The sequence below is a fragment of the Bos javanicus genome, chromosome 15, assembly GCF_032452875.1.
Source record: "Bos javanicus breed banteng chromosome 15, ARS-OSU_banteng_1.0, whole genome shotgun sequence".
Lineage (NCBI taxonomy): Eukaryota > Metazoa > Chordata > Mammalia > Artiodactyla > Bovidae > Bos > Bos javanicus.
The window spans coordinates 6,206,351-6,322,114 of record NC_083882.1 but is presented as its reverse complement, the minus strand read 5'-3'; the positions used below and the strand labels follow the sequence as shown (position 1 = coordinate 6,322,114).

Sequence of the window (115,764 nt, the reverse complement as noted above, 5' to 3'; positions counted from 1 at the left end):
TCATGATATGCTGGTGCATTGGTGTAAGTCTGAATGCATACTTCTAGGTGCGAGACCTATGTCAATAAGAGAAAGATTCTCCCTGCCATTATAGAAGGAATTTAAAGAGGGGATTAGATCATTTTTAAAACTACTGTGCTAAAATAGTACTCAGTATCCACTGTGTACCAGCACTGTGGAAAGTTCTTCAAGAGATGGGAATAGCAGACCACCTTATCTGCCTCCTGAGAAATCTGTATGCAGGTCAAGAAGCAACAGTTAGAACTGGACATGGAACAACAGACTGGTTCCAAATTGGGAAAGGAATCTGTCAAGGCTTTATATTGTCAGCCTGCTTATTCAACTTACATGCAGAATACATGAGAAATGCTGGGCTGAATGAAGCACAAGCTGGAATCAGGATTGCTAGAGAAATATCAATAACCTCAGATATGCAGATAACACCACTCTTATGGTAGAAAACGAAGAGGAACTAAAGAGCCTCTTTATGAAAGTGAAAGAGGAGAGTGAAAAAGCTGGTTTAAAACTCAACATTGAAAAAACAAGATCATGGCATCTAGTCTTATCACTTCATGGCAAATAGATGGGGAAACAATAGAAACACTGGCAGACTTTATTTTCTTGGGCTCCAAAAATCACTGCAGGTGGTGACTGCAGCCATGAAATTAAAAGATGCTTGCTCCTTGTAAGAAAAGTTATGACCAACCTAGACAGCATGTTAAAAAGCAGACACATTGGTTTGCAGACATAGGTCTGTCTTGTCAAAGCTATGTTTTCCAGTAGTCATGTATGGATGTGAGTGTTGGACTATAAAGAAGGCTGAGCATTGAAGAATTGATGTTTTTGAACTGTGGTGTTGGAGAAGCCTCTTGAGAGACACTTGGACTGCAAGCAAACCAGTCAATCCAGAAGGAAATCAACCCTGACTATTCATTGGAAGGACTGATGCTGAAGCTGAAACTCCAATACTTTGGCCACCTGATGCGAAGAGCTGACTCATTAGAAAAGATCCTGATGCTGGGAAAGATTGAAGGCAGGAGTAAAGGGGACAACAGAGGATGTGATGGTTGGATGACATCACCGACTCAATGGACGTGAGTTTGAGCAAACTCAGGGATATAGTAAAGGACAGGGAAGCCTTGCATGCTGCAGTCCATGGGGTCGCAAAGAGTTGGACACGACTGAGCAACTCAACAACAGCAAATCTATGTATGATCACTTTACCCTTTATTGTTTCTGCACTTGGGTAAAAGAAGTATTTTTTATTATTGGGCTCCACAAACCCACAACAGATAGTATTTTTTGGGTGGTCAGTTGGGAAAGACATGATTAACTCAGTGGAAACAGAAAAACCATGCTAATAATAGATAATTAAGAGACATACTGTTATATTATGGTATAATTGTGTCCAACAGGTTTTAACCAGTGAATCCTTGGCACTTTTAATCCTTAGCAGTTCTGATGACATAAGGTAAAATAGGATAATTATCCAAGATAATTGGATAGTTATCTTGTAAGCCAAGTGACCATATTTTGTGGTATTGTAAAAAGAGCCCAGAATTTCAAATCTGAAGACTTTACCTCTAAGCTCAGTTCTACCATTAAACAAGGTTCTTAGCCAGCCCTTTATAACTCTCTTTGATCCTTGGCTTTTCTTTGAGGGTCAGTTTCTGCCTTCCTTATCCCTCACAAAGTTATATTGGAGTCTAATGTGGGGCTACACATAAGAACTTGTGTGTTCTCTGTTAGCAGGCAGTGCTGATGACAGTGTCGCTGGTCTCATCCTTAAGTGGCAAACGTCTCCTTTGACATCAGACCCAGATAAACTGAGTCACAGCGTTGGGCTCCATCAGTGTTTTTTGTTGTACTCTGTTTTTTAAAGGCCAAGTAATACTTGAATTTTAGCTGAGCTATTTCAAATCTAAAGAGATGATGCTGTGAAAGTGCTGTACTCAACATGCCAGCAAATTTGGAAAACTCACCAGTGGCCCCAGGACTGGAAAAGGTCGGTTTTCATTCCAATCCCAACGAATGTTCAAACTACCACACAATCACACTCATCTCACATGCTAGCAAAGTAATCCTCAAAATTCTCCAAACCAGGCTTCAACACTACACGAACTGTGAACTTCCAGGTATTCAAGCTGGATTTAGAAAAGGCAGAGGAACCAGAGATCAAATTGCCAACATCCATTGGGTCATCAAAAAAAAAAAATTCCAGAAAAACATCTACTGCTTTATTGACTATGCCAGAACCTTTGACTGTGTGGATCACCACAAACGGAAAATTTTTAAAGAGATGGGAATACCAGACCACCTGATGTGCCTCCTGAGAAATCTGTGTGCAGGTCAAGAACTGGACATGGAACAACAGACTGGTTCCAAATTGGGAAAGGAATCTGTCAAGGCTGAACATTGTCACCCTGCTTATTTAACTTATATGCAGAGCACATCATGTGAAATGCTAGGCTGGAATCAAGATTGCCAGAAGAAATATCAATAACCTCAGATATGCAGGTGACACCACCCTTATGGCAGAAAGCAAAGAACTAAAGAGCCTCTTTATGAAAGTGAAAGAGGACAGTGAAAAAGTGGACTTAAAACTCAACATTCAGAAAACTTAAGATCATGGCATATGGTCCCATCACTTCATGGCAAATAGTTGGGGAAACAATGATAAACTTTATTTTGGGGAGGCTCCAAAGTCACTACAGGTGGTGACTGCAGCCATGAAATTAAAAGAGGCTTACTCCTTGGAAGGAAAGTTATGACCAACCTAGACAGCATATTAAAAAGCAGAGACATTAGCTTCCCAACAAAGGTCCGTCAAGTCTAAGCTATGGTTTTTCCAGTAGTGTATGGATGTGAGAGTTGGACTATAAAGAAAGCTGAGCACAGAAGAATCGATGCTTTTGAAGTGTGGTGTTGGAGAAGACTCTTGAAGTCCCTTGGACTGCAAGGAGATCCAATGAGTCCATCCTAAAGGAAATCAGTCCTGAATATTCATTGGAAGGATTAATGCTGATGCTGAGACTCCAGTACTTTGGCCACCTATTGCAAAGAGCTGACTCATTTGAAAAGACCCTGATGCTGGGAAAGATTGAGGGCAGGAGGAAAAGGGGACGACAGAGGATGAGATGGTTGGATGGCATCGCCGACTCAGTGGACATGAGTTTGAGGAAATCCGGGAGTTGTTGATGGACAGGGAGGCCTGGCATGCTGTGGTCCATGGGATCGCAAAGAGTCGGACGCGACTGAGCAACTGAACTGAACTGAATATGTGAATAGATACTTGTAAAAAATTGAAAGTATGTAAGTTCAGTTCAGTTCAGTTCAGTCACTCAGTCGTGTCCGACTCTTTGTGACCCCATGAATAGCAGCACGCCAGGCCTCCCTGTTCACTAACTCCCGGAGTTCACCCAGACTCACGTCCATCGAGTCAATGATGCCATCCAGCCATCTCATCCTCTGTCGTCCCCTTCTCCTCCTGCCCCCAATCCCTCCCACCATCAGAGTCTTTTCCAATGAGTCAACTCTTCGCATGAGGTGGCCAAAGTACTGGACTTTCAGCTTTAGCATCATTCCTTCCAAAGAAATCCCAGAGCTGATCTCCTTCACAATGGACTGGTTGGATCTCCTTGCAGTCCAAGGGACTCTCAAGAGTCTTCTCCAACACCACACTTCAAAAGCATCAATTCTTTGGCACTCAGCCTTCTTCACAGTCCAACTCTCACATCCATACATGACCACAGGAAAAACCATAGCCTTGACTAGACAAATCTTTGTTGGCAAAGTAATGTCTCTGCTTTTGAATATGCTATCTAGGTTGGTCATAACTTTCCTTCCAAGGAGTACGTGTCTTAATTTCATGGCTTCAGTTACCATCTGTAGTGATTTTGAAGCCCCCCAAAATAAAGTCTGACACTGTTTCCACTGTTTCCCTATTTATTTCCCATGAAGTGATGGGACCAGATGCCATGATCTTCGTTTTCTGAATGTTGAGCTTTAAGCCAACTTTTTGACTCTCCTCTTTCACTTTCATCAAGAGGCTTTTTAGTTCCTCTTCACTTTCTGCCATAAGGGTGGTGTCATCTGCATATCTGAGGTTATTGATATTTCTCCCGGCAGTCTTGATTCCAGCTTGTGCTTCTTCCAGCCCAGCGTTTCTCATGATGTACTCTGCATAAAAGTTAAATAAGTAGGGTGACAATATACAGCCTTGATGTACTCCTTTTCCTAGTTGGAACCAGTCTGTTGTTCTATGTCCAGTTCTAACTGTTGCTTCCTGACCTGCATACAAATTTCTCAAGAGGCAGATCAGGTGGTCTGGTATTCCCATGTCTTTCAGAATTTTCCACCGTTTATTGTGAAAGTCAAAGGCTTTGGCATAGTCAGTAAAGCAGAAATAGATGCTTTTCTGGAACTCTCTTTCTTTTTCCATGATCCAGCGAATGTTGGCAATTTGATCTCTGGTTCCTCTGCCTTTTCTAAAACCAGCTTGAACATCTGGAAGTTCACGGTTCACATATTGCTGAGGCCTGGCTTGCAGAATTTTGAGCATTACTTTATTAGCGTGTGAGATGAGCAATTGTGCGGTAGTTTGAGCATTGTTTGGCATTGCCTTTCTTTGGGATTGGAATGAAAACTGACCTTTTCCAGTCCCATGGCCACTGTTGAGTTTTCTAAATTTGCAGGCATATTGAGTGCAGCACTTTCATGGCATCATCTTTCAGGATTTGGACTAGCTCAACTGGAATTCCATCCCCTACATTAGCTTTGTTTGTAGTGATGCTTTCTAAGACCCACTTGACTTCACATTCCAGGATGTCTGGCTCTAGGTCAGTGATCACACCATCGTGATTATCTGGGTCATGTAGATCTTTTTGTACAGTTCTTCTGTGTATTCTTGCCACCTCTTAATATCTTCTGCTTCTGTTAGGTCCATACCATTTCTGTCCTTTATCGAGTCCATCTTTGCATAAAATGATCCCTTGGTATCTCTAATTTTCTTGAAGAGATCTCTAGTCTTTCCCATTCTGTTGATTTCCTCTATTTCTTTGCATTGATCGCTGAGGAAGGCTTTCTTATCTCTTCTTGCTATTGTTTGGAACTCTGCATTCAGATGCTTATATCTTTCCTTTTCTCCTTTGCTTTTCGCTTCTATTCTTTTCACAGCGATTTGTAAGGCCTCCTCAGACAGCCATTTTGCTTTTTTGCATTTCTTTTCCATGGGGATGGTCTTGATCCCTGTCTCTTGTACAGTGTCACGAACCTCATTCCATAGTTCATCAGGCACTCTTTCAGATCTAGGCCCTTAAATCTATTTCTCACTTCCACTGTATAATCATAAGGGATTTGATTTAGGTCATACCTGAATGGTCTAGTGGTTTTCCCTACTTTCTTCAATTTAAGTCTGAATTTGGCAATAAGGAGTTCATGATCTGAGCCACCATCAGCTCCCAGTATTGTTTTTGCTGACAGTATAGAGCTGCTCCATCTTTGGCTGCAAAGAATATAATCAATCTGATTTTGGTGTTGACCATCTGGTGATGTCCATCTGTAGAGTCTTCTCTTGTGTTGTTGGAAGAGGGTGTTTGTTATGACCAGTGCATTTTCTTGGCAAAAATATTAGTCTCTGCCCTGCTTCATTCCATATTCCAAGGCCAAATTTGCATGTTACTCCAGGTGTTTCTTGACTTCCTACTTTTGCATTCCAGTCCCCTATAATGAAAAGGACATCTTTTTTTGGAGTTAGTTCTAAAAGGTCTTGTAGGTCTTCATAGAACCGTTCAACTCCAGCTTCTTCAGCGTTACTGGTTGGGACATAGACTTGGATTACTGTGATATTGAATGGTTTGCCTTGGAAACAAACAGATCATTCTGTCGTTTTTGAGATTGCATCCAAGTACTGCATTTCGGACTCTTGTTGCCACTCAAGGAGCCGTGGCTGCATGGGCGCAGAAGGGCCTAGAGGAGCTATCCCATGTTGAAAGTATATAAAGTAAAATAAAATGCACAAGTTCTCTTTAATTTCTCCTTACTGCTACTTTCAATCTTCTTCACAGGGCTAATCACCTTTAAATTTGGTATGTATTTAATGTGTGTGGTTGTGCATATATACATGTGCATAGATAGTATGCATTTCTTCAAGTTTTTTTTCATTTGGCAATATGCCTTGAAGATCTTTACTTTTCCTTACTTTTCAAAGTCTGTAGATACATACTCCATGATTTTTCTATGCAAACAAATCATAATCTTGGTTTCAAAGTTACAAGGAAACTGAAGATTTTCTCTGTCCTTATCTTGTATTTGGGGCTTCCCTGGCGGTTCAGACTGTAAAGAGTCTTCCTGCAATGCTGGAGACCCAGGTTCAGTCCCTGGGTTGAGAAGAACCCCTGGAGAAGAGAATGTCTACCCACTCCAGTATTCTTGCCTGGACAATTCCATGGACATAGGAGCCTGGTGGGCTACAGTCCATGGGGTCACAAAGAGTCAGACACAGCTGAACTACTAAGACTTTCAGTATCTGATATATATAATCTCGATAGCACTTCAGGTGATTACATGTACAATCTGTTTCCACCAGAACTCATTGTCTCTTGAGGAAACTTATTCATTTTGAAGCTATTGTGATTGAGAAGGTAATTTGTAGAACAATGTAATTTGGAATAATTAGGATATATGCAGATGCCAAAGGCGAAGAAGCCTGGGGGCAGGCATGGAGACTGGTGACAGGTTCGGCATATATAAAGCACAGGGGTGCAAAGGAAGAAGACAGAGGCACTGAGGCCCTGAGAAACACATTTTAATTCAAAGTAGAAAATAATTGCTATAAAAGAGGTTCAGATAAAGTGCTCTGGGGATTTTTAAGAAGAATCTTAACTAGGGTAGTAATCAACTGGGTATTGAAGATTAAATAGGATTAAAGTCTATAAAGTTGGAGAACAGAGGTGTTGGGAAGTATTTTCCAGGCAGAGGGAAAAATCCGAAGAAAGATAAAAATGCATGAAGTATTTTTTTGGAAAAAGTGAGTAGTTATAGGGTCAGTGAGAATAAATAATGGGAAGCAAGTTTAAGAAGTTAGGATGGGAACCAGATTTAAAAAGATACAGATATTGAGCTTTGCTGTCTAGACATCATTCTAAAGGTGATGAAGAGCTATTGTTTTCTCAGCAGAGTAGTTATGTGATTATAGCTGTTATAAAGAATAATATAGTGGCAGAATTGAATTTAAAGGAGTTTGGGAAGGCTAGTTGATGGGACTTGACGTTCAATTCATAAACACCATAAATAATATAAAAGATAATATTTGTGCTAAAAAATGGAGAAGGAGGTTGCAACTTATGTAGATGACTAAAGCCAAAAGAGAATCTTGTCCTGTTGAAGCAGTCAGTCTCCATACCCTCTTCCCCATTGTCCTGGCAATTTGCTTTTTGTCTCTGGGTTTATCTATTTTGGATATTTCATATTAATGGAGTCAATATGTGGCTTTTTGTGCCTGGCTTCTTTCACTTAGCATAATGTTTTTGAGGTTCATCACATTATAGCGTGTATCAGTACTTCATTCCTTTTTATGGATGAGTAAAAGACTCTTACTCCTTGGAAGGAAAGTTATGACCAACCTAGACAGCATATTAAAAAGCAGAGACATTACTTTGCCAAAAAAGGTCTGTCTAGTCAAGGCTATGGTTTTTCCAGTGGTCATGTATGGATGTGAGAGTTGGACTATAAAGAAAGCTGAGCACCAAAGAATTGATGCTTTTGAACTGTGGTGTTGGAGAAGACTCTTGAGAGTCCCTTGGACTGCAAAGAGATCCAACCAGTCCATCCTGAAGGAAATCAACCCTGAATATTCATTGGAAGGACTGATGCTGAAGCTGAAACTCCAATACTGTGGCCACCTGATGTGAAAAACTGACTAATTGGAAAAGACCCTGATGCTGGGAAAGATTGAGGGCAGGAGGAGAAGGGGACGACAGAGGATGAGATGGTTGGATGACATCATCGACTCGATGAACATGGGTTTGGGTGGACTCTGGGAGTTGGTGATGGACAGGGAGGCCTGGTTTGCCGTGGTTCATGGGGTCGCAGAGAGTCAGACATGACTGAGCAACTGAACTGAATACTACAACGAACATATATACTATTTTGTTTATCCATACATCTAATGCTGGACTTGGGGTACTTTCTACTTTTTGGTTACTGTGAGTAGTGCTGCTATGAATGTTCTTCTACAGGTATTTGTTTGGATACCTATTTTCAGGTCTTTTGATTATGTACCTGGAATAGGTTTAACTTATTTAGGAACTGCCAGGCTATTTTTAACAGCAGCTGCACCATTCATTTTACATTCCCACAAGCAGGCAATACACAAGGGATACCATTTCTCTACATTCCCTGCAACACTTGTTTTTTTCTGTTTTCTTTCTCTTTTTTATAGCTGTCCTCATGGATGTGGAATTGGTTCGTATTATGGTTTTCATTTGCATTTTTCTAATGGCTAATGTATTTTTGGAGAAATGTCTATTCAAGCTCTTTGTCCACTTTGCAGTTGGGTTGCTTGTCTTTTTGTTGAGGAGTTCTTTATATAATGCATGCTGTATAGTAGACCCTTTTTTGGAGAAGGCAATGGCACCCCACTCCAGTACTCTTGCCTGGAAAATCCCATGGACGGTGGAGCCTGGTGGGCTGCAGTCCATGGGGTCGCTAAGAGTCAGAGGTGACTGAGCGACTTCTCTTTGACTTTTCACTTTCATGCACTGGAGAAGGAAATGGCAACCCACTCCAGTGTTCTTGCCTGGAGAATCCCAGGGACGGGAGAGCCTGGTGGGCTGCCATCTCTGGGGTCGCACAGAGTCGGACACGACTGAAGCTTATCTTTTTACTTTCTTGCTAATGTCCTTGGTGCAAAAGTTTGGTTTTTTATTTTTTTTTCACTTAGTTCAAAATGAAGACAATGTAATTTTTGTTTTTTGGGTTTTTTTTTTTAATATAAATTATTGGAGGCTAATTACTTTACAATATTGTAGTGGTTTTGCCATGCAATGACATGGATCCACCACGGGTATACATGTGTTCCCCATCATGGACCCCCCTCCCACCTCCCTCCCCATACCATTCCTCTGGGTCATCCCAGTGCACCAGCTCCGAGCATCCTGTCTCATGTATCGAACCTGGACTGGTGATCCGTTTCACATATGATAATACACATGTTTCAATGCTATTCTCCCAAATCATCCCACCCTTGCCCTCTTCCCACAGAGTCCAAAAAACTGTTCTATACATCTGTGTGTCTTTTGCTGTCTCGCATATAGGGTTATCGTTAGCATCTTTCTAGATTCCATATATATGCGTTAGTATACTGTATTGGTCTTTTTCTTTCTGGCTTACTTCACTCTGCATAATAGGCTCCAGTTTCATCTACCTCATTAGAACTGATTCAAATGTAATCTTTTTAATGGCTGAATAATATTGCATTGTGTATATGTACCACACTTATCCATTCATCTGCTGATGGACATCTAGGTTGCTTCCATGTCCTGGCGGTACAAACAGTGCCGCGATGAACATTGGGGTACACATGTCTCTTTCAATTCTAGTTTCCTCGGTGTGTATGCCCAGCAGTGGGATTGCTGGGTCATATGGCAGTTCTATTTCCAGTTTTTAAAGAAATCTCCACACTGTTCTCCATAGTGGCTGTACTAGTTTGCATTCCCACCAACAGTGTAAGAGGGTTCCGTTTTCTCCACACCCTCTCCGGTATTCATTGTTTGTAGAATTTTGGATAGCAGCCATTCTGACTGGTGTGAAATGGTACCTCTGTGGTTTTGATTTGCATTTCTCTGATAATGAGTGATGTTGAGCATCTTTTCACGTGTTTGTTAGCCACCTGTATGTCTTCTTTGGAGAAACGTCTGTTTAGTTCTTTGGCCCATTTTTTGATTGGGTCTTTTATTTTTCTGGAATTGAGCTGCAGGAGCTGCTTGTATATTTTTGAGATTAATTCTTTGTCAGTTGCTTTATTTGCTATTATTTTCTCCCATTCTGAAGGCTGTCTTTTCACCTTGCTTATAGTTTCCTTTGTTGTGCAAAATCTTTTAAGTTTAATTAGGTCCCATTTGTTTATTTTTGCTTTTATTTCCAATATTCTGGGAGGTGGGTCATAGAGGATCCTGCTCTGATTTATGTCGGAGAGTGTTTTGCCTTTGTTTTCCTCTAGTTTTATAGTTTCTGGTCTTATGTTTAGATCTTTAATCCATTTTGAGTTTATTTTTGTGTATGGTGTTAGAAAGTGTTCTAGTTTCATTCTTTTACAAGTGGTTGACCAGTTCTCCCAGCACAACTTGTTAAAGAGATTGTCTTTTCTCCATTGTATAATCTTGCCTCCTTTGTCAAAGATAACGTGTCCATAGGTGCGTGGATTTATTTCTGGGCTTTCTATTTTGTTCCACTGAACTATGTTTCTGTCTTTGTGCCAGTAGCATACTGTCTTGATGACTGTAGCTTTGTAGTAGAGCCTGAAGTCAGGCAGGTTGATTCCTCCAGTTCCATTCTTCTTTCTCAAGACTGCTTTGGCTATTCAAGGTTTTTTGTATTTCCATACAAAATGTGTAATTATTTGTTCTAATTCTGTGAAAAATACCGTTGGTAGCTTGATAGGGATTGCATTGAATCTATAGATTGCTTTGGGTAGTATACTCATTTTCACTATATTGATTCTTCCAATCCATGAACATGGTATATTTCTCCATCTATTTGTGTCCTCTTTGATTTCTTTCACCAGTGTTTTATAGTTTTCTATATATAGGTCTTTTGTTTCTTTAGGTATATATATTCCTAAGTGTTTTATTCTTTTCATTGCAGTGGTGAATGGGATTGTTTCCTTAATTTCTCTGTTTTCTCATTGTTAGTGTATAGGAATGCAAGGGATTTCTGTGTGTTAATTTTATATCCTACCACTTTACTATATTCATTGATTAGTTCTAGTAATTTTCTAGTGGAATCTTTAGGGTTTTCTATGTAGAGGATCATGTCATCTGCAGACAGTGAGAGTTTTACCTCTTCTTTTCAATCTGGATTCCTTTTATTTCTTTTTCTGCTTTGATTGCTGTGGTCAAAACTTCCAAAACTATGTTGAATAGTAGTGGTGAGTGGTTTTTAATTTTTAATGTTTTATATATTTTTTGTTTTGTATTTAACTCAGTGATATATTTTGAATTGATTTTTATTTATTTGACTGCCCTGGGTCTTCACTGCAATGTGAGGGCTCTTTGTTGTGGTACGTGGGTTTCTCTTGTGGAGCATAGGCTCTTGAGTGCATGGGCTCAGTAGCTGTGGTGTGTGGGTTTAGTTGCCCTGCAGCACATGGGTCTTAGTTCCCAGATGAGGGATCAAACTTTCATCCTCTGCATTGCAAGGTGCATTCTTAATCAATGGACCACCAGGGAACTCCCCTGGTTTTTAATTTCGATGAAGTTTAATTTATCTGGTTTTTCTTTGGTTGCTCATGATTTTGGTGTTGATTTAAGAATCCATTGCCAAATTCAGAGTCATAAGAGATATTCCTGTTTTAAGAGTTTTATGGTTTGGCTTTTATATTTAAATTGTTGATTCATTTTGAATTATTTTTTCTATGTGGTATGAGGTGAGGGTCCAACTCCATTCTTTTGCATTTTTGAACAGGGACAACTTGATATTTGTTGAAGAGACTATTCTTTCACCATTGAATGCCCTTGGAACCCTTATCTAAGATCAATTGATCATTGAAGGAAAAACTTAAAAAAAAATGAAAATATATCTTGTGTACATGAATTGGAAGAATTAATATTGTTAAAATGTTCATGCCACCCAAAGACATGGATGGATTCAATGCAATCTCTATCAAAATTCCTGTGACATTTTTCATAGAAATAGAAAAAAATTCTAAAATTTGTATGGAACCACAAAAACAAAATAAAACAAAACCCAAACCCTTAATTTGCTAAAGCCATCTTGAGAATGAAGATGAGAATTGGGGGCATCACATTTCCTGATTTCAAGTTATATTGCAAATCTGTAGTAATCAAAAGAACATGATATTGGCATAAAAACAGACCCATAGACCTGTAGAACATGGTAGAGAGCCTCGAAATAAACCGAAGCATGGATCTAGTGCTAAAGAACATGCCTTTCAATGCAGGAGATGCAAGAGGTGCAGGTTCAATCCCTAGGTTGGGAAGATCCCCTGGAGGAGTTCATTTCAACCCACTCCAGTATTCTTGCCTAGAAAATCCAATGGACGAGGAAGCTGGCAGATAGTCCACAGGGTCGCAGAGTCAGACATGACTGAAATGACTTAGCATACACAAACACAGTCAACTAACTTTTGACAAGGATGTGAAGAATACACAATGGGAAAAGGACAGTCTCTTCAATAAAAGGTATAGGGAAAATGATATCAACATTCAAAAGAATAAAACTAGATCCATATCATACACCTTAACAAAAATAACTCAATGTATCAAAGACTTAAACATAATACCTGAAACTGTAAAACTTCTGAGTGGGAAAAAAAAAGTAGCGAAAAAGCTTCTTGACATTATTCTTGGCTATAATGTTTTGGGTATGACATCTAAAATTCAGACACAAAAGAAAAAATAAACAAGTGAGACAACATCAAACTAAAATGCTGCTGCTGCTGTTGCTGCCAAGTTGCTTCAGTCATGTCTGACTCTGTGCAACCCCAGAGATGGCAGCCCACCGGGCTCCCCCATCCTTGGGATTCTCCAGGCAAGAACACTGGAGTGGGTTGCCATTTCCTTCTCCAGTGCATGAAAGTGAAAAGTGAAAGGGAAGTCGCTCAGTCATGTCCAACTCCCAGCGACCCTATGGACTGCAGCCTACCAGGCTCCTCCATCCATGGGATTTTCCAGGTGAGAGTACTGGAGTGGGGTGCCGTTGCCTTCTCCGAACTAAAATGCTACTTTACAGCAAAGGAAACAGTCGACAAAATGAAGAGGGAAAAATATTTGTAAACCATATATCTGATAGTGTCCAAAATAAATAAGGAATTTATACAACTAGCAAAAAGCAAACATATCAATTAAAAATGGGCAGAGGAACTGAACAGACTCTTCCCAGAGAAGACATACAAATAGCCAATAGGTAAATGAACAGGTGCTCAACATGACTAATCATCAGAAATACAAATCAAAGCCACAATGAGATAGCAACACACCCCTGTTAGGATGGTTGCTATCAAATAGACAATACAAGTGTTGGTGAGCATGTGAAGGGAACCCTTGTGCACTCTTGGTGGGACTGTAAATTGTATAGTCATTGTGGAAAACACTATGAAGTTTCTTCAAAAAACCACAAAGTTATCATGACCCTGCAGTCCCACTTCTGGGTATATCAACCATGGAAATGAAATCAGTACCTTGAAGAGTTATCGCCTCTCCCATTTATTGTGGTATTATACATAATAGGCAAGATGTGGAAACAACCTAAGTGTCCATTCAATGAAGAATGGATTTAAAAATTGTGAGAGATTTTATATACATAATATATTTCAGTCTTGAAAAAGAAAGAGATCCTGCCATTTGCAACATGAATGAACCTGGGTAACATTAGGCTAAGTGAAATAAGCCAGGCACAGAAAAAACAAAACATGATCTCGCTTGTATGTGGAATCTCAAGAAGTCAGATAAATTGTGGACCTAGGAAGAAGGAAGTTGGAGAATTGGGGAGATGCTGGTCAAGAGCACAAAACTGCAGTTATTTTGGATGAATACAGATACAGTGTACAGCATAATGACTATAGTTATAGTTAATAATATTGTACTAAGTAATGGAAATTTGCAAAGAGAATAGAATCAGGTTCTCTCATAAAAATTACATGGCAAATATATTTTTAATGTAAAATATAAAATTTTTAAAAATGGGCACTTGCTCTCAAGGGCGCAGAGCACACACACAGCCATCTTAATTGCCCATAGATTAGGGGTTTACTCCTGATGTTTAATTCAATTCCATTGGTGTATATGTCTGTCCTGGAAAAGGTCAGGTTTTCATTCCAATCCCAAAGAAAGGCAATGCCAAAAATGTTCAAACTACTGCACAATAGCTCTCATCTTATACGTCAGCCAAGTAATGCTCAACATTCTCCAAGCCAGGCATCAACAGGATTTAGAAAAGGCAGAGGAACCGGAGATCAAATTGCCAGCATTCGTTGGATCACTGAAACAGCAAGAGAATTTGAGGAAAACATCTACTTTTGCTTTATTGACTATGCCAAAGCCTTTGACTGTGTGGATCACAACAAACTGGAAAATCCTAAAAAGAGGTGGGAATACCAGACCAGCTGACCTGCCTCTTGAGAAACCTGTATGCAGGTCAAGAAGCAACAGTTAGAACTGGATATGGAACAACAGACTGGTTCCAAATTGGGAAAAGAATCCATCAAGGCTGTATGTTGTCAACCTGCTTATTTAACTTCTATGCAGAGTACATCATGTGAAATGCTAGGCTGGATGAAGCACAAGCTGGAATCAGAATTGCCAGGAGAAATAACAATAACCTGAGATAATCAGATGACACCACCCTTATGGCAGAAAGTGAAGAACTAAAGAGCCTCTTGATGAAAGTGAAAGAAGAGAGTGAAAAAGCTGGCTTAAAACTCAACATTCAAACAACTAAGATCATGGCATCCAGTCCCATCACTTCATGGCAAATAGTTGGGGAAACAATGGGAACAGTGACAGACTTTATATTTGGGGGGCTCCCAAATAACTGCAGATGGTGACTGCTGCCATAAAATTAAAAGACGCTTGCTCCTTGTAAGAAAAGTTATGACCAACCTAGACAGCATATTAAAAAGCAGAGACATTACTTTGGCAACAAAAGTCTGTCTAATTTTTTAAAAAGCTATGATTTTTCCAGTAGTCATGTATGAAGGTGAGAGTTGGACTATAAAGAAATCTGAGTGCCGAAGAATTGATGCTTTTGAACTGTGGTGTTGGAGAAGACTCTTGAGAGTCCCTTGGACTGCAAGGAGATCCAACCAGTCCATCCTAAAGGAAATCAGTCCTGAATATTCATTAGAAGGACTGATGCTGAAGCCAATACTTTGACTACCTGATGTGAAGAACTGACTCCTTGGAAAAGATCCTGATGCTGGGAAAGATTGAAGGCAGGAGGAGAAGGGGACAACAGAGGATGAGATGTTTGGATGGCATCACTGAGTCTATGGACATGAGTTCGAGTAAAACTCCAAGGAGTTGGTGATGGACAGGGAAGCCCGGCTTGCTGCAGTCTACCATGTGGCAAAGAGTCAGACACGACTGAGCACCTGAACTGATACTGATATGTCTATCCTGTGCCAGTACCACACTGTTTTAATTACTGTAGCCTCCTAGTAAGTTTTTAAATTGGGAAGTGTGATCCTCAAACTTAGTTCTTATTTTTCAATGTTGTTTTGGATATTTGTGGCCCCTTGTGATCCAAGAATTTCAATACAGATTACATTGAATCTGTGGATTGCCTTGGGTAGTGTTGCCATCTTCACAATATTAAATCTTCTCATCCGTGAACATGGGGATTTTTTCCGTTATTTAGGTCTTTAATATCAGCAAAGTTTTTGAAAAGTGTATAAGACTTTCCCTTTCTTGGTAAAATTTCCTCCTAGGTGTTTTATTCTCTTGGGTGCTGTTTTCTTAATGTCATTTTGAACTGTTTATTGTTAGTATGTAGAGACACAACTGATTTTTGTGTATTGGTCTCATACCCTTACAACTTTGTGAATTTAATAGCTCTATATTCCTTGTTTATTTGTTGGGAATTTTTATATATAGAATCATGACGTTTATAAATAGGGATTGTCTTCTTTTCCAGTTTTGAAGCTTTTTCTCTTACCTAATTGCTTTGGCTAGAATTTTCAACATGATGTTGAACATCGGTGATGAAAGTGGGCTTCCTTAGAGGGAAAGCTTTCAATCTTTTACTATTGGGTACATTAGCTCTTTTTATCTATTTTTTTTAATAGATGACATTTGCCAGGTCGATGAAGTCATTTCTATTTCTAGTTATCTGAGTGTTATAAAAGATGTTGGCTATTAACAAATACTTTTTCTTCATTGAGATGGTCACATGATCCCCTCCACGTTTGTTCTATTAATTTGGTATGTTACATCGATTGATTTTGTTATGTTGAAACATCCTTGTATTCATGAGATAAATCCCATTTGATTGTGGTGTATAATCTTTTTAATATGTTGTTGGATTCAGTTTGCTTATATTTTGTTGAAGATTTTTGCCTTTATATTCATAAGGGATATTGGTTTGTAGTTTTCTTGTGGTGACTTTGTCTGGCTTTGGTATCAGGATAATGACACCAAATGATACTCATTCACAGAATGAGTTAGGAAGTGTTGTAGCTCAGTTGATTTTTTCCTAACTTCCTTTGGTGCAGAGCATTTGTAGTTCCTAGATATTTCCTTCTTAATCCTGCAGTAAAAGTAGCAGAATATGACATGTTTTGAGAATCCTTTTGCTGTGTGCCATCCTGTCAACACGTTGAAGCATCAGTATCAGAAGACACGTAACAGAAGAAAAAGAGCAGGCCTGGGGGCATGGGAAAAGTTCTGCATAAAACAGGTAGCACTTTAACTGGCTCTTAGTTCAGTTCATTTCACTCGCTCAGTCGTGTCCGACTCTTTGCGACCCCATGAATCACAGCACGCCAGACCTCCCTGTCCATCACCAACTCCCGGAGTTCACTCAGACAAATATCCATCGAGTCAGTGATGCCATCCAGCCATCTCATCCTCTGTCGTCCCCTTCTCCTCCTGCCCCCAATCCCTCCCAGCATCAGAGTCTTTTCCAATGAGTCAACTCTTCGCGTGAGGTGGCCAAAGTACTGGAGTTTCAGCTTTAGCATTATTCCTTCCAAAGAACACCCAGGGCTGATCTCCTTTAGAATGGACTGGTTGGATCTTCTTGCAGTCCAAGGGACTCTCAAGAATCTTCTACAACACCACAGTTCAAAAGCCTCAGTTCTTCGGCGCTCAGCTTTCTTCACAGTCGAACTCTCACATTCATATATGACCACTGGAAAAACCATAGCCTTGACTAAATGGACCTTTGTTGGCAAAGTAATGTCTCTGCTTTTGAATATACTATCTAGGTTGGTCATAACTTTCCTTCCAAGGAGTAAGCATCTTTTAATTTCATGGCTGCAGTCACCATCTGTAGTGATTTTGGAGCCCCCCAAAATAAAGCCTGACACTGTTTCCACTGTTTCCCCATCTATTTCCCATGAAGTTATGGTACCAGATGCAATGATCTTCATTTTCTGAATGCTGAGCTTTAGAAATTAGTAAATAATGATTATGATATTTTATTAATAAAAATAGACAAGGCCTTTGAGTAGCTGGGGAGTGATATATGTAGGTATTTTGGGGCAGAAGTCTATCTCTTCTTCAGATGAAATGGAAAAGTGTTGGGATAGATGGATGTGTGAAGGGGCAGGTGGTGGGTGCAGTGGTGCTGCTGTAGGAGAAGTGGAGGAAGCTGAGCACTCTCTACTCAGTAAAAATCTAGGAGTTAATCTCAGATCTCCAACTCAGTTTCTTCTTAGTTATCCGCTATTTGTATCCAGAGATATCTATTGTGTTCTCCGTTTGCTACAAACTTATTAATGAACCTGTGCATCTATGATCACACAACAGCAGAGCAGATATAAAATATTCATATTTATCAAATGTTTCTTTTTATAATATTATGCATTTCTTCTTGGGAAGTTGTCAGTCACTGCACTCTAATACAGGACGATTTCAGGGATAATAACATATCTCTTTTGCCAGAAACATATTTAATGAAAATATGCTATTTGTTCTTTAAATTATACACTTTGCATAGAACAAAAATTTAATTTTTCTATATTTATTAAATGGATTTGGAGAGATACATTTGTAAATGTATTACTGACTGAAACTTTCATCAAGGACATATAAACCTACTGTACAGCACAGGGAACTCTCTTCAACGCTCTGTGGTGCCCTAAGTTGGAAGGAAAACAAAACAGAGAGGATATGTATGGCTGATTCACTTTGCTGTATAGTACATAATGCAACATTGTAAGGTAACTATATTCCAATAAAATTTTTAAAAAACAAAAAGTATATATAGAAAATTATACATAAGAAAGCCTATCAAAAAATGGGCAAGAGACTCAAATCAGCACATCCCAGGAGTACAGCCAAATGGCCAACAAAAAAATGAAAAGGTGTGTAATCTTGTATCAGTAGTTATCAGAGAAATGCAAGGTACACCCAGGTGATACTGTCACCTGCCAGGATGACTGAAATTCAGGCCTGATAAATCAAAAACATGAGACAATAAGAACTCTTAGGCTACCATGGGGCTGCAAACTGAGCCACCTTGAAAAGAGTTTAGCATTTTCTACTGCAGCTCAGCTATACTCACAAACCCTCTGACCCAGCAGTTCCTGTCCTGGGTATATACCTAAATGAAATGTTTACAAATTTGCATCAATAGCCATGTATAAATAGTTCATACCCATGTTATTTGTATAAGCCAAATTCTGAAGACCCAAATGTACAGTAGATGAACAAATCAGTATGCTCAAAATGGAATACTAAACAGCAATGAACATAAATTAGTGACTACTTACAGTAAGTAATATGAATGAATCTCACAAACATTGACTGAAAGAATCTAGATGAAAAGAAGCATGATTCTATCACATGAAATTCTTAAACAGGCAATACTAATCTATGATGCTAAAAGACAAGCACTTGTTAACCTCAGAGGAGAAGGAGGGAAGTGTGGTTGGGAAGGGACAAAAGAGGAACTTCCAAAGTGTTGGTAATATTCTTGTCTCTGATCTGGGTGGGGGTTAAAGAGGTCTGTTCACTTTATGATTATTCATTGTGCTGTATATTTATGTACACAAGAGAAGACTCTACACATGGACATCACCAGATGGTCAACACCAAAATCAGATTGATTATATTCTTTGCAGCCAAAGATGGAGAAGCTCTATACAGTCAGCAAAAACAAGACCAGGAGCTGACTGTGGCTCAGATCATGAACTTCTTATTGCCAAATTCAGACTGAAATTGAAGAAATGGAAAAGAAATGCAAAAAAGCAAAATGGCTGTCTAGGGAGGCCTTACAAATAGCTGTGAAAAGAAGAGAAGTGAAAAGCAAAGGAGAAAAGGAAAGATATAAGCATCTGAATGCAGAGTTCCAAAGAATAGCAAGGAGAGATAAGAAAGCTTTCCTCAGAGATCAATGCAAGGAAATAGAGGAAAACAACAGAATGGGAAAGACTAGTGATCTCTTCAAGAAAATTAGAGATACCAAGGGAACATTTCATGCAAAGATGGGCTCAATAAAGGACAGAAATGGTATGGACCTAATAGAAGCAGAAGATATTAAGAAGAGGTGGCAAGAATACACAGAAGAACTGTACAAAAAAGATCTTCATGACCCAGATAATCATGATGGTGTGATCACTCACCTAGAGCCAGACATCCTGGAATGTGAAATCAAGTGGGCCTTAGAAAGCATCACTACAAAGCTAGTGGAAGTGGTGGAATTCCAGTTGAGCTATTTCAAATCCTGAAAGATGATGCTGTGAAAGTGCTGCACTCAATATGCCAGCAAATTTGGAAAACTCAGCAGTGGCCACAGGGATGGATAAGGTCAGTTTTCATTCCAATCCCAAAGAAGGGCAATGCCAAAGAATTCTCAAACTACCGCACAATTGCCCTCATCTGACACACTAGCAAAGTAATGCTCAAAATTCTACAAGCCAGGCTTCAAGAGTACGTGAACCGTGAATTTCCAGATGTTCAAGCTGGTTTTAGAAAAGGCAGAGGAACCAGAGACAAAATTGCCAACATCTTCTGGATCATGGAAAAAGCAAGAGAGTTCCAGAAAAACATCTATTTCTGCTTTATTGACTATGCCAAAGCCTTTGACTGTGTGGATCACAATATACTGTGGAAAATTCTGAGAGAGATGGGAATACCAGAGTACCTGACCTGCCTCTTGAGAAACCTATATGCTGGTCAGGAAGCAACAGTTAGAACTGGACATGGAACAACAGCCTGGCTCCAAATAGGAAAAAGAGTATGTCAAGGCTGTATATTGTCACCCTGCTTATTTAACTTATATGCAGACTACATCATGGGAAACGCTGGGCTGGAGAAAGCACAAGATTGCTGGGAGAAATAACCTAAGATAAGCAGATGACACCACCCTTATGGCAGAAAGTGAAGAGGAACTGAAGAGCCTCTTGATGAAAGTGAAAGAGGAGAGTGAAAAAGTTGGCTTAAAGCTCAACATTCAGAAAACTAAGATCATGGCATCTGGTCCCATCACTTCATGGGAAATAGATGGGGAACAGTGGAAACAGTGTTAGACTTTATTTTTGGGGGCTCCAAAATCACTGCAGATGGTGACTGAAGCCATGAAATTAAAAGACACTCCTTGGAAGGAAAGTTATGACCAACCTAGATAGCATATTCAAAAGCAGAGACATTACTTTGCCAACAAAGGTCCATTTAGTCAAGGCTATGGTTTTTCCAGTGGTCACATATGGATGTGAGAGTTGGACTGTGAAGAAAGCTGAGTGCTGAAGAACTGATGCTTTTGAACTGTGGTGTTGTAGAAGACTCTTGAGAGTCCCTTGGACTGCAAGGAGGTCTATCCAGTCCATCCTAAAGGAGATCAGTCCTGGTTGTTTATTGGAAGGACTGATGCTGAGGCTGAAACTCCATACTTTGGCCAGCTGATGCAAAGAGCTGACTCATTTGAAAAACCTTGATGCTGGGAAAGAGTCAAGGCAGTAGGAGAATGGGACGACAGAGGCTGGATGGCATCACTGACTCGATGGACGTGAGTTTGAGTGAACTCCAGGAGTTGGTGATGGACAGGGAGGCCTGGCGTGCTGCGATTCATGGGGTCACAAAGAGTCGGACACGACTGAGCAACTGAACTGATACGGTTTTATAGAGATATAGTTGATGTATGACACTGTCTGTTTAAAGTTCACAGAATAATTATTTGACTTACATACACTGTGAAATGATTACCACAATAAGTTTAGTTAACATCCACCATCTCATATTGACACAAAAGAATTTCTTTTTCCCTTGGAATGAGAATTCTTAGGATTTACTCTGAACAACTTTCTTACATATCATACAACAGTGATGAACTATAGTCATGTTGTAATTATATGCCTAGTATATATTTACCTTATAACCTGAAGTTTGTACATTTTGACCTTTTATCCACATGCCCCTCCCCCCACACCTCACTTATGGTAACCACAAATCGACTCTTTTCCTGTGAGTTTGTGTTATTGTTTTCTAGATTCTGCATATATGTGATATATCCATTTGTCTCTCTCTGTCCAGTTATTTCACTTAGCATAATGTCCTCAAAGTCCATGTATGCTGTTGTGTATATATATATATATATATACACACCAAAAGCTTTTTTATCCATTCACCCATTAGTGGTCACTTAGATTGTTTCTACATTTTGGCTATTGTAAATAATGCTGCTAATGAACATGGGGGTGCAGATATCTCTTCAACAGTGTTTTTATTTCCATTGGATACATTCCCAGAAGTGAAATTGCTAGATCACATCATAGTTCTATTTTTAATTTTTTGAGGAACCTCTATATTGTTCAGTTCCTTTCCAATTAATTTTTTTTTTTTTTTTGCTGTTATTGCAAGAGTTCTTTATACATTATGGCTATTAACCCCTTGTTACATATATGGTTTGCAAATACTTTTCGATAGATTGTCTTTTCATTTTGTTGATCATTTCTTCTGCAGACGCTTTTTAGTTTGAGGTAGTCCCACCAGTTTATTTTTTATTTTGTTGCTTTTGCTTTGTGGTATATTAAAAATAATTGTTGCCAAGAGCCATGTCAAAGAGGTTCTTTCCTATGTTTTCTTCTAGGAGTTTTATGGTTTCAGGTCTTATATTTAAGTCTTTAATCCATTTGAGTTAATTTCTGTGAGGAGTGTTAAGATAGGGATCTAATTTCACTCTTTACATGTGAATCTCCAAATTCTCTAGCACCATTTATTGAAGACTGACACACCTCCATTGAGAATTCTTGGCTCCTTTGTCAAATATTACTTTACCATATATTGTTCAGTCATTCAGCCATGTCTGACTCTTTGCAACACTATGGACTGCAGCACACCAGGCTTCCGTGTCCTTCACTGTCTCCTGAAGGTTGCTCAAACTCATGCCCATTGAGTCAACAATGCCATCCAACCATCTCATCCTCTGTCGTCCCATTCTCCTTTTGCCTTCAATCTTTCCCAGCATCAGGGTCTTTTCAAATGAGTCAGTTCTTCACATCAGGTGAAACTTCAGCTTCAGCATCAGTCCTTCCAATGAATATTCAGGACTGATTTCCTTTAGGATGGACTGGTTTGATCTCCGAGCAGTCCAAGGGACTCTCAAGAGTCTTCTCCAGCACCACAGTTCAAAAGCATCAATTCTTCAGTGCTCAGTCTTCTTTATGGTGCAACTCTCATATCTGTACATGACTGGAAAAAACACAGCTTTGACTATAGGGACCACTGTTTGCAAAGCGATGTCTCTGCTTTTTAATATATCATCTAGGTGTGTCATAGCTTTTCTTCCAGGGAGCAAACATCTTTTAATTTTATGGCTTTAGTCACCATCTGCAGTGATTCTGAAGCCCATAAAAATAAAGTCTGTCACTGTTTCCACTGTTTACCCATCTATTTGCCATGAAGTGATGGGACTAGATGCCATGATCTTAGTTTTATGAATGTTGAGTTTTAAGGCAATTTTTTCACTCTCCTCTTTCACTTTCATCAAGAGGCTCTTTAGTTCTTCTTTGTTTTCTGCCGTATGGGTGATTCGTCTGCATATCTAAGGTTATTGTTATTTCTCCCGGCAAGCTTGATTCCAGTTTGTGATTCATCCAGCCTAGCATTTCGCATGATATACTCTGCATATAAGTTAAATAAGCAAGGCAACAGTATACAGCCTTGACAGACTCCTTTCCCAATTTGGAACCAGTCCATTGTTCCGTGTCTTATTCTAACTGTTGCTTCTTGACCTGCATACATTCTCAGGAGGTGGTAAGGTGGTCTGGTATTCCAATCTCTTAAAAAATTTTCCAGTTTGTTGTGATCCACACAGTCAAAGACTTTAGCGTAGTCAATGAAGCAGATGTTTTCTGGATTTCTCTTGCTTTTTCCATGATCCAATGGATGTTGGCAATTTGAGCTTTGGTTCCTTTGCCTTTTCTAAATCCAGCTTGTACATCTGGAAGTTTTCTGTTTATGTATTGTTGAAGCCTAGCTTAAAGGATTTTGAGCTTTACCTTGCTAGTGTGTGAAATGAGTGCAATTGTATGGTAGTTTGAACATTCTTTGTCATTTCCCTTCTTTGGAATTGGAATGAAAATTGACCTTTTCTGATCTTGTGGCCACTGCTGAGTTTTCCAAATTGCTGGCATACTGAGTGCAGCACTCTAAAAGCATCATCTTTTATAATTTTAAATAGCCTAGCTAGAATTCCATCACTTCCACTAGTTTTGTTTGTAGTAATGCTTCCTAAGGCCCACTTGACTTCATATACCAGGATGTCTGGCTCTAGGTAAGTGACCACACCATCCTGGTTATCCGGATCAGTAAGACCTTTCTTATACAGTTCTTCTGTGTATTCTTTCCACCTCTTCTTAATCTGTTCTGCTTCTGTTAGGTCTTCACTGTTTCTGTCCTTTATTGTGCCCATCTTTGTATGAAATGTTCTCTTGGTATCTCTTAATTTTCTTGAAGAAATCTCTAGTCTTTCCCATTCTATTTCTCCCATTCCTCTATTTCTTTGCATTCTTCACTTAAGAAGGCTTTCTTATCTCTGCTTGCTAGTCTCTGGAACTCTGCATCCAGCTGGATATATCTTGCTCCTTCTCCTTTGCCCTTCACTTCTCTTCTTTTCTCAGCTATTTGTAAGGCCTCCTCAGACAGCCATTTTGCCTTGTTGCATTTCTTTTTCTTTGCAATGGTTTTGATCACTGCTTCCTGTACAGTGTTACAAACCTCTGTCCATAGTTCTTCAGGCACTCAGTATATCACATCTAATCCCTTAAATCTATTTATATTTCTACTGTATAATCATAAAAGATTTTATTTAGGTCATACCTGAGTGGTCTAGTGGTTTTCTGTACTTCAATTTTAGTCTGAATTTTGCAATAAAGAGCTCATGACCTGAGCCATAGTCAACTCCCAGTCTTATTTTTGCTGACTGTATAGAGCTTCTCCAACTTCAGCTGTGAAGAATAAAATCAGTCTGATTTCAGTGTTGACCATCTGGTGATGTCCTTGTGCAGAGTTAATCTCTTGTGTTGTTGGAAGAGGGTGTTTGCTATGACCAGTGCGTTCTCTTGACAAAACTCTATTAGCCTTTGCCCTGCTTTCTCAGGATTGCTTTAGCTGTTTGTAGTCTTTGTGGTTCTATCTAAATTTTGGGATTGTTTTCTACCTCTGTTAAAAATGCCATTTAAATCTTGGTAGGGATTGCACTGAATTTCTAAATGGCTTTTGGTAGTATTGTTGTTTTAACAATATTAATTCTTCCAACCCAGGCTGTATTTCCATCTATTTGTGTCTTCTATTTCTGTCATCACTGTTTTATAATTTCAGAGTGGAGATCTTTCATCTCCTGATTAAATTTATTCCTAGGTATTTGTTTGTTGTTGATGCTATTGTAAGTAGGACCATTTATCTATTTTTCAAATAATTCCTTATTGGTGTATAGGAAAACTACTGTTTTTCAATGTTATTTTGTAAACTGCAACTTTATTGAGTTTGTTGAATAGAGCTAAAAGCTTTTTCGTGGGGCTTCCCTGGTGGCACAGTGGTTAGGAATCTACCTGCCAAATCAGGGGACACACTGGATTCCTGATCTGGGAGGGTCCCACATGCTGGGAGGCGAGTAAGCGCATGTGCCGCAACCTCTGAGGCCCGCGAGCCGAGAGCCTGTACTCTATAACAAGAGAATCCACCACCACGGAAGCTTCTGCACTAGAGTGTAGCCCCACTTGCCTCAACTAGATAAAGCCCGCACAGAGCAATGAAGACCCAGTGCAGCCTATACATTTTTAAAAAAGATTTATGTTTTGTCCATAGTCTCTATTTAACAAAATAAAAGCTTTTTGGTGGAGTCTTTAAGTTCTTTTATATATAAAATCATGTCATCTGCAAACTGGGACAGTTTTACTTCCTCCTTTCTGATTCTGTTGCCTTTTCTTTTTCTTGCCTGATTGCTCCGGCTAGGACTTCTGGAACTTTGTTGAATAGGAGTGGTCAAAGTGGGCACCCATGTCTTGTTCTTTTTTTTTTTTTTTTAATAAGTTTTGGAATATGTATTTGGCTGCAGCAGGTGTTAGTGGCAGCACATGGATTGCCAATCTTCGTTGAGGCATGCGGAATGTTTAGTTGCAGCTTGCAAACTCTGTTAGTTGTGGTATATGGCATCTAGTTCTCTGACCTGGGATCAAACTCAGGCCCCCTGCATTGGGGGCATGGAATTTTATCCACCTGACCACCAGAGACCTCCCTCTTGTTTTGTTCTTATCTTAGAGGGAAAGCTTTCAACCTTTCACTAATGAGTGTGTTAGCTGTGGGCCTATCATATATAACTTTTATTATGTTGAGGTACATTCCTTTAATTAAGATGAACGGATGTTGAAATTTTCAAATGCTTTTTCTGTGTCTGAAATATTTTTTTCATTCTATTAATGTGATGTATCACAGAGTTATTTGCATATGTTAAACCATCCTTACATCCTAGAAATAAAAGTCCCAGTTGATCATGGTGAATGATCTTTTTTGTGTGTGTTGCTGAATTCAGTTTGCCAATACTCTATGAAGAATTTTTGCAACTATATTCATCAGGGATATTGGCCTATAGTTCTCTTTCCTGGTAGTAGCCTTTTCTGACTTTGGTATTACAGTAATGCGAGCCTCATAAAACCAATTTGGGAGCATTCCTTCCTCTTTTTTTTTTTTTTTAATAAGAGCTTTGATAATGATTTAGTTCTTTCAGTGTTTTGTAAAATACTCCAGTGAAGCTCTTTGGTCCTGGTATTTTTAGTGCTGGGAATTTTTGACTACCCATTCAGTCTCCTTATTAATAAATGGTCTGTGCAAATTTTTTATTTCTTCTGAGTTAGTTTGGCAGGTTATATGTTTTTCTTTTTTTTCCATTTCAGCAGTGGGCCAGGGTATGCCTCAGCTTTCTGGGAGTGAGAGTAGACCACGTCCCAGGGCTGCCAAATCCCTTTGAGGACCCAAATCAGGCAGACCTGCACCTCATCAAGTTCCCAGGTTAGACTGTGCCACTAAATTGATTCTGCAGATGAGCAAAGCTGCTGGGACTACAACACTTGCAGGTTGCTGGTCGACTTCACCTGCCACGTTCTGAATGCTGGTTATTGCAAGCCTTCTCCTTTTCTCTGTTGGATTCCCAGTGGTCAAGCCCCCCCAGATTTCCTTGCAGTTCCCATGGGGTGAGATGAGTGGGTGCTCCAAAGAAGTGACCCGTAGTGCTGGGGGAACTGGATGTCCACTCTGGGCTTTCTCTTCCAAATGCAGTAACTCTAAGCTCAGGGGAGACCTCTTGGTAAGGTATGGTGCTGGCCTAGGGGAGGGGCAGTGAGTCACTATGTAGCCCCTCCTCTGTACCTTTAAGTGTGGTCTTTCTTGGTGTCTGTGGTGCAAGGGGATGCGTCAGCCTCACTCCTGTGTTCCAGGCTTCTCTCAGCGCACAACAGTTGTTAGCTAGCTGTGCTTCATGTAAGTGGGGTGAGAGGAAGTCAGGAACAATCTATGTTGCCATCTTGGTGATGACACACGGCATTTTTTTTGTATGTATAAGATACTTCAATCTTTTAAAAAATGATAAGCTGAACCTTAAAAGGGCATTTTTCCCTCGACAAATGTGATGTTTATTGTATCTATACTCATATCATTGTTTACCTAAATAAGACACACATTCAAGCCTGACGCTGGGGGCATCACTCTGCACAGAGTGAAGCTGAAGTAATGATGGGGACGGAGGAAGAATTATGTACAAATATTACTGTAGGAGTACTTTTTATCATATAAAGAATTTTCTGCAGACTGCACCTTTTCCCCTTGGTTGAAGTGAGTGAAGTGAAAAGAAGTCGCTCAGTCATGTCTGACTCTTTGTAGAGCCTGTAGCCCACCAGGCTCCTCGGTCCATGGGATTTTCCAGGCATGAATACTGGAGTGGGCTGCCATTTCCTTCTCCAGGGGATCTTCCCAACCCAGGGATCGAACCCGGGTCTCCCGCACTGTAGGCAGACGCTTTACCGTCCAAGCTACCAGGGAAGCCCTTCCCCTCTGTAACAATATATATTTAAGTCTTCCTTGCATGTGTGGTAAGTCGCTCAGTCATGTCTGACTCTGCAACTCTATGAACTGTAGCCCGCCAGGCTCCTGTATCCATGTGATTCTCTGAGCGGGCTGCCATGCCCATCTCTAGGGGGTCTTCGCACCTGGGGGTAGAACCCCCATCTCTTATGTCTCCTGCATTGAAGGTGGTTCTTTACCACTAGTGCCACCTGGGAAGCCAAGTCATCCTTTCGATAAAGTTAAATTATATCCAGTTGTAAAGAAAAAGTGTTGAAAAACCGTATGTTAATACATTTGCAGTTGATTTATATCAGGAATGGTAATTTTAAAATTTCTACAACAGATATACTTGTTTTAAAGGTTCTACCCAGAAGAATAAAAATAAATGGCTTTAAATGAAAGTCCTTTGAGCAGTGCCTCTCAGACTCTGGTGTTCAGAATCACCTGACAGGACTGCCGGGCCCCACCCCAGAGACTGGGATTCAGCAGACCTGGGCTGGGATCTACCGTAACAAGCTTCCGCGTGAGCCTGCCGCTGGGCCAGGCGACCGCACAACAATCTGCCTTTTCACTTTGGGCATTTTCTGTTAGTTTCTCCTGAGTTTGATAAAAATGAAGCAAAACCACACACTACTCTCTGATAAAGAACAAAATTTTATTCTAAAAATAGATCTCAGTAACAAGGAAATACCAAAAGTTGGTCCTTATAATAAAAAGAAAAAATGTAACAGAAATTTGCTTTATAATTTTTTCCTGAAAAATACAAAATTATCACTCTAATTTTTCCAGCTCTCATTAACTGTATTTGTATTATTTATTGTATGGACTATCCAAGGAAATTTAAAAATCATAGGTTGAATTCTACCTAATATTTAAACATACATCTGAATTGCTTTTATCTTCAAGTAAATACATTCTTAAAGAATGCAAATGAAACTGAACATTTGCTGAAGTAAACATAATGAGGAAGATAAATTTATACTTAGGAAATGTGCTCCAAAGTGAAATACTGGTTTATATAGCTGTTTCCCTTATTTTTTGCAGATAAACAAAAAAAACCCCAAACCCCAAAACCTGATTGCATTGAACTACTGATATTTGAAAGTAACAAATTGTACAACTTATATACAGAAAAAGACATAACTAAATTTTTTCAAGCCCCAAGCACAGGAAATTTTAAAGGGAAATAATGACATTCAGTACTTAAAAAGTGGTTTTATATTTTCAAAGTGCTAAGAAACAAGTATTCAAGAAAATTTCAGGCCTGTCTACAAAGTTCTGACTGACTTGAAGTACTGAAATATCAAGAATTCAGAAGACAAGTTAAGGTTAAAAAGCCTTCTTTACTATAAAACGTGTCTTCAGTATATTTTGCAAAAAAGTGAAGCAGTGGTTAAAGGACCAGTTATGGATAAGTTAGTAACATACAAGTTATCTATCAGCCCAGATCTCTTTTCAAACTAAGGCAAACACATGTTTCATAATTCTCCTTCCACACTGCATGTGTCACATCCACCCATCCTGTCACATCCATATTTTGGATAATTCTTATTCATCATGTCAGTTGGCCACAATACACAGTGAGTAGAAATGATCCTTTCATATCAGAATTCTTGATTCTCTGCACAAAAGTTACGTTTAATTCCTCCTAAATGAACGTACACATTTATTAGGACTTCTTAGCTCATTTCTGGGCTGTCAGAAATTGGTGTGATTTACTTTGACTGTCTAAGATAGAAGAAACAGTATGTTAGTACGTAGTATGACTAAGTATCTCTTTTGTTAAAACTTGACCCTGAGTTTTGAGTGCTGGAATATAAACTGTAAATCTGAAAACACTCCAAAATATGTTGGCTAATACTGCTGTCTTTACAATATTATGCTTTTTCTCTCCATTAACATAATACATCTGAAAGTGCCTCCTCCTCAGCAGGGGAGAAGAGGAGTAGTTGAGAGAAGACCCAAATATGGAAGCACGAATGTCCAGTCTTAAAAACTCCTGTTTTAAACTGTGTAAGAATTTATTCCAAAATATGCTGGTGTTTTAGTGTAAAAACGCTATTTCCCCAAATCTCTGAGTGACACTGACGGAGTGCGCCTACAGGTGTAGCAGCCCGAGGGGAGCCCCACAGCCCCCGGCTTGGCAAACACAGCACTTACCTCTCATTTGGACCAAAGAGTGCTAAGTGTTGCTGTGGAAATCATCTAAAGGTCTTTTTTTTTTTTTTAAAGCTAGGTCTGTTTACATTATGTTAACCATTTCTAAACATTGAAAGCAGTTCTCCATCTGTTAAAAATATTCACTAAATATAAAATTAACTGAACATGAAATAAAGCAATTTCCAGTGATGACAGTGTTCTCACAGTAGCAAATAATCTAATTTATTTAATACTAACAACTAAGTCTTTAAAACATTATTATGTTAAACACTGCAATTACAGAGGGGGAAAAAGGCAGTTACATCAACTGCTATTGAAAGCGCAAAAGAAAAATACAGGCTCTCCAATGGTTCTCTAACAAGGATGAGCCCAGATACTGTTTCTAGTTTTAAATTTTTTTTTTTTGGTGGGGGAGGGCATGTATTTTGTTCTAAACAATATAACTAACTTTAAATATAGAAAATATTGATGGTTTCTGAAGAGACAATAAACTAAAATTATGCTTAAGACGTGGCTTATTCATATAATTTCTGCTATGTGGCAATGGTAATTAGGATATATCCAGCTGTTATTAGCACTGAGATTCTTTGTGTGACTAACAAAGACATCAGAATCCTTAGTGCTGAGACAAGCTCCTTATCTGAATGACCAGATGGCATCATACCCTTCAGTGATGATGCTTTCCAATTACTGGCCTATGTGACCAATGCCACAGAAAAGTAAAACCAGACTTGTTTGTTTTACTATGTATTTTCTAAAACTGAATATAATACCATTGCATTAACTATATGCTCCATATGTTCATTAAAAACCCCCAAACCAAAACCTTTTTCCTTTAATAATCATGAGGAATCTTTACATATTTATATAATACACTGTATATTATATGCATGGCCTGTTTATGCTATTTTCAAGAAAAGAATACTGTATTAAAGTAATAAATCAAAATGAGCTGATAGGGCTGTATCGCTCTTCCTTCCATTGGTTCTTGGAGTCCCTTAAATGATGGCATCATGTTCATCACTGTAATAAATCAAAAGTTAAAATTACTTTGTGTTTTATATTGTATCAAAATACTTATAGTTTATATTTTTAAGAAATGAATAATTTCTAGCTTCAGAATCAAAACCGTATTGCTTTGTGTTTTCTTAAGCAAAAGTACCTGGTATACTATAGTGGTTAAGGATTCAAGCAGCGTATTCAGGTTGCAAAATGGATCTACACTCAAATCTCTGCTCTACAGTGGCTGTGACTTTTCATCAATTAGCTATTATAAACCTCTTTAAAAAAGAAGATAACCAGAACAATCATTTTATGAGCATCTACTATGTGCCAGGTGTTCTGCTACAGACTTTGCACCCATATCTCTTTCAGTCATCACAGTAGCCCTAAGCAGAAGGAGGGTGCTGAAAAAAACGTGTGTGTGTGTGTGTGTGTGTGTGGACAATGGTAGGTATTTAATCAATCAATTCCATTTTGCAGAAGATCAGAAGCTAAGCAAGCATGTAAGCCTGTGGACTCTCATCCTGACTACTAGACACTGTGCTACACTGTTTACATGAATGTAGGCAGGCACCCCGCTAGTCAACAGAACCAGACTCAAATTTAAGTCTGTCTGCCCCAACCCCATCTCTTACCACATCACTCCACCATCTATCCATGCAACCCTAAGAAACACGGCAGCTAACACTTTACTGCTGCTGCTAAGTCACTTCAGTCGTGTCTGACTCTGTGCAATCCCATAGACGGCAGCCCACCAGGCTCCCCCGTCCCTGGGATTCTCCAGGCAAGAACACTGGAGTGGCTAACACTTTAATCAGTGTTATTATCCAATAAAGGAAATTAGAAATGCTCATAATTACTAGATACTGGTCTCAGTTTCCTTAATGGGAAAATAGTAAGTCTTTATTTATGGAATGTCATTGTTTATAACTTCAAAGGAATGAATGGCTTTAAAATACACTTTAAAAAAAAGTGTAGCACTAAGAAAAACATGGCCAATTAAACTACAACACAATGCTTTCTCATCCCATAGACTGTAACATACATCTACTTCAGAGGTGTTAAAATGTAGAAAAACACAAAAACAAAAATGTGTTCTGAGACTCAATGAAATAAAGTGTTTTCACTAGCTACTGTGTGATATGAATAAGACTACTTCTAGAGTCACACCACCTTATACACCACACAGTTCCCTCAGTTATGGGGACTCTGGCCCTGATGTCCTCCACAGGGCATGCAGCATTATGTGGTCATGTACTGTGACAAAAAAGCTGACCCATAAAGCTAAAATTACATACTTCGTAGTTAAGGCACTTTAAAATGAAAACAGCACACTTAAATTTAGTTCCTTCATAGTTTTATAGTCTCAAGAATATCAATAAATATTGATATTATAAAAGAGGAGACGTATTAAATTTAATCAAAATGTGCCTTTTGTTTAACTGAAATTTACCACACGCACAAAAAAAAAGCCAGATGATAAATATTTCTAGGAACAGAGTGGTTTTAAAAAATATTTCAAATGTTAAACCATTTTTAGAATTAACTTGATTTAGTTAGTTTCCTTTTTTTTTCCTTCTTCTTTTACAGGCTAGGCTACAAGAGGAAGAATGAATGTTTCTGAATGTGCTTTAATCTGACAAAACACCACCTTGATATTCTTTTAAAGTAAGCTGGATATGATGGCTACTATACATGGAAGGTAAGTTACAATTTAAGTATTTTTTAAAGTCTGGTTTTCTTAGTTCAGTGAAAAATCTGACACTTATTTCGATATTATAATTTCCTCCTAGAAATTCATAATGTACATCAACATATCAAAGGCTTACAGAATTTTACTGTGCTCAATCAGCATTTCCCAAATGTTTCTGACATGGAAACTCTATGGGACACATATGTATTGACATATGACAACTTAAATTTTGGAAAATGCCATGTGTTCTATGGTATTTATTTTATATATACATTAACCGATGCTGGGAAAGATTGAGGGCAAGAGGAGAAGGGGACGACAGAGGATGAGATGGCTGGATGGCATCGCCAACTCAATGGACACAGGGTTTGGGTAAACTCCAGGAGTTGGTGATGGACAGGGAAGCCTGGTGTGCTGCAGTTCATGTGGTCTCAAAGAGTTGGACATGACTGAGTGACTGAACTGAACAATCAAAAGAATAAATTCACTCTTGTACATATAAGACTCAAAAGAAAAACCAAAAGGACTTTGTTGTAGTAACAAAAATTGGGAGATGATACCTCTAAAAACCATCAGCTCTATAGAATGACATGGTTTGTTGTTGAAGACTTGTTGATAAAGCTCACTTGAAAAGATGGTTTTACTACAGATTAACTGATAATATATATTATACTAACAACTCATTATCAGGGAAAATGAGGCTGTCAGAATTTCTTTATTTCCTTTGTCACAGAAAGGAGAAATCATGTTTTTATCGAGGATGCTACTTTAGTGTGTCTTACGTTTGTCGGCAGCACTAAGTCAACAGCCTCAGGAGACCTGATACGGTATTTCTTGTGATTAGAGGTGTAAGCATGTGAAAAAGGCTGATTAAACTTGGGTCTCCGGTTAAAAAAAGAAAAAGGATGGCACACTAATAAAATACAATCATTTTTACAGGTATATACATCCATTTTCATTTGCAAATTATAATCATGAGCTTGTACCCAATTTGCTTTAGGCACAAAGGATTAATAGGAATATAAGTCATAAATCTATGAATTATTAATCACTGAGATGAACACTGGCTCTACTCTTATATTTTGTCATGATATTTAAATAAAGAACTAATAATAATAATAAAAGTCCTGGCCAATCAAAACTTACATGGTTCTATACCGAATGCCTCGTCTTGAATAATACACTTTGCATCCAATGTAAAGAAAAGATAAAACTCCCAATGTTAATACAATACCACCAACAAAGCTGCCAGTATCAAATTTTGATCCTTTATTTTCCTTAGAAATAATAGTTGTTGTGACTAGAAGAAAACAAAACAAAAAACACGTTTTAGTGCTTTTAAAATACATTGTAATCAACTAAAACATTCTGAATTTCCATGTAAGCACTCTGACTTGGGGATAAGAAGGACATGAAGTTGCTCTCCAGTTGGTTTTGTGTCTAGTGACTGCCTGGCTTTAGTTTTCTTCAGCTGACCCAACACATCCCTTATTAAAGAAACCCCCACTGCATGCAGTCCCAAGATCTTAATGCGAGACTGGACTTGGATGGGCTACCAAAACCATCCAAGGCAGCACGAGTTGGGGAATTCTTTTATGAATTCTCTTTAAGAGTTCATGCCCTAAACAAAACTTGTCTGGGTAACAGCTGTAATCCTGAAACTGGATCCAATTTGAATAAATGTTTCTAACTGAAATTCCTCCTTTTGAACAAATTGTGAATTTTAACTATTTTAATTTTGTGAAGTCAATACATAAATTGTAGTAATAAGGAAGAGAAACTATTCAGAATAAAAGTATATAAAAACACAAAAAAGAAACCATAAAGTCTGATATTCGTTCTGGTAAATGTAATCAACAGCTTTTAAAGAGAAGTTCAACTTTGGATAACTTAATGAGAATTTTAAGGTTTTTGAATTCCAGGTTTCACAGGCATTATATTTTAGACAAATGAAGAAAAAGAGTGCTGAGACTAATAATATATATGTGACTATATCTAATACCATTAAAAAATATCTTTATGGCACAAGTGGATTAAAACCGAAGTTCACCATGATTTAGGTTTACAATCATGGAGACTGACCCTACCTAATTCCCTTCTAGAGTGAGGTACAAAAAATTAAAGGTATGACAAGTTTTTAAATCATGCAAAATAAAATTCCATTAGGATAATTTATTTATTTACAGATGGATCTTATACAGTCATTATTTGGCATGATTAACTTGGAAGCTAATTTCTTAAAGGAACAAGATAGTTACTACATCAACTCTTTTCCTGATCTCTACAACTAATTTATATAGGAAATGAGAAATAATTGCCTAAATTTCTACATTTTACAGAATGGAATGGTATAAATGCAGCATTTTAACAACTATTTTTCAGCATAGGGAAAAACAGGTCCATTTTATACATACCTGTTACTGATGAAGAACTATTGTGGGCTGTGGGCACTGTGGATACTGATACCTGGGATGTATTTTGTGAAACATTTGTTATTTTGGGTGTAGACCTTAAGGTGGTAGAAGTCATATTTGTTGAGACCACTGGTGTTATCATTTTAGATGTTGCAAAGGGTGTCGAGGTGGTGGCTGTCCCATGATTTGAGGCTGGGGAATCTTTAGTTTCTGATGATGATTTTCCTATGTCTTTCAAGGTGGTAGTGGTCACATTCTTTGAGACTGGGGAAACTGAAGCAGTTGATGGTTTCACACTGACGTTGGGAGGTTCATGTCTATGGCCCGGATGTCCCTGTGGGTCTATGAGAAGATATAGAAACATTAAAGCAAGAGCTGTGACTCGGATAATCAAGCTTCCACTTCACTGCCTTTCATGGTCACACATAAAGGAAAACGTTTAACAAACACAGCAGCATGAAGATACTTAGTCTACTAATACTCTGCAGTACAAAGCAATAAGCCATAAAATGTCTCAAAACAGAAAAATATTCAAAAGGAACCAAGCCTGGGTTTACATAGAGTTAGGAACTTTTGTGACCATATGGTGGGACGTGGAGGCGGGGAAGGGGAAGGAGACCCAACCCAGAAGACGGAGCTCTTTCAGTACAGGGACAGTGTCTTAACCACCTCCGTCTGAATATGCCATACTTTATGTCACAGTATTAGTTGAAAAGATTATTAAACCAATGGATGTAAAAGGGTTTTTAAAGTTTAAAGTTTCCCTGCCACATTCTTCCAAAAGGCTTTGGGGACAAACAGTAGCTGCATGCTTCTAACCGCCTGAAGTGGATGTGAGCATAAGTGGGACACTCTTTATAAGAGTAAAACCAACCTCCCATGATACATTAGAAGTGAAATAACATTGCAGAACATGGTTGGTTGGAAATCTCATAGTGGTAATAATTTTCCATCGTTGGAAACATATTTCTAAAAATATTTTGGAAAGCTTAAAATATGCAAAAGCCAGTTTTATAAGGGGAAACCATTCATGTTAATTTAAAATAAACAACTGGAAATAAGTAAGCACTATTACCAAAAAAAAAATACTAAATATCTATGTATAAAATGCCCTATGGCCAAAAGCAAACATTTCTGTCTTAATATTTTTTCATATTCTATCTTCATTGTAACACCATAACCTAACTGATACTTACAACTAAAGATACTTTAGTTATTTATAATTTACTAAATAAATGTGTGTTAGTTGCTCAGTCGTGTCTGACTCGTTGTGACTCCATGGACTGTAGCCTGCCAGGCTCCTCTGTCCATGGGATTCTCCAGGCAAGAATACTGGAGTGGGTAGCCATGCCCTTCTCCAGGGGATCTTCCCAACCCAGGGATCAAACCTGGGTCTCCCGCACTGCAGGCAGATTCTTTACTGTCTGAGCCATGAAGGAAGCATAATAAATACTATTTTACTATATACTATCCAAGGAATCAAAAATCTCTCTTTGCCCTATTGTTGTTATTCAGCTCCTCTGTCTTCCACTATCTCCCTGAGTTTGCCAAACTCTTGTCCACTGAGTTAGTGATACTATCCAACCATCTCATCATCTGCCACCCCCTTCTCCTCTGCACTCAATCTTTTCCAGCATCAGGGTCTTTTCCAATGAGTCAGCTCTTCGCATCAGGTAGCCAAAGTATTGGAGCTTCAGCTTCAGCATCAGTCTTTCCAATGAATATTCAAGGTTGATTTCCTTTAGGACTGACTGGTTGCAATTTATTTCTTTGTGTCTGTAGGATTAGGAGTTGCTATGTTGCCTGCATTTTCTCATTTCACTCTCTCTGGCCAAGAACCAAGTGGAAAGAATTCGCCCCTGGGCTGCCGTCTCCACCGACAGCAGCATCAGGCCTTCAGGGTCCCTGTCACACCCAAAAGCCATGACTTCAGGTACTATCACCCTATCTTTCACAATTATTCTGGACTTTTTATTCAAAGAATTCAAATATTTATTTTCAGCTTTAAAGGCTGGTTTTAATAGTGCTTCTTATCTGGCCATCAGCTTTTACTATTTAAATTCCTATCACCTTTTCTGAACTCTGGGTCTTTATTGTGTGATCTCTTCTACTGAATATTATCTGATTTCTAAAAAAAGACAAAAGGAATTAGTACTTCTATATTATGTTGTTGTTGTTCAGTAGCCCAGTTGTGTCTGACTCTTTGTGACCTCATGGACTGCAGCATGCCAGGCCCCCCTGGCCCTTACCATCTCCTGAAGTTTGCCCAAGTTCATGTCCACTGCATTGGTGATAATACAAAAACTTTTGTATTATATAGACTAATAAATTATCATTATTCAAGTAGATGATAGAAATGCTATGAACTTGAACTAATCTTTTATTAATCAATTAAAATGCTCTACAGATATAAGTAATGTACTTTAGCATTCAAATAATCAACTGTTATTTTAATCTACTGAATTAATTCTATTATAGTGAAATTAAATACAGCAAAGAACCATTGTTTATATCATATCTTTAGAACAGAATGATCTTTGCAGAGTGGAACAATGAACACAATGCTGCTTTTGGATTATACACACACACACACACAGAGCCTACTCTCTTCTCCCGGCCACAATAAGATATTCTTCACAGATACTGTACAAAGTCACACAGGCAAAACAGGGACCTGTCAGGTTAGTTCATTAGGAAAATCCAAATGTGTTAAAGAAATGACTAAGCAGCTAAAATTTTCTACAAATTTTGCCTGACAAAACAGGCAAATAAGTTTCACGTTAAGGTGTGTTCTGTGATGTTTAAATGTGTTAGCTGCAATGCAAGGAAGCTCTCTTCAAGGTCAGAGCTCACATTCAGTGAGTCACTCCCCCGACCCCCGTCTATAATATAAGTGAATGGTCCTCTGGGCTCCTCTACAAATGAGACCATCCCTCCAAGGGCATCTGGGCGTCTTCCCTCTCCCAGAACTGTTCACTGACTGGCCAGTGTCCTCCATGGCAAGGCACAGTGAACACCTGCAGAGACGTCGGAAGAACAGGCTATGCACGCAGAGCTTGGGAAGGGTTAAGCTCTGCTGTGTTAGCCCTTCAGTCTCCGCAGCCTCTGAGAAGCAGAAGTTGTAAGGATGTGGAGGGCGGGTGACATAAGCGAAGGGCATCAAAGGGACCAAGCTCTAGTTATAAAGTGAGTCAGTCATGGGGATGTGATGTAAAACACATGGTGACTCTAGTTAATACCACACTGTGTATTGGAGTCTTTAAGAGAATAGACCTGGAAAGTTCTCATCACAAGAAAAAAATGTAACTAAATATGATGACAGATGTTATACAAATTCTTACATATATTATGATAGATGTTACTTACTGTGATCATTTTGCAATACAGACAAGTATCAAATCATTATGTTGTATACCTGAAACTAATGTGTTATATATCAACTATGTATCTCAATCCAAGAAAGTACAAAAACATCAAGTTAAAACAAGACAAAAGAGGGTACAAAGGCCCAAGGAGGGTATGTTACTGGAAAGTGTGATGTGTGCTCTTTGTCCACCCCCACCTCTGCCCACGGAGTAAAAGAGGGGAACACAAACCCTTGCCCTCAAGCCAAGTTGGGAAGGCTTCAAGGGAATCACCTGAAGAGCAGGCCCAGCATCCACTGGACCTGAAGGGACAAACACTGAGATCTTACTCCGGACTGAAAAGTAACTCTAAAGGCGAGAGGCCATGGGTGAGCCGTCTCTACCTGTCAGCAGAGTTTAAAAAGGCTACTCTGGGAGTTGATTCTTGCTTCCAGTGACAACAAAGGTGCTTGTTTCCCATGAAGCAAATCAGGCCCTGTGGAACACAGCCAGCACGGGGCTGCTTTACATGACAGCTTCGCACAGAGTTCTGCACAGAGGGGTGGAGAGATCCAGCAGAGAGGTGGGACATCAAACAGCGGGGGCCACGGGAATGGCATCACCAACTCAATGGGCATAAGCCTGAGTAAACTCCGGAAGTTGGCGATGGACAGGGAGGCCTGGCGTGCTGCAGTCCACGGGGTTGCAGAGAGTTGGACATGACTGAGCGACTGAATTGAACTGGACTGAAGGGAGTGGAGTGTGAGGGCCAGCAAGGGGGAGGTCCCAGGGCATCCAGAGACTGGCGGGGGAAGTGCCAGCTGAGGGTCTCTCCAGAAGCTCCCCAAGAATCACATCTGCACCCAGGGGCACCTCCACCGGCTGCAAACATCCCAGTGGGCTTCTCCCCAAGCCCCTTCAGGCCTGCTTCCATGAGGTCAAAACAGCAGAGGTGAGGGGAGAAGGGGGAACAAGGACGGGGGCCGCAGTGCAGCCCCCCTACAGGGCCTGGGCTGCCAGAGAGAGGAATCCCACTCATCACAGTGCTATTCCTTTTGGTTTCATTCTGAACAAGACAGACATCCTACTAACTACAACTCGTTCAACAAGCTGAGCACACATACCGTCAATAACACCTCAGCTAACCTGCCTCTTGAGAAATCTGTATGCAGGTCAGGAAGCAACAGTTAGAACTGGACATGGAACAACAGACTGGTTCCAAATAGGAAAAGGAGTACATCAAGGCTGTATACTGTCACCCTGCTTATTTAACTTATATGCAGAGTACATCATGAGAAACGCTGGGCTGGAAGAAGCACAAGCTGGAATCAAGATTGCCGGGAGAAATATCAATAACCTCAGATATGCAGATGACACCACCCTTATGGCAGAAAGTGAAGAGGAACTAAAGAGCCTCTTGATGAAAGTGAAAGAGGACAGTGAAAAAGTTGGCTTAAAGCTCAACATTCAGAAACGAAGATCATGGCATCTGGTCCCATCACTTCATGGCAAATAGATGGGAAACAGTGGAAACAGACTTTATTTTTCTGGGCTCCAAAATCACTGCAGATGGTGATTGCAGCCTTGAAATTAAAAGATGCTTACTCCTTGGAAGGAAAGTTATGACCAACCTAGATAGCATATTCAAAAGCAGAGACATTACTTTGCCAACAAAGGTCTGGCTAGTCAAGGCTATGGTTTTTCCAGTGGTCATGTATGGATGTCAGAGTTGGACTGTCAAGAAAGCTGAGCACTGAAGAATTGATGCTTTTGAACTGTGGTGTTGGAGAAGACTCTTGAGAGTCCCTTGGACTGCAAGGAGATCCAACCAGTCCATTCTGAAGGAGATCAGCCCCGGGTGTTCATTGGAAGGAATGACGCTAAAGCTGAAACTCCAGTACTTTGGCCACCTCATGTGAAGAGCTGACTCATTAGAAAAGACTCTGATGCTGGGAGGGATTGGGGGGCAGGAAGAGAAGGGGACGACAAAGGATGAGATGGCTGGATGGTATCACTGACTCGATGCACATGAGTTTGGGTGAACTCTGGGAGTTGGTGGTGGACAGGGAGGCCGGGCGTGCTGCAATTCATGGGGTTGCAAAGAGTCGGACACAACTGAGCGACTGAACTGAAGTGAACGCAGGTGGAGCTGCGGGACAGGGTATAGGGGGCACACAGTTGTCAACACTTATTTAGTGTTATGTGTTGACCTGTGTCCCCTTAAAATTCATATGGTGAAGCCCTAATTCTCAGTACTTGAGGATGTCGCCTTATTTGGAGATAGGATTTTCACAGAGGATTATAATCAAGTTAAAATGAGGTTAATGAGGTTATCGGGAAGAGGCTTAAGTACCTGGTAACCTTGTAAAGTGGGAAATCTGGAGACAGACAAACATACAGGAGCAACACCATGTGAAAATGAAGACAGAGATCAGGGTGGTGGTTCCAAGAGGCCAATGAAAGCCAAAGCTTGCCAGCGAAACACCAGAAATGAGGCAACAGGCATGGAACAGACCTCTGTCATCAGCCCTCAGGAGGATGTATCTGACAGTCTGTCGACAATCTGACAATCCATCTCTGCTGTTTATGCCACCCTTTCCTGTAGTAGCCCTGGCAAACGAATGCACTCAGGATCACAGTTCTTGCATTTCTAACAAGACGTGTCTCTGGGCAACAGAGACTGGTGGCTGTGCTAAGCTGGTTCCTTTCACAGATCTTTGAAACTCAGATCTTTGAGACAAATTCAGTCAGTCAGTACTTGTCAAACCACTCTCAAAACTTGCTTAAGTAAAACCTGAGATCATCTATAGATTTCAGTCAGAGCTATAAAAATGTCCTGACCTTAACTCTTGGTTTCAGCTAACAATCACAGGAAGAGGAGGCGAAGGCCTGCAGTGAGGGCACCATGTGCCCTCCGTGCCAGCAGCTGCCGCACTTAGAGGGAGAGGAACGAGACGGACAAGGTACCTGTGGCGATGAGGGGCGCTGTGCCACTGATGCAGAGATGCTCAGAACACACCTACTTCCACGATTATCACCACTGCTGCCGGAATCACAGCACGTGAAGAGGATGCTATTGACGATATTTTCAGTTCACTGATACAAACATCCAAAAAAGAAAAAAGGGATACTCCAAGCGTTTCTAACACCAGCCAGCCGCCTTCTATCACAGCAGGACCAAGGACACTATGAAGCAGCCTGTTTTTTTAGCACCAAGTAAAAGTACTCATCCTCTTCAGAGTCTGGATTTATTTCAACTACCTTTGTATACCCCTTCACGGATCATTGTCTTGTTGTGGCGAGGGAGCTTGACTAACTCAATGATGCTACAAGCCACGCTGTGCAGGGCCACTCAAGACAGATGGGTCATAGCAGAGAATTCTGACAAAACATGATCCACTAGAGGAGGGAATGGCAAACCACCCAGTATACTTGCCATGAGAACCTCATGAACTGCACAAAAGGCCAAAAAGATAGGACACCAAAGATGAGTCCCCCCAGGCCTGAAGGTGTCCAATACGCTACTGGGGAGGAGCAGAGGAAAATTACCAGTAGCCCCAGAATGAAAGAAGCAGCTGGGCCAAAGCTGTAAGACACTCATTTGTTGATGTGTCTGCTGACGAAAGTAAAATCCAATGCTGCAAAGAACAGTATTGCACAGGAACCTAGAATAGAATGTTAAGTCCATGAATCAAGGAAAATTGGAAGTGGTCAAGCAGGAGATGCTAAGAGTGAACATCGACATCCTAGGAATCAGCAAACTAAAATGGACGGGAATGGGTGAATTTAACTCAGATGACCATTATATCTACTACTGTGGGCAAGAATCCCTTAGAAGAGACAGAGTAGCCCTCACAGTCAACAAAAGAGTCTGAAATTCAGTACTTGGGTGCAACCTTAAAAATGACAGAACGATCTCAGCTCATTTCCAAGGCAAACCATTCAACATCACAGTAATCCAAGTCTATGCCCCACCACTGATGGCTGAAGAACGTGAAGTAGATTAGTTCTGTGAAGACCTAGAAGACCTCCTAGAACTAACACCTAAAAAAGATATTCTATTCATCATCAGGGATTGGAATGCAAAAGTAGGAAGTCAAGATAAACCTGGAGTCACAGGCAAGCTTGGCCTTGCAGAACAAAACGAAGCAGGGCAAAGGTTAACTGAATTCTGCCAAGAGAATGCACTAGTCATAGCAAATCCTCTTTTTCAACAACACAAGAAACAACTTTACACACGGACATCACCAAATGGTCAAGACCAAAATCAAACTGATTACATTCGTTGTAGCTGAAGATGGAGAAGCTGTATACAGTCAGCAAAAACAAGACCTGGAGCTGACTGTGGTTCAGATCATCAGCTTCTTGTAGCAAAATTCAGGCTTAAACTAAAGAAAACTAGGAAAAACACTAGGCTAGCCAGGTATGACTTCTATCAAATCCTGTCTGAATCTGCAGTGGAGGTAATGATAGATTTAAGGGACTAGATCTAGTTAACAGTGTGCCAGAAGAACTATGGACAGAGGTCCATAATACTGTACAGGAGGCGGTGAACAAAACCATCCCAAAGAAAAAGGAAAGCAAGAAGGCCAAGTGGTTATCTGAGGAGGCTTTATGAATAGCCAAAGAATGAAGAGAAGTGAAAAGCAAGGGAGAGAGGGAAAGGTACATCCAATTAAATGCAGTTTCAGAGAACAGCTGGAAGAGACAAGAAGGCCTTCTTCAACGAACAGTGTTCAATAACAGAAGAAAACAACAAAAGGGAAAAGACTAGAGATCTCTTCAGGAAAATTGGAAACATCAAGGGAGCTTTCTGCCCAAAGATGGCACAGTAAGGGATTAAAAATGACAGAGACATAATAGATGCTGAAGAGATCGAGAAGAGACTGAAAGAGTACACAGAAGAACTGTATAAAAAAGATCTTAATGAATCAGATTAACTACGATGGTGTGGTCACTCACCCAGAGCCAGACATTCTGGAGTGCAAAGTCAAGTGGGCCTTAAGAAGCACTGCTTTAGTTAATAAAGCTAGTAGATGTGATGAAATTTCAGCAGGACTACTCACATCCCTAAAGGAGGATGCCATCAAGGTTTTGCATTCATTATGTCAGCAAATTTGGAAGACCCAGCAGTGGCCACAGGACCGGGTACACACCCAGAGGGCTCTTATCGCTGGGCCTGAAGGGCAGACTTCTAATTAAACACAAATTGAAGAGCTGACCACAGTCCTTTCCGGAGACCTGGGGTGGGTCCCATCTTCATGTTCCCCCTCTGCCACACTCCAGAGCACCTGGAGTATATCCTGGAGTTGGCGTGGATGTGTGTCTGGTACCCTGTTTTTTTGTGGCTGCTCCCCAAGGGACACCCCTTGAGCACCTGGCTCTGGAGGCCAGGGACACTTGTGTTCCTAGATCCCGTGGGACTGTAACAAATGAAAGGTAGTTCCTGGCGGACTGCCACCTGCAGAGAACTGCACAGACAGCAGACGGAAACACATTTGTCTTTCTGAGAGGCAGGCACTCTGGCCCGAGGGGCAGGTTTCAGGTTTGGCACACTTCTAGAGGCCCACAAAGGTGCTCCGAGGGGATGAAGGTTGGAGGACACCATCCTTCCCCCCCTCTCTCTGCCTAACCCAAGGTTTTCAAGATCTTCTGCAAATTTTTTCTGATGCCCCAGTTTTTGTGATGCTGCCGCGGGACAGCTCCAGATCACCCAGCTCTAGTTGCCTGTGGGGCTTGTGTTTGTGGTCCTGCAGGGCTGCATATATTGGCATACTCTGAAAGCTGTTACTTGCGGGTCTGGCTTCCAATCGGTGCTCACTGAGATCCTCTCCTATGCTGACATGTCTTGGCACACCCTCAGCTATTAGCATCCATTAAAAGTAAACAGACTACTTAACAAACAAAAAGGTTTGAGAGAGAACCACGAGCTAGGGCAGGACTGAACAAGGTTCATCTCCTACAAGGATCCACTCATTCAGGTCTGGGCCAGATGGCTGTTTTATCTAATACATAGAAACCATGACAGAGAGTCAAGGAAAAGGAAGAAGTAGGAATATGTTCCAAAGTTAAGAACACGATAAAACACTAGAAAAATACTTCAATGAAACAAAGATAAAAAATTTACCTGATAACTGTCATAAAGATTCTCACTGAACTTGGGAGAAAAATGGATGAGCACACTTCAATAAAGAGAAAATATAAGAAAGTATGAACAAGAGACACAGAGCTGAAGAATAAAATAACTGATACAATAAAGAGGTTTAACAGCAGAATAAATAAAGGATCAGTGAACTCAAGGACAGGACAGTGGGACTCTCTTAATCAAAGCAGCAAAAAGAAAAAAGAGTCAAAAAAATGAAGATATTTTAAGGGACTTATGGGAAAACTTATGGGAATGTTATAAATAAGCTGTTATATGTAAGCTTCATGGTAACCACAAAGAAAAATACCTGTAGTAGATAAAGAGAAAGGAATCAAAGCATACCACTAAAGTATGACATCAAACCACAAAAGAGAACAAAAAGAAGAAAGAAATAGAGAAACTGCAAAAGAGCCAGAAAATAGTTAACAAAATGGAAATAAGTCCATATTTATCAATGATTACTTTAAATGTAAATGGACTAAATTTTCCCATTGAAAGATATAGTGGATGAATGGATTTAAAAAAACACCCATCTGTATGCTGCCTACAAGAGACTCACTTCAGGTATAATGACACAGAGAGACTGAGGAGAGGGAACAGAGAAAGATATGCCCTGCAAATGGAAATATAAAGAAAGCTGGGGTAGCTATACTTGCATGAGACAAAGTAAACTTTAAAACAAAGACTGTAATAAGAGACAAAGAAGGGCATTACATAATGATAAAGGCGTCAACCAGATAAGAAAATATTTGCAAATATTTATGCACCCAACATAGGAACACTTAAGTATATAAAGCAAACATTAACAAACTTAAAGGGAAAAATAAGACAGCAAAGCAAACATTAACAAACTTAAAGGGAAAAATAAGACAGCAACACAATAACAAGAGGGACTTTAATATCCCACTTAAATCAATGGATAGACCATCCATCAGACAGACTATCAATAAGGAAATATTGACCTTAAATGACAAGTTAGAACATAAAAGACTTAACAAAACTAGTACAGAACATTCCATCCAAAAAGCAATAGAACACACAATCTTCTCAGTGCACATGGAAAATTCTCTGGGATAAATCATATTATTAGACCAGAAAACAAGTTCTTAACAAACTTAAGAAGACTAAAATAATATCAAGTATCTTTTCCAATCACAATGGTAGGAAACTAGAATTCAATTACAGAAGAAAACTGGAAAATGCACAAAGATGTGGAAATTAAACAACATGCTACTGAACAACCGATGAGTCAAAGAGGAAACAAAAAAATACCTTAAGACATATGAAAATGGAAATATAGGATTCCAAAATTCATGCATGCACGCTAAATTGCTTCAGTCGTATCCAACTTTTTGTGACCCCATGGACTGTAACCTGCTAGGCTCCTCTGTCCATGGGATTCTCCAAGCAAGAATACTGAAGTGGATTGCCATGCCCTCTTACAGGGGATCTTCCTGAACCAGGAATCGAATAAGCATATCTTATGTCTTCTGCACTGGCAAGTGTGTTCTTTACCTCTAGTGCCACCTGGGAAGCCCCTTATGGAGTGCAGCAAAAGAACTCTATCAGTGAAATGCACAGCTATAAATGCCTACCTCAAGAAACAAACAAAAAACAAAACTCACATAAACAACCTAAATTTACACCTAAAGAAACTAGAAAAAAATATTAAACTCAAAGTCAGTAGAAGCAATAAAATAACAAAGATCAGAGTAGAAAAATGAAATAAAGACTAAAAAGGTAACAGAAAAGATCAGTGAAATCAAGAGTTGTTTCTCTCTTTGAGAAGATGAACAAAAAATGGACAAACTTAGCTAGATTCATCAAGAGAAAAGAAGACTCAAACATTAAGTCAGAAATAAGAGACATCAAAACTTATACCACAGAAATACAAAGAATTTTCAGAGACCACTATGAACAATTATATGCCAACAAATTGGACAACCCAAGAGAAAACAGATAAATTCTTAGAAACATAAAATCTTCCAAGACTGACTCAAGAAATAGAAAATATGAACAGAACAAATACTAATACGGACATTGATTCAGTAATAAAACCTCCTAACAAACAAAAGTTCAGGACATGACAGCTTCACTGGTGAATTCTGCCAAATATTCAAGAAGAATTAACATCAATCCTTCTAAAACTCTTCCAAAAAACAGAAGAGATAAGATTTAAAAGCTAATTTTAACTCCTTGTTGACTGGGGGATTTTTGCAGAAACACCTGTGGCCAGTGATTTTTATTTTGACTGGCCAAAATTTAAGTCTGTCATTTCACTAACACTTTGTGGGTTATTACACTCAATAGTTACAACTGACACACCTGTAAAGTCTCTTAATTGTTGTAAAATATTGTCTCCAATCCACTCTTCTGTAGAAGCATTGGAGCATTCTCCAGCACCATTTCATTTTCACTTGCCATGTCAAATCAATCAGTAAGGTTTTTTGTATTTTTGTTGGTCTACTCATCATATGTGAATCAGAACTATTCTCTGAAGAACTACCATTTTCTGAGACATTAGTATATGTTACTCAGATAATCAGAGAAAGTATCTGCATAAAATTTACTGAAATATTCTTCACTCAAAATTTTTCACTGCATCATTTTTGAAAACCTTATGTTTATTATAACATACACAAGGTTGAAACCAAAAGCTAATGGAACAAAATGTGAATGATAATAATTATAAGTTGTATGATTATTGATGATAATCATAATGAATTCTTGATCAATTTTAAGCTCTAACAACTTCGCACAGTGATGTTAACTGTATCACTCTCTAAAAACGTACTGATATGTGATATGTCTCTGGTTGATAAATGTTTGGGTAACAGAAGATGTAGTAACACATCTCCAGTCAATAAAGTGTTAAGAGGTCAAAATTACCCTGATACCAAAATCAGACAAAGATGCCACAACAAAAGAACAGGGCAATATCACTGATGAAAATGGATGTAAAAATCCTCAACAAAATATGAGCAAGCTGAATTCAACAATATATGAAAAGAATCATAGATTATAATCGAGTGGGATTTATTCCAGGGATGCAAGTATGATTCCACATCTGCAAATCAATCAATGTTATACACCACATTAAGAAAATGAAGGATAAAAGCCATATGATTATCTCAATAGCAAGTAAGTATAAGTTGCTCAGTCGTGTCTGACTCTTTGCGACACCATGGACTATAAAGTGTGGCCTACAATTCTCTAGGCCAGAATACTGGAGTAGCTAGCCTTTGATGAAGAAAAAGCATTTAAGAAAATTCAACATTCATTTATGGATGTGTCTCAACAGAAGAGAGGCCATAATGTGCCTCAACATAGTAGAGGCCATAAATGACACGACCATAGCTAACATACGCATCACTGAAAACTTCTCCTGTAATATCAGGAACAAGACATGGATGCCCACTCTAACCACTTTTATTCAACACAGTATTGGAAGTCCTAGTCAGAGCAAATGGGCAAGAAAAAGAAATAAAAGGCATCCAAGTTAGAGAGGAAGAAGTAAAATTGTCACTATTTGCAGATAATATGGTATTATAAACAGAAAACCCGTAAGACACCACAGAAAACTGTTAGAACTAAATAAACAAATTCAGTAAAGTTCAAGAATATAAAATATATAAAAATCTATTGCATTTATATACACTAATAACAAACTATCACATAAAGAAACTAAAACCAATCCAATTTACAATTGCATGAAAGAGATAAAATACCTAGGAAAAAATTTAACCAAGTAGGTAATAGGCCTGTACACTGAAAACTATAAGACACTGATGAAAAGAATTAAAGAAGATACCAATAAATGGAAAAATACTCTGTGATCATGAATTGGAAGAATATTGTTAAAATATCCACACTATCCAAAGCAATCTACAGAGTTCATGCAATCTTGATAAAAATTTCAATGGTATTTTTCTCAGAATAAATAATGCTAAAATTTATATAGAATCACAAAAGATCCTGAGTAGCCAAAGCAATCCTGAGAAGTAACAACAAAGCTGGAGCCACCACACTGTCCAAATTTAAACCAATTACACAGCTGCAGTAATCAAATGTATGGTACTGGCATAAAAACAAACACGTATCAACAGAAGTGACAGCCTAGAAACCATACAAATATGGCCAATTAATTTATAACAAAGAAACCAAGAATATATCAATACAAAGGGAAAAGGACAATCTCTTCAATAGTGGTGATGGGAAAACTGGATAATGATATGGAACAGAAAGAAACTAGACCACTATCTTATACCACACACAGAAAATTAACCCAAAGTGCAGTAAAGACTTGGTAGTACTTAATGTAAGACCTGAAACCATAAAACATCTGAGAAAACACAGGTAATAAAGTCCTTCACATAAGGCTTGGCTATGGTTTTTGAGATTTGACACCAAAACCAGAGATAACTAAAGCAAAAAATAAACAGGTGGGACCACATTAAACTAAAATGCTTCAGCACAGCAAAGAAAACCATTAACAAAATGAAAACGCAGACCACTGAATGAAGGAAAATGTTTGCAAATCATATATGTTAACAGGTTAATATCCAATTTATATAAAGTCATATAGCTCAACAGCAAGAAAATCAATAATCTCATTTAAAACACAGAGAATCTGAATAGATATTTTCCCCAAAAAGACAGAGTTGCCAACAGATCAAAAGTGTTCCACATCACTAATCATCAGTTCAGTTCAGTCACGTCTGACTCTTTGCGACCCCATGGACTGCAGCACGCCAGGCTTCCCTGTCCATCACCAACTCCCGGAGCTTACTCAAACTCATGTCCATTGAGTCAGTGATGCCATCCAACCATCTCATCTTCTGTCGTCCCCTTCTCCTCCTGCCTTCAATTACTCAGCATCAGGGTATTTTCCAGTTAGTCAGTTCTTCGCACTGGGTGGCCAAAGTATTGGAGTTTCAGCTTCAGCATCACTCTTTCCAATGAATATTCAGGACTGATTTCCTTTAGGATGGACTGACTGGATCTCCTTGTAGTCCAAGGGACTCTCAGAGTCTTCTCCAACACCACAGTTCAAAAGCATCAATTCTTTGGTGCTCACTTTTCTTTAGAGTCCAACTCTCACATCCATACATGACTATGGGAAAAACCATAGCTTTGATTAGATGGACCTTTGTTGGCAAAGAAATGTCTCTGCTTTTTAGTATGCTGTCTAGGCTGGTCATAGCTTTTCTTCCAAGAAGCACGCGTCTTTTTAATTTCATGGCTGCAGTCACCATCTGCAGTGATTTTGGAGCCCAAGAAAATAAGTCTGTCACTGTCTGTGTTGTTTCTCCATCTATTTGCCATGAAGTGATGGGACCAGATGCCATGATCTTCATTTTTTGAATGTTGAATTTTAAGCCAGCTTTTTACTCTCCTCTTTCACTTTCATCAAGAGGCTCTTTAGCTGCTCTTCACTTTCTGTCATAAGGGTGGTATCATCTGTGTATCTGAGGTTATTGATGTTTCTCCTGATCATCTTGATTCCAGCTTGTGTTTCATCCAGCCTAGTATTTCGTATGATATACTCTGTATAGAAGTTAAATAAGCAGGGTGACAATATACAACCTTGATGGACTCCTTTCCCAATTTGGAACCAGTCTGTTGTTCCATGTTTGGTACTAACTGTTGCTTCTTGACCTGCAAACAGATTTCTCAGGAGGCAGGTAAGGTGGTCTGGTATTCCCATCTCTTGAAGAATTTTCCACAGTTTGCTGTGCTCTCTACACAGTCAAAGGCTTTGGCATAATCAATAAGGCAGAGATAGATGTTTTTCTGGAATTCTCTTGCATTTTCTATGATCCAATGGATGCTGGCAATTTGATCTCTGGTTCCTCTGTCTTTTCTAAAACCAGCTTGAATATCTGGAATTTCTTGGTTCACATACTATTGAAGCCTGGCTTGGAAAATTATGAGTATTACTTTGCTAGCGTGTGAGATGAGTGCAATTGTGTGGTAGCTTGAGCATTCTTTGGCATTGCCCTTCTTTGGGAATGGAATGAAAACGGACCTTTTCCAGTCCTGTGGCCACTGCTGAGTTTTCCAAATTTGTGGGCATATTGAGAATGGCACTTTCACAACATCATCTTATAGGATTTGAAATAGCTCAACTGGAATTCCATCACCTCCAATAGCTTTGTTTGCAGTGATGCTTCCTAAGGTCCACTTGACTTCACATTCTAGGATGTCTGACTTTAGGTGAGTGATCACACCATCGTGGTTATCTGGGTCATGAAGATCTTTTTTGTATAGTTCTTCTGTGTACTCTTGTTACCTCTTCTTAATATCTTCTTGCTTCTGTTAGGTCCATATCATTTCTGTCCTTTATTGAGCCCATCTTTGCATAAAATGTTCCCTTGGTATTTCTAATTTTCTTAAAGAGATCTCCAGTCTTTCCCATTTTATTATTTTCCTCTATTTCTTTGCACTGATCACTGAGGAAGGCTTTCTTATTTCTCCTTGCTATTCTTTGGAACTCTGCATTCAGATGGGTATATCTTTCCTTTTCTCCTTTGCTTTTTGCTTCTCTTCTTTTCACAGCTATTTGTAAGGCCTCCTCAGACAGCCATTTTGCTTCTTTGCATTTCTTTTTCTTTGGGATGGTCTTGACTTCTGTCTCCTGTACAATGTCACGAACCATTTTGCTTTTTTGCATTTCTTTTTCTTTGGGATGGTCTTGACTTCTGTCTCCTATACAATGTCACGAACCTCTGTCCATAGTTCATCAGGGACGCTTATCAGATCTAGTCCCTTAAATCTATTTCTCACTTCTACTCTATAATTGTAATGGATTTGAATAAGGTCATACCTGAATGGTCTAGTGGTTTTCCATACTTTCTTCAATTTAAGTCTGAATTTGGCAATAAGAATTCATGATCAGAATGAACCACAGGCAGCTCCTGGTCTTGTTTTTGCTGACTGTATAGAGCATCTCCACATTTGCCTACAAAGAGTATAATCAATCTGATTTCGGTGTTGACCATTTGGTGATGTCCATCTGTAGAGTCTTCTCTTGTGTTGTTGGAATAGGGTGTTTGCTATGACCAGTGCATTCTCTTGGCAAAATTCTATTAGCCTTTGCCCTGCTTCAATCTGTAATCCAAGGCCAAATTTGCCTGTTACTCCAGGTGTTTCTTGACTTCCTACTTTTGTATTCCAGTCCCCTATAATGAAAAGGACATCTTTTTTGGGTGTTAGTTCTAGAAGGTCTTGTAGGTCTTCATAGAACTGTTCAACTTCAGCTTCTATGGTTGGGGCATAGACTTGGATTACTGTGATACTGAATGGTTTGCCTTAGAAACGAACAGAGATCATTCTGTCGTTTTTGAGATTGCATCCAGGTACTGCATTTAGGACTCTTTTGTTGACTATGATGGCTACTCCATTTCTTCTAAGGGCTTCTTGCCCACAGTGGTAGATATAAGTGTCATCTCAGTTAAATTCACCCATTCCAGTCATTTTGGTTTGCTCATTCCTAAAATGTTGACATTCACTCTTGCCATTTCCTGTTTGACCACTTCCAATTTGCCTTGATTCATGGACCTAACATTCCAGGTTCCTATGCAATACTGATCTTTATAGCGTTGGCCCTTGCTTCCATCACCAGTCACATCCACAACTGGGTGATGTTTTTGCTTTGGCTCCGTCTCTTCATTCTTTCTGGAGTTATTTCTCCACTGATCTCCAGTAGCACATTGGGCACCTACAGACCTGGGAAGTTCATCTTTCAGTGTCCTATCTTTTTGTCTTTTCATACAGTTCTTCTCAAACCAAGAATACTGAAGTGGTTTGCCATTCCTGTCTCCAGTGGACCATGTTTAGTCAGAACTCTCCACCATGACCTCTTTGTCTTGGGTGGCCTTACTTGGCATGGCTTATAGTTTCACTGAGTTAGACAAGGCTGAGGTCCATGTGATCAGATTGGTTAGTTTTCTGTAACTGTGATAGGAATGATGGCTGATATTCACAAGTGAGAGAATTAGACAGAGGGAGAGGGTCACTGGAGGGTCATCTTAGAATTCTGCCTACCACACAGTGTTTTGGGACTAAGGTTGATCCTGCTTTGCAAATATGAGAAAACTAAATTCCTAGCTGGTGAATGAGAGAAAGTGTGAGCAAGCCCTCATTAAATTCAAAGGTTCAAACTCAGGCAAAAAAAAAAACAAAACATGGCTCCCAACCATAGGCAAGCTAAAGTTCTCCTATACAAAACATAATTTTGGGTGTTACAAAAATGTGTTTCCTCATGCCCTGAATCATTACTTATTAGCTACCAAATGTCCAATCGCATAAGATGGCTGGAGTTTGAGGATGCTCTGGGTGTTGGTGATGGACAGGGAAGCCTGGAGTGCTGTAGTCCATGGGGTCGCAAAGAGTCAGACACCACTGAGAGACTGAACTGACTGACTGACCAAATGTTAATTGTCAAATCGAGGCTAATCATGTCCCCTGTGTGCCTGAACACAGAATTAACACAATGCTGTGAGGTTAAGTGAGTTTCCTTCTCCAGAATGCAGAAATTTAAAATGGTCCTCCAGGAACAATAACTAAGAGAATTAAAGCCTGCTCATTTGTCGTCTCCCAGCTACCTCAATTCCCCAAGGCAACTGTGCGTCCAGTCTGTTATATAGCGATTGCTTTGAAATGTTCAATTAACTACTTTTGTTATTCAGAATACTGTATATCACCTTTACCTCCCACTGAAGACATGAACATCAGAGTGAGCTCAATGGGGCTCTAGTAGAAGAAAAATGAAATGACTGATTTAGGCATAGGAAGTACTTTAAAAACCTCATTCAACATGTTCTGTTGAATTTATGAACAGATTCAATTCTGTTCTGTTTATGAAAAGAAATTACTGGTGCAGATTAGAAGCATTTGGTATAAGGACTGAAGAAACAATTCTGCTGGCATTTCTAAATAGGAGGTAGTATTTATCAATTCTATCTATCAGCTCTTCAACATTTCCTACCAGGCTTGGAATGGTTTTTTTGGATTAAATAGAAAACGAACTGTGTTCCTCCATTGTTTTAAGCCAGGGAATAGTAATGCTGAAATACGCTTTAAGTGACTGAGACTTTCATGCTGAGATCAAATTTCTTTCTGTGGAGAATTAGAAAATACATGGGAAGATAATGGAAATTTTATACAGAAATATGCATGTATCTACATATTATATATGCATTATATATAAATATGCACTCTGTCTCAGAAACTGTGATGGATATTTTCTGTTTGTCCCTCCAGATCCCTCCCTACCCCTGTCCCACCAGCCCTCTGCCCTGAAAAATGACACAGGCTGATCCCCTAGGCTTCTGGTTTGGTTAAGCCAAAGGGAAAGCATCATTCATTGATGATTTATACTCCTCCTTATCCTTATGACCTTGTATGACTAATCTGACTGAAAGGACAGTGTCTTACTGTTTGGGGACTGATCCGATCTGGGATGAGCTCGCAGAGCTGAGCCCAGTCCTGTGTGCTCTATGCTCTATAGCTGTCTGTCTGCTGTACTTATTTAATATGCTTATTTAATGAACATTTGAACAGTCCCCATTATGAACCAGACACTGCTTTAGTATTTTGTAAACATTAGCAATTTTCATATTACTTTAAGGGGCAGATTTTATGCTCATCCCCATTTCATAGATGAAACTGAGGAACAGAGAGGCTCAGTGACTTGAGATCAACCTCGGGAAGGGAAGAGCCAGGATGTGAACTGAGGCAGTTCGGCCCAAGAGCCTCTGTTTTCAAGCACTGTGTTTGGCTACCAGTCATGAAAAGTAGTGCCATCAAAGCAAAAAGCTCTGTCGGGATGAGTGAGTGACGGTGTCATTGCCCTAATGACCTTCATTCAACGTGTTTTCCTAAGAATAAGCTAGAAAACAGATTTTAGGGAGAAAAAATAACATGAACATTTTCAAAATTACTCTCAGTATTTAATAACCCCCAGCTACGTATGTACCGAATGCTCTGGATGTTCTACATGTTATACAATCCTACATACAGGAAATTCTACCGTCTGTCTGCATTGTAAAATACACACAAAAAATAACAATAATTTCTCATACTCTGAAATACCATTTCATTGTCCCAGTTGTGCTAAAATGTATGAGAAAACATATCTGGACTATTCTGAAATAACATTATTAGAGCTATATCTGCAACCTCAAAAGACTATGCAGGTGGTGCTGTCACTCAGTCATAGAAGATTTATGGTCTGAAAACGGAGAATAAGCATGTGTAATGTGCAGCTGCCACATAAGAATTTAGTTGTTAATGAGCTCAAAGCACCACCACAAAGAGATATTCAGTCAGCAAAAAAAAAAACTGCTCAAATGTCAGCAAAAAGAAATCCCTAGAGATGGCAATTGTACAGTTTACCATCCACTATTAAATGATTTTAGCTCATTGTATAAAGGCATTAGAAAATTTAGTATTGAATACTGAACATTTTTTCTTGCACAACAAAAGAAAAATACAAAACTTGCAATTACTAAAAATACACACTTGCTAAAATGCTAGACACGGAACCAGAATCAAGAGGAAATAATCTGTGCAAGTAGGAAGAAAATACTGAGGATCTGTTGTGTGCCAGTAGCTGGATATATTTCATATTAAAAATTAAATATTTCATATTTTTAATGAAAAATATTTCATGTGATCTGTATAACAGCATGAGAAGTGGGCTTGTTCCCTGCAATTTATTGATAAGAAACTGACTCCAGTTAAGTAAATGCTCCAAATCACTGTCACATACAGTGATGAACAGACCCTGACACAGGTTGTTGGACTTCTTCAAGCCTGGTGAACTTTCCACTGGTTTGCTCATTGTCTGTTAATGGAAATCCTCCTGAATTCCAGAGCCTAGTGCATTTACTTTAGGTTTTAATTTTACCATTGACTATCTTCACTGCACTAAAATCACCATAAATAAGCAAATACATGTAAGCTAAAACTAAAATAAGAGGTCAGAATTTAAAAATCAAGAGCCTCTCTAAATTTCCATTAAGCAATGTTTAAGAACATCTCATGGTTAAGAACATCTGTGTTCTCATTAGTCTGATAAAGACATAAAATTGTCAGTTAAGAAATTCCCTCAAATTGTGCACCTTCATCAAATGCAGTGCCTTCAAAGTAACCACTATCCTGAAATTATTGTAGATTTGTTTATAATTTACTGTTTCAAAGCACTTCCTACACTATTTCTATTTCAGTTTCCTTCTAGGTGGACCTAATTTAGAAACCTGCTTCTAGCAAAGAGTATGTCAAAACTATAACTTCTGAGGTTAGGTCATAAAAACGATAGCTTCTACCTGGCTCTCTCTGCTGCTGCTGCTGCTAAGTCACTTCAGTCGTGTCCAACTCTGTGGGACCCCAGAGACGGCAGCCCACCAGGCTCCGCCGTCCCTGGGATTCTCCAGGCAAGAACACTGGAGTGGGTTGCCATTTCCTTCTCCAATGCATGAAAGTGAAAAGTGAAAGGGAAGTCGCTCAGTCGTGTCTGACTGTTCACGACCCCATGGACTGCAGCCTACCAGGCTTCTCCGTCCATGGGATTTTCCAGGCAAGAGTACTGGAGTTGGGTGCCACTGCCTTCTCCATGGCTCTCTCTAGGATCCAGTGAATCTCTAGAGAGCTCACTCTTGGGGAAGCCTGCCACCATGCTGTGAAGATGCTCAAGCAAAGCAATGTAGAAAGAACTGAGGCCTCCTGTCTGTTAGTTTACCTTACAGTGGTGCCTTCAGTCCCACTCAAGCCTCCAGTATTGCAACTTCAAATCCACCTTCAGTGAAAACTGAAAGTTGCTCAGTCGTGTTTGACTCCTTGCAACCTCATGGACTATACAGTCCATGCAATTCTGCAGGCCAGAATACCGGAGTGGGTAGCCTTTTCCTTCTCCAGGGGATCTTCCCAACCCAGGGATCGAACCCAGGTCTCCCACATTGCAGGCAGATTCTTTACCAGCTGAGTCACAAGGGAAGCCCAAGAATACTGGAGTGGGTAGTCTATCCCTTCTCCAGTGGATCTTCCTGACCCAGGAAACGAACCGGGGTCTCCTGCATTGTAGGTGGATACTTTACCAACTGAGCTATTAGGGAAACCCTGAAACCTTCAGCAAAGTACCCAGCTAAGCCACTACTGAACTCTTTACCCACAGGAACTGAGGTAATATATACAGTCAAACCACTAAGTCCTGGGGGTTCTGTTATGCAGCAATAACCAATAATGTGGGCCTCCTAGATGGCAGTAGTGGTAAAGAACCTGCCTGCCAATGCAGGAGACATAAAGAGATGCAGTTCGATCCCTGGGTCCAGAGGATCCCCTGGACAGCATGGTAACCCACCCAAGTATTCTTGCCTGGAGAGTTCTATGGACAGAGGAGCCTGGTGGGCTATGGTCCACAGGGTCGCAAAGAGTCAGACACGACTGAAGTGACTTAGCACGTGTGCACACAACCAATGATGTACTAATACAAAAAGGTTAATAGTTTGGTCAAAAAAACGAGGTGCAGAACATCATGAGCCTATTTTGTATATTCATTCCACAAATATTGATTATTTCTAGGGAGTTACTGAAAAGGGAAAGGGAGAGGAGGCATCAGATATTTTTTTATCTTATACACTTTTGCATTGCTTAAAGGATTAAGTGCAAGCATTATTAATTTCTAAAAATGCTTAAGAACTTAAAAAAGATTTCAAAAATAAACATGAAATTTTAAACCAACTGAGATTTTAAGAAAACTTCCTCTCATCCCTTGTGCAAAAGAACAAAATTACTTTAATTTTAGACATATTGCTAACAAGTTCTATTCTGTGGTTTCCTAGTTGACTGCTGATTAAAAGCAGCAAATAAAGGGAGGAGTGGGTATCAGAGGGAAGCATAATGCCAATACAAAGACATGACAATTGAGTCTGTTAGAAAAAAGGAGAAGCTAAAATAAGCCATCTGAAGCCACTAGAGTGCAGGAACAAAGACCCCTATGTATCGAGAAGCCTCTGAGGATATAACTGCCTCACAAGACTATGATTATAGAAACAATAAAGCAGTAAGCAGCTGATGAACTGTTCCATGTACTGATTTTTACTTTACCCCACAATAAACCTCAAGGCATACAGAAGTATTTTTACTGATGTTTTACAGATCTGGAAACAAAGCCAGGAAGTGCATGGAGCCAAGGCACACAAACCCTGAATTCCATTCTGAATTAGAACTTGATTACACAGATAATGCTATTTATCTGATACGGAAATGGGACAGGGTCAGGCTTCTAGATGCAGGACCCCGTCACTTCAGCCAGAATGAGTGCTCCCTCCAACCATCCAATTCTGCACAGACTGCATGCTCACTTGCTACATTTTTAAAAAAGGTCTTGGGGAAAGACAGACAAACCCCGGGTTTCTGGGAAACACCGGGGGCAGAAAAATCTGATGAAAATTCAGAAGCAGTAATGAAGAAAATTCTGCTGCTGCTGCTGCTGCTGCTGCTGCTAAGTTGCATCAGTCGTGTCCGACTCTGTGCAACCCCACAGACGGCAGCCCACCAGGCTCCCCCGTCCCTGGGATTCTCCAGGCAAGAACACTGGAGTGGGTTGCCATTTCCTTCTCCAATGCATGAAAGTGAAAAGTGAAAGTGAAGTCGCTCAGTCATGTCTGACTCTTCACGACCCCATGGACTGCAGCCAACCAGGCTCCTCCATCCATGGGATTTTCCAGGCAAGAGTACTGGAGTTGGGTGCCATTGCCTTCTCCGGAAGAAAATTCTAATCTGTATCAATTGGTATTCTCAAGATGGTAGAATAGGTATCTAATTATCCGTCAATCAATCCCTGGAGATTTTGAAGAGGCAGCCCAGGTATGTCAGAAAGAAACCCCTCATTTTCAAACCAACTCCTGGGCTTCCCACGTGGCTCAGATGGTAAAGAATCTGCCTGCAATGCAAGACACCCAGGTTCGATCCCCGGGTCGGGAAGATCCCTGGAGGAGAGCATGGCAACCCACTCCAGTACTCTTTGCCTGGAGAATCCCATGGACAGAGGAGCCTGGTGGGCTGCAGTCTGTGGTGTCACACAGAGTGGACATGACTGAGCGGCTAACACTTTCACTTTCCTTCCTACGCTCAGTCATGCAATTATTTTCTAAGTGTACAACATTTCCTCATCTCTAAAATAGGGAAAACAATACTTAACTTATCTGGTTATCACACAGAATTCAATAACAAGGGTGAAGAACCGCAAGATGCTTGGCAGCCAGAGGCTACCATTGTTACCGCCACCACCCTCACCCTCAATTCACAACAGGGAACGCATGACATAAAGACAGCCTGGACCGTCGTCCAGCCCAGATCCCATCCCTTCCCCACATCTTTCCTCACATCGTGTCCTCCAATGACAAATCTGTTCTTCCTTACTCCATTTGTGAATGCCACATCCACATAGGCATGTTCAAATGCTATTTCCTTCAAGGTTTTCCTAACTGAAAGTAATCTCTCCCTCCTTCAAGTGTGTTTTTCTACTAAGCACATTTTTGATTATAGCTATTTTGGTTCTTATTACTTTTGGAAGTAAATTCCAAGTATCATAAAGACAGTGTCTATATCCAGTTGGTCTCTACAACTCCCAGAGTCTGGCACACTGCCTAACACATATTAGGTTCAAAAGGAACCTTTGATGAGTGGATGTAAGAAAAGAATATCAGAGGCTTATATAGCAGAATTATCACTGAACTCTGACAGGAAGGTCAGCTAGGTTTTTATAGCTTTGAGTCTAAGTAACTATGTGGTTATTTAGTCACAAAATCTTGTCTCTTTGCGACCCCATGGACTGTAGCCTGGCAGGCTCCTCTGTTCATGGGATTCTTCAGGCAAAAGTACTGGAGTGGGTTGTCATTTCCTTCTCCAGGGTATCTTCCCGACCCAGGAATCAAACCAGGGGATCTTCCTGACCCAGGGATCGAACCCGCATCTCTTGCTTGGCAGGTAGATTCTTTACCACTGAGCCATCTGGAAAGCCCCTAAGTAACTACAGCATTCTATTAGAACTCTGACTTCTCACTCTTGAACATCTGGATCATTCTTAACAATAATAATAATCCATATATATATAGCATTTATGATGTGCCAAGCACTGTTCTAAATCCTTTACGTGTATCAACTCACTTAACCCTCACAACAACCTTAGAAAGAAGTGCTAGAAGAAAACTGAGGCACAAAAATTTCAATTCTTTTCCTTCTAACTGTGTAAAAAAAAGGAAGACTAATGAAAACTCAGATTGGTAAAAACAGGAGCCAACAATTTTAAAAAGCTAAAACGGGTAGGAGAATTTAAGTGTTGAAAGCTCCTCATAGTTTACCTCAGTAATCTCCATAAAACTTCTGTCGGTTAGAATTAGTTCTATGCTTTATTTTCCACTCTTTTCCTATTCATATTTCAGTGATATTAGTATTTATGTTTTCCTTAAGGTAAACGAAGTTTCTACCTCTTAATCTACTATCATAATCAATTTCCACTGATCTACTGAGACACTTTTACTTACTTCTAACTAAACAGTGTCAATATCAAGTAAACTGTCTCCCTGTCTCTAGGCAATGAACTTCCAGAGGGACTTAACTTTGCCTGAGGTCAACTGTCTTGCAGCTAACTAGTGGGATGGACAGAGCATATATGAGATTTTATGAGATTTTAAAAAACAAAAATTGCATTTAACCAAAATCCTGTCTTGAGTAGAAAATAATGCAAGGTCAGTTTTTTTTAATACTCTAATATCCCTACATACAGAGATTGCTATGTAAGTTTTAGCTATCTCAAGGAAGTTATAAAATTTGTCTTTGACTTCATTAATAATGGAAAACCCCAGGAAAGTTTACACCCAAGGTATGTGAGGATTTTGGTACGCCTTTTGTTACGCCTTTTGTTGTTATTGTTTAACACTGAAAGCAAAATTACTTACTAGAGTATGATGATAAAGACTGAATGAGCATGTGGCCTAGTGTTTACAAAGGCTGTTTTATTCCCTACTTATTGATTAAAATCTGACTAATACATTTACAATTAGAAAACTTCTATTTTGTTTGGCAATATCCTAATTACTATAAATAGCAAATAACTGATGTATATGTCTAGTCACAAAGCTATTTATTAACTGAATAGCCAGCTGTGGATAAACAGCTTTGTGTCTGGGCATATACAACCAGTTATGTGCTAGTCTAGATAAGTTGGGGTGTCACCCAGCCGAACGAAGTCTTCTAATTGTGAATGTGTTACTGTCTACTGTGGAATGCTTTAACTTGCAGAATTAAGCTGCAAGGTTTTGGTCTTTAGCAGGTTCTCTTTTCACAACCTTCCGTCGGTGGTTGGAATTTACTACATGTCTCTTATCCACACCCTGTATCAAGCTACAGTGCTGACCAACACTATTATTCACAGCTGGCTTAATGTCCTAAGCAGTACCTGCCTCTCTGTCCCTGTAAAGGTCTTGGTGTGCACTGGGAGGAAAGCGGCTCAGTCTTTCTCTGCAGCCGGTTTCCTTAGGGCTACTCAGCCCTCCCTCTTCCTCTTGGCACGGTGGGGATCCCCACCCTTTTCCTCATGGACTGGAGGGCCCACTTGTGCTCAGAGACCTTGAACAGTCCCCTGTGTGCACGCTCACTCACCCTGGGTGAGACCATCTACCTCTGGGACAGGCCCACATAAACCGACCATACCTGGTCACCTTGGGGCGCTTGCCGAGTTCGTGGCCGTGGGGCAGCACTGAGCAGTGGCCACTGCTCTTCAAGGCTAATGGCACAATGTTACCCCAACATATTTCAATTAGTTCTTGTTCCGTGGGCTTTTTGATTGTTTTGAGTTTCACAAAAGCTGCCCCAGGTCCCTTAGTACCTGACCAACTAGGGGACAAGAACTATGAGTGACAAGGAGAAAGGTAGAAGTGGCAGAACAAGAATAGGGTGGGTGTAAGTTCTAAGGAAATAGACTTTAAAAAAACAATTCTTCATTTTTCCTTTCGGCTTCCCTGGGTCTTTGCTGTGTTGCATGGGCTTTCTCTGGTTGCAGCGAGGGGAGCCACTCTCCAGCTGCAGTGCATAGACTTCTCACCGTAGTGGCTTCTCTTACTGTGGAGCACAGGCTCCAGAGTTTAGGCTCAGCAGCTGTGGAGCGTGAGCTTAGTTGGCCCACGGCATGTGGAGCTTCCTGGACCAGGGATTGAACCTGTGTCCCCTGCAGTGGCAGGCAGATTCTTAACCACTGGACCACCAGGGAAATCCTAGGAAATAGACTTTAAATGTAAACAATCTATCAGTTCATTCAGGAAGACAAAGAATATTCTCTCTACATGGAGATGTAGAAAAGAAGAATACACATATACCTTCTGAGAATTATCATGATAACTTTCTGGCAACACATACTTCAAGTATAAGAACTTTCTGGAAAAAAAAATTGAAGCAAACAAGAAAAGTGATTCTAGATTATTTTTACTCCATATCAGAAATTACTGGTCATCTGGACAATTTATAAAGCTAAATGAAAAAGATATTCTGAAATTCAAGGGAAATGATCCCTCTCCAATTCAAAGTGGCATAATATTTTCACCACAGTTCACGTATGAATACAAAGCTGACAAGAGCTGTTTCTGAAGAGAAAGATAGTAACTATCTGGCTCTTACTCTAGTCGGGCAGAATCACTACTACTGACCGTGGCTACGCAGCTGGCGCAGTGAACATTCACTGTTTTTCCCTTGTCTAGCTCCTGGTCCTCACTTTTTATAATAGCTTCCACTCTTCCTTTAAAGACCCCTCAGTCCTGCCCTCCATGCAGTTTGGAGGGACTGTCAATGGGTAGGCGATGACTCAAATTTGGTCAATCAGATCTTCCCACAAATTTAAAACTCAAGCAGCGTACAATAGAATGGAAAAGAGCTGAAAATCATTTTGACCACTCCTTAAAAGATTCTTTCTGTCCACTCCTGCCCTTAAAATACCTAGTGCTAGGTCTAGCTGTTCACTGTTTTCTCTTTGATTCTGTGAATGACCCCATCTGTGTCCAACAATTTCTTGTTTGCCTAAGTGCTTAGCTGGAGTTGGTTTTTGTTGCTTGCAACCAAATACATGTAACAGGAAATATGAAATATGAAAATTAAATCTGTGGTGTTTACTTTCTTCTTCCTGTTCCTTCGCTTCATAGACAGGCTTATAGTTTCTCATCAGGTTATTTTCTTTTTTCCTTTCCAACAGAATGTACTTCTCAACTTGTGCCAGCAGGAAAATTACCCAAGCTATTTATTGAAACGAAAGTTCTGGTTTGTAAAGTAGAAGCTTCTAAAATTAGACTTTTCTTTTTGAAATAGACTTTCACACCCCTCTATGAACTTCTGACTAAGCTAACGAACATGAATTCCTGTGTGCTGCAATGTTACAATACTTACACTGAGTCAACTAGACTCTAAGTTTTGATTCTAAAGTAAATTGTTAAAATCATAGCATTCTACTAAGCAGAAGTTTTACGTCTTATATATAGCAACTTTCACTGGTAAACTAGTGTGGATCCCAGATGTAGCCAGACTCACTGAACTTACAGAGACTTAGCATCATTTAAAGCACTTAGTCTAAAAAGTTTATCCTGGGTCAGCATGATCTAGAGTCTAGTTATAAACAGAATCATCCTCAGAAAACTTAACACAGAGAGATTAACCTCTTCACAGAGACAGCCACACATACATTTGTTATCATGTCGTCTCATCAAAACAATTATGCTGTGGTAAGCATGTAATAGCCTTGGTGTGTCACAGTTTCTGCAGATTGCTGAATCTTAAGGCTACTTTGTGAAACACAAACTCTGTGACTAGAAAGGATGAAGTCATGGCAAAACTTGGATTATACAACTCACAAGAAAACTGAATAGCTAAACTCAACTGGAAAAAGTCAGATACTAAATACTTTCTCTTCTCTGGTTAAGTTTGGATGTTTACTTTAGGACTGTATGGTACTTCTTGGTTTATAATTTTCACATAACTAACCATTATCCATAGTTCCCAGCACAAACAGGTTAAATAACCAAAAGAAAAAAAAAATCATACAACTGAGGGAATGACAGGTTGCTCAGTTGGTTAGAATGTGGTACTAATAACAAGAAAAACTGCTCAAAGGTTACTTCTAGTTCTAAGGTTTGATAATTTAAAACAATAAAATGCAGTAATATAACTATTAATACTAGATGACAATTTCTAAGACTTACCCTGTAAAGACCCCCCAAACCTGGCTCATGTAGGAAGTTAAAACTGCCTAATTCTCACACTGTCACCCCTAACTCTCAACTTTCTTAAAGACAATGAAACATACAAAGTGGGGTTCTCCTCACCCCCCACTTCTCTGTCTGTGCTCTTCCCTCTGTCTTTCGTCACGAGGCTCTCCATCTTTGGACACTCTTTTGGATACTCACATCTTTGGACAGAGATCCAGCCTGCTGGGATCTCTCAGCCATTCTCATTTTTAACTCCTCTCCTGTAGTAACTGCCTGGACACGTGGTGGCCAGCTGTTGGGTTTGCCTGGGCCAGTACAACATCTGAGCTCAAACTCGAATACCCAGCCACCAGTCCCCACTTTCTCTCACCTGCCACAGTCAGCCTATCAGCAAAATCTGTCTTCATGTCAACCAGTAGCATCCTGGCCCACCATCCATTTGAACTAATCTGTTTAAAACCCTGCAATGTCTTCCCACCACATTACTGTCAAACCCATACTCCCTAAGGGACTTGGGCAACCCCTCCCATCCCCCAACATGAGTAAACCCAACGCCTCCTCCCTGCATCACCGCTATGACCTCTTGCGTCACACAAAGCACAGATGGTCCCCTCCTGCAGGAGGTCACCAGGGCTGAATGACCTGACTACCCCCGACTCGTCAGAAAGACTGAGCACAGTGTGGCCCTGCTGAGCCTGGCGAGCTCTGCTCTGTCCTCATGGATCTGAAGGCCCCTGTCCACCCCCTTTCCCCACACCCCTCACTGATCAGGGCCTGGCTGGAGGGGCTTCATGGGAACAAGAGCAAAGACAGGAGTTGCCCAGGAACACAGTGACAGAATTATGGCAACGGTCCTACCATCATGTAAGCCTGTTCTTCCCAACTGTAAAGTGAAAAGCCCTGCATCCCATTAGAGAAGTATGTAGAGAGCAGACGGTGATTTACTGTGATCAAAGGACTCCCAACTAACCTTGAAGGTAAGGCTGGGGTAGCAAGCACAGAAACTAGACTCCTCCCAGAGCATTCACTCGTCCTTTGCTTCAACAAAAATGTGTCAGGCCTGAGCTGGACACTGGCAATGTGGTGCTGAGGAAGATGACTTTTCAGCTGAGAAGGCAGTCTTCACTAAAGCCTAACACAGACAGATATGGTCCTCAGGAGGCCTGTAAGCACAGGTCAAGGACTACTCCCCCGAGGAGGAGGTGAGGCCAGAGCAGAGCCCTGAGGGCAGAATGGGTGTTCAGCAGGCAGAAGCGGAGATGGGAGTGGAGAGTGCCTGAGGGAGTGAGAGCAGCATATGCCAAGGTTCTGGGGCAGAGAGCACAGCTGGGGATCAAAAAGGCCCATTCTCACAGGCGCAGAGGACAAACCGGCTGTGACAGGGAAGAGGGGCAGAGGAATGAGCGAAATGGGTGACTAAGAGGCACAGACTTCTCGTCATAAAGTAAGTCGTGAAGAGACAATGTACAGCACAGCGAATATGATCAATAATATTGTAAATGCTTTGTATAGTGACAGATGATAACTAGACTTACTGTGGTGAACATTTCTTAATGTAGAAGAATACCAAATTACTATGCTAAACACCTGCTGAAGCTAACATAACATTTTAAATTAATTATATTTCAATGAAAAAAAAAGGACCATCATGGCTGGAGAGCAAAGAGGAACATATTTATTTAGTTTTTAATTTGTGCCAGGTACTGTTTTAAAGTCAGGTGCTTTACTTGTAATTTACCCCATTAGAAGATCTGTATTATTTTATCAGTTCTATTTTTACAAAAGGAACCAAAGCACAGAGAGGTTAAGTACCTAATCCAAGTTCACTTAACAGCAAAACAATTACTTTTCTCTTTGTATCTTCCCCCAAATACAACAGGGCACACACACTGGGGTGAAAAACACTAAAACTGGCAAATCAAATTCACTGTAGAGTGAAAAAAGTAGTCAAACCAAAACTTACTGAGCAATAAGTAAGTTATTATCGTAACAGGTAATAGGCTAAAAGTGTCACTTCTCAACTAGTTGTTCTCCTCTTGTAACTTGAAACCATAATAAAATGTTTTGTGGAAGAGTGTTAGTTTCCGTTTAAGAAACTGTGCCTATATATCAACTCTGAGTCTAAAAAAAATTAAATGTGCTTGGTGGGAGTAATTGGAATAATTAAAAAATACTTTGCTGTAGTTTCCAAAGTCTCCACAAGAATTATTTTTATAATCAGAAAAAATTTAATAATTTAAAAATGGGCAAAATAATTAAATATTTTGAAATGGGTGGTTGGGGTTAGCGGATATAAGCTTTTATATATAGAATGGATAAACAACAAGGTCCTACTGTGTAGCACAGAGAACTATATTCAGTATGCTACAATAAGCCATAATAGAAAAGAACATGTAAAAGAAGAATTTATATGTATGTATGCAAAGCTGAATCAGGGCTTCCCTGATGGCTCAGTGGTAAAGACTCTGCCTGCCAATGCAGGAGACACAGGTTCAGTCTCTGAGTCAGGAAGATCCCCTGGAGAAGGACATGACAACCCATTCCAGTATTCTTGCCTGGAAAATCCCATGGGCAGAGAAGCCTGGTGGGCTACAGTCCATGGGCTTGCAAAAGAGTTGAACACAACTTAGCAACTAAACAATACAATTGAATCACTATGCTGTACAGCAGTAATTAACACAACACTGTAAATCAACTATACTTCAAACTAAAAAAAACAGGTATTTTTCCAAGGAAGATATGCAAATGACTAATAAACACATGAAGGATGCTCAACATCATTAGTCAACAAAGACATGCAAATCAAAACCACAATGAGATACTATTTCATACCTACTAGGATGACTAGAATCAAAAAGTATAAAAGTGCTGGAAAGGATGTAGAGAAATCAAAATCCTGACAGTGCACACTACTAGTGGGAATGTGAAATGGGACAGCCTTTTAGGAAAACAGCCTGGCAGTTCATCAAGCACAGTGTTGCCATATGACCCATCAATTTTGCACACTTGTTTATAGCAATACTATTCATAACAGTCAAAAGGCTGAAGCAGCCTAAATGTCCACCAAGGGATGAATATATAAGCATTATATGGTATCTCTGTACAATGGAACATTACTCAGCCATAAAAGGGAATGAAGTACTGACAACTTGCTACAACTCACATTATCTTGAAAACATAAGTGAAAGAAGTCAATCATAAAAGACCACATACTAAAATGATTCCATTCATATGGAAGTCCAGAATAAGGAAATCTAGAAATAGAAACTAGATAAATGATTGCTTAGGGACTGAGGGGTCAGGGTGAGATGGGTGTAAGGGGGGTGATTGCTAAAGGGCACAGAATTTCTTTTTGAGGCAATGAAAATATTCCAAAATTAACTGGTGATGGTTGCACATACCTGAATATACTAAGAACCACTGAATTATACACCTGAAATGAGTGACTTATATCTCAGTAAAGCTGTTTTTTTTAAAAAAGAACCAAGCCCCTTCAAAACCAATATGAAAATATTCTAAACTTATTTAAAGCACTGTAACTCCAAACAAGGAGACTTCATTAATCACATATTACATTGGCAAATATTAAAATATTTGCTATTACCCAGTGCTGTTGAGGCTGTGGAAAACAAGCACCTTTTACTGCCTGTGGGAGTAAACTAGTGTAATCTCCTTGCAAGAGAATTTAGCAAAACATCAATTAAAATACATGCACAATCTGACTCAGCAGTTCCACCACTTGGAAAGAGCATTACAGGGGCCCTAGCAGAGGGAAGCCAGCACAGAACAGGAGGGATGCTCACTGCAGCACTGCTTAAATGAGCAGAGACTGAAAATAACCTACACATCCCTCAGTGGGGACCTGGGAGAATCAGCTGTGCTGCATCTGTACCGTGGAATACCATGTAGCCACCAGGAAGGATGAGCGTAAGTGAGACCAGCTGAGCAGGGAAAGGTGTGCTTCACACCTTCATGTGCTTATCCATTCATGTTCGTAAAAAACACATATGCTATATATGGATTAGGCTTAAACTGTCTTGCATGGAGAATTCCATGAACAGAGGATCCCTGTGAGCTACGGACCGTGGGATCGCAAAGAGTCAGACACAACTGAGCAACTAACACTTTCACTTTTAAAGTGTCTTTTGGAAGAATACATGCAAAACTGGTAATAATTTCTTGCTTTATATACAAATGGTTGGTCATTCAAGTGAGACACGAAATATAGATCTTTGGATGGAAATAATGAGTCTGGCTTTTGACCATTAAAGGACATCTGAGAAAAGGAGTCAGTGGGACTCAACAGAGAAAGGAAGGCAGGTATTATGTATTTCATATTTTCAAATACTCTCTGAACTTTCAAATTATGTACATACATTACTCATATTTTATAATAAGTTGTAAACAAAATTAAAATATTAAGGAGAAAAAGAAGATACTGACAAACAAAAAGATGAATGCCTGATACCAAAGTGAAAGTGAAAGTGAAGTCGCTCAGTCATGTCCTGACTCTTTGCGACCCCATGGACTGTAGCCTACTAGGCTCCTCCATCCATGGAATTTTCCAGGCAAGAGTACTGGAGTGGGTTGCCATTTCCTTCTCCAGGGGATCTTCCCAACCCAGGGATCAAACCCGGGTGTCCCGCATTGCAGGCAGACGCTTTACCTGATACCAACTACTGCTTAATTCTATAATCAGTACATCAAAGTCTTTTTTTTTTTTTTTAATACTATGCATCTGGGAAAGTTATTCTTGAGCAATCTCTATGTATTACTGTACATGACTGAATAGATAAGTCAATAATATTTGTCTGAAAGATGACATGAGAGTCCAGAGCAAGCTAAAAAAATGAGTGTCGTGTATTCAATGACATGTAAGTTCATTCTCCTATTCAAACTAGAATTCAGATTCAGCAAGGACCCACTGGGCACTCACTGTGTCAGACCCTCGTGGGCATACTGAAAGACAATAGGAACAGAGGGTCTGGTATCTGGCTTTCTGCCCTAGGTTTACTTTTGGGGGGAGAGGACACCTATGCTTATCTTCTACACCATCTGTGAAAAGGAACAAAAGTATTAAAAACTGCTCCTTTATTTTTCTCATTTCTGTTGCTGTTTCGCATTTCTCAGGATTTCTGGGATTTCTGCATTGAATTCTCAGTGCATGTGCATCCTGCACCGTTTCTTTCTCCATTTATCACGACCTCATGGCCCCCACAAACCCAAGCTAACATCCACAATTTCCTGGGTTTTCCCAGAACTCATACAGCGGGCTGGTTACCCAGCCCCATACCTCTAACCCTTAAAATGACTTAACTGTTAAACATCTGCTGTTCCCTTTTAAAGCTCACATCACAATCAAGTACAAGCAACAGTTCTTGATCTGAATTGGAAGCTTTTCATCTGGCTCCTAATTATAACTTCGGGATAGCAGCACACTTCAGGAAAGAAAGCACCAGAACAGTTCCAATTTATTACTATACCTGCTGTCTTGAAAGTACAGAGAATATGAAGGTGCACTGTGGTTTAGAATCACCATAACATTTTATGCCTAAAGAACTAACACCTACCTCGACTCGAACGACAACAAAAAAGACCCAGAAAAGTTAATGAAGTAGTCAGAATCCACATTTCTGGCCTCTTCTTCTGAAGTGTGCTCTACTATGTTTTTGATGTTTCAAAATACAACTCTTTCATATTAAACATTGTATTCCCACTTCATAATTCCTGTACGTAATAAGTGCACACCCATGGCTGCATGCCGGCCATATGACACAGAGGTTCACTCCTTTTTCACACCTGCACGAATTATTCCTTCTGCCTGCAATGCTCTTCCTTCTGTTATGTGCAGGGCCAGCTCCTTCCTGTCAGTCAGGGCTCAGCTCAGATGACCCCACCTCAGAGAGGTCCTCCCAGACCACCCGGTCTGAAGCAGCCCTTCCTCAGTCATTCTCCACCACACACACATAATATCCTGTTTGTTTCTAAAAATCACGGTCTGAAATCACCTTCAGTTGATTATCTCATAGTTTGTATCTCCCCACCCCTCGTAGCTCAGTCAGTAAAGAATCTTCCTGCAATGCAGGAGACCCAGGTTTGATCCCTGGGTTTGGAAGATCCCCTGGAGAAGGGAATGACTACCCACTCCAGTATTCTTGCCTGGAGAAGCCCCATGGACAGAGGAGCATGGCAGGCTATAGTCCATGGTGTTGCAAGAGTCAGACATGACTTAGTGACTCAGCCTGAAACTGAACATAATGATTTCCCACTCTACATTCCTTGAAATCTACATTCCTACAAAATCTAATGATGTTAAAAATTATCAGCAATTTTCAAATGCAATCTCATAAACATGAGTTGAACAAAACAAAGTCTTTGAGGAGTTGAAGCACTTCCTTAAGTACACAGTAACCTTCGGAGTAGTCAGAGAAACTATTTCCTATGTCAACTCTCTGGTTAGAAATAACAATATCTATATCTACATCTCTGTCCATCTAACACCATCTGCATCTGAGGTAACCTGTCAGGTCATCTGGTTCCTGTCTTACAGCAGCTTACAACCTAACTGGAAGTTTCCATCTAATGTTTCTTTCATACATAAACCATTTTACCCAAAGGAAATAAAGGAAGGTACTGAGGAATATGAGATTATGTACCTGATGAATTCTTTCCACATCAGTAAGGCTTCTAGTGTTTTCATTGGGGGTAAAAGTTTGAATAATTATTTGAGTAAGCTGTTCCCAAATTTCCAGTACCCTCTTCTGCAGAAATCTAACACTCAAACCAGGTGCATCTGTTCAAAACTGCTATGGTCCTGTCGGATCTGTCGATAAAGCCAACCCTACTAGAGTAGCCCAAGCAACTGTACCAAGGATGTACCAAACAACTGTACCAAGCCAAAGGCAATCATGTATGGCGAGAACATTAAGGGAGGTCAAATGCTTTGAATACAGCTTTGTAAAATTATGCCCAAGAAAAGAGCTTCAGACTGGATGGTGGTACCTTGAACCTGAGAATCCCCTTTTAGGGGAAGCATTAATCCTAGCTGATCAAGAAAAATGCTCCTGTATCCTGACTGATACTGAACTGTTGTTCTGATATCTACTGTCCATTCTAGACTATGTTACATTTCCTTGCCCAAAACCTGTTATGAAAAACAATCTGGGCCTGTGCCTTTCTTGCACAGGAAGGATAAATCTATCCATCCACAGACTCTAAACAATATGCTCTCAGACTATACATGAAATGGGGGAAATTATTTTCTAAGTAGATGAAGCATCAAACAAGTCCCTGTAGAAAAGAATGTCAAAAGTATGTCTGTCTTCAAATAATTATTAGAACATACTAAAAAATAAAACCATCACATGTAACTCTGTGGTACAGTTAAAAAGTAACCTTAATTCCTGTTTCTTTGGCCTCAAGTGTCTATCTTACTCTACAGACAAAAAAATCCAGCTAGAATAACAGATAAGATTGGAGCACGGACCAGTCAAGTCTGAAAAACATACACAGTGGTTCTTTGTAAATCAGCAACTACAAAATATGTACTTGGTTCCATATAGTGTTAGGTGCCAAGATGAATAAATCATAGAAAGCACTCACAGAACTCAGATGGAGACCAAAAACAAACAAACAAAATCGAGAACAACTGGATTTGCTGAATTCAATATGGTGAGTCCAATGTAACAGTGATACAGATACATGTTTTAAGTGGTACTGCTAGCAGTCTCCTCTTTTGCCAACAGTACATTCCTAGAGAACACATCATACAGGATTTCTCAAAGGTACTGTTTTCCTTTTGGGACTGGTGCCAAATAAACTGCACTAAATTGCACCCAATAAATTGGTAAACAGTATGTTCAAATGACAATTTTTCTACAATTAGAAATGTTACTAACAAAACAAAATACTAAGCATTAAAGTGAAAGTGAAGTCGCTCAGTCGTGTCTGACTCTTTGCGACCCCATGGACTGTAGCCTACCAGGCTCCTCTGTCCATGGGATTTTCCAGGCAATAGTACTGGAGTGAACTGCCATTTCTTTCTCTGGGGATCTTCCTGACCCAGGAATGAAACCCGGGTCTCCTGCATTGTAGACAGACGCTTTACCGTCTGAGCCACCAGGGAAGTCTTGGTGGCTTCTCTAATAGCTCAGTTGGTAAAGAATCTGCCTGCAATGCAGGAGACCCTGGTTCGATTCCTGAAGATCTGCAGGAGAAGGGATATAGGCTACCCACTCCAGTGTTAAGCCAATGTGGCTACATACTGACCAGTAACTATTGTTAATTTCCACTAAGCATTATGTCCAATTAAAAAAACAAATCCAACAGGTTACATAAGGATCTTCAAGCTTCAGAGATATATATCAAAGGGATAAACAGTTATGCAAAAATCCTACACAATAAACAAAACATTTTTATAATAGCTGTATTATCTGGTCTCTTCAGGAAAAAATTTGAGGCAATGCTTTTTACCCCTCAAGATAAATACCCTGAGCTAGAAGGAACATTTAAAGTTATCTCATGGACTCTAACGTGTGTGTATGTGTGTGATCAGTCATGTCTGACTCTTTGCGACCCATTGGACTACAGTCTGCTAGGCTCCTCTATCTGTGAAATTTTCCAGGCAAGAATACTGGAGTAAATTGCCATTTCTTAATCCAGGGTATCTTCCCAATCCAGGGATCAAGCCTGAAGCTGTTCTCAAAGTACTGCACTGACCTTTAATGATAATTCAGCAAGAAAAATAATGGTATGATCAGACTTTCATAATTCATGTAAATATAATTTTTAAAAAACAAGTAAATTAAATAGATGTACACAGAATAGCTTTTAGGTAAACTTTTAAAAATTTCCCTAAATCTTCTGGTACCTTAGAACCTTAAAATTTTGTTAAATTCAGCTAAATAATGAGTTAAACTCATTGAATATCTGAATCATTTTCAAATAAGAAAAAACACTGAAAAAGTAAATACTGAACATAGATTTATCCAGTTTTGGCTTTCTTTGACAGAGTTACTAAAGTTATTTGGTTTTCTTAGTAAACATGTTTTGTGCCATGCTAAAAGAACTGTACTATGAGAAAGCATGATTCTAGAAATTATGAAGGGTATTCATAAATTGACTAAAGAATGCTTTATTAGAAACCAAGGTTACCAGGGGTTAAGAATTCTAATCCTTTAACATAATTAAAGCTACAAGAAATAGTAAGTGAAAAATCTTCATATATAAGAAAAATAAGATGGTAAAAGAAGGTATAAGAGATGTATTTTTGTTGAAATAAAAGAAAATAACTGTCCTAAAGCAGGCTTATCATTTCAGAAAGGGAAAGAGGAAAAACACAGAATAAAATCTGAAGGGGTATTATGAAAGTTGTAGGATTTTGGAAAGAGAATCTGGGAAAGGAATTTTATGAGTGATCAAAGTGGGTAAGATTGAATGAATTTGTTGTAAGGGTTTGAAAAAATAAGCTTTAATATCAATAGTGTACTTATGTAAAACTGGAACTTCATTTTCCATCATCTACTAAAAGACCAAAGTTTGCTTGGACTATGATCTGCTTCTGAGAAAATTCTATGAAAGTTTTCTTTCTTACCTTTTAAGTACTCTTGTCTACAAAGCAAAGATTTTGTGTTTTACCAAAATTATTTTTCTGTGCTTCATGTTATCTCAATCAGATCTTTGTTTTTACTTATGAAAACAAAGTCTTTCCAATTTTAAAAGAGCTAAATTTTGCTCAGAACTATGTAACCTTCTTAGGTAATAAAGTATTGATTTATAATAATCTGTGATCATATTTAGTCAGATGTCTGAACGCTTCTGATGTTTTTGACAAACTTCCCCAAGATCAAACTCTAAATAAAGTCTTTTTGACCTGAAAGTAACACTGGATATTTCCAGAGGGCTCCTACAACATCTCAAAAGATTTGTTTTCTTTCTTACAAAAAGAGAAATCAAACTAATTAGGTTCATTTGGCACGTTAAACTATATGGGAAGCACTGTTAAATAAGTGATGATAAACCTTCTTAGGTTATAATGCATGGTGAATGTTATTTATATAAATGTTCCAGAAATTTTATAAAATTCTGATATATCCTGGTATGATGTTATCAGTCATAATCTAGTTAGTCTCTTAAAATGTATGTCACAGAAATAACCAACTTCAGTAATCTGTTCATAGTGTATTCCTGAGAGACGAAACCTCAGACACCACACTCTGCAGTCTGGAAATTTCATCTCTAGAAAGACTCCTTTCAATCCCACTGAAAAGGCCTCAATCAGGTACTGTTAACCAACCTTATGTCATCAAATTCCAAAAGAAATACTCTTGGATTAACACATCACATGTAAAGAAAGCATCAAACCCAGAGTGGACTTGCACTGGTGACTTGAAAACAAAGACCTCTAAGAAATGAAGCAGACGACATCTGAAGGAGACAGCTGACAGAACCAGGCCAGTATACCTTTTTCTCTCGTTCTTAGGAAGACAATGCCCTTATTGGCATTTCCCAAACTACTGCAAAACGGGGAACTTCTCTGACCATTGGATCTGTCATTAGAAACTTCAATCTGTTCATGATACTGGAAATACCTCATTTTTCCCTGTAACCAATTTCTCATCACCAACATCTGCTGGATCATAGAAAAAGTTAAGGGAATTCCAAAAACATCGGCTTCTGTTTCACTGACTATGCTAAAGTCTTTGACTGTGTGGATCACAACAAACTGGAAATTTCTTAAGAGATGGGAATACCAAATCACCTTACCTGCCTCCTGAGAAACCTGTATGCATGTCAAGAAGCAACAGTGAGAACTGGACATGGAACAACAGATTTGTTCAAAATTGGGAAAAGAATATGCCAAGGCTGTATATTGTCACCCTGCCTATTTAACTTCTATGCAGAGTACATCATGCGAAATGCTGAGCTGGATGAAGCACAAGGTGGAATTAAGATTTCCAGAAATATCAATAACCTCAGATATGCAGATGACACCATCCTTATGGCAGAAAGCGAAAAACTAAAGATAAAGAGCCTCCTGGTGAAAGTGGAATAGGAGAGTGAAAAAGCTGACTTGAAACCCAACATTCAAAAAACAAAGATCATGGCATCTGGTCCCATCACTTCTTGGCTAATAGATAGGGTGAAAGCAGAAACAGTGATGTTTTATTTTCTTGGGCTCCAAAATCACTGAGGATGGTGACTGCAGCCTTGAAATGAAAAAACACTTGATCCTTCGAAGAAAAGGTATGACAAACCTAGAAAGCATACTGAAAATCAGAGACATCATTCCACTGACAAAGGTCCACACAGTCAAAGCTATGGTTTTTCCACTTGTCATGGGTGGATGTGACTCGGACCATAAAGAAGGCTGAACACAAAAGAATTGATGCTTTTCAATGTGGTGCTGGAGAAGATTCTTAAGAGTCCCTTGGACAGCAAGGAGATCAAACCAATCAATCCTAAAGAAAATCAACCCTCAATATTCATTAGAAAGACTGATACTGAAGCTACAATACTTTGGCCACCTGATGCAAAGAGCTGACTCAATGGAAAAGACCCTGATGGTGGGAAAGATTGAGGGCAAAAGAAGAAGGGGGCAATAGAGGATGAAGTCATTGGATGCATTAATCACTGATTAATCAGTGATCTGATTAAAGGAACAAGAGTTTGAGCAAACTCCGGGAGAAGGACTGGGAAGCTTGGCATGCTGCAGTCCATGGGGTCACAGACACAGACACAACTTGGTGACTAAACATCAACAAATCACTTACATGTGGAATATAAAATGTGGAGCAAATGAACCTATCTATGAAGTAGAAACAGACTCACAGACATACAGAACAGACATAGGGTTTCCAAGGGGGAGCCTGGGTCGGGGAGGGAAGGACTAGGAGTCTGGGGTTAGTAGATGCAAACTGTTGCATTTAGAACTGAAAACCACAATGGTGCTCAGGGAACTCCATTTACTATTCTGGAATAAACCACAATGGAAAAGAAAACAAAAAGGAATGTATACATGTATATAACTAAACCATTTTGCTGTATGGCAAAAATGGACACAACATTGTAAAATAACTATAGCTCAATAAAAAATTAATAAAAAATATCCATGACAATCAATAAATATTTGTTGAATAAAAGTAGAAAAAATGGGCCCAGTGATAGGATTTGTGTACCTTTTTTAAGTTTCTACCTCTGTCACTCTTAATAAAGGCAGTGAGAAGATAAACTAAATATCACTTAGAAGAAACATGCGTTACTATTATGTATAACATCAGTCAGGTTCCTATCTATCCATGTTAATTCAGAAAATCAAGGAAGAAATCCATCTCTCCCAAACTAAAATCATAACAAAAAAGCCTAATCTACTGTTTCAATAAGGAAGCAAGGAGGTGGATTGAAATCTAACTGATGGGTGAAATATAAGAAGAGACTTCAACTAGTCCACCAAAGCAACTTAAGGATGCCATGGCTGACCAGTTTAAAGTGATTTCTTCCACCAGCAAGATCAGCAGATTTATGAATTCTAGTTCACATCCATAGGCAGAGCACACAATGTCACACTGAAAAATGTGCTTGAAAATTCAGTAATAAATTCCAGTATGTTTTTATTAATAGCTTTAGAATTTACTCACAACTTTGCTAGATTGAGAAAGATGGTGAATCCAGTGAACTATCATTTCCTGATGCCTACTAAGGGAAGCCTTTGATGGTAGGCTTTAAGTATTCACAAACACACAAATCATGGTTAAGACAGGCCTGTGTACAGGCTTACATGTACTGGACTAGCTGATATTACTTTATGTATGCTAGGCAGATAATCCGTTTTCTGACCTTTTTAAACTCACCTTCTTTTTGACCACCAGGCTTTTCTTCAGACTGACCATTATTCTGGTTTGGAGATCCTATAAAAACAAAGAAATATTCTGTGAAGAACGGATATCAATATTTAACTAATGATATGGGCAATATGCTTCTCTTTTTTTTAGTGGCCTCTGGTGGGTGAGAGGGTAGGTGATTCCACAGGAAATTCTACTTTTGTACTGTTTCTATGAAACATGCCTTGAAACTGTTCATAAATCTAGATCTGCATCACTGGATTTTTTCAGACAGAAGACATACAGTTAATGTAACACTTACCAGGTACTTACTATGTGCCAGCCACTGATAAAATAGATTGGACATGAGGCCATGTGGTTATGAGGAATTTATACTACTGACAACTCTGCTCTTCTGAGGAGAGTGGACCTCATTACTATTAAAGAGTGCCCCAGGTCTGGTACACCAGCATGCCTAACATCATACAATGGAGAGAAGATGAAGTGCTTTGGGTTTTCACGTAAACTTGGAAGCCTTCTTGATACAATTCTTTGAATTTTTAATTACTAACTTAAAATTTAGAAAAAGTTTGGAGGAATTCATGCTCCACTTAAGCAACTTTTCAGGGTGCATTATTCACCCTGGGTCTTTATATAATGGAAGATTAAACACATATATTACATGGGAGGTAAGCAAGTATGTTATTGTGTACTTTCCCAAAGAAGGCTGCCCCCACACCAAAAACCTCCCAAGTACAAAGAAAGTATGCAAAAACAATTCTGAAGAAGCTATGTTTACTCTGTCTGCCAATTTCTTCCTCTTGCTGGAATCATAATCCATTTATACCAAAAGACTATGTGTGAAGATTAAACCTGAAAGAGATCAAGGTCAGCAGACTATGTATTTAGATGTATTTAGCAGCAGGTAGCAAATAATTGACAATATTACGAAGGGCTTACTACATGCCACGCCTTGTGGGGACCATGTAACCTGCATTAGCCCAACTAACCCCCCAAACAATTCTGCGACAGGAACACACCTAGGCAGTGACAGAAGGGAACTACATTTACTATTCTGCAATAAACCACAATGGAAAAGAAGATAAAAAGAATGTATACATGTATATAACTAAGTCATTTTGCTGTACAGCAGAAATGAACACAACATTGCAAATTAACTGTACTTCAATAAAAAATTACTAAAAAATCTCCATGACACTGCACAACACTGTGAATGTATTTAATGCCACCTCTACACTGATAAATGACTACATTTTGAATTGTTATGTGCATGTTTCAACAATAAAATAACACAAAAAACAAAGAAAAACTCCAGGAAGTCAGAGCTTGTTCCCTTTTGTACTGTGTCCACACATTCAGATCAGATCAGATCAGATCAGTCGCTCAGTCGTGTCCGACTCTTTGTGACCCCATGAATCGCAGCACGCCAGGCCTCCCTGTCCATCACCAACTCCCAGAGTTCACTGAGACTCACATCCATTGAGTCAGTGATGCCATCCAGCTATCTCATCCTCCGTCGTCCCCTTCTCCTCCTGCCCCCAATCCCTCTCAGCATCAGAGTCTTTTCCAATGAGTCAACTCTTCGCATGAGGTGGCCAAAGTACTGGAGTTTCAGCTTTAGCATTATTCCTTCCAAAGAAATCCCAGGGCTGATCTCCTTCAGGATGGACTGATTGGATCTCCTTGCAGTCCAAGGACTCTCAAGACTCTTCTCCAACACCACAGTTCAAAAGCATCAATTCTTTGGCGCTCAGCCTTCTTCACAGTCCAACTCTCACATCCATACATAACCACAGGAAAAACCATAGCCTTGACTAGATGAACCTTTGTTGGCAAAGTAATGTCCCTGCTTTTGAACATGCTACCTAGGTTGGTCATAAATTTCCTTCCATGGAGTAAGCGTCTTTTAATTTCATGGCTGCAGTCACCATCTGCAGTGATTTTGGAGCCCAGAAAAATAAAGTCTGACACTGTTTCCACTGTTTCCCCGTCTATTTCCCATGAAGTGGTGGGACTGGATGCCATGATCTTCGTTTTCTGAATGTTGAGCTTTTAGCCAACTTTTTCTCTCTCCACTTTCACTTTCATCAAGAGGCTTTTTAGTTCCTCTTCACTTTCTGCCATAAGGGTGGTATCATCTGCATATCTGAGGTTATTGATATTTCTCCTGGCAATCTTGATTCCAGCTTGTGTTTCTTCCAGTCCAACGTTTCTCATGACGTACTCCACACATTAAAGACACTCAATAAATACTTGTTGAATAAAAGTAGAAAATATGGGTCCAGTGATAGGATTTGTGTGCCTTTTTTAAGTTTCTACCTCTGTCACTCTTAATAAAGGCAGTGAGAAGATAAACTAAATATCACTTAGAAGAAACATGCATTGATGGTACTATTATTTATAACATCAGTCTGCTCCTATCTTTACATGTTAGTTGAGAAAATCAACGAAGAAATCCATCTGTCCCAAACAAAATGCACAAGAAAAAAGCCTCATCTATTGTTTTAATAAGGAAGCAATGGCGTGGATTGAAATCTAACTGATGGGTGAAATACAAGCAGGGTCTCCTTAGAGTCCACCAAGGCAACTTAAGGCTGCCATGGCTGACCAGCTTAAAGTGATTTCTTCCACCAGCAAGATCAGCAGATTTATGAATTCTAGTTCATATCCACAGGCAGAGCACACAATGTTACACCGAAAAATGTGCTTGAAAACTCAGTAATACATTCCAGTATGTTTTTATTAATAGTTTTAGAATTAACTCACAACTTTGCTAGACTGAGAAAGATGATGAATCCAGTGAACTATCATTTCCTGATGCCTACTAAGAGAAGCCTTTGATGGTAGGCTCTAAGTATTCACAAACGCACAAATCATGGTCAAGACAGGTCAGTGTACCAGTTTACATGTACTGGACTAGCTGATATTACTTTATGTATCCTAAGCAGAGAATCCGTTTTCTGACCTTTTTAAACTTACCTCCTTGGTGACCATCGGACTTTTCTTTAGACTGATCATTATTCTGGTTTGAAGATCCTATAAAAACAAAGAAATATTCTGTGAAGAACGGATATTAATATTTAACTAACGATATTGGTAATGTGCTTCTTTTTTTTTTTTTTCCCTTTTGGCCTCTGGTGGGTGAGAGGGTAGGTGATTCCACAGGAAATTCTACTTTTGTACTGTTTCTATGAAACATGCCTTGAAACTGTTCATAAATCTAGATCTGCATCACTGGATTTTTTCAGACAGAAGACATACAGTTAATGTAACACTTACCAGGTACTTACTATGTGCCAGCCACTGATAAAATAGATTGGACATGAGGCCATGTGGTTATGAGGAATTTATACTACTGACAACTCTGCTCTTCTGAGGAGAGTGGACCTCATTACTATTAATGAGTGGCCTAGTTCTTGTGCACCAGCATCCCTAACGTCATACAATGGAGAGAAGATGAAGTGCCTTAGGGTTTTCATGTAAACTTGGAAGCCTTCTTGATATAATTCTTTGAATTTTTAACTAGTAACTTAAAATTTGGAAAAAGTTTGGAGGAATTCATGCTCCACTTAAGCAACTTTTCAGGGTGCATTATTCACCCTCGATCTTTATATAATGGAAGATTAAACACATATTATTACATGGGAGGTGAGCAAGTATGTTATTGTGTACTTTCCCAAAGAAGGCCGCCCCCACACCAAAAACCTCCCAAGTACAAAGAAAGTATGCAAAAACAATTCTGAAGAAGCTATGTTTACTCTGTCTGCCAATTTCTTCCTCTTGCTGGAACCATAATCCATTTATACCAAAAGACTATGGTGTGAAGATTAAACCTGAAAGAGATCAAGGTCAGCAGACTATGTATTTAGATGTATTTAGCAGCAGGTAGCAAATAATTGACAATATTACAAAGGGCTTACTACATGCCATGCCTGTAGTAATGTACTAATGCATGTAACCTGCATTAGCCCACCTAACCCCTCAAACAATTCTGCGACAGGAACACAGCTAGGCAGTGACAGAAGGGAACTACATTTACTATTCTGCAATAAACCACAATGGAAAAGAAGATAAAAAGAATGTATACATGTATATAACTAAGTCATTTTGCTGTACAGCAGAAATGAACACAACACTGCAAATTAACTGTACTTCAATAAAAAATTACTAAAAAATCTCCATGACACTGCACAACACTGTGAATGTATTTAATGCCACCTCTACACTGATAAATGACTACATTTTGAATTTTATGTTATGTGCATATTTCAACAATAAAATAACACAAAAAACAAAGAAAAACTCTAAGAAGTCAGAGCTTGGTCCCTTTTGTACTGTGTCCACACGTTAAAGACACTCAATAAATACTTGTTGAATAAAAATAGAAAATATGGGTCCAGTGATAGGATTTGTGTACCTTTTTTAAGTTTCTACCTCTGTCACTCTTAATAAAGGCAGTGAGAAGATAAACTAAATATCACTTAGAAGAAACATGCATTGATGGTACTATTATTTATAACATCAGTCTGCTCCTATCTTTACATGTTAATTGAGAAAATCAACAAAGAAATCCATCTGTCCCAAACTAAAAGCACAAGAAAAAAGCCTCATCTATTGTTTCAATAAGGAAGCAATGGCGTGGATGGAAATTTATCTGATGGGTGAAATATAAGCAGGGTCTCCTTAGAGTCCACCAAGGCAACTTAAGGATGCCATGGCTGACCAGCTTGAAGTGATTTCTTCCACCAGCAAGATCAGCAGATTTATAAATTCAGTTCATATCCATAGGCAGAGCACACAATGCCATACCAAAAAATGTGCTAGAAAACTCAGTAATAAATTCCAGTATGTTTTTATTAATAGTTTTAGATTTTACTCACAACTTTGCTAGACTGAGAAAGATGGTAAATCCAGTGAACTATCATTTCCTGATGCCTACTAAGGGAAGCCTTTGATGGTAGGCTTTACGTATTCACAAACGCACAAATCGTGGTTAAGATAGGCCTGTGTACAGGCTTACATGTACTGGACTAGCTGATATTACTTTATGTATGCTAGGCAGATAATCCGCTTTCTGACCTTATAAAACTCACCTTCTTGCTTGTTACCATTGGAGTTTCCTCCAGACTGAGGATTATTCTGGTTTGGAGATCCTATAAAAACAAAGAAATATCCTGTGAAGAACGGCCATCAATATTGGACTAACGATACTGGCATTATGCTTCTTTTTTTTTTCTTTCAGCCTCTGGGGGTTGAGAGGGTAGATTATTCCACAGGAAATTCTACTTTTGCACTGCTTCTATGAAACATGCCTTGAAACTGTTCATAAATCTAGATGTGTATCACTCGATTTTTTCAGACGGAAAACATGTAGCTAATGTAACACTTACCAGGTACTTACTATGTGCCAGCCACTGATAAAATAGTTTGGACATGAGGCCTTGTGGTTATGAGGAATTTCTACTGACAACTCTGCTCTTCTGAGGAGAGTGGACCACCCTTACTGTTAACGAGTGCCCAGGTCTGGTACACCAGCACGCCTAACTTCATACAATGGAGAGAAGATGAAGTGGCTTAGGGTTTTCACGTAAACTTGGAAGCCTTCTTGATATAACTCTTTGGATTTTTAACTAGTAACTTAAAATTTGGAAAAAACTTTGGAATAATTCTATGCTTCAGTTAAGCAACTTTTCAGGGTGCATTATTCACCCTGGATCTTTGTATAAGGGAAGATTAAACACATATATTACACAGGTGGCGAGCAAGTATGTGATTGTGTACTTTTCACAAAGAAGGCCTCCCCAACCCCCATCACCTCCCAAGTACAAAGAAAGTAACCAATAACAATTCTTATGGAGCAGCTTTACTCTCTGTGCAAATTTCTTCCTCTTGCTGGAACCATAATCGATTTATCCCAAAAGACTATGGTGTGAAGATTAAACCTGAAAAAGATCAAGGTCAGTATGGGCTCGATAAAGGACAGAAATGGTATAGACCTAACTGATGCAGATGATATTAAGAAGAGTTGGCAAGAATATACAGAAGATCTGTACAAAGAAGATCTTCATGACCCAGATAATCACGATGGTGTGATCACTCACCTAGAGCCAGACATCCTGGAATGTGAAGTCAAGTGGGCCTTTGAAAAAATCACTACGAACAAAGCTAGTGGAGGTGATGGAATTCCAGTTGAGCTATTTCAAATCCTGAAAGATGATGCTGTGAAAGTGCTGCACTCAATATGCCAGCAAATTTGGAAAGCTCAGCAGTGGCCACAGGACCGAAAACCGTCAGTTTTCATTCCAATCCCACAGAAAGGCAATGCCAAAGAATGCTCACACTACTGCACAATTGCACTCATCTTACACGCTAGTAAAGTAATGCCCCAAATTCTCCAAGCCAGGCTTCAAGAGTACATGAACCGTGAACTTCCAGATGTCCAAGCTCGTTTTAGAAAAGGCAGAGGAACCAGAGATCAAATTGCCAACATCCGCTGGATCAAGGAAAAAGCAAGAGAGTTCCAGAAAAACATCTGTTTCTGCTTTATTGACTATGCCAAAGCCTTTGACTGTGTGGATCACAATAAACAGTGGAAAATTCTGAAAGGGATGGGAATACCAGAGCACCTGACCTGCCTCTTGAGAAATTTGTATGCAGGTCAGGAAGCAACAGTTAGAACTGGACATGGAACAACAGGCTGGTTCCAAATAGGAAAAGGAGTACGTCAAGGCTGTATATTGTCACCCTGCTTATTTAACTTATATGCAGAGTACATCATGAGAAACGCTGGACTGGAGGAAGCACAAGCTGGAATCAAGATTTCTGGGAAAAATATCAATAACCTCAGATATGCAGATGACATCAACCTTATGGCAGAAAGTGAAGAGGAACTAAAGAGCCTCTAGATAAAAGTGAAAGAGGAGAGTGAAAAAGTTGGCTTAAAGCTCAACATTCAAAAAACGATGATCATGGCATGTGGTCCCATCACTTCATGGCAAATAGACGGGGAAACAGTGGAAACAGTGTCAGACTTTATTTTTCTGGGCTCCAAGATCACTACAGATGGTGACTGCAGCCATGAAATTAAAAGATGCTTACTCCATGGAAGGAAAGTTATGACCAACCTAGATAGCAGAGACATTCAAAAGCAGAGACATTACTTTGCCAACAAAGGTCTGTCTAGTCAAGGCTATGGTTTTTGCAGTGGTCCTGTATAGATGTGAGAGTTGGACTGGGAAGAAAGCTGAGCACTGAAGAATTGATGCTTTTGAACTGTGGTGTTGGAAAAGACTCTTGAGAGTCCCTTGGACTGCAAGGAGATCCAACCAGTCCATCCTAAATTAGGAGATCAGTCCTGGGGGTTCACTGGAAGGACTGATGCTAAAGCTGAAACTCCAATACGTTGGCTACTTCATGCGAAGAGTTGACTAGTTGGAAAAGACCCTGATGCTGGGAGGGATTGGGGGCAGGAGGAGAAGGGGACGACAGAGGATGAGATGGCTGGATGGCATCACCGACTCGATGGACATGAGTTTGAATGAACTCCGGGAATTGGTGATGTACAGGGAGGCCTGGTGTGCTGCGATTCATGGAGTCACAAAGAGTCAGACACGACTGAGTGACTGAACTGGAGCAGCAGGGAGCAAATAATTGAGAATATGATGAAGGGCTTACTACATGCCACACCTTGTGGGGAACATGTAACCTGCATTAGCCCATCTAGCCCCCAAAACAATTCTGTGACAGGAACACAGCTAGGCAGTGACAGAAGACCCACAGGAGACACATAGGAGACCACCCAGCTGTGTTTAGTTGCTCTAATGTGTCTGACTTTTTGCAATCCTGTGGACTGTAGCCCACGAGACACCTCTGTCCATGGAGATGCTCCAGGGAAGAATACTGGAGTGAGTTGCCATGTCCTCCTCCAGGGGATCTTCCCAACCCAGTGATCAAATCCAGGTCTCTTGCACTGCAGGCGGATTCTTTACCATCTGAGCCACCAGAGAAGCCCATGAAAACTGGAGTGGGTAGCAGATCCCTTTCTCCAGGGGATCTTTCCGACCCAGGAATCAAACCAGGGTCTCCTGCCTTGCAGGCAGATTCTGGCCACCCAGCCAGTAAGTGGTGGATTCTCAGATGTGGACCAGGCTGTTTGAGTCCAAAGCGCATACATGAGAGTGCCAAATTGAAGTGCTGATTTTCTACAATCCTGCTTCTGCCCATATTCCCAGTTGTTGCATTGGTGATTGCTCAACCCTAACACAAGTTATCTTTTGAGTTTTCCTTCATCCTCACTCCACCATCCAAACCATTAGCAATGATTTCAGTTCCACACCCTAAGTAGATCTAGACTCTACCCTCTTATCCCCATTACCCCATGTCTTCATCTTTTGCCCAGATTACAAGAGCCTCCTGTTTTTCTCTCCCGGCTGTCGTCATTCTTATGATGGATGTTTTCCGTTTTTCTTTTTTCTGCCTTGAGGAAGAAGGCAGAAACTGCCCTCTTTCTAAGGTCTTTCTAGTTTTAAGATCTCTTCACCCTTTTTCAAAAATACTTAGGAAGTACCTACTGTGTGCAAGCACTGAAACAAAGAATGTCTTGGATGATCTAAGTACAGGGAGGTGGGTGCTTTACGTGACAAAAAGAGACCAAGTATTACAGCAGAATACTTCACTAAATGGACTTGAGTTCATAAAGTGACACAGATTCATTAAAGATTAATTTCATCTCCTAACTGGCTACCCTTTATGGTGGCTTTTGAAGACTGCAATCACTTTATACTTAGCTTATTAAAAAGGTTCAACCAAGGTCCGCCTAGTCAAAGCTATGGTTTTGCAGTAGTCATGTGCAGATGTGAGTTGGACCATAAAGAAGACTCAACACAAAATAATTGATGCTTTTGAATGTGGTGCAAGAGAAGATTCGTAAGAGTCTCTTGGACTGCAATGAGATCAAACCAGTCAATCCTAAAGAAAATCAACCCTCAATATTCATTGGAAAGACTGATGCTGAAGCTACAATACTTTGGCCACCTGATGCAAAGAGCTGACTCGCTACAAAAGACCCTGATGCTGGGAAAGATTGAAAGCAAAAGCAGAAGGGGACAACAGAGGATGAGGTGATTGGATGGATTACTCACGGATTAATCAGTGATCTGATTAAATGGACATGAGTTTGAACAAACTCCAGGAGACATGAAGAACAGGGAGGCTTGGCATGCTGCAGTCCATGTGGTCACAGAGTCAGACACAACTTAGTGACTAAACAACAACAAATCCCTTATATGTGGAACCAAAAAATGGAGCAAATGAACCTATGTTTGAAGGAGAAACAGACTCACAGACATACAGAACAGACTTATGATTTCCAAGGGGGAACAGGGGTTGGGGAGGGGGGGGTGGGGAGGGGGGGGACTAAGAGTTTGGGGTGAGTCGATGCAAACTGTTACATATAGAATTGAGAAACCACAACAGTGCACAGGGAACTCCATTTACTCTTCTGGAATAAACCATAATGGAAAAGAGAATAAAAAACAATGTATACATGTATATAAGTAAGTCATTTTGCTATACAGCAGAAATGAACACAACATTGTAAATTAACTGTAGTTCAATAAAAAACTACTAAAAAATCTCCATGATACTGCACAACATTGTGAATGTATTTAATGCCACCTCAACACTGAAAAATGGCTAACTCTGTGAATTTTTAGTGATGTGTGTGTTTCAACAATAGAATAACACAAAAGACAGAGCTTGGTCCCTTTTGTACTATGTCCACACATTAGAGACACTCAATAAATATTTGTTGAATAAAGTAGAAAAAATGGGTCCAGTGACAGGATTTGTGTACCTTTTTAAAGTTTCTACCTCTGTCACTCTTAATAAAGGCAGTGAGAAGATAAACTAAATATAATTTAGAAGAAACATGCGTTGATGGTACTATTATTTATAACATCAGTCAGGTTCCTATCTATCCATGTTAATTCAGGAAATCAAGGAAGAAATCCATCTGTCCCAAACTAAAATCATAACAAAAAAGCCTAATCTACTGTTTCAATAAGAAGCAAGTGGGTGGATTGAAATCTAATTGATGGGTGAAATATAAGAAGGGTCTTCAACTAGTCCAGCAAGGCAAATTAAGGCTATCATGGCTGACCAGCTTAAAGTGATTTCTTCCACCAGCAAGATCAGATTTATGAATTCTAGTTCATATCCACAGGCAGAGAGTGCATAATGTCATACCAAAAAATGTGCTTGAAAACTCAGTAATAAATTCCAGTATGTTTTTATTAATAGTTTTAGAATTTACTCACAACTTTGCTAGACTGAGAAAGATGGTAAATCCAGTGAACTATCATTTCCTGATGCCTACTAAGGGAAGCCTTTGATGGTAGGCTTTAAGTATTCACAAACACACAAATCATGGTTAAGACAGGCCTGTGTACAGGCTTACATGTACTGGACTAGCTGATATTACTTTATGTATGCTAGGCAGATAATCCGTTTTCTGACCTTATAAAACTCACCTTCTTGCTTGTTACCATTGGAGTTTCCTCCAGACTGAGGATTATTCTGGTTTGGAGATCCTATAAAAACAAAGAAATATCCTGTGAAGAACGGCCATCAATATTGAACTAGGGGTACTGGCAATATGTTTCTTTTGGCCTCTGAGGGGTGACAGGGTAGATTATTCCACAGGAAATTCTACTTTTGCACTGCTTCTATGAAACATGCCTTGAAACTGTTCATAAATCTAGATCTGCATCACTGGATTTTTTAAGACAGAAAACATGTAGCTAATGTAACACTTACCAGGTATTTACTATGCGCCAGCCACTGATAAAATAGTTTGGACATGAGGCCTTGTGGTTATGAGGAATTTCTACTGACAACTCTGCTCTTCTGAGGAGAGTGGACTACCCTTACTATTAACGAGTGCCCAGGTCTGGTACACCAGCATGCCTAACTTCATACAATGGAGAGAAGATGAAGTGGCTTAGGGTTTTCACGTAAACTTGGAGGCCTTCTTGATATAATTCTTTGAATTTTTAACTAGTAACTTAAAATATGGAAAAATTTGGAGGAATGCAAGCTTCAGTTAAGCAACTTTTTAGGGTGCATTATTCACCCTGGATCTTTATATAATGGAAGATTAAACACATATTATTACATGGGAGGCAAGCAAGTATGTTATTGTGTACTTTCCCAAAGAAGGCCGCCCCCACACCAAAAACCTCCCAAGTACAAGGAAAGTACACAGAAACAATTCTGAAGAAGCTATGTTTACTCGGTCTGCCAATCTTCCTCTTGCTGGAACCATAATCCATTTATACCAAAAGACTATGCTGTGAAGATTAAACCTGAAAAAGATCAAGGTCAGTAGACTATGTGTTTAGATGTATTTAGCAGCAGGTAGCAAATAACTGACAATATTATGAAGGGCTTACTACATGCCAGGGTTTGTGGGGACCATATAACCTGCATTAGCCCAACTAACCCCCAAAACAATTCTGCGACAGGAACACAGCTAGGCAGTGACAGAACACCACAGGAAGACCCACAGGAGACCCATAGGAGACCATCCGGCTGTGTTTAGTTGCTCCGTTGTGTCTGACTCTTTGCAATCCCGTGGACTGTAGCCCACCAGGCACCTCTGTCCATGGAAATTCTCCAGGCAAGAATACTGGAATGACTTGCCATGTTCTTCTCCAGGGGATCTTCCCAACCCAGTGATCAAATCCAGGTCTCCTGCACTGCAGGCAGATTCTTTACCATCTGAGCCACCATGGAAGCTCATGAAAACTGGAGTGGGTAGCTGATCCCTTTCTCCAGGGGATCTTTCCCACCCAGAATCGAACCAGGGTCTCGTGCCTTGCAGGCAGATTCTGGCCACCCAGCCAGTAAGCGGTGGAGTCTCAGATGTGGACCAGGCTGTTTGATTCCAAAGCGCATACATGAGAGTGCCAAATCGAAGTGCTGATTTTCTACGATCCTGCTTATGCCCACATGTTCCCAGTTCTTGCACTGCTGGTTGCTCAACCCGAACACCAGGAAGTTATCTTTTCATTCTTCCTTCTTCCTCACTCCACCATCCAATCCATTAGCAATTATTTCAGTTCCACACCCCAAGTAGATCTAGACTCTACCCTCTTATCCCCATTACCCATGTCTTCATCTTCTGCCCAGATTACAAGAGCCTCCTGTTTTTCTCTCCGTGCTGTTGTCACTCTTAAGATGGATGTTTTCCATTTTTCTTTTCTCTGGATTGAGGAAGAAGGCAGAAACTGCCCTCCTTCTAGCTGTTTCTAGTTTTAAGACCTCTTCACCTTTTTCAAAAAATACTTAGGAAGTACCTACTATGTGCAAGCACTGAAATAAAGAATGTCTTAGATGATCAAAGTACAGGGAAGTGGGTGCTTCACGTGACAAAAAAAGACCAAGTATTACAGCAGAATACTTCACTAAATGGAATTAAGTTCATAAAGTGGCACAGATTCATTAGATTAATTTGATCTCCTAATTGGCTACCCACTATGGTGGCTTTTGAAGTCTGGCAACCACTTTATACATAGCTTACTAAAAAGCAGAGATATTATTTTGCCTTCAAAAGTCCGTCTAGTCAAATCTATGGTTTTTACAGTAGTCAGGTACAGATGTGAGTCAGAACATACAGAAGGCTGAACACAAAGAATTGATGCTTTTGAATGTGGTGCCGGAGAAGATTCTTAAGAGTCCCTTGGACAGCAAGGAGATCAAACCAGTCAATCCTAAAGAACACCAACCTCAATATTCATTGGAAAGACTGATGCTGAAGCTATAATACTTTGGCCACCTGATGCAAAGAGCTGACTCATTGGAAAAGACCCTGATGCTGGGAAAGATTGAAGGCAGAAACAGAAGGGGGCAACAGAGGATGAAGTGACTGGATGGATTAATCACTAATTAATCAGTGATCTATTAAATGGACAAGAGTTCAAGCAAACTCTGGGAGACATGAAGGACAGGGAAGCTTGGCATGCTGCAGTCCATGGGGTCACAGACACAGACACGACTTAGTGACTAAACATCAACAAATCACTTACGTGTGGAATATAAAACATGGTACAAATGAACCTATCTATGAAGTAGAAACAGACTCACAGACATACAGAACAGACATAGGGTTTCCAAGGGGGAGCCTAGGTCTGGGAGGGAGGGACTAGGAGTCTGGGGTTAGTAGATGCAAACTGTTACATATAGAACTGAAAACCACAACGGTGCTCAGGGAACTCCATTTACTATTCTGGAATAAACCACAATGGAAAAGAAAATAAAAAGAATGTATACATGTGTATAACTAAGTCATACCCTATGGTCATTTACATTTACATGGCAGACTCATAGGACATTTTATTTTTTATCTCACTGTAAAGCTAGCTTTACGCATATATACCTACACACTTCACATGTGCAAAAAGAAAAAAAAAAATGGTCAGCAAAATGGTCAGCATCAAAAAAAATCTTAAAAAATAGTATCTCTTCCTAAAAAAAAAAAAAATGAAGACAACACTGCAAATTAACTGCACTTCAATAAAAAATGTCCATGACACTGCACAACGTTGTGAATGTATTTAATGCCACCTCTACGCTGATAAATGCCTACATTGTGAATTTTACGTTATGTGTACATTTCAACAATAAAATAACACAAAAAAACAAAGAAAAACTCCAAGAAGTCAGAGCTTGGTCCCTTTTGTACTGTGTCCACACATTAGAGACACTCAATAAATATTTGTTGAATAAAAGTAGAAAATATGGGTCCAGTGATAGGATTTGTGTAACTTTTTTAAGTTTCTACCTCTGTTACTCTTAATAAAGGCAGTGAGAAGATAAACTAAATATCACTTAGAAGAAACATGCGTTAATGGTACTATTATTTATAACATCAGTCAGGTTCCTATCTATCCATGTTAATTCAGGAAATCAAGGAAGAAATCCATCTCTCCCAAACTAAAATCATAACAAAAAAGCCTAATCTACTGTTTCAATAAGAAGCAAGTGGGTGGATTGAAATCTAATTGATGGGTGAAATATAAGAAGGGTCTTCAACCAGTCCACCAAGGCAAATTAAGGCTGCCATGGCTGACCAGCTTAAAGTGATTTCTTCCACCAGCAAGATCAGCAGATTTATGAATTCTAGTTCATATCCATAGGCAGAGCGCACAATGTCATACCAAAAAATGTGCTAGAAAACTCAGTAATAAATTCCAGTATGTTTTTATGAATAGTTTTAGAATTTACTCAAAACTTTGCTAGACTGAGAAAGATGGTAAATCCAGTGAACTATCATTTCCTGATGCCTACTAAGGGAAGCCGATGGTAGGCTTTGCTGCTGCTAAGTCATTTCAGTCGTGTCCAACTCTATGTGACCCCACAGATGGCAGCCCACCAGGCTCCCCCGTCCCTGGGATTCTCCAGGTAAGAACACTGGAGTGGGTTGCCATTTCCTTCTCCAATGCATGACAGTGAAAAGTGAAAGTGAAGTCGCTCAGTCATGTCCGACTCTTAGAGGCCCCATGAACTGCAGCCCGATGGTAGGCTTTAAGTATTAACAAATGCACAAATCATGGTTAACACAGATCAGTGCACAGGCTTACATGTACTGGACTCGCTGATATTACTTTATGTATGCTAGGCAGATAATCTGTTTTCTGAGATTTTTAAACTCACCTCCTTGGTTATCATTGGAGTTTCCTGCAGACTGAAGATTCTGCTGTTTTGGAGGTCCTATAAATACAAAGAAATATCCTGTGAAGAACGGCCATCAATATTGCACTAACGATACTGGCATTATGCTTCTTTTTTTTGTTTGTTTCTTTCGCCTCTTGGGGGCGAGAGAGTAGATTATTCCATAGGCAATTCTACTTTTGCACTGCTTCTATGAAACATGCCTTGAAACTTCATAAATCTAGATCTGCATCACTCGATTTTTTCAGACTGAAGACATATAGCTAATGTAACCCTTATCAGGTACTTACTATGTGCCAGCCACTGATAAAATAGTTTGGACATGAGGCCTTGTGATTATGAGGAATTTCTACTACTGACAACTCTGCTCTTCTGAGGAGAGTAGACCACCCTTATGATTAACGAGTGCCCCAGGTCTGGTACACCAGCATGCCTAACTTCATACAATGGAGGGAAGATGAAGTGGCTTAGGGTTTTCACGTAAAGTTGGAAGCTATCTTGATATAATTCTTTGGATTTTTAACTAGTAACTTAAAATTTGGAAAAAACTTTGGAAGAATTCTATGCTTCAGTTAAGCAACTTTTCAGGGTTCATTATTCACCCTGGATCTTTGCATAAGGGAAGATTAAATATATATATTACATGGGAGGCGAGCAAGTATGTTATTGTGTACTTTTCGCAAAGACCTCCCCCACCACAAAAGCCTCCGAAGTACAAAGAAAGCAAGCAATAAGATTTCTGATGGTACTATTCTTACTCTGTGTGCAAATTTCTTTCTCTTGCTTTAACCATAACGCATTTATCCCAAAAGATTATGGTGTGAACATTAAACCTGAAACAGATCAAGGTCAGCAGACTATGTATTTAGATGTACTTAGGAGAAGGCAATGGCACCCCACTCCAGTACTCTTGCCTGGAAAATCCCGTGGACGGAGGAGCCTGGTAGGCTGCAGTCCATGGGGTCGCTAAGAGTCGGACACGACTGAGTGACTTCACTTTCACTTTTCACTTTCATGCATTGGAGAAGGAAATGGCAACCCGCTCCAGTGTTCTTGCCTGGAGAATCCCAGGGACGGTGGAGCCTGATGTGCTGCCATCTATGGGGTCGCACAGAGTTGGACACGACTGAAGCGACTTAGCAGCAGCAGCAGCAGCAAATAATTGACAATACTATGAAGGGCTTACTACATGCCAGGCCTTGTGGGGAGCATGTAACCTACATTAGCCCAGCTAACCCCCAAAACAATTCTGCGACAGGAACACAGCTAGGCAGTGACAGAAGACCCACAGGAGACACATAGGAGGCCACCCAGCTGTGTTTAGTTGCTCCGCTGTGTCTGACTCTTTGCAATCCTGTGGACTGTAGCCCACCAGGCACCTCTGTCCATGGAGATGCTCCAGGGAAGAATACTGGAGTGAGTTGCCATGTCCTCCTCCAGGGGATCTTCCCAACCCAGTGATCAAATCCAGGTCTCCTGCACTGCAGGCGGATTCTTTACCATCTCAGCCACCATGGAAGCCCATGAATACTGGAATGGGTAGCCAATCCCTTTCTCCAGGGGATCTTTCCCACCCAGGAATCGAACCAGGGTCTTCTGCCTTTCAGGCAGATTCTGGCCACCCATCAGTAAGCGGCGGATTCTTAGATGTGGACCAGGCTGTTTGATTCCAAAGCACACACATGAGAGTGGCAATCGAAGTGCTGATTTTCTACAATAAACCTGCTTCTGCCCGCACGTTCCCAGTTCTTGCACTGCTGGTTGCTCAACCCGAACACCAGGAAGTTATCTTTTCATTCTTCCTTCTTCCTCACTCCACCATCCAATCCATTAGCATGATTTCAGTTCCACACCCCAAGTAGTTCTAGACTCTACCCTCTTATTGCCATTACCCCATGTCTTCATCTTTTGCCCAGATTACAAGAGCCTCGTGTTTTTCTCTCCCTGCTGTTGTCACTCTTATGATGCATGTTTTCCTTTTTTCTGCTTTGAGGAAGAAGGCAGAAATTGCCCTCTTTCTAGTTTTAAGATCTCTTCACCCTTTTTCAAAAATACTTATGACATACCTACTGTGTGCAAGCACTGAAATAAAGAGTGTCTTGGACAATCTAAGTACAAGGAAGCGAGTGCTTTATCTGACAAAAAAAGCCAAGTATTACAGCAGAATACTTCACTAAATGCACTTGAGTTCATAAAGTGACACAGATTCATTAAAGATTAATTTCATCTCCTAATTGGCTACCCATTATGGTGGCTGGTGGCTTTTGCAGTCTGCAATCACTTTATACTTAGCTTTTTAAAAAGGTCCAACGAAGGTCCGCCTAGTCAAAGCTATGGTTTTGCAGTAGTCATGTGCAGATGTGAGTTGGACCATAAAGAAGACTCAACACAAAATAATTGATGCTTTTGAATGTGGTGCAAGAGAAGATTCGTAAGAGTCTCTTGGACTGCAATGAGATCAAACCAGTCAATCCTAAAGAAAATCAACCCTCAATATTCATTGGGAAGACTGATGCTGAAGCTACAATACTTTGGCCACCTGATGCAAAGAGCTGACTCGCTGGAAAAGACCCTGATGCTGGGAAAGATTGAAGGCAAAAGCAGAAGGGGACAACAGAGGATGAGGTGATTGGATGGATTACTCACGGATTAATCAGTGATCTGATTAAATGGACATGAGTTTAAACAAACTCCAGGAGACATGAAGAACAGGGAGGCTTGGCATGCTGCAGTCCATGTGGTCACAGAGTCAAACACAATTTAGTGACTAAACAACAACAAATCCCTTATATGTGGAATCAAAAAATGGAGCACATGAACCTATGTTTGAAGTAGAAACAGACTCACAGACATACAGAACAGACTTAGGGTTTCCAAGGGGGAGCAGGGGTCGGGGAGGAGGGGACTAGGAGTTTGCGATTACTCGATGCAAACTGTTACATACAGAACTCAGAAAACACAACAGTGCACAGGGAACTCCATTTACTCTTCTGAAATAAACCATAATGGAAAAGAAAATAAAAAACAATGTATACATGTATATAAGTAAGTCATTTTGCTATACAGCAGAAATGAACACAACATTGTAAATTAACTGCACTTCAATAAAAAATTACTAAAAAATCTCCACGACACTGCACAACGTTGTGAATGTATTTAATGCTACCTCTACACTGAAAAACGGCTAACTTTGTGAATTTTTAGTTATGTGTGTGTTTCAACAATAGAATAACACAAAAAACAAAGAAAAACTCCAAGGAGTCATAGCTTGGTCCCTTTTGTACTGTGTCCACACATTAAAGACACTCAATAAATATTTACGAATAAAAGTAGAAAATATGGGTCCAGTGATAGGATTTGTGTACCTTTTTTAAGTTTCTACCTCTGTCACTCTTAATAAAGGCAGTGAGAAGATAAACTAAATATCACTTAGAAGAAACATGCGTTGATGGTACCATTATTTGTAACATCAGTCTGGTTCCTATCTTTACATGTTAATTGAGAAAATCAACAAAGAAATCCATCTGTCCCAAACTAAAAGCACAAGAAAAAAGCCTCATCTATTGTTTCAATAAGGAAGCAACAGCGTGGATGGAAATTCATCTGATGGGTGAAATATAAGCAGGGTCTCCTTAGAGTCCACCAAGGCAACTTAAGGCTGCCATGGCTGACCAGCTTGAAGTGATTTCTTCCACCAGCAAGATCAGCAGATTTATGAATTCTAGTTCATACCCATAGGCAAAGGACATAATGTCATACCAAAAAAATGTGCTAGAAAACTCAGTAATACCAGTATGTTTTTATTAATAGTTTTAGAATTTACTCACAACTTTGCTAGACTGAGAAAGATGATGAATCCAGTGAACTATCATTTCCTGATGCCTACTAAGGGAAGCCTTTGATGGTAGGCTTTAAGTATTCACAAACGCACAAATCATGGTTAAGACAGGCCTGTGTACAGTTTACATGTGCTGGACTAGCTGATATTACTTTATATATGCTAGGCAGATAATCCGTTTTCTGACCTTATAAAACTCACCTCCTTGGTTGTTACCATTGGAGTTTCTTTCAGACTGAGGATTATTCTGGCTTGAAGATCCTATAAAAACAAAGAAATATCCTGTGAAGAATGGCCATCAACATTGAACTAAGGGTACTGGCAATATGTTTCTTTTGGCCCCAAGGGGTGGCAGGGTAGATTACTCCACAGGAAGTTCTACTTTTGCACTGCTTCTATGAAACATGCCTTGAAACTGTTCATAAATCTAGATCTGCATCACTGGATTTTTAAAGACAGAAAACATGTAGCTAATGTAACACTTACTAGGTACTTACTATGTGCCAACCACTGATAAAATAGATTGGATATGAGGCCATGTGGTTATGAGGAATTTCTACTACTGACAACTCTGCTCTTCTGAGGAGAACAGATCACCTTTAATATTAACGAGTGCCCAGGTCTTATGCACCAGCACACCTAACTTCATACAATGGAGAGAAGGTGAAATGGCTTAGGGTTTTCATGTAAACTTGGAAGCCTTCTTGATATAATTTTTTGAATTTTTAACTAGTAACTTAAAATTTGGAAAAAGTATGGAAGAATTCTATGCTCCAGATAAGCAGCTTTTCAGGGTACAATATTCACCCTGGATCTTTATATAATGGAAGATTAAATACATATATTACATGGGAGGCGAGCAAGTATGTTATTTTGTACTTTCCCAAACTATGCCCTGGAGAAGGCAATGGCACCCCACTCCAGTACTCTTGCCTGGAAAACTTCATGGACGGAGGAGCCTGGTAGGCTGCAGTCCATGGGGTCGCTAAGAGTCGGACACAACTGAGCGACTTCACTTTCACTTTTCACTTTCATGCATTGGAGAAGGAAATGGCAACCCGCTCCAGTGTTCTTGCCTGGAGAATCCCAGGGACGGGGGAACCTGGTGGGCTGCCGCCTATGGGGTTGCACAGAGTCAGACACGACTGAAGCGACTTAGCAGCAGCAGCAGCAAAGTATGCCTCTGCCAACCCAAAAAACTCCCAAGTACAAAGAAAGTAAGCAATAACAATTCTGATAAAGCTATCTTTACTCTTTCTGCCATTTTCTTTCTCTTGCTGGAACCATAATCCATTTATACCAAAAGACTATGCTGTGAAGATTAAACCTGAAAAAGATCAAGGTCAGTAGACTATGTATTTAGCAGCAGGTAGCAAGTAACTGACAATATTACGAAGGTCTTACTACATGCCACGCCTTGTGGGGAGCATGTAACCTGCATTAGCCCATCTAACCCCCAAACAATTCTGCGACAGGAACACAGCTAGGCAGTGACAGAAGACCCACAGGAGACCACCCAGCTGTGTTTAGTTGCTCCACTGTGTCTGACTCTGTGATCCCGTTAACTGTAGCCCACCAGGCACCTCTGTCCATGGAGATGCTCCAGGCAAGAATACTGGAGTGAGCTGCCATGTCCTCCTCCAGGGGATCTTCCCAACCCAGGGATGGACTCCAGGTCTCCTGCACTACAGGTGGATTCTTTACCATTTCAGCCACCATGGAAGCCCATGAATACTGGAGTGGGTAGCCGATCCCGTTCTCCAGGGGATCTTTCCCACCCAGGAATCAAACCAGGGTCTCCTGCCTTGCAGGCAGATTCTGGCCACCCAGCCAGTAAGCGGTGGATTCTCAGATGTGGACCAGGCTGTTGATTCCAAAGCGCACACATGAGAGTGCCAAATTGAAGTGCTGATTTTCTACAATAAATCTGCTTCTGCCCACATGTTCCCAGTAGTTGCATTGCTGGTTGCTCAACCCTAACACCAGGAAGTTATCTTTTCATTCTTCCATCTTCCTCACTCTACCATCCAATCCATTAGCAATGATTTCAGTTCCCCACCCCAAGTAGATCTAGACTCTACCCACGTATCCCCACTACCCCATGTCTTCATCTTTTGCCCAGATTACAAGAGCCTCCTGTTTTTCTCTCCCTGCTGTCGTCACTCTTATGACAGATGCTTTCCTTTTCTCTTTTTTTTGGCTTGAGGAAGAAGGCAGAAACTGCCTTCTTTCTAAGCTCTTCTAGTTTTAAGATCTCTTCACCTTTTTCAAAAAATACTTATGAAGTATCCACTGTGTTCAAGCACTAAAATAAAGACTGTCTTGGACTTTCTAAGTACAAGGAGTCAAGTGCTTTACATGACAAATAAAGACCAAGTATTACAGCAGAATACTTCACTAAATGGAATTAAGTTAAGTTCATAAAGTGCCACAGATTCCTTAAAGATTAATTTCATCACCTAACTGGCTACCAATTATGGTGGCTTTTGAAGTCTGGCAATCACTTTATAGATAGCATATTAAAAAGCAGAGACATTACTTTGCAAAAAATAGTCTGTCTAGTCAAAGCTATGGTTTTTGCAGTAGTCATGTATGCGTGTCAGAGGTGGACTATAAAGAAAGCTGAATGCCAAAGAATTGATGGTGTTTAACTGTGGTGTTGCGAGAAGACTCTTGAAAGTCCCTTGGACTACAAGGAGATCAAAGCAGTCAATCCTAAAGTAAACAACCCTCAATGTTCATTGGAAAGACTGATGTTGAAGCTACAATACTTTGGCCACCTGATGCAAAGAGCTGACTCATTGGAAAAGACCCTGATGCTGGGAAAGATTGAAGGCAAAAGCAGAAGGAGGCAACAGAGGATGAAGTGACTGGATGGGCTAATCACTGATTAATCAGTAATCTGATTAAATGGACATGAGTTTGAGCAAACCCTGGGAGAGATGAAGGACAGGGAAGCTTGGCATGCTGCAGTCCATGGGGTCACAGAGTCAGACACAACTTAGTAACTCAACAACAACAAATCACTTATATGTGGAATCTAAAATATGACAAAAATGAACCTATCTATGAAGTAGAAACAGACTCACAGACATACAGAACAGACATAGGGTTTCCCAGGGGTAGCCTGGGCCTGGGAGGGAGGGACTAGGAGTCTGGGGTTAGTAGATGCAAACTGTTACATACAGAACTGAGAAACAACAACGGTGCTCAGGGAACTCCATTTACTATTCTGCAATAAACCACAAGGAAAAGAAAATGAAAAGAATGTATACATGTATATAACTAAGTCATTTTGCTGTACAGCAGAAATGAACACAACATTGCAAATTAACTGTACTTCAATAAAAATTTAATAAAAAATCTCCATGACACTGCACAACATTGTGAATGCATTTAATGCCACCTGTACACTTAAAAAGAAAGTGTATTGTCAAAGAAAGGCAGTGCCAAAGAATGCTTAAAGTACTGCACCATTGCACTCATCTCACATGCTAGTAAAGTAATGCTCAAAATTCTCCAAGCCAGGCTTCAGCAGTACGTGAAATGTGAACTTCCAGATCTTCAAGCTCGTTTTAGAAAAGGCAGAGGAACCACAGATTAAATTGCCAACATCCGCTGGATCATTGAAAATGCAAGAGTTCCAGAAAAACATCTATTTCTACTTTATTGACTATGCCAAAGCCTTTGACTGTGTGGATCACAATACACTGTGGAAAATTCTGAAAGAGATGGGAAAACCAGAGCACCTGACCTGCCTCTTGAGAAACCTACATGCAGGTAAGGAAGCAACAGTTAGAACTGGACATGGAACAACAGACTGGTTCCAAACAGGAAAAGGAGTACCTCAAGGCTGTATATTGTCACCCTGCTTATTTAACTTATATGCAGAGTACATCATGAGAAACACTGGGCTGGAAGAAGCACAAGCTGGAATCAAGATTGCTGGGAGAAATATCAATAACCTCAGATATGCAGATGACACCACCCTTATGGCAGAAAGTGAAGAGGAAATCAAAAGCCTCTTGATGAAAGTGAAGAGGAGAGTGAAAAAGTTGGCTTAAAACTCAAAATTCAGAAAACTAAGATGGTGGTATCTGGTCCCATCACTTCATGGGAAATAGATGGGGAAACAGTGGAAATAGCCACAGACTTATTTTTTTGCGCTCCAAAATCACTGCAGACGATGACTGCAGCCATGAAATTAAAAGATGCTTACTCTTTGGAAAGAAAGTTATGACCAACCTAGATAGCATATTCAAAAGCAGAGATATTACTATGCCAACAAAGGTCCATCTAGTCAAGGCTATGGTTTTTCCAGTGGTCATGTATGGATGTGAGAGTTGGACTATGAAGAAAGCTGAGCACCGAAGAACTGATGCTTTTGAACTGTGGTGTTGGAGAAGACTCTTGAGAGTCCCTTGGACTGCAAAGAGATCCAACCAGTCCATCTTGAAGGAGATCAGTCCTGGGTGTTCATTTGAAGGACTGATGCTGAGGCTGAAACTCCAGTACTTTGGCCACCTAATGCGAAGAGTTGACTCATTGGAAAAGACCCTGATGCTGGGAGAGACTGGGGGCAGGAGGAGAAGGGGACGACAGAGGATGAGATGGCTGGATGGCAATACCGACTCGATGCACATGAGTTTGGGTGGATTCCAAGAGTTGGTGATGGACAGGGAGGCCTGGCGTGCTGTGGTTCATGGGGTTGCAAAGAGTTGGACACAACTGAGTGACTGAACTGAACTGAACACTTAAAAATGGCTAACTGTGAATTTTAAGTTATGTGTATGTTTCAACAATAAAATGTCACAAAAAAACAAACAAAAACTCCCAGAAGTCAGAGCTTGGTCCCTTTTGTACTGTGCCCACACATTAGAGACACTCAATAAATATTTGTTGAAAAAATGGGTCCAGTGATAGGATTTTTGTACCTTTTTAAGTTTCTACCCCCGTCACTCTTAATAAAGGCAGTGAGAAAATAAACTAAATATTACTTAGAAGAAACATGCGTTTATGGTACTATATAACATCAGTCTTGTTCCTATCCTTCCATGTTAATTGAGAAAATCAAGGAAGAAATCCATCTGTCCCAAACTAAAGGCACAAAAAAAGAGCCTCATCTAGTGTTTCAATAGGGAAGCAAGGGGGTGGATTGAAGGCAAATTAAGGCTGCCATGGCTGACCAGCTTAAAGTGATTTCTCCCACCAGCAAGATCAGCAGATTTATGAATTCTAGTCATATTCATAGGCAGAGCCCAAAATGTCATACCTAAAAATGTGCTTCTACATTCAGTAATATATTTCCGTATGTTTTTATTAAGAGTTTTAGAATTTACTCACAACTTTGCTAGACTTAGAAAGGTGGTGAATCCAGTGAACTATCATTTCCTGATACCTACTAAGGGAAGCCTTTGATGGTAGGCTCTAAGTATTCACAAACGCACAAATCATGGTTAAGACAGGTCAGTGTACCAGCTTACATGTATTTGATTAGCTGTTATTATTTTATGTATGCTAGGCAGATAAACCGTTTTTTGACCTTTTTAAACTCACCTCCTTGGCTATCCTTGGAGTTTTCTGGAGATTTAGGATCATTGTCTGCAGTTCCTATAAAAACAAAGAAATATTCTGTGAAGAAAGGACATCAATATTTAACTAAGGGTACTGGCAATGTTTTTCTTTCAGCCTATGTGGGTTGGGAGGGTCGATTATTCCACAGGACGTTCTACTTCTGCACTGTTTCTATGAAACAGGCCTTGAAATTGTTCATAAATCTAGATCTCTATTACTGGATTATTTAAGACAGAAAACATATAGCTAATGTACACACTTACCAGGTACTTACTATGTGCCAGCCACTGAAAAATAGTTTGGACATGAGGCCATGTGGTTATGAGGTATTTCTACTACTGACAACTCTGCTCTTCTGAGGAGAGTGGACCACCCTTACTATTAACGAGTGCCCAGGTCTTGTACACCAGCACACCTAACATAAAACAACGGAGAGAAGATGAAGTCGCTTAGGGTTTTCATGTAAAGTTGGAAGCCTTCTCAAGATAATTCTTTGAATTTTTAACTGCTGCTGCTAATTTGCTTCAGTTGTGTCCAACTCTGTGCGACCCCAAAGACGGCAGCCCACCAGGCTCCCCTGTCCCTGGGATTCTCCAGGGAAGAACACTGGAGTGGGCTGCCATTTCCTTCTCCATTGCAGGAAAGTGAAAAGTGAAAACGAAGTCGCTCAGTCAGGTCTGACTCTTCGTGACACCATGGACTGCAGCCTACCAGGCTCCTCTGTCCATGGGATTTTCCAGGCAAGAGTACTGGAGTGGGGTGCCATCGCCTTCTCTGGAATTTTTAACTAGTACCTTAAAATTTGGAAAAAGTTTGGAAGAATTCTACGCTTCAGTTAAGCAACTTTTCAGGGTGCATTATTTACCCTGGATCTTTACACAATGGAAGATTAAAAACACATATTACATGGGAGGCGAGCAAGTGTATTATTGTGTACTTTTCACAAAGAAGGCCTCCCCTCAAAAAAAACCTTTGAAGTAAAAAGAAAGTAAGCAATAACAATTCTGATGGAGCTATCGTTACTGTGTGAGAAAATTTCTTCCTCTTGCTGGAACCATAGTACATTATTCCCAAAAAGCTATGGTGTGAAGATTAAACCTGGAAAAGATCAAGGTCAGTAGACCATATATTTAGATGTATTTAGCAGCAGGTACCAAATAACTGGCAATATTATGAAGGGCTTAAAAGTGCCAGGACCTGTGGGGAGCATGTAACCTGCATTAGCCCATCTAACCCCCAAACAATTCTGCGACAGGAACACAGCTAGGCAGTGACAGAAGACCCATAGGAAGACCCACAGGAGACCCATAGAAGACCACCCAGCTGTGTTTATTTGCTCCGCTGTGTCTGACTTTGGGATCCCGTGGACTATAGCCCACCAGGCACCCCTGTCCATGGAGATGCTCCAGCCAAGAATACTGGAGTGAGCTGCCATGTCCTCCTCCAGGGGATCTTCCCAACCCAGGGATCGAATCCAGGTCTCCTGCACTGCGGGTAGATTCTTTACCATCTCAGCCACCATGGAAGCCCATGAATACTGGAGTGGGTAGCCGATCCTGTTTTCCAGGGGGATCTTTCCCACTCAGGAATCGAACCAGGGTTTCCTGCCTTGCAGGCGAATCTGGCCACCCAGCCAGTAAGCGGTGGAGTCTCAGATGTGGACCAGGCTGTTTGATTCCAAAGCGTGTACATGAGAGTGCCAAATCAAAGTGCTGATTTACGATAAACCTGCTTCTGCCCTCATGTTCCCAGTTGTTGCATTGGTGATTGCTCAACCCTAACACAAGGAAGTTATCTTTTCATTCTTCTTTCTTCCTCACTCCACCATCCAATCCATTAGCAATGATTTCAGTTCCACACCCCAAGTAGATCTAGACTCCACCCACTTATCCCCATTACCCATGTCTTCATCTTTTGCCCAGATTACAAGAGCCTCATGTTTTCCTCTCCCTGCTGTTGTCACTCTTATGATGGATACTTTCCTTTTTTCCTTTTTCTGGCTTGAGGAAGAAGGCAGAAACTGCCTACTTTCTAAGCACTTTCTAGTTTTAAGACCTCTTCACCTTTTTCAAAAAATACTTAGGAAGTACCTACTGTGTGCAAGCACTGAAATAAAGACTGTCTTGGACAATCTAAGTACAAGGAGGCAGATACTTTACATGACAGAAAAAGACCAAGTATTACAGGAGAATACTTCACTAAATGGAATTAAGTTCATAAAGTGGCACAGATTCATTAAAGATTAATTTCATCTCCTAATTGGCTACCCATTATGGTGGCTTTTGAAGTCTGGCAATCACCATATAGATAGCATATTAAAGAGCAGAGACATTATTTTGCAAACAAAGGTCCATCTAGTCACAGCTATAAAATAAAAATATCTTCAAAAAAAATTGCATAATATTGTGAATGTATTTAATGCCACCTGTACACTTAAAAATGGCTAACGTTGTGAATTTTATGTTACGTGCATGTTTCAACAATAAAATAACACAAAAAACAAAGAAAAACTCCAAGAAGTCAGAGCTTGGTCCCTTTTGTACTGTGTCCACACATTAAAGACACTTAATAAATATTTGTTGAATAAAAGTAGAAAAAATGGGTTCAGTGATAGGATTTGTGTACCTTTTTTAAGTTTCTACCTCTGTCACTCTTAATAAAGGCAGTGAGAAGATAAACTAAATATCACTTAGAAGAAACATGCGTTGATGGTACTATTATTATAACATTAGTCTGGTTCCTATGCTTCCATGTTAATACAGAAAATCAAGGAAGAAATCCATCTGTCCTAAACTAAAAGCAGAAGAAAAAAAGCCTCATCTATTGTTTTAATAAGGAAGCAATGGTGTGGACTGAAATCTAACTGATGGGTGAAATATAAGCAGGGTCTCCTTAGACTCCACCAAGGCAAATTAAGGCTGTCATGGCTGACCAGCTTAAAGTGATTTCTTCCACCAGCAAGATCAGCAGATTTATGAATTCTAGTTCGTATTCATAGGCAGAGCACAAAATGTCATACCTAAAAATGTGCTTGAAAACTCAGTAATAAATTCCAGCATTTTTTTTATTAATAGTTCTAAAATTTACTGACAACTTTGCTAAACTGAGAAAGATGGTGAATCCAGTGAACTATCATTTCCTGATGCCTACTAAGGGAAGCCTTTGATGGTAGGCTCTAAGTATTCACAAACGCACAAATCATGGTTAAGACAGGTCAGTGTACCAGTTTACATGCATGATATTACTTTATGTACGCTAGGCAGATAATCCGTCTTCTGACCTTGTTAAACTCACCTCGTTGGTTATCATTGGAATTTTCTACAGACATAGGATTCTTCTGACTTACAGATCCTATAAAAACAAAGAAATATCCTGTGAATAACGGCCATCAATATTTAATAAGGGTACTGGCAATATGTTTCTTTCAGCCCCTGAGGGGTGGCAGGGTAGATTATTCTGCAGGAAGTTCTACTTTTGCACTGCTTCTATGAAATGTGCCTTGATACTGTTCATAAATCTAGATCTATATTACTAGATTTTTTAAGACAGAAAACATATAGCTAATGTACACATTTACCTAGTACTTACTATGTGCCAGCCACTGATAAAATAGTTTGGACAGGAGGCCATGTGGTTATGAGGAATTTCTACTACAGACAACTTTGCTCTTCTGAGGAGAGTGGATCACCCTTACTACTAATGAGTGCCCAAGGTCTTGTGCACCAGCATGCCTAACTTCATACAATGGAGAGAAGATGAAGTGGGTTAGGGTTTTCACATAAAATTGGAAGCATTGTTGATATAATTCTTTGAATTTTTAACTAGTAACTTAAAATTTGGAAAAAGTTTGGAAGAATTCTATGCTCCGCAACTTTTCAGGGTGCATTATTCACCTTGGATCTTTGTATAAGGGAAGATTAAATACATATATTACATGGGAGGCGAGCAAGTATGTTATTGTGTACTTCCAAAGAAGGCCCTCCCCACAGCAAAAACCTCCCAAGTACAAAGAAAGTAAGCAATAACAATTCTGATGGAGCTATCTTTACTCTGTGTGCAAATTTCTTCCTTTTGCTGGAACCATAATGCATTTATCCCAAGACTATGGTGTGAAGATTAAACCTGAAAAAGATCAAGGTCAGTAGGCTATGTATTTAGATGTATTTAGCAGCAGGTAGCAAATAACTGCCAATACTATGAAGGGCTTACTACATGCCAGGCCTTGTGGGGAGCATGTAACCTGCATTAGCCCATCTAACCCCCAAAACAATTCTGCGACAGGAACACAGCTAGGCAGTGACAGAAGACCCATAGGAAGACCCACAGGGGACCACCCAGCTGTGTTTAGTTGCTCCATTGTGTTTGACTCTTTGTGATCCCATGGACTGTAGCCCACCAGGCACCTCTGTCCGAGGAGATTCTCCAGGTAAGAATACTGGAGTGAGTTGCCAAGTCCTCTTCCAGGGGATCTTCCCAACCCAGGGATTGAATCCAGGTCTCCTGTACCGCAGGTGGATTCTTTACCACCTGAGCCACCAGAGAAGCCCATGAAAACTGGAGTCGGTAGCCGATCCCTTTCTCCAGGGGATCTTTCCCACTCAGGAATCAAACCAGGGTTTCCTGCCTTCAGGCAGATTCTGGCCACCCAGCCAGTAAGCGGTGGAGCCTCAGATGTGGACCAGGCTGTTTGATTCCAAAGTGCGTACATGAGAGTGCCAACTGGAAGTGTTGATTTTCTACGATAAACCTGCTTCTGCCCTCTGGAAGTTGGCAGTTGTTCCCAGTTGTTGCATTGCTGGTTGCTCAACTCTAACACCAGGAAGTTATCTTTTGAGTCTTCCTTCTTCCTCACTCCACCATCCAATCCATTAGCAATGATTTCAGTTCCACACCCCAAGTAGATCTAGACTCCACCCACTTATCCCCATTACCCCATGTCTTCATCTTTTGCCCAGATTACAAGAGCCTCCTGTTTTTCTCTCCCTGCTGTTGTCACTCTTATGACCGGTGCTTTACTTTTTTCTCTTTTTTTGACTTGAGGAAGAAGGCAGAAACTATCTTCTAAGCTCTTCACCTTTTTTCAAAAAATACTTATTAAGTACCCACTGTGTGCAAGCTGAAATAAAGAATGTCTTGGACAATCTAGGTACAAGGAGGTGGATGCTTTACTTGACAAAAAAAGACTCAAGTATTATATAGCACAATACTACTCTAAATGGAATTAAGTTCATAAAGTGGCCCAGAATCATTAAAGATTAATTTCATCTCCTAATTGGCTACCCATTATGGTGGTTTTTGAAGTGTGGCAATCACTTTAGACAGTATATTAAAAAGGAGAGACATCACTTTGCCAACATAGGTCCATCTGGTCAAAGCTATGGTTTTTCCAGTAGTCCTTTATGGATGTGAGAGTTGGACTATAAAGAAAGCTGAGCACCAAAGAATTGGTGCTTTTGAACTTCAGTGTTGGAGAAGACCCTTGAGAGTCCCTTGGACTGCAAGGAGATCCAACCAGTCCATCCTAAAGGAAATCAGTCCTGAATATTCATTGGAAGGACTGATGCTGAAGTTTAAACTCCAATACTCTGGCCAACTGATGTGAAGAACTGACTCATCTGAAAAGACCTTGACACTGGGAAAGATTGAAAGTGGGAGGAGAAGGGGACGACAGAGGATGAGATGGTTGGATGGCATCATTGACTCGGTGGACATGAGTTTGAGTAGGCTCCGAGAGTTGGTGATGGACAGGGAGGCCTGGCGTGCTGCAGTCCATGTGGTCACAAAGAGTCGGACACGACTGAGTGACTGAACTGAACTGAACTGAATCACTTTAGAAAGTTCCTCTTATTTGGATTCCCCCTACAGGCTAAGAACACTTTAGGGCTTGCCTAAGGTTTGACAGATGTAATCTAGTGTTAGAAATGGCCATCTCTTAGCAACCTCTTTGAACTCTTGAAGGCAGCATTTCTGAAGCTACCTCAACCCTTAGACTTTTTAGTTCATGGTCATTGAAGTCCTTCCTTTCCCCTATGCTTGTTTAAGGTGGGTTTCTGTCACTTGCTACTGCTAACAGTCCTGACTAACAGCTTTCCCCTCCCTTATATCTTTCATTGTACTACCACGTTCTATCTTGTTTGCTGGCTTGCTAACTTATTCATACTATCCCTCCTCCTTCAGCGAAAATATTTATGAAATTATGCAGCAGACTGAAGAAAATCTTAAAAGTAGAATTTCAGTAATCTTTTTATTTTTTCCCACAATATTCTGGGCAATGACAGTATTGCTTGAAGAGTCAACATCACACAATGTAGCTTAGTGGAGAATGGTTGACAGATTGATTCTGGCCTCTGAAATCAAACATCTATTAGTTGTTTCACTTTGCACAAGTTAGGTAACTTCTAAGCCTCAATTTCCTCATTTATAAAATGGGTATAATACTGGAAGGATCCAATGGGATGAGGTATGGACCTCAATTAGCACAGAGTTGAGAAGCTCACAGAGTGAGATGAAAGTGTCTAGTAAAAATTAGTTACGGAACTCTAGTATGACAAAAATCACTGTATTTCATAATGACACTTTAAATGGATTACAGATTACCTATAAACACTAGAACAACATTTATTTGTTTTTTTGAGATTTCCTTTATAGAACCTTCCTTTAGTTTCAAGGTGACATTATAGTCTGGAGAAATGGATTCCCACTCACATTGGTTATACCAGTTCATGAAATCAAGGCTCTCACATAGTAGAGCATCCCAAATTTTTCAAACAGCATTAACATCTAGTAAGATATCAGGTAATAAACAGAACTGTCAAAAAGTGAGTATTAAATTAGGACAAAAAAATCTGTTATGAGGGGAAAAGAAAAGCAAGGACACTTTTTCTCTACTCAGTAATTCAGAGAAACAATAAAAACGTATACTTTCACAAAGTAACATAAAAAATGGAGACCTACTGACATAAATATTGGTATAAAATTAGCACCAAGTTATACTCTTTAGACTGTTCACTTTTACAATCAAACACCTCGTAATATTGAAAATACGATGGACATGCTTTTACTGATCTTCTTTCCTTAAATGATCTCAAAATGTGGTCTACAAAGCTAGTCTGTCACATGTGCAATTCAGCAAAGCAAACAAAAAAATTCAGCAAAACAAACGAAAATCGTTGTCTGATTCACCCAGATTATTCTAGCAAAAGTAGGCGTTGTGTCTGAATTACCTGGTTTTGCAAACTGCTGGATAAAACTAATGTAAAGCTAAATATACAGTGGATAGAATTTAAAAGCCATGAAAAGCTTGGGTCTTTAAACTAACTCACTGTGGTTTACTGATCATTAACTAGTTATCTGACTTCTATTAGAGTTGACAAAGAGAAAACAGAATTTACACAGGAAATCCCAGCTTTCGCCGCTTTATCGAAAAAGTCCCCAAAAGGCCAAGGGCCTAAAGGGACACCTCCCTTCCCCCAGGAGCGAAAGGTCAAAATCATTCTGTCATGACTCTACTGGCGGTGTCCTGAACTCCTAACATCCGCGCAGCTGTTCAAGGCGGCAGAGCTGATGCGCCTCGACCGCTGTTTACGGTACACGAGGGACCGGGAGCGGCCATCCACAAGGGCGCGAGCATCACCTGCGCCCGGGAGGGCTGGCCGCATGCCCCCGAAGCTCCCAACCTGCCACATGAGCCCCAAAGTGCAAACTTGAGGCGTCTGGGGTCCTTAAGACTATATGCATAATTGGTTTGATTTTACACGAGGCAATGAGACGCCAGAAAACGCTGAAAGGTTCACAACTAACTGGTAGACACGTCTGCTCAGGAGTCGGTAGACATATTTTCCAGTCCCCCTAACCGTTTACAAAAGGAAGCCTGAGAGGAACTCTAACCTCCCCGAGAAACGTTAACTTCGGGGAAAGGCTGTAACAACCGCGCTGCAGGCCGGTCGTCGGTAGCGCAACAGGTGACTCGCCGCCCTCGGGCCGCGACCGCGGCGAGCCCCGGAGCTGAGGAGAGGGCCAGACGCCCAGTCAGCCGGCGGCCCCGCGGGGCGCGAGGCCGCCCGGCCGCCCGGCCGCCCCCCGCCGCCCTCAGGCCCGCGCACAGCCGCCGCGCGCTCGTCCCCACACTCGCACAACTTTCCGCGCGGCCACAGCCAGCCGGGAGGCTCGCGGGCCGTGGGCGACCCCGCGGCCACTCACCCTCGGGGTCCGCGCTGTCCGTGAAAACCTTCAGCAGCGCCACCCCCAGCACGACCCCCAGGGCCAGCAACGTCAGGAAACCTCGGGCGCCGAGTCCCATTGTTCCGAGGCGGGACGCCGAGGCCTCGCGGGTCCTCACCGAGCGGCTGCGGCACGGCTGAGAGCCTGCTCCCCTTCCCCTCCCCCTTCCCCTTCCGCCGCGCACACCGCCCCTCCCGCCGCCTCCCCCCAAACACCAAATCGGGCGCGGGAACCTGGCCCGGAGGGGGCGTCGCGTGCCGGCCCAGGAGGTGGGGCTGGGCGGGGCCGAGGCGTCGGGGCGGGGCGGGGGGGGGGGGGGCTGAGGGGGCGGGACCGAGACGTGGGGGCGGGGCGGGGCTGAGGTGGAGGGGCGGGCCGAGGCGGCGGGCTGAGGCGGAGGGGCGGGGCCGAGGCGGAGGGCTGAGGCGGGGGGACTGGGCCGAGGCGGCGGGGCAGAGGCGGAGGGGCGGGGCCGAGGCGGAGGGGCCGAGGCGGAGGGGCGGGGCCGAGGCGGAGGGGCGGGGCCGAGGCGGAGGGGCGGGGCCGAGGCGGAGGGGCTGAGGCGGAGGGACGGGGCGGAGGCGGAGGGGCGGGGACAGGGCGGGGCTTGCGATTGGGCGCGCGGGGCTCTCCTCGCCACCTCCCCTTCCCGCGCGTGTCTTCGAGCCCCAGAACGCTTCATCAAGTTCCTTTTTTTTTTTCCCCCGGAAATGGCAGTTTCGGTTTTTTTTGGAAAAAAGCGAGCACCTGCTGCCTCTCCGGATAGCGAGCGCGCCGGGCTTTGCTGGGCTCGGACGGAAGTCTTTGAAGAGTAGTTTTCTGGTGGGGTGCAGGGGATGCTTGCGGCTTCGAGTGACAGGGAGAAGCCTTGGGCGAGGGAGGCGTAAAGGGAGGTCCAGGAAAGAAGCTGGAGTAGATGGGATCCCCTTTGAGGGGTCCTGTGCCGTCAGAGGGTTTTTTTTGTTGTTGTTTTCCTGAGATGGGGCGGGGGGTGGAAAAGACAAATTCGTTTAAGTTTATGATTCGTTGGTGGCTCAGACGGTAAAGCGTCTGCCCGCAATGCGGGAGACCCGGGTTCGATCCCCCGGTCGGGAATATCCCCTGGAAAAGAAAATGGCAACCCACTCCAGGACTCTTGCCTAGAAAATTCCATGGGTGGAGGAGCCTGGTGGGCTACAGTCCATAGGGTTGCAAAGAGTCGGACACGACTGAGCGACTTCACTCACTTTATACGTAAATCATCCATGATCTCTATACCCCAAATTATACCGCATCTTCTTTCACAGATTCCCGGCTTCTCTAGACAGCTTCCGTGCCTAAAGCAGTTATTAAAGTGGACTCTGGTGGGGGGGTGGAGGGGATGGCGGCAAGGGGACACGAAAGAATTGGTAGCTATTCAGAGGAAAGTATAGCCGGCAAGACCGAGTTTGCACACTTCTAACCTAGTCTGTTCTCTCCTTGGAGAAGGAGTCTGCTGTCCCAGTTGGGATGGAATAACCTGTTCTGAATAGTTTTTGCCTAAGTGTCTCTTCAGCCCTTGGAGCCAGTGCTACTCACGTGTCTTGACTTGCAGTACTCCTAAAGTCTGCATTTTGTTTCTGCTAAGAACTGTGAAATAACCTGTAGTAACCTGTGGCTGATGCAAGAGAATGACAAAAATTGAGTCCTGATTTGGGTGGGAAACCCTCAGTTGAGAAGGATCCAGGGCACATAAGATCCAGCCACACCCAAACCCCAACACTATAAATGTTGCAGATCTAAATGTTGTTGGTTCTTTTGGTACCTGACCCAGATTTCATGACATAAAGGCCTTGATATTGCAGTTAAATTCCATAAAATATGTTATGAGAGATTGTATACTTTCTGATCTCAGGTTCAGTCTCTTATTATAGACATTACTTCTATTTCTTTGCATTGATCTCTGAGGAAGGCTTTCTTATCTCTCCTTGTTATTTTCTGGAACTCTGCATTCAAATGAGTGTATCTTTCCATTTCTCCTTTGCTTTTCGGTTCTCTTCTTTTCACAGCTATTTGTAGGCCCCCTCAGACAGCCATTTTTCTTTTTTGCATTTCTTTATCTTGGGGATGGTCTTGATCCCTGTCTCCTGTACAATGTCACGAACCTCCGTCCATAGTTCATCAGGCACTCTATCAGATCTAGTCCCTTAAATCTATTTCTCACTTCCACTGTATAATCATAAGAGATTTGATTTAGGTCATACCTGAATGGTCTAGTAGTTTTCCCTACTTTTTTCAATTTAAGTCTGAATTTGGCAATAAGGGGTTCATGATCTGAGCCACAGTCAGCTCCTGGTCTTGTTTTTGCTGACTGTATAGAGCTTCTCCATCTTTGGCTGCAAAGAATATAATCAATCTGATTTCGGTGTTGACCATCTGGTGATGTCCATGTGTAGAGTTGTCTCTTGTGTTGTTGGAAGAGGGTATTTGTTATGACCAGTGCATTCTTCTGGCAAAACTCTACTAGCCTTTGCCCTGCTTCATTCTGTAATCCAAGGCCAAATTTGCCTGTTACTCCAGGTGTTTCTTGACTTCCTACTTCCCTATAATGAAAAGGACATCTTTTTTGGGTGTTAGTTCTAAAAGGTCTTGTAGGTCTTCATAGAACTGTTCAACTTCAGCTTCTTCAGCATTACTGGTTGGGGCATAGACTTGGATTACTGTGATAGTATGACCAACCTAGACAGCATATTAAAAAGCAGAGACATTACTTTATCAACAAAGGTCTGTCTAGTCAACGCTATGGAGTCATGTATGGATGTGAGAGTTGGCCTATAAAGAAAGTTGAGTGCTGAAGAATTGATGCTTTTGAACTGTGGTGTTGGCGAAGACTCTTGAGAGTCCCTTGGACAGCAAGGAGATAAGTCCTGGGTGTTCATTGGAAGGATTGATGTTGAAGCTGAAACTCCAATACTTTGGCCACCTGATGCAAAGAGCTAACTCATTGGAAAAGACCCTGATGCTGGAAAAGATTGAGAGGAGGAGGAGAAGAGGATGACAGAGGATGAGATGAATGGATGGCATCACCAACTTAATGGACATGGGTTTGGGTAGACTCTGGCAGTTGGTGATGGACATCGAGGCCTGGCATGCTGCAGTTCATGGGGTTGCAAAGCGTCAGACATGACTGAGTGACTGAACTGAACTGAACTGAACTGAATGGTTTGCCTTGGAAGCGGACAGAGATCATTCTGTCATTTTTGAGATTGCATCCAAGTACTGAATTTTGGACTCTTTTGTTGACCATGCTGGCTACTCCATTTCTTCTAAGGGATTCCTGCCCACAGTAGTAGATATAATGGTCATCTGAGTTAAATTCACCCATTCCAGTCCATTTTAGTTCGCTGATTCCTAGAATGTCTATGTTCACTCTTGCCATCTCCTGTTTGACCACTTCCAATTTGCCTTGATTCATGGACCTAACATTCCAGGTTCCTATGTAGTATTGCTCTTTACAGCATCGGATCTTGCTTCTATCATCAGTCACATCCACAACTGGGTGTTGTTTTTGCTTTGGCTCCATCCCTTCATTCTTTCTGGAGTTATTTCTCCACTGATCTCCAGTAGCATATTGGGCACCTACCGACCTGGGGAGTTCATCTTTCAGTGTTCTATCTTTCTGCCTTTTCATACTGTTCATGGGGTTCTCAAGGCAAGAATACTGAAGTGGTTTGCCATTCCCTTCTCCAGTGGACCACATCCTGTCAGACCTCTCCACCATGACCCATCCATTTTGGGTAGCCCCACACGGCATGGCTTAGTTTCATTGAGTTAGACAAGGCTGTGGTCCATGTGATCAGATTGGCTAGTTTTCTGTGATTGTGGTTTCAGTCTGTCTGCCCTCTGATTCCCGCTCTTAGTGCCTACTGTCTTACTTGGGTTTTTCTTACCTTGGACGTGGAGTATCTCTTCACAGTTGCTCCAGCAAAGTGGAGCCGCCACTCCTTACCTTGGATGTGGAGAGGAAATAGAAAAAAAAAAAAAAAGGAAAAGAAATAGAGGAAAACAATAGAATGGGAAAGACTAGAGATCTCTTCAAGAAATTTAGACATAAGGACAGAAATGGTAGGGACCTAACAGAAGCAGAAGATATTAAGAAGAGGTGGCAAGAATACACAGAAGAATGGTACAAAAAGATCTTCATGACCCAGATAATCACGATAGTGTGATCACTCACCTAGAGCCAGACATCCTGGAATGTGAAGTCAAGTGGGCCTTAGGAAGCATCACTATGAACAAAGCTAGTGGAGGTGATGGAATTCCAATTGAGCTATTTCAAATCCTGAAAGATAATGCTGTGAAAGTGCTGCCCTCAATATGTTAGCACATTTGGAAAACTCAACAGTGGCCACAGAATTGGAAAATGTCAGTTTTCATTCCAATCCCAAAGAAAGGCAATGCAAAAGAATGCTCAAACGACCACACAATTGCACTCATCTCACACACTAGTAAAGTAATGCTCAAAATTCTCCAAGCCAGGCTTCAGCAATATGTGAACCGTGAACTTCCAGATGTTCAAGCTGGTTTAGAAAAGGAAGAGGAATCAGAGATCAAATTGCCAACATCCACTAGATCATCAAAAAAGCAAGAGAGTTCCAGAAAACATCTATTTCTGTTTTATTGACTATGCCAAAGCCTTTGACTGTGTGGATCATAATAAACTGTGGAAAATCTTAAAGAGATGGAAATACCAGACCACCTGACCTGCCTCTTGAGAAACCTGTATGCAGGTCAGGAAGCAACAGTTAGAACTGGACATGGAACAACAGACTGGTTCCAAATAGCAAAAGGAGTACGTCAAGGCTGTATACTGTCACCCTGCTTATTTAACTTATATGCAGAGTACATCACGAGAAACACTGGGCTGGAAGAAGCACAAGCTGGAATCAAGATTGCTGGGAGAAATATCAATAACCTCAGATATGCAGATGATACCATCCTTATGGCAGAAAGTGAAGAGGAACTAAAAAGCCTCTTGATGAAAGTGAAAGAGGACAGTGAAAAAGTTGGCTTAAAGCTCAACATTCAGAAAACGAAGATCATGGCATCCGTTCCCATCACTTCATGGGAAATAGATGGGGAAACAGTGGAAACAGTGTCAGACTTTATTTTGGGGGGCTCCAAAATCACTGCAGATGGTGACTGCAGCCATGAAATTAAAAGACACTTACTCCTTGGAAAGAAAGTTATGATCAACCTAGATAGCATATTTAAAAGCAGAGGCATTACTTTGCCAACAAAGGTCCATCTAGTCAAGGCTATGGTTTTTCCAGTAGTCATGTGTGGATGTAAGAATTGGACTATAAAGAAAGCTGAGCTCCGAAGAACTGATGCTTTTGAATTGTGGTGTTGGAGAAGACTCTTGAGAGTTCCTTGGACAGCAAGGAGATCCAACCAGTCCATCCTAAAGGAGATCAGTCCTGGATGTTCATTGGAAGGATTGATGTTGAAGCTGAAACTCCAAAACTTTGACGACCTGACGCAAACAGCTGACTCATTGGAAAAGACCCTGATGCTGGGAAAGATTGAGGGCAAGGAGGAGAAGGGGATGACAGAGGATAAGATGGTTGGATGGCATCACCAACTCAATGGACCTGAGTTGGGGTAAACTCCAGGAGTTGGTGATGGACAGGGTGGACAGGGAGGCCTGGCATACTGCGGTCACAAATAGTTGGACATGATTGAGTGACTCTACTGACTGAACTGTAGACATGACCAATCATAGAGGTTAACTGGGGCAATCTGTTCTGAATTTACAGACGTTCATCTGTTGATTCAACCATATGTGCAAATACCAAAAGCAAGCACTGCATATTTAGCTTTCCCTAGTGGTTCAGATGGAGAAGGCAATGGCACCCCACTCCAGTACTTTTGCCTAGAAAAATCCCATGGACGGAGGAGCCTGGTAGGCTACAGTCCATGGAGTCCCGAAGAGTCGGACATGACTGAGCGACTTCACTTTCACTTTTCACTTCCATGCATTGGAGAAGGAAATGGCAACCCACTTCAGTGTTCTTGCCTGGAGAATCCCAGGGACGGGGGAACCTGGTGGGCTGCCGTCTATGGGGTCACACAGAGTTGGACACGACTGAAGCGACTTAGCAGCAGCTGCAGCAGCAGTGGTTCAGATGGTAAAGAATCTGCCTGCAATGTGGGAGACCCAGGTTCAGTCTCTGGGTGGGGAAGATCATCTGGAGAAGGGAATGGCTACCTACTCCAGTATTCTTGCCTGGAGAATTCCATGGACAGAGGAGCCTGGCGTTCTACGGTCCATGGGGTTGCAAAGAGTCAGACACGACAGTGACTAGCACTGCCCCCATTTAATTGGGGAATCTGGTTTAGGAATAAGCTGTGCTGATGTCTGCCCATCTGTCCAAGCATTTCACAATCCAGGTTCAGCCTGCCTTTCCGTGAACAAGGGATGCTCTCTGGTTCTTTGGCATTTGATAGAGTAACTCTAGAGGTGGCTGACTTTGTTGGCAGCCCTGGCAACAGCAGCAGTTTCTCAAGGGTTGCAAGACTGAATTTCTGATGCAGAAGTGGCATTGGCGGGGAGCTGCAATGGAGACGGTTTCCTCACTGGTCTGGTTCTGCTGGTTTTGGGCATCATTTCTGCAGGCCTAACCTCTGTGATGATTCTCTTTACCCTCCAATAATTCTGAGAGCCATCCAGTATCTTCAACATGCTCCTTTTCTGCTGTCTCAACCAGAGTCAGCTTTTCTTTCTCACAACTAAGAATCCTGACTTTATATGGTTGAATATGTCCTCTTCCCTTGGGAGGCTATGATCTCCATTAGATGCTTTACCAGCTGTTATTTAGTGCTTGCTGTGTGATGGGCTGGGTCCTAACAGAAATTTCAGTATATTGGCAAGACAGATAGAGTGACAGTTACAGCCTAGTATCTAAGAGCATGTGATTAGAGGCTATGATGGGATAATGGAAAAGCACACATTGGAGCCAGGGTCCAAGTCTCTATATTTGTACCTCAAGGTATAACACACTTCCTGTCACATAGAAGGCATTCAGTTATTCATGGAATGAATTTTAGATAGAGATAAACAGAGCAGCAAAACTCTGGTACTC

General features: G+C 40.5%; 1 protein-coding gene across 1 annotated transcript; it reads right to left on the bottom strand.

Moving 5' to 3' along the window:
• Positions 1-28,086: 28,086 nt before the first annotated feature.
• Positions 28,087-109,017, bottom strand: TMEM123 (transmembrane protein 123). The gene is made up of 9 exons (XM_061440109.1): positions 108,641-109,017; positions 103,736-103,792; positions 100,424-100,477; positions 95,069-95,128; positions 79,279-79,335; positions 76,309-76,365; positions 34,722-35,063; positions 33,454-33,607; positions 28,087-30,635 (listed from the first exon to the last, which is right to left on the bottom strand). Exons 1-9 carry the CDS (start codon positions 108,738-108,740, stop codon positions 30,611-30,613), a joined length of 906 nt encoding a protein of 301 aa, XP_061296093.1. The 5' UTR covers positions 108,741-109,017; the 3' UTR covers positions 28,087-30,610.
• Positions 109,018-115,764: the final 6,747 nt, after the last annotated feature.

Excerpts from the sequence above, each read along its gene's own strand:
- TMEM123 (XM_061440109.1), bottom strand. The coding sequence starts at position 108,740 with ATGGGACTCGGCGCCCGAGGTTTCCTGACGTTGCTGGCCCTGGGGGTC. Across the intron at positions 100,478-103,735 it reads TTCCAATGATAACCAACGAG|GAACTGCAGACAATGATCCT; the intron begins GTGAGTTTAACA and ends TTGTTTTTATAG. Across the intron at positions 79,336-95,068 it reads CAATGGTAACAACCAAGGAG|GATCTTCAAACCAGAATAAT; the intron begins GTGAGTTTTATA and ends TTGTTTTTATAG.